Source organism: Plecotus auritus, assembly GCF_963455305.1.
Source record: "Plecotus auritus genome assembly, chromosome: 4".
NCBI lineage: Eukaryota > Metazoa > Chordata > Mammalia > Chiroptera > Vespertilionidae > Plecotus > Plecotus auritus.
Genome location: NC_137775.1, coordinates 81,875,687 through 82,019,865, shown reverse-complemented (window position 1 = coordinate 82,019,865; position 144,179 = coordinate 81,875,687). Strand labels below are relative to the sequence as shown.

Below are 144,179 nucleotides of genomic sequence, written 5' to 3'. Positions count from 1 at the left end.
TGTTCTTCTAGAAACATATTTGAATGATCAGTCTGATCAAATGATGGCTTACTTCTCGAGGCAATTCTCTCCTTGCTGTGTCTACCACTTCTAAAATATATCATGATCTTCATGCAACTCTAATCAAGCCTCTGCAATGCAAGACCCACCTTCCACCCAACTCCCAGACCTCATCCATACCCTAGCGTTGTCACCCTCCAGGACTCGGTCATCATAGTACACACTCCTCTTCCCTTATTGTGGTAAAAATACACTTAGCTTTGTCTTATTACTAGGGTGTTTCTCTCATATTCTCTGAAAGCCACTGTTTGATAGGGAAAAAAAAATGTGCTTTTAAAGGTAACTGTCAGGTTGGCCTCCTTAGAAACATGGTATTTAACAAAGACTCAGAGAAAGGAGTTTCACCCCTGGGATTTGGGGCGGGGGGGTTGGGGGGGGAGAGTGTTCCAGGCAGAGAGAACAGGGCCAGAGCAAAGGCCCCAATGGGTGGCAGCCCTGCCCCGTCTCCAGCAGAGTGAGCAAGGGGAGGGGTGAGAGACAGGGTCAGAGATACGTGTGTGTTTGAGTGAGGGGTATATGTGCGTGCGTGCATGCATGCGTGCAAGCGTGTGTGTGTGTGTGTGTGTGTGTGTGTGTGAGAGAGAGAGAGAGAGAGAGAGAGAGAGAGAGAGAGAGAGAGAGAGAGAGAGAGAGCCTGTGGTTATGGAGAGAGGCCAGTCCTGTGAGTCTTGTGGTCAAGTATATGTTTATTTGTGTTATCCTAAAATTATGCCTGAAAATAGTTTTCCCTTTTCTGGAGATTACTTAGACTCAGGGCTCTTTGTGTTTGCATTTCTCCCAGTATTTTGTCCGATTTCCCCCAGGCCGCAGCTCCCTCCGAATCCCCACTCCTACCCCCATCAATCCCTTATTCTCTTTCTACATTTTCTCAGTCCTGCCCCAAGATCATAGCAGTTCTGTCACTTGGAAAGCACTTAGTAGTTTGGTTAAGAACTGGGAGGGAATGAAATCACAGAAGATGAGAAGTAACTTTAATATGAAGAAAATGGTCAGAGAAAAAACCAAGATGGCGGCATAGGTAAACACCTAAACTGCTGCCTCGCACAACAATTTCAAAACTACAACTAAAAGACAGAACGGACACCATCCAGAACCACAGGAAAGCTGGCTGAGTGAAAATTCTACAACTAGAAGGAAAAAGAAAAGCTCACAGAGAATTGGAGGTACGGCAAAGGGGCTTTGTGCGCGCAGAGAGGAAGGGCGGCTGAGAGCCTGGCTGACTTTCTCTGGCGGAAGGGGGAAGGAAGCCTCCGACCGCACTGAACCCCAGTTCTGACTGCACTGAACCCCAGTTCCGGGCGAACCCCTGGGGACCCACGCTCTTACGGGGGGAGTCTGGACTCTCGGGCGGAGACTCGAGCTGGGAAAGGCAGAAGTCTGAAGGTGCGCGCGGGCCAGTGCGCACAAAGGCTGCGGAGGTTGCCACAGGCTTTCCCTAGTGGAAGGGAGTCAGAGGATCCTGACTGCACTGAGCCCCAGTTCTGACTGCAGTGAACCCCAGTTCCAGGCGAGCCCCTGGGGACCCACGCTCTTGTGGGGGGAGTCTGGACTCTCGGGCGGAGACTCGGGAGCCGGGGAAGGCGGAGGACTGAAAGTGCACACGCGCGCGCGTGCCAGTGCGCACAAAGGCTGCGGAAGTTGCCACAGGCTTTCCCTAGTGGAAGGGAGTCAGAGGATTCTGACTGCACTGAGCCCCAGTTCTGACTGCAGTGAACCCCAGTTCCAGGCGAGCCGCTGGGGACCCACGCTCTTGTGGGGGGAGTCTGGACTCTTGGGCGGAGACTCAGGAGCCGGGGAAGGCGGAGGACTGAAAGCGCACATGTGCGCAAGGGCAAGGCTGACAGGAAGCCAAGACTGAGACTCCACCCCATCCAAGCTGAGCACAGAGCCTATTGCAATTTGGCAAGTCTAATCCTATAAGGCTGTCTCCAGCACCGAACTTCTCCCAGCATAGACACAGCTGATCCTTATAGCCAACTGACCCGGAGGTCAATTCTTCCCAGTGATACCAACAACAATAAAGACTTAATTACAACAAGGCTGTACACACAGTCCACAAAGGGGTGCACCAAGAGTGTCCACCTCAGGTTAACTGGGGAAGCAGACCCACTGGGCCTTATTGGAAACCTAGCACAAATATCTACCTTACCAACTCAGGGAATCAGTGAAAATGCGGGGTCAAAGAATCAGATCACAAACGAAAGAAATGGAGGAAAACAAACGACTGGATATAGAATTCAAAACCACGGTTATAAGACTTTTTAAGAATATCCTAGAAAAGGCCGATAAATATAACGAGACCCTCGAAGAGATGAAAAAGGACCAACTAGAAATTAAACATACACTGACTGAAATAAAAAATATTATACAGAGACCCAGAAACAGAATAGAGGAACACAAGAATCAAGTCAAAGAATTGAAATACAAAGAAGCAAAAAACACTCAACCGAAAAAGCAAAAAGCAAAAAAAAAAATCCAAAAAGTTGAAGATAATGTAAGAAGACTCTGGGACAACTTCAAGCGCACCAACATCAGAATTATGGGGGTGCCAGAAGAAGAGAGAGAGCAAGATACTGAAAACCTATATGAAGAAATAATCACCGAAAACTTCCCCCACCTTGTCAAAGAAATAGACTTACAAGTCCAGGAAGCCCACAGAACCCCAAACAAAAGGAATCCAAAGAGGACCACACCAAGACACATCATAATTAAAATGCCAAGAGCAAAAGACAAAGAGAGAATATTAAAAACAGCAAGAGAAAAGCAGTTGATTACCTACAAGGGAGCACCCATACGACTGTCAGCTGACTTCTCAACAGAAACTATGCAGGCCAGACGGGAGTGGCAAGAAATTTTCAATGTGATGAATAGCAAGAACCTACAACCAAGATTACTCTACCCAGCAAAGCTATCATTCAGAATTGAAGGGCAGATAAAGAGTTTCACAGACAAGAAAAAGCTAAAGGAGTTCATCACCACCAAACCAGTATTATATGAAATGCTGAAAGGTATTCTTAAAGAAGAGGAAGAAGAAAAAAGTAAAGAGAAAAATTATGAACAACAAATACATATCTATCAACAAGCGAACCTAAAAATCAAGTGAATTAAAAACCTGAGGAACAGAATAATCTGGTGAATAGAATAGAATCAGGGGCATAGAAAGGGAGTGGACTGATAATTCTCAGGGGGAAAGGGGTATGGGGGGTTCATGAAGAGAATGGACAAAAATCATACACCTATGGATGAGGACAGTGGGGGGGAGGTAAGGGCAGAAGGTGGGGTGGGAAATGGGTGGAGGGGAGCTATGGGGGGAAAAAGGAGAAATAATTGTAATAATCTGAATAAAGATTTATTTAAAAAAAAAAAAAAAAGAAAGAAAGAAAATGGTCAGAGTGAGGTCCACGATGCAGGGCTGTGGAAGGTATGCGACCTAGTGTCCTTGGTTATAGATGACAGGAACTAACTAACAAGCTACACTTCTCTGAACCAGGACAATTTCATTAACTTCAGAGGAATGAAGGCCGATGGAGCAATAGATGGAAAGTAGAGAGCTAGCGCATATGGAATTAAATGTTTTTTAAAAACCTCACAGAGAAAGTAAATCTGAAATGAAAGGAGGATGGGCAGCAGTTGAAAAGGACAGCAAGGTGAAACATTTTTTGAGAATGTGATTTAAGCATGTCTAAGGCAGAATAAAAAGAGGCAGATGATCAACAGTTTGGAAAATTAGAATGAAAAGGATCTAGTCTGAGGTGATGATTAAAAGCTCATTTTTGACTGATAGATTCATTATGGTTCAGTGAAATCCTAAGAGGGTCACTGTCATTTCTAAATATGCTGACCTGGAGCATCACCAATTTGGGTAATACAAGGCTCAGCCCAGAAAGTCCAAGGGGGAGAAGCCTAAAAAAATGATACAAATTAATTAACTGTCAACAAGATCCCCAAAGGTCTCCAGGCAGAAAAGCTAATCCTATATAATCAAAGGCTAATATGCAAATTGTCCCCTCGACCAGGAGTTCAATCAGGAGTTTGACCAGGGGGTGGCTCTGGCCCACCCACTGCCCGTGGCCCCTCCCCCAGCCAGCCCCTTCCCTGATCAGCCCCCCACCCCAATCAGGGGTGGGGCTGGCTGGCCAATCTCCTGCGTCCCCTCCTCCAGGCCAGCCTGGCCTAATCGGCCCTGATTGGGGCGGGCTGGCCAGACCCTACCAGTGCACGAATTTGTGCATCAGGCCTCTAGTTATATAGATAAAAAGGCAATACCATCCTGAAGAAAAGATTCTTTTCTTTTTAAAAAAATATATTTTATTGATTTTTTACAGAGAGGAAGGGAGAGGGATAGAGAGTTAGAAACATCGATCAGCTGCCTCCTGCACACCTCCCACTGGGGATGAGACTGCAACCAAGGCACATGCCCTTGACCGGAATCGAACCTGGGACCCTTCAATCCCCAGGCTGACGCTCTATCCACTGAGCCAAACCAGTTAGGGCCAGAAGAAAAGATTCTTAACATCATCCTCTACATATATCATATCACATGTATCAACATATTTGGAAATATAGCTAAAGCCTTTGGCACATTAAAACCCAGCAGATTCCTCTTGCCTTATTTAATATATATATATATATATATATATATATATATATATATATATATATATATATATTCATTTCAGAGAGGAAAGGAGAGGGAGAGCGAGATAGAAACATCAGTGATAAAAGAGAATCATCGATTGGCTGCCTCCTGCACGCCCCACACTGAGGAATTGAACCCACAACCTGGGCATGTGCCCTGACCATGAATTGAAACATGACCTCCTGGTTCATAGGTCGATGATCAATCACTGAGCCATACCAGCTGGGACCTCTTGCTTTAAAAGAACAGAAAAAAGATCGGTAGTTCATAAATATTATAAAACACAAGAACAGTGTGAAGAATGGAATGCCTCTAAGAGGGACCATACACAATGTGGTCTCCTGTGGAAGCATCCCTGTGTGCCTGGCTACATAAATGGCCTTTTCTGTGTTCCTCTGTCAGGAACACAGACATGCCTCTCCCACAGCATGATCCACATTATACTGACTGGTCTATTCACATGCTTGTTTCCCTAATCAGAGTGTAAAGTCAAGGTCAATAGCTGTCTTATATTGCATTTACCAGTGCCTAGCACAGTGCCTGATACACAGTAGGCACCCATATAACAGGATGAACTGAAGTGAGCAATATTGAAAGAGGTAGGGGAATGCTTCTCCTCTTGAGTCTTGTCTTGAACCAACATGATTATTGCCCTACAGATTAGAAGCATTTATGTAAAAATAAACTTCCATCCATTATGTTTATCTTTTAGCTCTCCTTGGAGTTAATTGATTCTAATGCAGGAAACCTAAAAATCTGGAGGCATTCTAATGTCTGTTAAGCATAAAAATACATTCCAGACATAATGAGCAGAATGGGCCACTGAACTTTGGATAGCAAAATAATTAACAGTCAGTGAGGCAGTCTACAAATATTTATTGAGGGTCTACTATGTGCTGTTCTCAGTACTAGGGACACTGTGACAAGATAAATCAACTTAATGAACTAACGTACTAGTAAACAAGAGAACTGCAGATTATATAAGCTGTTAAGAGAAAAACAGGATAAAATGTGACTTGAAGTTAGAGGCTACTTTACTCGTGTGTCATAGGTTTCTTGACAAACTGACATTTGGCTGAGACCCAAGCGGAGAAGGCTCAACAATTAGAAAGCCCCTGGAGAGTTTGAGGGATCGCAGGAGGCCAGTATGGCTGGAAAATAGTAGGTGAGCACAAAATAGGGTTCCTGCTTCCTCGGTGATTTGGGAAAAGAAGGCAGAGTCAAACCATAGGTCATGCTAAGGATTTGTATATCACGAACACATACTCAGAAAACCATTGGAGGGGTAGTGGTTGATTTAGCAAATATTTAGAAAACATCCCTCAGATTGCCATCCGAGGGAGGGGCTGTCAGGAGGGCAAGAATAGAAGCAGGAAGAGAGGACACCGGAGAGGAAGTTCACTGAAGCCTAGAGAAGAAAGCGTTTGCAGAGGAGGGGGTGTCCAGTCTTGCCAAGTGTTGTTGACTGGCCCAGTAAGATAAGGACAAAGAATAGACCACTGGCTTTGGCAAGAATTAGGTCACTGGTGACCTCAATAAGAGCCATTTAGTAGAGGAGTGGGTATGGAAAGCTGACTGGAGTGGATTGAGAGAAAAAGGGAATGAGGATGTGAATAAAGCAACTACCGTCAACTCTTTTTGAGTTGAGTGGAGTCCAGTGAAGTGCCTAGATTAAATTTAAGATTCATAATGAAGAACTTACTTTTATCAAGCTTTGATGGGAGTCCATTACCTCAAACCATATTGAAAAAGATAGCTACGTTACAATGTTATCTAATTCCGAGATTGCCAATAACTGGCTCTGTAATACTGGCAGTCAGCACTTGGACAAGGAGATCAAGCTACCAAGAGAGTCATCCTCAGTTTCTCTGTCTCCTTCAAGGAGGCATCAGGACCAGAGAAGAAAAGACCAAGTTCTGAGAGTAGGTTTGGGGAAGATACTCCCCTGCCCTCAGACCTCTTACCAAAGCTTCAGGGCAGGCTTAGAGAGTGACAGAAATGGCTTGGCCCTGAAGCGGTGGCAAGGGGGTGATCTTAATGATATTGGGTGAAATCCTCCTATGTAGAGAGTAAAGAAGGCAACACCATGTCTTTTTGACCTGAAATGCCCGAGAGAGCTAGAAAGGGACATTGAAAAATGAAAATATTTTTTTGTTGTTAGGATTATGGGCTTATGTACACATTGAGAAATTTCAATTAATAACCAGTATAGTGGTTTACAAAAATCAGGGTTTCAGACATAGGCTGAAATTATAAGGCGGTATTTTTCTGGAAAAGCACTTTTAGTATAGGCAGGGCCAGCTTCATGGGTCTGCAGTCTTTGCTGTTGCATAGGGCTAACCACTTGTTTTGATGCTTTGCTTTTGATTTCTTTAAATTCTTAACTTTTTAATAAGGTGCTCTGCATTTTCATTTTGCAATGAGCTCCATAAATTATTGCCTAGACTAGAGGATAGGTTGACAGTCATCTTTAAGGCAAGCATTTTGCTTTCAACTACAAATCAATTCTGACACATTTTATTTTATTTTATTTTATTTTTAAATATATATATTATTGATTTTTTATAGAGAGGAAGGGAGAGGGACAGAGAGTTAGAAACATCGATCAGCTGCCTCTTGTACACCCCCCACTGGGGATGTGCCTGCAACCAAGGTACATGCCCTTGACCGGAATCGAACCTGGGACCCTTCAGTCCACAGGCCGACACTCTATCCACTGAGCCAAACCGGTCAGGGCAATTCTGACACATTTTAGTGTCCTTGAATGAGTTAAAGAAGGCAATAGCAATGGGTTGGTGGTTAGTTACCTACAAGGGAGCACCCATATGACTGTCAGCTGATTTCTCAACAGAAACTTTGCAGGGAGTGGTGAGAAATATTCAAAGTGATAAATAGTGGGGACCTAAACCAAGATTACTCTACCCAGCAAAGCTCTCATTTAGAATTGAGGGTCACATAAGAAGCTCCAAAAAACAAGAAAAAGCTAAAGGAGTTCATCACCACCAAAGCAGTATTACATGAAATGTTGAAGGGTATTTTAGAAGAAGGAGGAGAAGGAGAAGGAGAAGGAGAAAGAAAAGGAGAAGGAGAAGGAGAAGGAGAAGGAGAAGGAGAAGGAGAAGGAGGACGAGAAGGAGGAGGAGGAGGAAGAGGAGGAGGAGGAGGAAGAGGAGGAGGAGGAGGAGGAGGAGGAGGAGGAGGAGGAGGAGGAGGAGGAGGAGGAGGAGGAGGAGAAATTAATAAAATGGTAACAACCTCTTGGAAGACCTCTTGCCCCACCCTGTGGTCCATTGCCTTGAGGCTAATCAAGACTGAGTGTCTACTGGACTGCAGGCAGAGGCGGATCTGTGGAGGCTTTGAGTCTTTGCCTGATCTCCTTCTGGGCCCAGGGCTAGGAAAAGCAAACCCTGGTGCACATCTTGCTCCTTTCCAAAGTCACCTAGCCCCAGCAGAAGGAGTCACAAGCTGTGGATTGCTGATAGCTTCAAACAGGGTACTCAGGACAAGTAAAAAACAAGATCTGATATTGTCCTGCACTAGAGATTGGGCATAGCAGATCTACCTAATATGCAGATACAAACCCAAACAGATAGCCAAAATGGGGAGACAAAAAAAAAAACAACCAACCCCCCAAATGGAAGAACAAGAGAATTTCCAAAAGAAGAGCTAAACAAAATGGAGGTAAGAAATTTATCAGACATAGAGTTCAGAATAATGATGGCAAAGATGCTCATCAGCATAAGAAAAAAATATAGTAACTATGAAAAAAGAACAGTCAGAAATAAAGAATGACATAGCACTAATAAAGAAGACATTGGAAGAAATACACAGCAGATTAGAGGAAGTTGAAGATCAGATTAGTAAATTAGAAGACAGGGTAGAAAAAAATCAATCAGAGAACCAAAAAACTACTAGATTTAATAAATAAATTCTGCAATGTAGCAGGATACAAAATTAACACCCAGAAATCGATGGCTTTTTTATATACCCATAATGAATCCTCATTTGAAAGACAAACTAAACAAACAATCCCATTTACCATTGCAACAAAAAATGTAAGATATTTAGAAATAAACTTAAGCAATGAGGAAAAAGACTTGTACTTGGAAAACTACAGAAGGTTGAAAAAAGAAATAGAGGAATATATAAAAAGTGGAAGAATATACCATGTTCATGGATTGGTAGAATTAACATAATTAAACCAAGGCAATCTATAGATTTAATGCAATCCCTATTCAAATATTTCACAGATCTAGAATAAATACTTCATAGATCTAGAACAAATACTCCAAAAATTTATATGGAACCAGAGTAAGACCCTGAATATCTGCAGCAATCTTTTTTTAAAATTTAAATTATTTATTGTTTAAAGTATTACATATGTCTTCTTCCCCCCCCCACTCCCCCATTAACCTCTCCCTGGCCACACCCCCCACCCCACCCAGTCTGCAGCAATCTTGAGAAAGAAGAACAAAGTTGGAGGAATCACAATACCAGATATCAAGTTATACTACAAAGCCAACATAATCAAAACAGCCTCATACTGGCACAAGAACAGGCATATAGATCAATGGAACAGAACAGAGATCCCAAAAATAGACCCAATTATACTCAATTAATATTTGACAAAGGAGGCAAGAGTGTACAATGGAGTCAAGACAGTCTCTTCAATAAATGGTGTTGGGAAAATTGGACAGATACATGCAAAAAAATGAAACTAAATCACCAAGAATTAACTCAAAATGGATAAAAGACTTACATGTAAGTTGGGAAACCATAAAAATCCTAGAAGAAACCATAAGCAGAAAAATCTCAGACACATCTCATAGCAATATGTTTATGGATACATCTCCTAGGGCAAAGGAAATGAAAGAGAAAATAAACAAATGGGACTACATCAAAATAAAAAATTTCTGTACAGCAAAAGAAACCATCAACAAAATGGAAAGGGAGCCCACTGTATGGGAGAACCTATTTGGTAATGTACATCTGATAAAGGGTTAATATCCAAAATATATAAGGAACTCATACAGCTTAACAAAAGAAAGACAAACAATCCAATTTAAAAATGGGCAAAGGACCTAAATAGATACTTCTCCAAAGTGGACCTAAATAGACACTTTGCCAAGAGACATGAAAAAAATGCTCAAAGTCACTGTTCAGCAGAGAGATGCAAATTAAAACAACAATGAGGTATCACCTCACACCTGTCAGAATGGCTACCATTAACAAATCAATAAATGACAAGTGCTGGTGAGGATGTGGAGAAAAGAGGACCCTAGTACACTGCTGGTGAGAATGCAGACTGGTGCAGCCACTGTGGAAAACATTATGGAGTTTCCTCAAAAATTTAAATATGGAACTGCCATTTGACTCAGTGATCCCACTTCTAGGAATATATCCTAATAAACCCAAAAACCAATCAGGAAGAATGTATGCATCCCTATGTTCATAGCAATGCAATTTACAACAGCTCAAGTGCTCATCAGCAGATGAGTGAATAAAAAAGCCGTGGTACATTTAAAAAAAAAAAAAAATATATATATATATATATATATATATATATATTATTGATTTTTTACAGAGAGGAAGGGGAGGGATAGAGAGTTAGAAACATTGATGAGAGAGAAACATTGTTCAGCTGCCTCCTGCACACCTCCTACTGGGGATGTGCCCACAACCAAGGTACATACCCTTGACCGGAATCGAACCCGGGACCTTTCAGTCCGCAGGCTGACGCTCTATCCACTGAGCCTAACCAGTTAGGGCCCGTGGTACATTTACAACATGGAATGTTATGCAGCAGTAAAAAAAAGAAGGATCTCTTACCTTTTGAGACAGCATGGAGGGACCTGGAGAGTATTATGCTAGGCAAAATAAGCCAGTCAGAGAAAGACAAGTATCACATGATCTCACTCATATGTGGAATCTAAAGAACAAAATAAACTGATGAACAAAATAGATCCAGAGACACAGAAGCATGGAACAGACTGTGGAATCTCAGAGGGAAAGAGGGGGGTGGTGGGTGGGTGGGAAGAGATCAACCAAAGAACTTGCATATATATATGCATAACCCATGGACACAGACAATAGGGTGGTGAAGGCGGCGAGGGGAAGGGCAAGCTAGAAGAGATTAATGTGGGAGGAAAGGGGACCTATGTAATACTTTCAACAATAAAGATTAATAAAAATAAAATATGGATAGATAGATAGATACGCCTGAAAATGCATATACAGAAGTGCTTAGGTGGAACCTAGCATATGTTTTCTTACATGTTGGAAGAGATCGGAAGTATGAGATTTCTAGGTGGTTAATGAGAGGTTTAGTGTCACAAAAGACAGATTTCAAAGGCTCAGCACACTAGTTCATTTTTTGCCTCCAAAGAACTACATTATATGAACTACATTATGTTGTTCTGACTTTACCTAAGTGTGTTTTTTTTTGTTTTGTTGTTATCTTGATAACATTTTATCCTATTCTCTCAACAAACATTCTTCAAGAGCCTACAGTACACGAGGCACTGCCCTAGGCAGTGGGCACACAGATTCACCTCATATCTGCCCTCACTGGCCCTAAGGCTCCTGTGAGGGAGACAGCTCATCACATAACTAACTTGTGATAAATGTCATGAAGCTGAAATTCAAGAGGCAAGAAGAAACTACAGGGATTTGAGACTTAAACTGGAGGTCTGGGAAGGCCATCTGATTGCGTAGATTAAAGATGGCTTCAAATTCTTTGCCCTTCCCTCCATGGAGAGGTGGGGGTCTATCTTCCCTCTGAATCTAGCCTGGTCCCATGACTTGTTCTGACCAATCGAGTGCAGTGGAAGTGAGGCCGTGTAACTGCTAAAGCTGGGCCCTAAGAGATCTGCAGCTTCTACTTTTGTTGCTTGGAATGTTTTCCCCTGCAAGCCAGCTGTCATATAAGAAGTCTTACTGCCTGAAGACCACCATGTTGTGAGGAAGCTCAAGTTAACATGTGGCCAGAGCAAGGCCACATGGAGGAGCACTCAGGCACCAGCCATGTGAGCAAAGCCTTCTTGGACCTTCCAGTCCAACCATCAGGGGAATGAGGCTGAATCGATGACCTAAGCTAAACCCAAGCTGAGCTGCACCTGAATTCCTGTCTCATGGAATCACAAGCAAATAAAATCAATGCTGTTTTGAGCCACTATAATTTGGGAGTTTGTTATATTGCTATAGCTAACCAAAACATTGAGGAAGTGATCTTTGAAACAGAAGTGATGTTTGAGCTTTAGCATATGAACAAGAATCCCAACACTGCACCATGTTAGTGTTTTTCCAATTGTGCTTTAGAGAACCATTTTTGGAGCCCCCTAGGAAAAGTGGGGAGAGGGGTAGGGGCCTGACAGTTCGCAGTAGGAGGGGGTTGAGAGGCAGTGGATGAAGTAAGATTTACTCATACAATGGAGACTTGCTTTCTCTGAGATTCATGAGTGTAGTCATGATGGGATGAATCTGAAATCAAAAGGATTTGAGACTTGCTCCGAAGGGAATAAATCAACATACCCCAAAGCTTTCTCTGGTTTCGTGTCACCAGCCTATCTATAAACTTGAAAGCTACTCATATCTTTTACTACGTCTCCTGATCTCTGGCATTCATCTCTTCAACTCATATTCCCTGGTGCTGCTACCTGGCCCCCAGAAGCCTGACTGCAGGGGACACGCTGTTATACCCACAGGGAAGAATTTCCTGGAAGGCCCGAACCTCTGCTTCTATTGCATCACCAGCCACAACACCTGCAGGGCTCAAATCCCTCCTGAAAGAAGGGCCTCACAGATGTTGTGGCTTATGAAACCACTTACCCTCCATCTTTCTCAGGAAGGGGATTTATGATGAGAGGAGAGGGCGGACAGTCTCTGTGCGAGCAGTAACCACTTCCACATCTTGCACTTGCTGTGTCCCAGTATCCCATTTTAAATATCACAACCACCCCATGAAAAAGGAGGTATTATCCCTTTGTCATAGATATGAAACCTGAAGCTCAGAAAATGTAAGAGCCTTGTCCACATTGCCACTGCTAGTATGTGTGTGAAGGGACGGGGAGGGGGCCCTTTGAAGAGGGAGGGGACCTCCCACTTGTGCTCCAAGTCACTGGGCAAGAGAGGCCTGAGTTCTTGGGCAGCCTCTCTAGTGGTGGACACACATATTCTTTTGAATAAGATCTTCATTTAGGGAGTGGGAGGATGATAAGCTAGTACTTGAAATTCTGCTGTCTTGGCACAAATAGCCTTTTCTGAAAAGATAAATCTATTTATTGATGGAAGTTGTCCATTTATAAATAGCACATGTTTTGCATGCGGTGATGAGCACAGAAGTCTTCATTATGAGTCAGGAGGCATAGTTCTACTTCCTATATGAGCTGGAACTCTGTGACAAATTGCTGTACTATTCACAATTTTCAGACCTCAATTTCTGTCTCCTTCACTGGACTGAGAATAATAATTCAAGGGCAGGGAATGTTCTGGTCTTTATCATATATTTAGCATCTAGGTCAGGGCCCAAAAATGCTTGAGGGCAGAAAGAAACAGGAAGGAGAAGAAATAAGAAAGGGATATATCCCGTAACACCAGTCATGGGGTCAGCAATATGAATTAAAACAATTTACAGGATTTGTTGAGAAGGGAGATCAGTCTGGGTGGCCAGCTTTTGAGGAGGAAGTGGGAGCTGTATCAAGGGCCTCTTTTGCCTAAAGGGCACAGAAAGTGAAATTGACGGGTATGGACAATCCACTGTCTTGGCAACTTTCCCCTGCCCTCGTTCCTCCCAAAGCAATTGATACCGCAAGAGGCCAATGCGCTAGAACGACAGGATGGCTACCAGTGACAACATGACCTGGCGGTTCCCTTTTCAGTACCTTGGTGCAGAGCAGCAAGAGTGAAGAGGTCAGGGAGCCCCTCACACCAGTGTGAAATTGCAACTCGTTTTGTGCCACCAGATATAAGTTCTTTGGTGTCCTCCATGCTTTTGACCTTGGCAGAACGAACTGCCATTTTGGGACTGAAACTGGCATGGTCAGCGGCAGAGGACACAGGAGTCAGCTAATAAGCTCTCCAATTCTGCTTCTTGCAGACTGCTTCAGTTTTGAAGGAGAAGGCATTATTTTTAGAATTCCTCCTTCCTTTCACCCTGTACCTGGAATGATGGACTCCTAGTGTCTCCCTTCACGTTAACCCATGTTTCCTCTCCTACTGCTCCTGGGAAGCAAGTGCTTTCAACCCAGAGAGGGCTCAAAGGTCTGCCTCCTCCTCCCTTCCCTCTCCATCTTCTCCCCGCACCCAACCCTGCCACTGCAATCATCTTTATTATGTTTTTAAAAAATATTTTTATTGATTTCAGAGAGGGAGAGAGATAGAAACATCAGTGATCAGAGGGAATCATTGATTGGCTGCCTCCTGTATACCACCCAGTGGGGACCAAGCCAGCAACCCAGGCATGTGCCCTGACTGAGAATTGAACCATGAACTCCTGGTTCGTAGGTCGATGGTCAACCACTGGCCCACACTAGCGGGCTAAAATCATCTTTATTTGATCTCCAGGACCATGGCTTGTTTGGGAGGCAGTAACCTTGTGAGATAAACCTTTAATACTGTTTCAAGCTCAGTTTAACTCTTCTGGTGTCTCAAAAGGCAACTTCTTTGGATCTTCAAAGAGATGATAGCATTTCTCAACTTATGTCATTAAAATATGGCGTCTGGGGAAGGGATAAGGAAAGCACAGCTCAGCATTTAGGGAGTCTATTTAGAGCTTCCACAGCCTTCCATAGAGTAGGCCAATGAAGTCACTGTTTATTTACAAACTAGAAGCCTGGTGCACAAAATTCGTGCACCGGGGAGGGGGGTTTCCCCTCAGCCTGCCTGTACCCTCTGGGGCCCCTCAGGGGATGTCCAACTGCCATCCAGGTCTGCTGGCTCCTAACTGCTCACCTGCCTGCCTGCCTGATCTCCCCTAACCACTACTCTGCCTGCCTGCCTCATCACCCCTAACCACTTGCCTGCTTGCCTGATCACCCTTAACTGCTCGCCAGCCTGCCTGATCGCCCCTAACCACCTCTGCGTCGGCCCCGCCACGGCGGCTTTGTCTGGAAGACGTCCAGAAAGTAATTCAGCTGTCTGGTCTAATTAGCATATTAGCTTTTATTATTATAGATCTACAAAATACTTTTAAAATGTAGCTGCATTCTATGTTGTTTTTGCTAAATTATCCTTTACTAACCTTCAAATAAATTCATACAAAAAAATTACAATTTTTTCCATTAAGTTAAAATCTATGCGCCTCTTTCAGATAAATTACTTTAAGAAATTTGTAAATAATCGCACCTACTTGCATTTGGGGCTATTTGTGCCTAAAACAAAAGGACATGTTCTGTGTGGGTAGTACATAGTTCCTAATACTGACTTATCTGATTAAATGTATTATTTGTGTGTTTTTAAAAGATATGTTGCTATGGTGACCAGAAAAGGAGCCAAAATAAAGTGTTTGAGATGATATGCACAATCTTAAGTGAATATGAACTTGCAAGGAAGAACGCATGCACTGGGTGACCTGCCAAAATCGGGGGAAGTGCTTTTTAAGTTGTGCTGAGCCTGGCTATGGTGACTCTTTTTTTTTTTTAATTGTTCAGATTATTACAATTGTTTCTCCTTTTCCCCCCCGATAGCTCCCCTCCACCCAGTTCCCACCCCACCCTCTGCCCTTACCTCCCCCACACTGTCCTCATCCATAGGTGTACGATTTTTGTCCAGTCTCTTCCTGCACCCCCCATACCCCTTTCCCCCTGAGAATTATCAGTCCACTCCCTTTCTATGCCCCTGATTCTATTATATTCACCAGTTTATTCTGTTCCTCAGATTTTTAATTCACTTAATTTTTAGGTTTACTTGTTGATAGATATGTATTTGTTGTTCATAATTTTTCTCTTTACTTTTTTCTTCTTCCTCTTCTTTAAGAATACCTTTCAGCATTTCATATAATCCTGGTTTGGTGGTGATGAACTCCTTTAACTTTTTCTTATCTGTGAAGCTCTTTATCTGACCTTCCATTCTGAATAATAACTTTGCTGGGTAGAGAATCTTGGTTGTAGGTTCTTGCTATTCATCACTTTGAATATTTCTTGCCACTCCCTTCTGGCCTGCATAGTTTCTGTTGAGAAATCAGCTGACAATCGTATGGGTGCTCCCTTGTAGGTAATTAACTGTTTTTCTCTTGCTGCTTTTAATATTCTCTCTTTGTCTTTTGCTCTTGGCATTTTAATTATGATGTGTCTTGGTGTGGTCCTCTTTGGATTCCTTTTGTTTGGGGTTCTGTGCGCTTCCTGGACTTGAAAGTCTATTTCTTTCACCAAGTGGGGGAAGTTTTCAGTCATTATTTCTTCAAATAGGTTTCAGTATCTTGCTCTCTCTTTTCTTGTGGCACCCCCATAATTCTGATGCTGGTACGCTTGAAGTTGTCCCAGCGGCTTCTTACACTATCTTCAACTTTTTGGATTCTTTTTTCTTTTTGCTTTTCCAGTTGAGTGTTTTTTGCTTCTTTGTATTTCAAATATTTGACTTGATTCTTGCATTCCTCTAGTCTGCTGTTGGGTCTCTGTATAATATTTTTTATTTCAGTCAGTGTATGTTTAATTTCTAGTTGGTCCTTTTTCATATCTTCAAGGGTCTCACTAAATTTATCGGCCTTTTCTAGGATATTCTTGAAAAGCCTTATAACTGTGGTTTTGAATTCTATATCCAGTCGTTTGTTTTCCTCCATTTCTTTCATTTGTGATCAGTTTCTTTGTCTCCGCATTTTCGTTGCTTCCCTGAGTTGGTAGGGTAGCTTTGTGTGCTAGGTTTCCTATATGGCCCAGTGGGTCAGCCTCCCCAGTTAACCTGAGGTGGACACTCTTGGTGCACCCCTTTGTGGACTGTGTGTACAGCCTTGTTGTAGTTAAGTCTTGATTGTTGTTGGTATCACTGGGAGGAATTGACCTCCAGGCCAGTTGGCTGTGAGGATCAGCTGTGTCTTCGCTGGGAGAAGTTTGGTGCTGGAGACAGCCTTATAGGATCAGACTTGCAAAATTGCAAAAGCCTCTTTGCTCAGCTTGGATGGGGCAGAGTCACAGGGCGGAGCAGACAGTCTTGGCTTCCCGTCAGCTCTGCCCTTGCGCATGCGCCTCCAGACCTCTGCCTTCCGCGGCTCCCCTGAGTTTCCACCTGACAGTCCAGATTCCTTCTGTAAGAGCGTGGGTCCCCAGGGGCTCACCCAGAACTGGGGTTCAGTGCAGTTGGAACTGGGATTCAATGCAGTAAGGGGCTTCCAACTCCCTTCCACTAGGGAAAGCCTGTGGTAACCTCCGCATTCAGTATTCTCTGCGAGCACTCGCTTGCGCGCGCGCCTCCAGACCCCTGCCTGCCGCGGCTCCCCTGAGTCTCTGAGTCTCCATGTGCCTTTCTCTCTACCTGACAGTCCAGACTCCCCCTGTATGAGCCGGGGTCCATGGGGTTTTGCCCGGAACTGGTGTTCAGTGCAGTCGGGGGCTTCCTTCCCCCTCCCGCCAGAGAAAGTCAGCCAGGCTCTCAGCCGCCCTTCCTCTCTGCTCGCATGTCTCTGTACCTCAGCCCTTTGCTGCTCCTCTGATTCTCCGTGAGCTTTTCTCTTTCCTTCTAGTTGTAGAATTTCCACTCAGCCAGCCTTCCTGTGGTTCTGAATGATGTCCTTTCTGTCTTTTAGTTGTAATTTTGAAATTGTTGTGCGAGGCAGCAGTTTAGGTGTTTATCTATGTTGCCGTCTTGGTTTCTCCCTATGGTGACTCTTGAGATGTAATGATTAAATTTTTAAATAAACATAACTTGTTCTTTAATTCCCTAGAGCAGGTTTTATTTATTTATTTTTTAAATAAATCTTTATTGTTCAGATTATTACAGGTGTTCCTCTTCCCCCCCCCCCCCCCCGCCACCAATAGCTCCTCTCCACCTGATTCCCCACCCCACCCCATGCCCTTACCCCCCGCCACTGTCTTCATCCATAGTTGTAAGATCCTTGTCCAATCTCTTCCCGCACCCCTCACATCCCCTTCCCGCTCAGAATTGTCAGTCCACTCCCTTTCTATGTCCCCGATTCTACCATATTCATCAGTCCATTCTGTTCATCAGACTCTCCATTCACCTGATTTTCAGATTCACTTGTTGGTCGGCATGTGTTTGTTGTCATTTTGTTGTTCATAATTTTTATCTTCACCCCCTTCTTCTTCTTCCTCTTCTCAAAGAACCCCCTTCAGCATTTCATACAATCCTGGTTTGGTGGTGATGAACTCCTTTAGCTTTCTCTTGTCTGTGAAGCTCTTTATCTGACCTTCCATTCTGAATGATAGCTTTGCTGGGTAGGGTAATCTTGGTTGTAGGTTCTTGCTATTCATCACTTTGAATATTTCTTGCCACTCCCTTCTGGCCTGCATAGTTTCTGTTGAGAAATCAGCTGACAGTCGTATGGGTACTCCCTTGTAGGTAACTGTTTTTCTCTTGCTGCTTTCAAGATTCTCTCTTCGTCTTTTGCCCTTGGCATTTTAATTATGATGTGTCCTGGTGTGGTCCTCTTTGGATTCCTCTTATTTGGGGTTCTGTGCGCTTCCTAGACTTGTAAGTCTATTTCTTTCACCAGGTAGGGAAAGTTTTCTGTCATTATTTCTTCTAATAGGTTTTCAATATTTTGCTCTCTCTCTTCTTCTGGCACCCCAATAATTCAGATGTTGGTACACTTAAAGTTGCCCCAGAGGCTCCTTACACCACCTTCACATCTTTGGATTCTTTTTTCTCTTTGTTTTTCTGGTTGGGTGTTCTTTGTTTCCTCATATTTCAGATCTTTGGTTTGATTCCTGGGGTCCTTTGATCTACAATTGAATTTCTGTATATTCTTTATTTCAGACAGTGTATGCTTAATTTCTGACTGGTCCTTTTCCATTTTTTTGGCATTCTCATTAAGGTCCTTGAAGGTCTCACTAAGCTCCTTGGAGGTCTCATCAAATTTCTCGGTGGTTTTTAGAAGATTCTTGAGTAACCTTATAAATGTGGTTTTGAACTCTATGTCCAGTAGTTTGCTTTCCTCCATTTCTTTCATTTGTGACATGTTTCTTTGTCTCTGCATTTTGCTGCTTCCCTGTGTTGATGGAGTGGTTTTCTGTGGTAGGTGACCAGTGGTTCAGCCTATCACCTGAGGTGGACGCCTTTGGTACATCCCTTTGTGGGCTGAGTGCAAAGTCTTGGTGTAGTTAAGCCTTGATTGCTGTTGGTACACTGGGAGGAATTGACCTCCAGGCCAATTGGCTGTGAGGACCCGCTGTGTCTATAATGGAAGAACTGCTGCGCTGGAGACACGCTTATGGTGCAGGACTTGTTTCAGTGGGGCTTTGGTGCTCACTGAGTCTGCCTCTTGAATGTGTCACTTATGGATGTGAGTAGTTGAAATCTGGTGTCGTCTCACACTGACCACTAGATACACTAGCTTCTGGATCTCCAGTGGGGTGCAGGTCAGCTACTGTCTGAGGCCACCCAGCAGGAGTTACAGCGAGAACTACAGTTTTCTCCTCTTTGCTTGGGGTTTGGAGGTTTGGGAGCTGTCTGACCAGAGCTGCAGTTTGTTAGGTTAAGCTGTGATAGGGCAGACCATTTATATGCAAAAGCCGCTGCATGGAGCTTGGGTGGGGTTTGTAGATTGTGCGGGGCGGGGTCTCAGGGAGTCACTAGGCTAGGGCGTGGCAAACAGCTATGGCTGCCATCAGCCGTCTCTGCGTCTCCGCGTTTCCAAGTCCCCGCGTCCCACGCCCCAGTGCAGTAAACAATGATTGCTGCGCACACCTCTGCAAGCAAGTCACCCTCACTTTCCGACCCGATGGCAGACAGTTCAGCTTCTCCCCGTAGGAGTTCGGGTCCCCAGCATCTCCCCAGAAACTGGAGTTCAGAGTAATCAGGAGCTTGTCTCCCTTTGGGTTGAAAAAAGCAGCGCACCCAGTCGCCGGCCGCCAGCCTGATTCGTACGCCTCCGTACCTCAGCTTTTCAGTGCTTGTGCACATCTCAATGCTCTTTTCTCTTTCCTTCTAGTTGTGGAACTTCCACTCAGCCAGCTTTCCCGTGGTTCTGGGTGATAGACGTTTTGTCTTTTAGTTGTAGTTTTGAAAATGTTGTGCGAGGCAGCAGTTTAGGTGTTTACCTATGCCGCCATCTTGGTTCCTCTCTCCCCTAGAGCAGGTTTTAAACAAAGCCTGAATCTGACAGGTAATCTTACTATTCCTTCTTTACAAAGTTCCAAGTAGTCAAATTACAAAAAAGGATTTCTCAGTTTCTTAGGTATGGCTCAAGCAAATGACAATTGGTATCAGAGATCTAAAGAACACAGTGTTAGACTCTGAAATAGAAATGGTTCAGGCAGAGGCACATCTGGGTGGGGGAAGGGGAGGCAAGGGAGAGATTTCTCTCTTAGGAACACAGTGTCCCCCCAAATTGCTTTTTGTACAATTTTTAAGGTCACATGTTGATACTTCGGCTGTTAAGACTTTGATGAAAAAAAGGTTGAGGAAGCCAAACTGAAATACAGCGAGAAACTTGTGCAGTGAAGTCTTGGGACATATAAAGGAGGTCATCCAAGCTCGGTGTTTCTTTTCTTTGCTCCCTCTCACGAAAAAATGTCTGTGCTCTTGTGTGAAAGACGAAGGAAATACTTGTTGAGAATACATTCATCCTAGTGTACTGTGTGAATGAAGAGGATGTTGCAATAGTGTGTAACAGAATGTACTAGTTCCTTTGATCTCAAATGTTTCATATTGTCCTTTACTAAGTAAGCTTAAAACTTGTCTAAATAAGATCTCTCTCTCTCACACACACACACACACACACCAACCTCCCCAAGCCTCCAGTAAACACCCAATAAACCTGATCTGCTTGAAATGGTTCTTTCAGTTGCTCCCACTGTGCTCAGTGTTTAGTCTGATAGCCCCGCACGAGCTGGCCCCTGGCCCCTCTGCACCCATCCACCTCCTCCCTTCCAGCCTCCCTCCTGACACCTCCGTCATACCAACTTGGAGGTCCTTGGACCTGCCTTGTCCCTCTTTGCACCACAAGCCTTTGATTTTCCTGCTCTCTTTCCATCTCTGCCTAACCCTAACCCATCCTTCCACATTCAGCTCAGATGTCTCCTCTTCCTCAGAACTTTCCAGATGATCTCTTTGCTCAAATCAGGATTGGTCCGTCCCCAGTGCATTTCCACCCTGCTATCCAGGTCACCATCATGGCATTACACTGAATTAAAACCCTTTGTCTTTTTCTATTTACTATTTCTTTTATCATAGTTCATAACATAGACCATAAAAGTGTCCACTGTACATTTGATTAATAAATCATTTAATCAGAGTTTGTTTCTAATCTTGTTTCAGCCCACATTCATTTGCTCACTTGTGTGCCTACTGGGTCAGGACAAATAAATCTTAGTTTGCTTAACTACTAAGAATGTTTTCCTGAGAGTGGTTTGGCAGCTTGAAAATTAGTGAAGGATGGAACAATAGTTACTGAACAGACTGCCTTAGATTATATTCTGTGAATCATTTATTTAACCTATGAATGCTTTCAATTATTTTTTGGGGGATAACAATAATGACTAAAAATAATGAAGACCACATTTATTATGGATATCTGTTAAAACACTTCTTTTTTGTTCCAACTGCTATAATTATAACTCCAAAATTTATCTTCATCCACCCTGTTCCCCCAACTCTCCCTCTCCCTCGACCCCCCTCTTTCTCCTAGAGCCACCTTAGCAGGTTTTATCTTTACTCCATTCCCTTAAGACCAATGTCACCCCATTTCCAAAGTCACAGTGGATCTTGTAAAGGAAAGCTATGGCCAATGATGGCAAGGAGACCCACTCAGTTGCTATATGAGGCTCCCCTTTGACTTCTTCATTCAAACTAAGAAACCAAGTGCAAAAGTCATCTAAGAAGCAACATTTGGAATGTTCTCCAAACACCATTTAAGCCCATCGCACCCAGTGACAGGGATCTGTGTCAAGCACAACGTCAGTTCTGCAAGTCAGCTGGCAGAGAGAAGAGTTATATCGGAAAGATCATCGTGGGAAGCTCGTTTATACTCTCTCAGAAAGAATGAGTCCAGTGAACTCCCGAACTGGAGATTTCAAGTGCCTAATTTTTGCTGTCACTTAGAAAAGAATTACTTTTGATAATTTTCCATGTAATTCATTGAACAGCAACAAAATTATTTGCTGTACTTTTGGGCTGCTTTGGTAAACACCAGGTAAAATGTCTTAAGGGTGGAGCTTGAAAGTCTAATTAGTCACATTAAAAATGCATGTCTCGCCTAGCCGGTTTGGCTCAGTGGATAGAGCATCGACCTGTGGACTCAAGGGTTCCAGGTTCGATTCTGGTCAAGGGCACATGCCCAGGTTAAGGGGTCAGTCCCCAGTGGGGAGCCTGTGGAGGCAGCAGATCAATGGTTCTCTCTCATCATTGATGTTTCTGTCTCTCTCTCCCCCTTCCTTCCTCCCTGAAATTAATAAAAATATATTTTAAGAAATGCATGTCTCAATATCAAGCGTAGTTTGCACTTTCAAATGAACATGAAACCCAGCAATTTTGTTAGGACATTTTCCCAGCAATTTTGTGTTTCAAAAATAAGGTTATAGATCTGGCATGAAATCTTCTTCCACAGGTGTCATGAAAAAGAGCATTGAAGCAAGAGACAAGATTCAGTTTCAGTTTCAGTTTTGCCTCTGTGACCCCGGCCAAGTCACTTCAACATGAACTTGGCGTTCCACAGTTACCAAATAAAGGAGTTGAACTTTTTGTTGTTATTAATCCTCACCCGAGGATATTTTTCCATTGACTTTGAGAGAGAGTGGAAGGGAGGGGGAGAGACAGAGAGAGAGACACATTGATTGGTTGCCTCCAAAACATGCCCTGACCAGGACCAGGGACCTAGCCTGCAACTGAGGTATGTGCCCTTGACTGGAATGAAACCCAGGACCCTTCAGTCTGCAGGCTGACGCTCTATCCACTGAGCCAAACTGGCCAGGGCAGGAGTTAAACTTTTGGTCCCCTTACATCTCTGATTATCTGGGTTGGATGATTCCATACCCAGATAAAGGAGGCCAAATGTTTTTGGTGACACCAACTACCATTTAAGCAAATAGCCCTTTCTCGCCTTAATGGGGGAGGGGGTTATACACACGTCCTGCTTCCTTCCATCCCAGAGAATACAGATGAATTCCAGTCAGCAGCCACCCGCCAGCCCACATGTCCACAGTCTGCTCTAGGTCCACAGGCGAGAGGCTTTTGGAGGCAGTTGGGTTATGCCACCCCGACCCAAACTGGCAAAGTGGGAGAGCGGTCAGATGTGCCCATACTTACATAACCCATCCTGGGGCAGGAGAGTGGGGGAAGGGCACACAGTTCTAGGGAAAGCCATGCTCAGGTGGGCCTTGATCCACCTACCCCTGCCTCTTTCTTCTGCTTTTCCACACTCCCCTCGGGGTCTTTTCCCCTTTCTCACTAGTGCAGCTGGCTTCTTGCTGGCTCCTGTAGAAGTTAATGTACCTATGTTATTCAGCACCACCCCAACCCTTCTCCTGCACAGTCCTTGGTGTAGGACCTTGATTTTGTTGAAGAGTGCCCCCAGCCTCAAGGAGAAACCCGGCCTGGTGTGAGCCAGTCACTGGCTCTCGTGCTCCCACCGCCCTCTCCGGTGATTGGTTTAGAAATGGGCATGTGCTGCAGTGCTGGCCAATGGCAGGAAGCCAACTGGAAGATTTCTGGGGAAACACACACTGTGTGCGTGCAGTGCCTCAAATGCCACAGCTGTCTTTGAAAATGAGAAAGAGAAGCTGGCAGGTTGCGTGAGCCTGGCTGGGAAGGGACATGGAGAGACTGCCCTGGGTCCTTGGTGGGACAGCCGTGGCGCCTGATAAACCCTGGAACCGGATTCTTTAGCTCTTGAAAATTTGTGACGTGAGATAACAATTTTTTTCCTACCGTTGAGTCAGAAGTCCACAGCATCTGAATACGGCACCTGCTGGCACACGGGAGAGGCGATGAGGAAACCCCTGGGCCTTAGGATTACAGGGACCTGGTTTCAAATCTCAGGCCTCCACTTGTGAGTTGGTGCTGAGGAACAACTTTACTTACTAGTAAACACGGCCAACACGACCATGTACCATCTCTCAGTTTCCGTGGGCTGCACATTTGGGATGGCTCAGACGGGCGGTTCGGGCTTCGATTCTCTCCCCTCGCGAGATTGTGCGCAGGTGCGGGCTGGGCTGCAGTCACGGGAAGGCTTCGCGGGGCTGGTGGGTCTGCCTTGCAGGTGGCTCCTTCCCATGGCTGGTGGGAGGCCCCGCTCCTCTCCACCTGGGCTTCTCCGCAGGATGCTGAGCGTCCTCTGTTCTAAATAAAGGTTTTATTACTATTTAGGTAAGACAAGGCCAACGGATCAGGAGAGGACCACCAATGACAAGGCAGTTTGTTATACTCACAGATCCCAAGGGCACGCTCCGCCGTGGGGGCCACACGGGGAAGCATCGGGGTGGCCAGGAGGCAGAGGGAATGGGGGACAATGTGGGTAAGAGCCTCTACTGTTTCTTCCTCAAGAAGGGGCAGGGGGCAGGGGGCAGGGTGAGCAGGTGTAGGGTTGGGTAGTTTGAATAATGTCCGTGGGCTCTGCAGCCCAGGGCCTGGCCCTGGTTGTCTGGTTCCTGGCCGTGGGCTGATCCCGGCAAGGTGGCTGGTGGGGTCCTGAAAGGGAGAGTGGATGGTAACGAGCTCTGTCTCAGCATTCACGTGCTGGACTCCCGAGGATCCCGTGAGGTGTGTTCAGGTGCTAAACCCACCACACCACAGGTGCAGGGCCCAGGAAGGACATGGGAAGGCCCTCCGCAATAGCATTTCTGTTGCCTGCTAATGGGTGTCACACGCCAAGGGCAGCTCTGGGCTAGGGCCCGTGTCCTTCTGCAGGGCTTCTGAGAAGCTTGTCATGTGTAGGTGCGCCATGACGTTCCGGGCAGGGGCAGCCGTGCTGCCTCCCAAGCTTACTTCACTGCGGAGCTTTCAAAACCTTTCCTGGAGTATCTCCCCAGATTCAGTTCCATGAGACTTCTTCCCCCCCACAAATGAATAAAGATGTTTTATTTTGAATCATCAATGTCATTTTATTTATTTCAATTTTTTATTTTTCAATTACAGTTTACATTCAATGTTATTCTGTATGAGTAGCTCCCTGAGAATTTTGCCAGGAAACCAAGGTCTGTACAGTATCAACGATCAGTATGGTTTCTGAGCCCCAAACGTGGAAAATGCAAGCATGCACTTTGCGAGTCAATGGGCTGGTCTTGTTATTTTTTGAGGAAGGAAGTGAGCATAGGAGCAGCTGGTGAGTCAGGACATGGGGCGTGGTGCCCGCCTGCTGTTGGGTAACAGCGTGAACTTGACACGCCCTTGCCCTCTCTGGAGTTTCCCATTCTTGTTTGCAAAATGAGACCTGTAGGTCACCAGGCTGCATCCCAACAGACTAAAAGTCTGCAACTTCTCAGCTCCTAGAAGCATCAAGAAGGGATGTCTGGATAAATCTTTGCTAATGGAAAACAAAACAAAGGAAATAAAGAAGGATGTTTAAGATTTTTTTAAAAAGCTTTTAGAAGTCAAGAATTGTCTTAACGGGAAAAATATCTTAATGAGTATGGAGGATGGGAAATATGGGATTGTATTAATTTCCTCTGGCTGCCTTAACAAAATACCACAGACATGGTGGCTTTAAAAAAAACGTAGTATCTTAAGTTCTGGAGGTCAGAGGTCCAACATGGGTCTCATCGGGCTCAACTAAGGCGTTGGCAAGCCGAATTCATTCTCGAGGCTCCAGGGGAGAATCCACTTTCTTGCCTTTTCCAATTTCTTTTCTTCAGAAAAAATTGTTATTGATTGATTTTAGCAAGAAAGAAAGGGAGAGAGTGAGTGTGTGAGAGAGGAAATTCAGTTTGTTGTTCTACTTATTCATGCATTCACTGGCTGCTTCTTGTATGTGCCCTGACCAGGGATTGAACCCAGAACCTTAGTGTATCAGGACGAAGCTCTAACCAACTGAGCGACCCAGCCAAGAACGCCTTTCCCAATTTCCAATGGCTACACACATTCCTTGGCTCACGGTTCCCTTCCTCCACTAAAAACCAGTAACATTGCATCTCACTGACTTTCCTTCCCTGTCATGTCTACCTCTCTGACCTCAGCTGGGAAAGGTCCTCCCCGCTTTAAAAAAAAATTTTCACCAGGGATATTTTTTCCTTTGATTTTTTTTTTAGAGACAGTGGAAGGGAGGGAAGAACAGAGAGAGAGAAAGAAATAACAATGTGAGAGAGACACATCAATTGGTTGCCTCCTGCAAGGGGCTTGAATCTGCAACCCAGGTACGTGCCCTTGACCCAGGAATCAAACCCATGACCCTTCAGTGCGCAGGTCGATGCTCTAACCATTGCGCACACTGCCACAGCAGTCCTCCCTTTTCAAAAAAATCTTTATTGTTGAATGTATTACATGTGTCCCATTTTTTTTCACCCATTGATCCCTTCTAGCCCACCCCTGCCCTCCCGCCCCAGGCCTTCAGCATCCTATTGTCTGTCCATTTATATGCATATATGCATACAAATTCTTTGGTTGATCTCTTCCCACCCACCTACCTTCCTCTGCCTTCCCTCTGAGGTTCCACAGTCTGTTCCATACTTCTGTCTCTGGATCTATTTTGTTTATCAGTTTATTTTGTTCATTAGATTCTACATATGAGTGAGATCATGTGATACTTATCTTTCTCTGACTGGCTTACTTCGCTTAGCACAATACTCTCCAGGTCCATCTATGCTGTTGCAAATGGTAAGAGTTTTTCTTTTTTTACAGCTGCATAGTATTCCATTGTGGAAAGGTATCACAGCTTTTTTACCCACTCACCTGCTGATGGGCACTTGGTCTGTTTCCAAATCTTAGCTATTGTAAATTGCACTGCTAGGTCCTCCCTCTTTAAGGAAGCACTTGATTAGGTTGGGGCCACTCAAATAATCCAGGATTACTCCCCCTCTCAAGGGCCTTAATTTAACCACATCTGCAGGATCCCCTTTGCCATGTAAAGCAGCATATTTACAAATATGGGGATAACAGTGGGAGTGGGGCATCATCCTGCTACCATATGATGAACTCTGTTGTTAAAAGAAGTGCAGGTGTGGAGAAATGAAAAGATGTGATGAAAAATTGAAATTAGCCTTAACAATTCATGAGGTACAAGGAGGTAGAGAGGGTGGATATGAAAAAAAAAAATCTAAAAAAGGAGATAAGTTATAACAAAAATAGCACAACATTAGTTAACAGTGCTAGAAGCACATTGATCCTTTGCAAAGAGCAGAGGCTTACTAGGGTGTTTTTTTTGTTGGTTTTCTATTATATATCAGACCTTCTCCAAACCAAACTAAAAACGTAACACACACCATTTAAAAAGCAAGATTGTATTAGCATTGACTAAGTTGGTCCTGTAGGGCCTCGCTCAACGTTCGGGGGTGGAAGGTGGTGGTGGGAGCCTGATTCCTTGCAGAGCCCCGGAAGATGTTGCAGGAATTGGCAGGAACCTGGTGAGGGGAGGCAGCCTCGCCTTTGTTAGGTGGCTCCTGGTTGAAGAGCAAAAAGGGACGGGGTATTTGCATCATTGCTGAGAGTGGGCTTCGATCCAGGGGAGGCCAGAGCATCCGTCCCAGGGCCAGTAACACAGAAGAACCTGACCCAGGTACAGGGATCCAAGCGAAGGTGCACGCTGAGCTGTTGCAGCCTCAGCACTCTCTTGGCATTTTGGACCAGATCATGCTTTGCTGTGGGGAGCTGTTCCATGCATTGTAGACAGGTTAGCAGCATCCCTTCCCTGTACCCACCTGATGCCAGTAGCATCCCTTCCCCCTGTTGTGACAGACAAAATGTCTCAAGGCATTGTCAAATGTCCCTTGAGGTGGGGGGCAAAATCGTCCCAGTTGAAAACCACTGGTATAGACTGAGAACAGGTGAGGGGAAGCCCTGAGCCAGCAGGTGGAGCACAGGAGCCTGCAGAGCGTCTCAGCTGCAAGGGCATGGCAGGAGGGACCCTTTTATGGGGCCTTTTGCTGGAGCTCTGGGCTGGCAGGGGCCAGCAGGATGGGCGGGCCCGTTTGCATATTGGCCTCTAACTTGGCTGTGGCAGCCTCCAGGTCAGCAGAGCTCAGGCACAGTTTGTTCAGGGCTTGCACCCTGTCTATTGTCCATTTGTTAAGCACGGCTTTGGAAGGCAGCTCACCTGGGTAGGTGATATGCTTGTTTTCAGGATAAACAGCTTGGGTCCTATATCTTGTTCCACTTCATCTAGGTTAACTGCCAGTGCTGAACACTGATTGGTAGAGGAGGGAGGAAAGACATGCCTCCACAAGCCTATACAGGCTGGTGTATGCAAATTAGACAAAGGGCACTCCTGGTGGATGAATTACAAAAGGTGTCCCTGCGGGTGGGGTTCAGGGGGTTGTGGTCAGGTGCGGGGCTAGGAGAGCAGAGGGCACTCACCTGCAGCCCTGGCCCCACTCAGCTGGGCGCTGTGAGCACCTGTCGAGCTCCCGGGGGCGGTCACACTGAATCTTGCACATCACGGGAGACAGAGGTTTCCACGTGCAAACGTTGGGGGTCAGAGGTGCCACTGGAGAGCCCCTAGCTAGGAGAGGTCCTCAACTTTCTCACCAGCGAAGTTTCCATTTCAATACAACACGTGGTCAGAAACAAAGGCAACAGGTTCTGTAGGAATGAGTAAAAGGTGGTTTAGCGTATTCCAAGGGAGGAAGAGGCAAAATGGACAGCTAGGAGAGGCTGTGCCGAGTTGCCTCTGTGTGACTGGCAGGAGGAGCCTGTATATGCATTTATAACTTGAGGATCTAGGTGGTGAGGGGGATGCAGAGATAAACAAGAGAGCTGCACTCCTGGGAGGGAGGGTGGACCTCTGAGAGTGCTCCCGTTTCCAGCACTGATGGCCCCAGCCAGGCCTCCAGTTTAGGACATGCTGCTCCCCAAGGCAAATCCTGATGTGCTGCGTGCATTCCCGTGGACTTCCTTCGGTGACCCGGGAACACCAGCAATGCTGACCCTCTTCCTAGGTGGCCTGGATGTCATCCTGCCAAGGGACAAAGAATGAGATTCCAAATCAAGAAAACTCTCATTAGGCTCTGGCCCCAGCTCCGTTGGTTAGAGTGTTGTCCTGATGTGCCAAGGTTACGGTTCGATCTCCGGTCAGGGCACATATAAGAATCAGCCAATGAATACATAAATAAGTGGAACAACAAGTCAATTTCTCTCTCTCTCTCTCTCTCTCTCTCTCTCTCTCTCTCAAATCAATAAAACAAACAAAAACTCTCATTAAGTGCAGGTGTTCCCTGTTATAGATGGAGACCCGAAAGCAGCAGGCCCGCCCCTGACATTTGCAGGCCTGGGCAAGAGTATGAAAGGAGGCCCACATGACTGATGTCCAGTATCTAAATACAATTCCTTCATCCCTGTACTCGGGTAACTATATCTTCATAGCAACAAAGCTGGGGGGAAAGGTGAAAGCTATGGCTTTACATAACTGAAAGTTGGCAAAAAATTTTAAATAACTGATTTCACTATTATTGTACGTTTGTGGGTATTCTGTTAACTGGCTGACATGTTTAAATGAGCAATGAAATAAATAGATACACAATTCATGTATAATTATATACTTATCCATAAAATTAATGTTGCTTGTTTTAATTTCAGCAAAATCAATACTTATGTTGTTATATTTTCACATACATTGGGTCCTACTGATGTTAAGGCCAAACAAGATTACCTTTCTTAAATCTTAGTTTTATTTTTTAAATTTCAGTTTGGAGAAATATTGTTCTATAGAGGCAGCAGTAGTTGAAATTATCAATAAAATTCTTTTAAAAATATTTTTATTGATTTCAGAGAGGAAGGACGAGGAAGAGAGAGATTGAAACATCAATGATGAGAGAGAACCATGGATTGGCTGCCTCCTGCACGTTGAACAGAGCCTGCAACCCAGGCATGTGCCCTTTGGTCCACAGGCTGGCCCTCCATCCACTGAGCCAAACCGGCTAGGGCTCAATGAAATTCTTAAAGTAAAACTTTAATTTGGGGAAATAGACCATGAATTTTATATGTCAAACGTAATTGGATCTCATAGGATATATTGCCATCACCGACACTGTTACAAATATTTTAATTTCATCCTAAATCACTATATGTATATCATGATCTTCAAAATCTCTTAAACTATATTTTAAAAAAAAATCTAGATCCACATAGTATTGTAATGAGGTGATGTCATATTTTATGCGTATTATGTGTGTACCTACACATACAAACATTTAAGAGAACCATGAGCCCTGGCCAGTGTAGCTCAGTTGGTTGGACATCATCTTGTGCACTGAAAGGTTGCTGGTTCGATTCCTAGTCAGGGCACATCTCTGGGTTTTGAGCTTGATCCCCGGTGGGGTGGGGGAGCATGCAGGAGGCAGCCAATCCATGTTTTGCTCTTACATAGATGTTTCTCTCCACCCCCCTCCCCCCGCTCCCTCCCTCTCGCTCAAAAATTCAATTAGCCTCAACCGGTTTGGCTCAGTGGATAGAGCGTCGGCCTGCTGACCGAAAGGTCCCAGGTTCGATTCCAGTCAAGGACATGTACCTTGGTTGTGGGCACATCCCCAGTAGGAGGTGTGCAGGAGGCAGCTGATCAATGTTTCTCTCTCATTGATGTTTCTAACTCTCTATCCCTCTCCCTTCCTCTCTGTAAAAAACCAATAAAATAATATATTTTTTAAAATTCAATTAAAAAAATCTGACAAAAAAAAAAAAAAAAAAAAGGAGTAACATGAACTGTTGTGAATACTGTGCTAATTCATGAGTAATTCCAAACCATACATTGGAACTTGAAGAGCAACCAGAATCTATTGCCTTCAGGCCGGGGGAGAGGAGTTTTTAGAGCGCTAATTATCTTTCCTCCCTCTCAGGAGCTTCAGCTGCCACAGCCTCCTCCCTCTTCAAGGAGGTGTCTGTATCTCTCACGTCAGTTCTAGCATACCCTACACACCTTTGTTACCTTTTGTTTAGAGAACACAGGGCAAAAGGCAGAGGAGTCCTTGGGATCTGAATGATGTTAGTCACTGCAGATGGACAGATACTCGGGGCTGCAAGCTGCACGTGCCCGAGGGCCTTCTAAAGTGGGCCCAGGACCCCTGTCTTGTCTGCAGCCAGTTCTGTAACTGTTGGTCAAATAAGCATATAAATACCGTGTTTCCCCGAAAATAAAACATCCTCCGAAAATAAGACGGACTTACAGGTTTCCTTCTGAGTGAAATATAAGGCATCCCCCGAAAATAAGGCCCAGGCTCTGTCTCAGAATGAAAATTAATTTACCGTAAACTGGTCGCTAGGGCCGCCCTGACTGGCGTCTAGCAACCAGTGACATCGCGGAGTCCTGACGTCACTGCTGTGTGGAGGCGGAGCAGAGGTCGGAGTGAGCAGTGAGCGAGGGGCGGGAGAGAGGAGGAGACTTTCACAGATGCGTGTAGAAGAACAGGAGGATTAGAGCGGACAGGACGCGGCGAAGGTGGTGAGTGCTGGTCTGTCTCTGGTGACACTACCTGATGCTCGCGGCCGCCTTCATGATGACTGAAGGTTCTCAGTCAGTGGCAGACCCTGCTCCAGCCCAGATCCAGGCCCCAGCAAGCCCAGTGACAGTCCCCAGGCAGGCCCCAGGGGGTAAATGTCTGATAAAGGGGTAGGGGGGATGTCTGGTGAAGGTGTTCAGTGGCACAGGGGTGGGGGGAGGGGGATCACTTAAAATGACACAGGAGGATCAGAGGGGGCAATCAAAATGACACAGGAGGATCAGAGGGGGCAATCAAAATGACACAGGAGGATCAGAGGGGACAATCAAAATGACACAGGAGGATCAGAGGGGGCAATCAAAATGACACAGGAGGATCAAAAGGGGTTACTAAAATGGTAATTCCCCCTCTGATTCTCCTGTGCCATTTTGATTCCCTCCTCTAATCCCCCCTGTGTCATTTTGAGTGATCCCCCTCCCCTCACCTTGATACCCCAATTCCTTTTTTTTACCCCTAGAAATGAGCACAAAAAGAAAAAGCTACTCCGTGGAGTACAAGAAAGGAATCGTGGAAAACTCTTGGGGCCAAAATCTTACTGCTTTCTGCAAAGAGAAGATGTTGAGTATCCGATTGGTCTGAAAATGGCGAGCAGAGTATGGTAACCTCATTGAACAAGTGGACAAGGGAAATGCTAAAAAGCGCAAGTGTAGATCAGGTCGGCAACCATTATTTTCCGAGCTGGAAGACCTGATCTGTGAATGGGTTGTTGACAGGAGAGCAAAGGCTTTGGTTGTGAATAGGGCTCAGATTCAAGAATTTGCCCTTGCAATGGCACCACAGTTTGACATAGCCCCCGAAGACTTCAAAGCATCACAACACTGGCTGGATAATTTCCTTCAGCGAAGTGAACTGTCTTTAAGAAGATCTACAACATTGTTTAGGTTGGAAGATACTCAAGTTATTAAGCGAGCACTTGCATTCAAGTCCTTTATTGATGATGCTGACTTCTCTAAATACAATCTTTCCAACATGATTGCTATGGATGAAACTGCAGTGTTTATGGGCCAATCATCTCAAACAACAATTAAACAGCGGGGTGCCTCCTTAGCGTACATTCCCTCCACTGCTTACGAAAGTGCACGTGTTTCCTGTATTTTGGCAATTTGTCTGGATGGCACTAAAATCCCACCTTTAATCATTTCTAAGGGCAAGAAGGAAAAGATTGAACGTGTTCTGGGCATTTTTATTCTTGAAACTGAAAAAGCCTGGGCCACACAAGCAGTTATAAGGAAGTGGGTCGATTTAATGCTGCCGCTTGTTATGCGAGGGAGCCAAAGAGGTCTGCTAGTCTGGGATGCAGCCAGCACTCACCGTGCTAAAGACATGCAGACATTTCTTCACGAAAGAAAAATAGATCAGATAATGATTCCCGCAGGAATGACGGCCTATCTCCAGACTCTTGATATTGCAATAAACAAGCCATTCAAAGACAATTTGCGCATGGAAATTAATGACTACATTGAAAATAGAATGGAGAGAAATCAGCGTGGAAACTTTGTGAAACCTAAACTGCAAGAAGTTGTGACTTGGGTGAAGAATTCATGGGAAAAAATCACTGACAGTTGCATTGCAAATGCACTGCGAGCAGGCTACCTTGACAAGAAGTACTCATTTAAAGACAGTGCTATTGCTAAACATGAGAGATTTGGTCCACTGATTCTGAAAGAAATGGAGTCACAAGAAATTCACCAGGAAATTCAGGAATTGGATTGTTATGATGATGTTCCAGAAGATGATGACATGATTGTCATTGAATAAATGAGTAAATTCTTGATACTGTAGGATTCACAGTTTGTCTGGTTTGTGTTGACAACTACCGTACTACCGTACTGTATACAGGTAATAAATTTCCTTTATTTTCATTTAACAATAAATGTGTACCGTATTCTTCTTCATGGAAAAATAAGACATCCCCTGAAAATAAGACCTAGCGTGTCTTTGGGAGCAAAAATTAATATAAGACACTGTCTTATTTTCGGGGAAACACGGTAGTATGTAGTTTGTGGGTGAATGGTGCCCCCCAACAGATATGCCCAGATCCTAATCCCCAGAACCTGTGAATGTGACCTTGTTTGGAAAAGGGGTCTTTGCAATTGTGTTAAATTAGGAATCTTGAGTAAAGATCATTATGGATTATTCGGGTGGGCCCTGAATACAATGACAAGTGACCTTATAAGAGATAGAGGAGAGACAAAGCGAGAAGTGGAGAAGGCTGTGGGAATGTGGAGGCAGAGAGTGGAGTTCTGCAGCCACAAGCAAAAGAATGCCGGCAGCCTCGGAAGCTGGAAGAGGCAAGAAAGGAGCCTTCAGAGGGAGCATTGCCTGTTGACACCTTGATTTCAGACTTCTGGTCCCCAGAACTGTGACAGAATCCATTTCTGTTGCTTTAAGCCACCAAATTTGGGGTAATTTGTTATGGCAGCTTTGGGAAACCAGGGCTATTTATAATAATTGCTATTAATGTTAAGCACTTATTGAACTTGACTATGTGCTAGGCACTCTGCTAAGCCCTTTTGATAAGTAGTATCTCATTTAAACCTCACAACAGCCTCTTGAGATAGGTGCTGTTCTTATCCCCATTTTATAGATGAGCAAAGTGTGGTTCAAACAAGCCAAGTTGCTTACCCAAGGCCATGGCTAGGAAGCTGGGATTTGAACCCAGGTCTGACTGACTCAAAGATCTCCTTTAAGTACCAGAAGCCTCCTGCCCAGTCATACACCCAGCTTCACAGAGACCAACCCCATGTTGGTGGTTTCTAGCTGACTGTTACATGTTCTTTGTCCCCTTACTTAAAAAGAGGCCCAATTCTTTCAGCAGCCTCTCTCCTGGTCCTCAGCAGTTTCCCACCACCTCTGAAGTGAGATATGTTACAACCGGCCATTCCTCTGACTGACTCAGTAGGTCCGGGGAACACGTTTCTGTCAGAAGGAACATTTTAGGCACACGCAATCACACATACTTCTTCGAGTCTGTTCGGCCTCTGGGTCATTCGGTTTTATTTGCAGATGTTGTCAGGATGAGTCAGAAATCTGGAGAAACTGTGTCCTTGGGGAAAGGCAGTGGTCAGGATGGGGTTTCATTTCTGCGGATTTTGAATTTGTGTGAAGACTAGCTCACTGTCCTGGGAGAAAGAGTTAGAAGGAAACATTTGTTTTCTCAAGACTTAAAATCCATTCTCTGAGCTCACTATGTTATCAGAACATCAACTGGATGCTGGCGATGGCCCTATCTCTTGGAGATTAGAAGGGTTTGGTCTATTTATTTATTTATAATTATTTCATTTTATTTATATATATATATTTTTTATTGATTTCAGAGAGTAAGGGAGACGGAGAGATAGAAACATCAATGATGAGAGAGAATCATTGATCAGCTGCCTCTTGCATGCCCCACACTGGAGATCAAGCAAGGAACCCAGGCATGTGCCCTGACTGGAACCTCCTGGTTCCAACCACTGAGCCATGCCGCCGGGCTTTTTATTTATAATTAGAGGCCTAGTGCACGAAATTTGTGCACAGGTAGGGTCCCTAGGCCTGGCTGGTGAACAGGGCCGATCCGGGCATTCTGGCTGCCAGCTGGGGCCTTCCTTCCCGCTACTGACCATGGCCTTTCTTCGTTCTGCACCACCCCTGGTGGTCAGTGCACGTCATAGCGAGTGATTGAACTCCTGGTCTGGTCAAACTCCTGAGGGGACACTTTGCATATTAGCCTTTTATATATATAGATAGATTCCCCCCACCCCAATTACAATTGACATTCAATATTATAATAGTTTCAGGTGTATAGTATAGTGGTTAGACAATATCCCATCTAATAAAAAAATAATATGCAAATTGATCATCACTCCAACACACAAGATGGCCGCCCCCATGTGGTCAAAGATGGCTGCCCCCATGTGGACACAAGATGGCCACCACAAGATGGCTGGCAGGGGAGGGCAGTTGTGGGCAGTTGTGGGTGACCAGGCCGGCAGAAGAGGGCAGTTGGGGGAGACCAGGTCAGCAGAAGAGGGCAGTTGGGGGGGAACAGGACTGCAGGGGAGGCAGTTGGGGGGCAGGCCTGCAGGGGAGAGCAGTTGGGGGGGACCAGGCCTGCAGGGGAGGGCAGTTTGGGGTGACCAGGCCTGCAGGGGAGGGCAGTTTGGGGTGACCAGGCCTGCAGGGGAGGGCTGTTGTGTGGGGCAGGCCTGCAGGGGAAGGCAGTTACGGGTAACCAGGCCAGCAGGGAGGGCAGTTAGGGGCAACCAGACTGGCAGGGGAGGGTAGTTAGGGGTGACCAGGCCTGCAGGGGATGGCAGTTAGGGGCAATCGGGCTGGCTAGGGAGCAGTTAGGCATTGATCAGGCTGGCAGTGGAGTGGTTAGGGGGTAATCAGGCTGGCAGGCAGAAGCGGTTAGAGGCAATCAGGCAGAGTCAGGAGAGCAGTTGGGAGCCAGCAGTCCTGGATTGTGAGAGGGATGTCCAACTGCCCGTTTAGGCCTGATCCCACCAAGTGTATAGTATAGTGGTTAGACATTATCCCATCTAATAAAAGAGTAATATGCAAATTGACCATCACTCCAAGATACAAGATGGTCGCCCCCATGTGGTCAAAGATGGCTGCCCCCATGTGGACACAAGATGGCCACCACAAGATGGCTGGCAGGGGAGGGCAGTTGGGGGAGACCAGGTCAGCAGGGGAGGGCAGTTGGGGGGGAACAGGCCTGCAGGGGAGGGCAGTTGGGGGGCAGGCCTGCAGGGGAGAGCAGTTGGGGAGGGCAGTTTAGGCCCACCGGGATTGGGCCTAAATGGGTGGTTGGACATCCCTCAAGGGGTCCCAGATTGGAGAGGGTGCAGGCTGGGCTGAGGGACACCCACCTGCCCCCTGTGCACGAATTTCGTGCACCGGGCCTCTAGTATAACTTAGAAGTGATCTCCCCATAAGTCTAGTGCCCACCTGACATCATATATAGTTATTACAATATTATTGACAATATTCCCCATGTTGTACTTTACATGCTGTGACTATTCTGTAACTTCTTAGTCTAGAAGGGCTTGTTCTTATCTGCTGACAAGTCCAAAAACTCTGTGTGTGGGTTTGGGGGGATCAGGCTGGATGTATTGGTTACTTTTATTTTTCTAGCCTTTATTTCTTCTCTTTCAAACAAAATCTACCCCATTTTATAGGTGGAAACATTGAGCCTTGGTGAATCGGAAGGATTTTCTTCAGGAGAACTCACCGGACAGACTTCATTACGAATGCCGTGCCTGCCGCTCAAAGCACCAGTCCATTGAGTGGAAACCAGGGCTGTTACACAATGAGTTTGGAGGCTAATTTTAAAGCAAGTCATGTGTCCCTCCTGTTGCTCTGACCCAAATATGACACAGGAATTCAAAGTTGCTTGCAAAGAAGTCCAGAATCAGTCAGGAGGCCCTCCAGGACAATTCGGTTGATTACGGGATTGCAAGCCTCATTTTTTCAGCCACCGTGAGGCTACTTCACCCGGGACTCCTATGCTGTTCCAGTTGGGGCACTGCCCGCAAGACCTGAGGCCAGTGCCAGGCCTGGGACTGACCTGGGGGCATTGTTCTCTCTGTCCCCAGGTTTCCAGAGCAGTAGAGAGATGCGGATCTAACCTTGCTCACAAAGAGGGCTGTGTACTGTGCTGACCAATGACAGTTAGCAAGGTTTGAAACCAGGACCAAAAGCATCCTCTTTTCTCTTCAGGGGCTGATGGTGAATGTGCAGGACAGCGGGGCTGCTGCCAATCAATCCTCAAGGCGGCCCGGGGCTGAGAAGGGTTAGTGCAGGCAGAAGGCGCTGGCCTCGTAAAGTGGAAGTTTGCCCCGATTTCGCTGCTTCCTGTCCAAGGCTCCTGTCCACAGTCCAGGGGCCCTGGAAGCTCCCCCTCTCATTTCTCTAAACCAAAACCTGCTCCTGGGATCTTTCACTCACATCAAGGAGAACGGACAAACTTCTCTTCCTGGGAGCCTTCGCATCTTGAAGACTTAAAGGAAAAGTAATGGGTCTCTGTGCATGTTCAGATGCCAGTGAAGTTAGGTGAGAAGGAGGGGGTGGGACCCGCTATGGGGGGCAAGGATGCCAGGGGGTGGGCAGGAAAGTCCGGGGGAAAGCAGGCTGGGCATTTCAGAAAGAGGCAGAGTCATAGAAAGAGGCCTAGTGGCGGATGAGGGAAGCACTGGGAGTTAAGGAGGCAGCAAGCAGAAAACCCTGAACTGAAACTCATGTTGGAAGTTATCTGCCTTTTCCCTCAAGTAAAAGATTCAAAAAAAGGAAGTATGTATGCAAAATACATTTATACTTCCAGCCATCCAGCCATCATCCATCCATCCATCCATCCACCCAAATGAAATTTTAATTATCATATTCCTGGTACCAGAGAGATAGCCAGGAACAATATATCTAGTGTTTCTCTGTGCATAGAACCATGGAACTTTCTATTTGACTAGAGAGTGAGGCTAACAAGAAATATATAACTTCATGTGCCTGTTAGTGTTCTGGAAAATAAAATAAAATAAAAATGAAACAGGGTAAGGAGATAAGAGAGTAGAGTGATGAAAGCGCAAGGCTGTTGGGGCGGGGAGAGTGTCTGGATGAGGTGATTAGGAAAGACTTCCCAGGCAGGGCTAACAGATTTAGCAAATAAAAATATGGGACCCAGGTAAATTTGAGTTTCAGATAAACGACGAATATGTTTTCAGTATATGTGTGTCCCAGGCAATATTTGGGACATATATGTACTAAAAACTGTCACTTATCTGAAATTCAAATATAACTGGGTGTTCTGATCTGATCTTGTGACTCCTGTGGGGCTCCTCCTCCTCCTGGGAATGAGAGGCAGAGTGTTCCAGGAGAGGAAGCAGGAAGTGCAAAGCTTCCCAGGCAGAAATGAGCTTGGCTTGTTCAGGAAGAGCCCCGCGTGGCTGGACTAGAGGGAGGGGGGATGGCATAGATATGACCCCACAGAGGTGGGTAATGGCTAGATCATGTGAGGCCCCAGGGCAGTGTTGAGAGTTTGCGTTTTATTCTGCCCTGTGGAACTTATGGCACACCTTCTGCACTACAATTACTCACTTCCATGAATATTCCAGTTTAATATTGGTTCCCCCAAAGCAGGTACCATTAACATTGCTTTAAGACCAGATTAGGATGGGCAAGTAGGTGCCCCTGCCCTGGGGGGATGTGAACAGTGTTTCCTCTAAACTCACCTGACCTTCCTCACCTCCTTCCATCTGATTCACTGTTATTTTCAGTTTTCCTAGCACTGGATAGAGCCTTTTTCATTGTACCAAAAGAAATGAGCTTACGCCGAAACCGGTTTGGCTCAGTGGATAGAGCGTCGGCCTGCGGACTCAAGGGACCCAGGTTCGATTCCGGTCAAGGGCATGTACCTGGGTTGCGGGCACATCCCCAGTAGGGGGCGTGCAGGAGGCAGCTGATCGATGTCTCTCTCTCATCGATGTTTCTAACTCTCTATCCCTCTCTCTTTCTCTCTGTAAAATATCAATAAAATATATTTAAAAAAAAAAAAAAAGAAATGAGCTTACAATGCTACTGGGAGAGGAGACTTAGGGATTCAAATTCTTACTAGTGTATAAATGACTACCAGGAAGTATTTTCAAAGTGAGGAAGAAGAGAGCATGTAGGTCAAGAAAAGATGGGGCAATAAAAAAGGGAAATTTGGGGTGCAGATGTCAAGTGCTGGCAACTTGAGTAGTTTGCCTAGGTGTGACCCTAAAGCTGAATGTTGGCTAAAGAGAAAACCAGTTCTTCCCCCTTTCTGTGTTGAGATGGCCAGGAATCTCTCATGGAAGAGAGATTCAGAACCAGGCTGGTTGCAAACTGATACTGCCAGATGGCAGAGCAGTCAAAATATTTAGCTGCAAAGCCCACGCTGTGTTTGGGAAAAGGATGAACTTGCATTCCCGCCACAGACCTTAGTGGGCTCCTGTCTGATAATGTTTCCTGGCTCCTCTGCCATCGCCTCAGTGACTCAGAGTGACTCACCGCTTGTCTCCAGCAGTTTGCTCCTTGCAAGGATTTATCTATCAGAACCAGCCTGCCCTCAGCTTTCTAGTAAAAGATCCTCTATATTGAAAAGAGTCTTGACTGTATTTCTGAGAGAACAACCTTACCTTACTTTCCATGCAACGTGGGGGTCTTTGGACCCAATACTAATCCTGTGAGGTGAACAGAAAAGCAGCTATGCCCTCTGTTATAGGTGGGGGGACTGACTGTGAGGGGGCTGTCTCACCCAGGTTCCCAGGGGCAGAGCATGAACTTGGACCTTTGACTTAATTCATTTCAAAATTATTTGCCTGGCCGGCGTGGCTCAGTGGTTGAGCGTCGGCCTATGAACCAGGAGGTCATTGTTTGATTCCCAGTCAGGGCACATGCCTGGGTTTGGGGCTCGATCCCCAGTGTGGGGCATGCAAGTGGCAGCCAATCAATGATTCTCTCTCATCATTGATGTTTCTATCTCTCTCCCTCTCCTTTTGAGTCTGAAATAAATAAAAATATATTTTTTAAAAATTATTTAATGACTTGTGTAAGATCACACGGCTACTTGCTTCCCTCTAAAATGAAAATATTTTCTGTGAAAGCATTGTTTAGAAACCAGAAGCAGCAGTATCTACAAGGGGAAAAAGGTTCCTCCCATTTTTTGAAAAGCACTCATGTCAGAGAAAATTAGGGGAAGAAACAGAGAAAGCGCATTGGCATTAGTTTGACTATTGTCTGTGGAAGGGAGAGAGGTGAGGCTGCGATTTCAAGTGTCTCCTCTGTAAAGGTTGCTTCCTCCCACTGTGCTCTCATTCTGTTCCTCTCCCTGGGCTTCATTGTGAAACCATTCTTAGAATCCTGCAACAAGTCAGACGTTTTCTTCTAAATCTGAATGGCACAGAGCGGCAGCATTTATACATTGCTCATCAGAGGACAGCTCATTAATCCTTAGCATCAGTGCGATGTCACTGCTCACCATCATACCCTCCGTTCGTGCAATGTCACTGCTCACCATCATACCCTCCGTTCGTGCAATGTCACTGCTCACCATCATACCCTCCGTTCCGAAATATAGCTCGGTCTGCTTTTCTGAGACGACTAAGATGTCTTATTGATACACTCAGGGCTATTGAAAAACAGTGCCCTTCTTGTGTGTGACCACGTTACAGCCTCCCGCTCCATGGGGAACACCATCTGGGAGGAGCAGCAGGACAGAGGCCCCTAGATGGGAAGGGCCCCAGGAGAGGTCCAGCAGAGGCGAGGGCGGCTGAATGCACTGAGCGAGTGAGGGACAGGGAGGCAGACCTGAGGAATATAGAACTTCACGCGCCTGTTAGTTTTCTATGCCTGTGCTCTCATTCTGTTCCTCTCCCTGGGCTTCCACACTATTGTTCCTCATTGCTCTGCACCTCCAACCATGGGAGGGTGATAGGTCATGGAAAGATGTAGGACATTATTTGCAGTAAAGCAATTATCTAGAGGTGACCCCAAGGCAGAGGGAAGCTAGTGGCTGGCCCCAAGGGGTCTGTGCCCTTTCCCAAGTACCCCTCATGACAAGCTGGATTTAAGGCTTCTGGGGTGAGTCTCTGGGTCCTGTAAAATGGTCACACAGCTGCAGGCCCCCCCTCTTGGAGGTTTCACAATTCAGATGAGCCGTTCTGGCTTCCTAGGTCTACTAGGATGAGATTTTTTTTTTAAATATATATTTTATTGATTTTTTACAGAGAGGAAGGAAGAGGGATAGATAGTAAGAAAAATCGATGAGAGAGAAACATCGATCGGCTGCCTCTTGCACACCTCCTACTGGGGATGTGCCCGCAACCAAGTTACATGCCCTTGACCTGAATCGAACCTGGGACCCTTCAGTCCGCAGGCTGACGCTCTATCCACTGAGCCAAACCGGTTTTGGCAGGATGAGATTTTTAATGGCAGCTGACTTTATTCCTGCCATACACCACCTCACATCACCATCAACTGTGATGTGGGGATCACAATCCCTTCTGCGTTCCCCCTGTAGACCATGAGATCTATATGTATTTTCTCCAATCCCAGAGAACCATGCTGAGTTTTAGGTGAGGAAACTTGACAAGGTCATATTGTGCTGTAGTCATATGGGCTGCAGTAACAAAGTACCATAGACTACTGGCTTATAAAGCATGGACTTTTATTTCTCACAATTCTGGCTGAATCTGAGATCAGGTGCCAGCATGTCCGGGTCCTGGTGGGGCTCTCTTCCGGGTTGCAGGCGGCTGACTCCTCATTGAATCCTCACAGCAGCGATTGCAAGCTCCTGTGACTCTCATAAGGACTCTACTCCCATTCATCAAGGACTCCACCCTCATGCCCTCCTCTAACCCTAATTACCTCCCCAAGCCCATCTTTTAATATCATCACATTGGGGGCAGGGTTTCAACATATAAATTTGAAGGGGACATGAACATTCAGTACAGGACCCATGGTTATTAAGTGATGGTGGGATTTAAACTCAGATCTAACTGGCTGGAAAGCCTGTTTTTCTTACTCTTGCACCACGTTGTATAATCCTTCCTGAGGACTTCCATTCATTCATCAAAACATTTATGGATCAGCTGCTGTGTGTTTCACACTGTGCCGGGCACACATTAGGGATATAGACACAAATAAGAGACAATTGCTGCCCTCAAGTATCTTAGAATCGAGTGGGCTGCCTATAGTCCTACTATATCTCCCAGAATGGAGTGAGGTTATAATGCAGACACACTCTCCCAGCACACACACTGTTTTAGACTTTCTGAAATGGAGATTTGCCTTATTCTCATGAAAGAACCTTGCCAGCTGCCAGGCAGGGTGTGCCATCACCATGTATGAAAAGCAACAATTGACCTACTTGTCATTGGTTGACATTGGTGCTACCGTTCACAGTTGAATTTTACTTACATTTGGATCCTTAATTGTCACTTTAAAAAATCATCAAAGAGATAACCCTATGATCACAAGTTAACATGACAGGTTATGAATGCACAAGCCTGCCCGTCATGCATGGGCAATGCAATCGAAGGTGGCAGCAATCGCCATGTTCCTCAGTGCCCACAGTTGCCAGAGCCAAGTGCAGGACCCACTCATGCATGGCAAGGGGCTGTCCCTTGGGTGGAAAACAGTCTATACACAGCTTCCCGATGACTTTCTAGAGAAGATGTGACACTTCCAATATCTTACTCAGTTCAAAAAGATGAACTAGCAACTTAAACACATACATAAAAATTCCAATGTCCTTCCTTATGCCTCAAAATAATCACTAAGATTATTCTCAGTGTCAGTATCCTGGTTGTTTCCTTCAGAATAGTTCCTAGAATTTATAATTATTTTGTTTGTCTTTCAGAATGAGGTTATCTTTTCATTGTTGTTTCCCCAGCAACAGTTTACCAGGATTCCTAGGGCAGAGGGCCAGAGCTCTACGTGAATGGTACAGTGAACAGCCAGGTGCGTCAACCCTTGGTCATGTGGCCTTCCACATGACTGGCAACCTTAGCATTTCATGAGGGAGTATGGGAAGGCATGAGGTTGGCGGAACCGGGCCTTGATGGTTTGCTACAAATAGGCACTTGTTGGGATTGGAAACATTGTCAAAGGGAAGGCATACAATTTGCCTTGATTAAAAAACACTGTCAAATTCATCAATCAGGGAAATCCATATCTATGCCTTTTTAGGGTGTTTTATGTTTTCCCTTCTTTATTAAATTTATTGGGGTGACATTGGTTAATATGGTCATACAGGATTCAGGAGTGGGTTTCTATGTTACAAGATTTGTGAATTGCATTGTGTGCCCACCACCCAAAGTCAAATCTTCTCCTGTCAGCTTATATTAGGACCCCTTCACCCCTACCGTCTTCCCTCTGGCAACCACCACACTGCTGTTTGTGTTCATGAGTTTCAGTTTTATATCCCACATATGAGGGAAATCATATGGTTCTTAGCTTTTTCTGTCTGACTTATTTCACTTAGCACAATATTCTCAAGGTCCATCCATGTTGTTGCAAATGGCAGTATTTCGTCCTTATAGCTGAGTAGTATTCCACTGTGTATATGCCCTTTATGTGAACCAAGAATGCCAGTGGTGATGTGTGTTCACATAGTGCTCCAAGTTTTCAAACTTCAGATGCCATGTCTGGTGAGGAGGGATTTTCAGAAGGGCTGAGGCCCCCTTTGCATCTGCCCGTCGGACAGAGGATTCCCATCGATTCATAACTCAGACGTGAGTCCCACGTCTTGGCAAGTCACCTTCCTGCTCCTCCTTAGCAGGAGGGCATTTGGGCAGGAGACGTTGCTAAGGATGAGTCTGTAAGGCATAATTACTATTTCCCTTGGGGACTCTGAACAACATTCTCCTCGTTTCATCAATGAGAACACCCGAATTTCACCCTCTTCCTCTTTACCTCATTTTAAAAATAAGCAGTTTCCCCATACACTCAATAGTTCAGTGACATGTGCTCGCACTGACTCAGCCTTCAGCTCATTCACTCATGCCTGCAATGCTGTTTCCCAGGCAACCTTCTGTCACCAACTACGGAAACCCAGACTGGCTTTGCAGGCTCAGATTAAGCCCACTCTTTCACAGAGCTCTTCTTCATACCTTGCTAGCAGAGTTCTCTCTCCTGGACCCTCATAGTTGGTTTCTGTCCATTGCATGGCACTCGCCACAAACCATCCAGTGCTGAAGGTGCCTGTGGGGCGTGTTTGATCTCAAGTAGCAAAGGCTCCTGCGGGGACTGAAGTCATTTCTCACAGACCCCGGTTTGCTCCATACATCTGGCTCAGTCCTCTGTACCAAGCGCTCTCCCAGGGGAGCAGGCACATTCTTCAAAGGTCTGGTCAACTCAAGAACATATATGGGCAACAGAGGGGACAGTAAGCCCCGTTCAGGAGAGTCTGGATGATCTGGGAAAGAGGGTAACCGTGTGATTAGACCTCTGCCACCACTGCATCTTCAGTTACTGGGTTCCTCTCTGCTTGTTCCTGCAGTTTCCAGTTGGGAGCTCAACACATCTCCCATGACCTTGGACCACAAGCCCGGTACAGGCATCCCACACAAACTATGGTAAAAATCAGCCCAGGAACCGTCTCCCCTTGGGTGAGTGCCATAAGTAGATTGGAAGAGAGAGAAGAAGAGCTCCTAAGAATGTCAAGGATGACAAAAATGCATTTTAAATGTTCGGAATGAGAACTAGTGGCTGGTGAGGACAAAGGCAAACACGATCTTCCCCATCAGACACTCTTCTCCAAATAAAGAGTGTAGAGAACAACCAGGTTAGCATCTGAAGTCTCAGGCTGATGAGGGGATAGTAGGAGACATGTGTTTGAAAATGAGTTCAGAGGAAACACATCCAGACACGGAAACAACCTGTGGGTGGCGGCTGTATCGCTGTCAGAACTTGGGGAGAAATAAGAGAAGACCAGGGACTGAAGACACCACCCTGTTTTCCAAAGGGGAAATGAAGTAGATTCCGGACACTCCAGAATGGTGAGTTAATGGTAAACTCTGGCCAAATCTAGAATATAGAGGGTGAGCATTTTGACTCCTAAAGATTTCTGTTTTCTTTCCAGATCCTGATTCAACAAAGAAAGTGTCATACCAAGCTAACTTCCTTCCCTCTCTGATAGGATCGCTAGAGCAACCAGCCAAGGAAATACCAGTAAAACACTAGCTGAGAGTATAGAGACCAGTGAGGTGGATGGAGCAGAACACAATCTTGAAGGTAACAGATAACACTTCAATAGTTTACTCTGTGCTAGATGATTTCAAGGGCTTTTTGTATCCTTTATCTATTTAATCCTCTATGATGTAGGTACTAACATTATTCTCATTTGGCTGACGAGAACACAGTGGCAAAGTAAAAGCAATGGGTCTCAAGATCATACAGGTAGGATTCCAAAACCAGGCAATGTGACCCCCAAATCCTGCTTCTCACATCAGGTGATCCTGCCTTTCCACATGAATGGCAAGGCTGATAAAGAGGGGAAATGGCAATATCCCTTTTCCGTACAGGTGAGCAAACTTGCCCTCTCTCTTCCACACAGAAGAGGGAAAAGTGTGGGCACACATCTTGCCTTGCTCTGCCCTCTTACCCACTCACTTCTCTGAGGGGAGGAGGGCGATGTTCTGATTGCCAAGACTGGGAGAGACCACTGAGCACACACTCTCGGCATGGTAAGGTCATCAGGGCAGAATTTGACTACAAGGGGAGCTTGTAGTTTAAGTGTGTCAATTCCAGGGCTGATAGTCAAAGTATTTTCATTACCAGTTCATCACCAGACCAGCAATCAGAAGAGAGGCAGGCCATGAACCACCGATGTGGCTGGTCCAGTCCTGGTAAGCTTATGTAAACAGGGCTATGAGTCAGGGTATTTAGGCCTATTGTGATATCAGTTTCATCAATCCAGTCGTCTCAGTAAGAGATGAGCTATTTTGATTTCCACTAGTTTGACTTCTATGTCCTGTTTTTTCAATTTGTTCTGGACGTAAAGAGGGGAAAGACAGGATATGATTAATCATCACCAGCAAACCTCCAATTGTCCTTTGTACTTTTCAGATAATATCCCAAATACCAAATGCAGTTCCTGATGACATTTTAACCAGTTAACTGCCACGTGTCCAAAAGAGAAACCATCCTGCTTGTGTCTATAGACGCTGATGGCGTACAAAGAGTTAAAGGTGATATTGAGAAACTAAAAGGCACTCAGAAGCCTGGGTCAAGCCTACACAGGAGGCTGTGTGGTATGAAGTGGAAGAAGGAAGAGGGGCCCCTCATGTCATTACTCCCATGGTGGACATGGATGGACCTGGAAGTCCACAGTGGGGTGGGGTGGGAGGGGCCAGGATCTGAGACAAGAAATGGTCTTTGGCAAAGAAAGTGATACAACTTTGGGACCAAGGCGGGACCTCAGTACTTTAGAGTAGGGGGTCAGCAAACCAGGTATACTATCTGTCTCTCTACACTAAAAGCATGTGAAGCTCTGGTCTCGACTTAGGGAAGTAACTTTAACATCCTGGAGTGTGAGGAGAGGGAGTGGGAAGAGAAGGAAGAAAGAAAAAAGGAGTATTCTTAGAGCCAGGACCTTTGGGGGAAAAGGCAGAGAGGAAGGAATTAGGGAGGGATCTCCACACTTTCTGTGTGGAGATCCCTCCTCATCATGTGAGCCGGGCAACGTAACCTTTCACACCAAATTACTGACATCTATCTGTGTGAGTTCTGAGAAGGTGAAGAAAGCGGCTTTTTCTCCCGTCTTTCATAATTGGCAGCACAGAAACAATGTAGAACGCAAGCACAGGTAATCAAAAATGTTTTAATGATTAATGTTCGGACCTTTTGCAACAGTGTGGGAATATCCAGATGAGCTAAGCACACTTTGACAGCACACTACCGAATGTTATAGTTTCTGTTTGAAATATGTAAAGACTTTCGCAAACTAGTACCTAGGAGGACATACATTTACAAATATACACATTCTAGATTTGATCAGGTAAATGTAAACAGATGCTGTGACTCCTTCCAAACAGAAAACCCACAAGACTAATAAGAGAACCACCTGGCTCCCTAAAATATGAATGTGCAAAATTAAAGCATGATATTTACATAAATACCAAACCAACAATTCGTTTATACATTGTCAATGACTTTCTAAGATGGTCACGAGTGGTTCAAGGAATATTTTTTCCTCCAATGGAGAAGGTATTCAAAGACTGAATCCCAACACTTTAAAATGACACACACAATAGTCCGTATCTGTTTGATCACTGCCTCCTCACAGGTGTGAGACATGACTTTACAAGTACTCGATTCTTTTTAAACAAGCGGTTCTGAACAAACTTTTAGATTCTAAGCAGAAAAAATGACAGGTGCTGTTAGATTTACATTAAACAAATGATCTCTAGCCAATTTCCCAGTTCTCTTATGCTATAGCTATCTGTTTAATTTTACCTTACATTTTTCTTTTTTATGGAAGTCCTCCCTCCCCCCTCCTTTATTAATTTTGGTAAACGAGGCACATTTTAAAAGGAAGTTTGTGTCAAAACAGATAGCAGTACAGAAATCAATCTGCGTCTGGACCTTGGCAAACCATTGCTCATCTGTGGGAATCTGTCAAATGTTACACAATCAGTCCTCCCGCTTGAAAAGCTGATCTCCTCTCTCTCACGAGTGGAAAGCAAAATGGGCTGTTTCCCACATAAAAACACTTAGCACTTCAGAAATGACACATGGCCTACTCATCCTACACACTTCCTAAAATCTCGAAGATAAAGAATATATATTTAAGTTTCATCAAGACTGCTTTAGAGCTCCCCCCCTCTTTACATTATTAATAGTGGCACTCAAAATAAAAAAATAAGATCTGTTAAAAAGTTAAACTGACTGTTCCACTAGATTTGAGTCTGCCTGATTTAAAGCCAGTATTACAAAACTGAAGGTGCCGTTTTTGATTTCACACATACAAGTCACCTGAAAATGTGTCACACGCTAATTTCATAAATCATGGTCTTTGATTTTTCTAATCAGAGCTATTGAAAATGAATCAAAACTTGAAACGTATCCTAATTTAAACTAGTAAGCTTTGGGCCCTGCTTTTTAAATTTTAAGGCATGTGTGTTTCTCTACTGTAACATTGTACAAATTTACAATCACATGCATGATCTACAGTAAAAATAAAAACACAACAGTTTGGATTACAGTGTTTTCAAATTGTGAATCACAATTCAGCACCTATCATGTTATAACTAATAAGGCAACAGCAGTGTCGTATACTACAATAACACTCCCTCCGCGGCGTGGCGCAGGGGTCGGCGAGAGCCCAGAAATGTTAAAAATCTTATGCCTACTTGTCTAAATCTGTATACATTTCCTAGGGGTTTTGAAGTGATGAAAGAGGTCCTACGTGAATCACACTATTGTAGGCCAGACTAGTTACAGCAGCTGTTAACGAGCATTGGGCACAACTCATACTGTGCTTACAATCAGACGACGTGGTTGGGAGGTTTGCAACTCTTCGACCTCAATCCTTCCGTTGCTTCCTCGGCTTCACATTGTTTTCCAGGGATGAAAAGCTGTTGGTGTGTCCGTTGGCAGCGGTCAGGGACCCGTTCTGGTGGTCCTTCAGGTGCTCTTTCCGCCGGGAGGCTCCCTGCTTATTGTAAGTCTGAAAGACACAGGGCAGATAGCAGCACGTGGCTGCGCTATGCGAAGCTGGCACCCTAACACTAACCTAGTTTCCCTCCAGGTATGTGCGAACCAAGGTACAGGGGAGCACAGGGAAGCGGAATCGTGGCTGAGCTGCCAGGTGGCTGCCAGACATGACCAGGCGCTACTGCCCAGGCATCTGTGGCCTCTGACCTTGCTCCTGACCTCCTGTGCCCGCCCTGGAACCAGATACTGCCTATGGGAGCAGGAACACACGTCATCCAGGGTGATGGGAGGCAGGGGAACCAGCAGTGTCTGCAAAGTGGTCAGACTCCACCGGAGATAATCGGCCCTAAGTGGACCCCTCTGTGAGCAAGAACCTGCATTACCTCATGCCCTTGGAAATGAGCTGAGCTGCAAACGAGAAGTGGATGTGCAAGAAAACTGGGACAAAGGGCAGATTTCTATCTATAGCTGATGGACTGTGATGAAGATTTCTTCGGACATTTAATTTAGCCGTGAGGTTCAGAGCAGCGGGGCTGTGAGACTTCTGGCTGAAAATCACCTACCACGTGTCTGCCGCAGGTCTTAAGGGAAGCGACACAGGAACCTGCTAAACAGTTTTGCTTTCCCACATAAATCCCAAACCTCCCTTGCCAAAAATCTAGAACTCGCGAGTTCCGGGACAGATTTAGCATCTTCTACATTAGCAGGGACCCTCCGCTCCCAAAGGCAGGGGCTGCCCTGCCACTGTGACTAAGTTAGTGCCCACTGCCCGGAGTCTACCCACCCCCCTTAGATGAACAGGCGACGGCCTCTGCTGATAAAGCCCCACAGCCTGACTGCCACTGAGGAGGGAGACTTACCTGAATGTAGAAGTTTGTGAAGAGAGTAATCAGGGAAATCATGTATCCGATTTGGAAATATAACCAACCAAGAGGGAACGAACATGGCCAGATGACCCCGCAGGTGGTCTGCACGATTGTCAGCACAAACTGAAGCTGGGGGAGAGAGAGGACACAGCTGAGCCTGGGGCACAGCCGTGGACACGGGGCCATGCCAGACTGACTCACTACCCTGCACCCCCCCACTTGTGAATTACACTTATCTACCTTTCTGTAGGGACCACAAACACGAAGCAGACACTAAACTCATCCCAAACTACCCAAACTATTTATCTTTCTGTCTTATGTACATTTTTCCTCCCCTCCATGCTACTTAAACCACCTTTCCTGCAATTCAGGGAATAGTCAACAATACTGTCTCATGTATTTGAAAGTTGCTCAGAGTACTTCTTAAAGTTCTCATCACAAGAAAAAAACCTTGTAACTACACGAGATGAAGGATGTTAACTGAACATACTATGGTGATCATTTCATAAAACACACATATTATCAAATCCTTGTATGTCAAACTCGCGGCCCGTGGGCTGCACGTCTCGGTTATTTGGCCTGTGTTAGCTTTTGAGTTTGACATGCTTGCTGTACACCTTTAACGTATACAATATTTTATGTCTCAATGAAGCTGGAGACAAAAAGAAAATGTTAAAACAACAACAACCAAAACACACACGGAAACTTGAGGGACATACTAGAGAGAGATGCAAGTTGTTTCTTTAAGGGAGGAAGGGAGTGAAGCACATGCTTAAAGGGAACCAGTGATGTCACTGCAGAATGTCCGATCCCGCTGGACACGTTCCCTATTCCTTGTCTCTGTTCCCTGTAGGTTTGGTGAAGGCTGACAAGTAGATTTAAACTCTTATCAGGATATAATTCGAAGTCCATAGAATGTTTTTGATGAGTAAATCTTGAAAAGCATGTGGAAGTGCTTGGGAAACCAAGGCAAGAGTGTTAAAATAAAGTGTGGCTGCTGGAGGAGGCATCTTCGGGAGGAATAACACAGAGGGCGGGCTCTGCCCGCTGGATTTCGGGCCAAGCTACCAGTGTTCCTAAATAAAAAACTGGTTTCTTCTTTTTCTTCTCCTTTTTAAGGTAAGAACTCCAGGCTGACTCATAACTAGGAGAGGTGCTCAAAATAAATCTCGGCAAACTGGGTGCGACCTTCTGCCCCAAAGGGCAGAGCCTCCTAGGAGGCCACTTCCCGGGTCCCGGTTGGTTTTTTTAAATTCTGCTTCTGCGGACCTGGACCTGCGGCTGTGTGGTGCACGCCAATCTCCTCCTTGCTGCTCTTGGAGTTTAAGGAGAAGGTGAAGGAACAATTATCCCCCCTGGGGGTGGGGGCGGGGAGAGGAAAAGCTCACAAGGACTGTAGAGCCGCAGGCAGGAAGTGATAATGAAATGCCACACACATCAAGGGCTCAGCTCTCTGATTTGTTTTCCCAGATTGTTATTTTTAAATATTGAAAAATCTCTATCGACTTGGAGGGATCTGAATCCGCTTGGTTTCTTTAGAAAACTGTGTTAACTGGCAGGGCCAGGGCTACAGGTGTAATGTCTAAGTCCATCCCCTTCACCCTCCTCCCCCCAGCTAGTTATTGCTTCAGGGCCCTTTTCTGCAAAATGGGGATATTAACATGAGAGCAGGCTACTGGAACAATTCATGTCAAACTGCTTACTTATACTTAGCACAAGTGCCCGACATAGTCGATTCCACAAATGTCAGCGTGTATCATTAGTAGTGATAGCATTAATGATGAGTTTGTGGAAGAATTCACGAGGGGAGAGGAACAGGGGTCTATAAGATACTGACAACTAGGGAAAGCTTAAGGAAAGGATGGTGAGAAATAAGCAGCAGGTGTGACAGCTGCTGGTGTCCTGGGCATGGCGAACCCTGGGAGGGGCTTCAGAGCACAGTGGGTGTCATTCTCACCCCCAGGCGCTCCATCACTCAGGAGCTGAGAGGTCGCCGCACCTGCCTTAGCAAATATCCTCGCTGCCTACTAAGCTACAAGCACCCTGGATTCATGCCACTCCACGGCTCCTTCTCAAACAGACAGCTTTCACTTTGGATTCTGGATTATATTTAGCAAACACCTAGACAGACACATACACATATACACATGCTTTGTGCACAAACTAAGAACAAAGGACTGAACTTGAAGTCAGAAAATTAGCTTCTAGTCCTCATTCTGCAACTCAACTAGCTGTACACTCAAGGGCACCATTGCTCCATCGATTACAATGAAGAAAATTCCCCGCTCTGCCCACATTTAATTGGAACAAATGAGAAAGGGTGGGAAAGGCATAGTGTGGGTGCTATTAAACATCAATCACGCCAAAAGGCAGCAAGAGCACCCCCGGGAAGAGCTCTGTGACCCCGGCAGTGAGTACTGGGGACAGAGGCCGAGTCACTCACCAGCTGCCCCTGAGTGATGTACTTCTTCCACCAGAGGTACGGACGCATGGAAGGGACAGAAGACAGACCGTAGTATGAGTACATGAGGACGTGGATGAAGCTGTTAAGTGTGGCACCAAAATAAGCTGCAGGGACAGAGAGGGTTTGGAGAGGAGGATGCATCAGTGTTTTATACATAACAAGTAATAAATAAAACCCAAGATTCTTTTTAAATCTGAAAATCAGAGGATTCTGAACAGGGGCCAGCAAACACTGCAGCAGCACTACTCAGATGTGTAATTGGAATTCACTTTCCACATGGCCGGGCAGCCATCAGGGGTTCCAAGCCCACGCTCAGCTGTCGCTTCCAGTGGGCATCTAACACAGCCGCCATGAAAGCACCTGCCCTGCTCTGACACCAAAAGGCTTTGCTGCCGGAGCCTCACCCACTGCCTGAGGCAGCTGCTTCTCTCTGCAAGCCCAGGGTCCCAGGTTGCTGCGTTGAAGGCTTGGGAAGACAGCGATGGGTACTGTGCTCAAAGCTGGCTATCTCTGCACACGGCTGAGCGTTGGAGAGGCCTTTGAAGTCACTTTCTAATTGCTCCCCAGGACTGCAGTACGGAGGCCATATATTTTTATTGCTAATGCAGATAAGCGTCCAGTTCCTTAGAGATGAAAGGCCCGCTTTTATCACGTGATTTTTAATTTCCAGTAGGATTCATGGGTTTTGTTTTGTTGTTTTTTTTTAGATTCTCAGTCCTCCTCCTCCTCCACAGCAGGCAACCAAACAAAGCCGCCTGGCTTTTCCCTGTGCAGTGGGAGGTGAACAAAGCTGGAGGCAGGGAATGAGTTTGTATCCCTGGCTACGATAGCACCTGGCTGTGTGACCCTGGACAAGTCACATTCATTCTCTGGTTGTTTCTCATGGGCCAGCTTAAAATCTGTCATCGTATAAATTCTTTGAAAATGTAAAACACTCTTCAAAGGTAATGAGGTGCTGTTTCTGTGAGAAAGTTAAGTCCGTTAATCCTCAGCCATAGAGTATCAATGGTGAGAAAAGAAACAAGACTAGCGAGGGTCCTGCACCAACCCTCCTACTGTCTTAGTTTTCTCTTCAGCTGAAAGGAGCTGTATGTGGAAAGTTCTGTCTAGTTCTAAAATTCTATGACTGTGTGAATTTTGGTGGGCCGACTGAATTAAGGGCAGTGCTATCCCAGGAGAAAAAAAAAAAATATGAGAATCGACTTAAAGGTTCTCAGTCAAATCTGTCAGTGATGGATAACAGGAATTTTGATTGGGACATTTGTGAGAACTCCCACACTGAACCCGAAGGTGACAACTTACTCTCTGACAGTAATAGGAGAGTTCCGATCATAAGCTTTCCAAAGCCACCCACATCCTGCTCAACGTGTTTCATGGAATGTGAGGGTCATGACATTAGAATATGTGCGGATTCCCTGATGCAACGCGTAGCAAAAGCTCTATTTCATAATTAGCCTCGTTCTCTGACACTCACTCCAAGGTGTGACTGCATCTTCCTGGCCTGCCCGCTAGTCAAACATCTTCCACGTGGCAGAGAAATATTAGAAATAACCTGGTACTGCCACTCTGCATGGCAGAGAACACTGTCCCTGTTTCTTAACATGCCGCAGGCTGGGGATTTATTATTTCGCTCCTCCTACCCAGATCAGCACAGACCATTCACTAAACTAGGAAAAGGTCGTGGCCGTGTACTGGGCGCACAGGCCACACAGACTCTCGTTAGAAGCATCCCGGACACAACACTCAAGTGCTTGACCTAGAAATCTACGGAAACGGCTCCTTGTCTACGAGCCTTCATTTCAACTGGGAGTTTTTGCTCACACCTGTCCCCAAGCTCCTTCTACGTGAGACTTACAGTGGCCGCAGGGGACCCAGTTCATCACGAACCACCAGATGTTCAGCATGGAGGCGTGGTGGTAGACATGCAGGACCGTGATCTGGTGGTTGTTCTTGCGCAGGATGAAGAAGAAGGTGTCCATGAACTCGATGAGTTTGGAGAAGTAGTACCACCAGAGGACACGGATAATCTAGGAGGAAGGGCATCAGTGTTTCTCTGGGACATCTCCTCTGACACCTTTCCTGACACCCCAGAACCTCATGTTGGCTCGAAGAAGCCCGAGCGCCCTGCTGGCCCCTACAGACCTTTGGTTAAAGCCACTTGCTGGTCGCTCAGAAGTGGCTTTAACCAAAGAGCACGGTGTGGGGAGGTTTGAAATAACAGCAGGAGAGGTTTTAAAAGGGCCACTGACACCCTTCAAGACTAAAAAACAGGAGGCTTCATAGTTCAAAACACTGGAGTTGGCCTGTTTTCTTTGGAGCCTGCAGAGCCATCGGGACAGAAAAGCCACCTGAGAGGGACTCCTGATTTCAGCGGCTGGCATGGGGCAGGGGACAGGGCGTGAGGCCAAGAAAAAAAGGAACTGGAACTTCCAGTGTCAGGTCCCCGCCCACCTGAGTGTCACAAGGTGCTCTAAGGAGATGGCTGCCCCTGCGGAGCTCGCTCCAGCCTTTTATGTCAGAACAAACACACAGGGAGGGAGTCAGAATCTGTCGGTCACCACGCAGAGGACACTCAGAGGAATAGCCGTTATTCTATGGTCCCATTTACAGAAATAATGCATAACTATGGATAAATGCATGCATTTCCCCCCGCCCCCCCCCCCCCGAAACTGTTAATAGGACTTACTTTTGCAGAGAAGGAAACTTTAGTTTTCATTTTGTACCTTTACATGTTGTTCAAATTTCATTATTATGTGTACATACTGCTTTTTAAGGGTCTCTTAAAAATGTCAACAGGGATGACATGGACAGTGAGGTTATAAGCCGTTTTGTCTTTTGTGCAATTCTTTAAATTTAAAAAACTATTTAAAATAAAAGAGGGACAGTACCTTCATATCTGCTTCGCCCGCGCTGCGTGTTCCCTGACAGAAGAAGTTGTATTTGCCTTCCCATACTCCTGTCACTAACTAAAAAAAGAAGAAGAAAAACCAATTACCAACACTATCAGAACATTAAAGCCCTAATCAATGAAAGTTCATTAGTTTCAGATCACTGAAAATTGACCTTGGGCTGGCTGAGGCAAGTTTGCTCTGAGCAAAACACATAATGGCAGGGGAGTATGAATAAAGCTTAAGTTGAAATGACTTGAGCCTCGATTTCACAAGGGGTGGACCAGGTGAGAGAAGGAGGAGTGCACCCGGGAGCACTCTTGGCTGCAGTTCTCCAAGCTGACTTCCTCCAGATTTCTCGATTCCTGAGGCCATCACAAGCGCCCTGCCAATCCCAAGGCCTCCATAAACCCAACCACAGGCTCCCAGCCCTGCCCCCAGGGCCTCAAGGTACACCACCACACTGGCTTTCCCTCAGACACTGCTTCTTAAACTTGTGTCCAACCGGAGTCACACAGATCGCTGGCAGGGTTTCTGATCCAGCAGCAGGCCACCTGGGGCGGGCTCTAAGAATTCTTATTTCTAACAAGTGCTCACACTTCGGGAACCACTGCTAGAAGTCTAGGGGTCATTTAGTCCAGCCTCTTCATTGTTTCCTGTGGCCGTGTCATCTGCTGGATCCATGCATTAGACCTCTACAGACTGCGGAAGCTGTGCCCATTCCTCAGAATTCACCTGCAGCACAGTGGGAAAGCACCCCAGAATTGGGGTGCAAGCTCCAGATGGCAGCTCACTGTGGGGCCTCAGTGTCCTCTTGTGCACACAATGAGGACACCTGGTCTAAAGGAGACCCACAGACCCACTCCAACGTTCCAGAGGAAAGGTCTGATTTGACCACCCTGTGCATGTCCACTGTCTACTACGTTCTAGACAAACATTCTTGAGATGCTATTCTTTGTCCAGGTAAACTGCAGGTCCCTGCTTCCTCCTAAAGCCTAGGGCAACATCGAATGTTCCTGGTGATGGTGCTTCTGGTGGCCAATTGGCACCAGATGGGGAGAGATTTGAGGTGGCCTGCCTTGTGCCTGATCTCATCTCAGTGTCCAACCCAAGGACTGGCCCTGGTGCTCAAAGTGTGTTCCCCAGTCCGGCTGCATAAGCATCACATGGGAACTTATAAGGCACACAAATTCCTGAGCCCTCCCCAGACCTTCAGAACGAAAACTCTGGGGATGGACCATCAAGGCAGGGCCTCCAAGTCCTGGATCACAGAACCTTTGAAAATCTAATACTGTGGTTTACAAAGTGCAGTCCCAAGCCAGCAGCAGCAGCATCACCCAGGAATTTGTTAGAAATCGCAAGCCCCACACCACACTTCTTACTGAGTCAGAAATTTCTGGGTGTGAAGCCCAGGGTGCAATAATAGGTTGGTTGCTTCCCATGTGATCGGATGCAGTTAGGAGTAAGAACTACTAGCTGGAAGCTGTAGTTCCCATTCTAGCTGCATAACTGGATCACCTGGGAGCTTGTAACAGTTGCTAACTTCTAGCCTCCTCCAGACCATTAAACCAGAGTTTTGAGGAGCCTTTTACAAAGCTCTCAAGGTAATTCTGATATGTTACTAGGCCCACTGGTGACCACTGGTTTCAAGCTCCTTAACTTCAAATAAGAAAGGATTCACATCCCAGTGCCTTGAGAAAGATGTAACTGAGAACACAGGACTCCAGAGCCTCCCCCACGCCCCTGCCTTTGAGCAGAGTTTAACTGGGGGAGCAGCTCCCTCAGGGAACAAAGGATTGCAAGGGTTCTAAAGACACATTGCTAAACCTTCCCCAGTCTAACCTCAGAAGTAAATCCTGGCAGTGGGTGTACCCACTGAACCCCCTGCTTAGAACCTGACTGTTCTATTCACTTCTTTTTCATTGCTTCCTTCTACTTTGTCATCTTTTATACATAAGAAAGCATTAAGAGTTAACACAGTTTTCCATGGACAAAGGTCAACACAGACTTAGAGTACAGGAGGGGAGGCATCATTCTATGATGGAAGCACCGGGATCAGGAGGCACAAGAAGAGTGCCAGGGCCAGGTAGGCAACCTTTTCCATCCAGGCGGCCCAGGACCAGCTAGTCCTTGGTTGTTTTTTACTGTAAAAAGACAAGGTTGGACTAAATATCTCTAAAGGTTCCATTCTAATTTTCTACAATCTCTATGTTAAGATTTCTTCATCTGATCTTTGAAAGACCAGCACCCACAAGGTAATTTATTAGAAGTTATATTATCTTTTTGATCTTATACAACTCTCTAAAGTTATGGCCAGATAAGCATACTACATGCAGACCTATCAGAAGTCCCAGGAATCAAGATAAAAAGCCTGAGTCCAAAGTGCAGTTGGGAGAGGTTTTACAACTAAGGATAGAAAGAAGAAGCCACATCAAGACTGACAGGAAGGGCAGAGGCATCAAATGGGTTGGTCTCACACCCATGGGTGGTGGATAAAAATCAGGAGGGATAGCTTGGCTGCAGAGGTCCCCCCAGGAGAGCAAGGGGTCCCAGCCCCACAAGAGCCCTCCCACCCCCCCATCCCAAGGTTCCAGAGCTGGGAAGAGAAGTCCCCATAACTTTGGGATGTAAAAACCAGCAGAGATTGAGGCTGAGTGAGATGGAAGGCGTCTGGAGTCCCAGGCAGTTCCTCTTAAAGGGCCAGCCCACGGACTTACTCAGACTCACTCCCTCTGAGCTCCAGCTCTGGGGAGCAGCTTGAAAGGAACTGGAGACGGACAGGGAGGAAGTGAATTGTCTGGCTTCAGGGTGAGAAGCAGAGGGGCAGCTTTCTCCCAGAAAGAAGTGCAGATAGAGGCTATTGCTTCTTTGCTGAGCTCTTTCCCCACAGAGCTGGCAGGCAGGCACCATTTCTGAGTCTCCAACCTGGCTCATACTGTTTGCCCACCCTGGTGATTCCCTGAGACCCCACCCACCCAAGCTGTTTCCAGTGGCTTTTCCATACAAATGGCCTGTGGTGGCTCATGCTTCAGACTTTCCTGAAATCTCTCAAACAAGCATCTGGCCTTGGCGTGTCCAGGACCTTTCGCTAAGTGGCCACAGGCCCAGCATTAGCAGCAGCTGGCCTTGATTTGCAGCTAGGCCTCTCCTGGATACCACCTCCAAGTCTAGCACAAGTGGCAGCCATCTGCAGGACCCATGGTATGCTCTTGCTAGAGCATGCCCATGCCTTGTATCTCTGTTCTTTTTCTCCTAGACTCTAAGGTACCCCATGAGACTTGCAATCAGAATAGTGGGCAGCGGCACCTCATCCAGGCTTACTCCCTGAACCTATCTCCAAGGCCCCCTTTTTTCTCTGTCTCTCTCCTATTGCTTCTTCTACCTTAACTTCTTCCCAATAATCCCATTGACATCCCAACCTCAAGTGTGGGCACGGGTCAAGGGGTCTGTTAACTCGAGTAGAAGGCACTCTCTGTCACATGCCTCCTTTCTCGTAAAACGTCTTTCACAAGGAATCCAGGTGGGACTGCCTCGACTCTAAGCTAATTAACCTAAAATCCTATTTGCTCCCCTCATAAATGACAACAAAACAAATCTGTCTAAAACACCTACTCGAGGCTAAAGAACTCAAACTTAGGTCTTGGGTGGTGAACTGAGCATAACACAAGTACACAAACCAGAAGCTTCTCACTGGGCCACCTCACTGCTGAGCCCACCAGGCATCTACCTCAGAGGCTCCTGCAGGCACTCCGCCAGGCTTCACTGCAACACTCCCTGGACCTATCACTGCTGCCACTCAAACCAGAGAATTCTGTGTTTAAAACCCTCTGGTGACTCGTCATGGACTTCAGAGTGAAACCCTAAATCCTAGGCACAGTATTCAGAAATACACGTTCTTCCACAGTGATCCTCCACGCTAATCCTTCTCCCTGGCCAACAGCAGGCCGGACCCACCTCCGTCCTCCAAGCCTGCCTCTCCTTAGCCACTGCACGCGACCAAGGGGAAGAGCGCAGGTGTGGGCCTAGCCAGAACAAGGCTAACTCCTCGCTGATCAACTACATTTAGCTGGGTGACCTTGGGAAGGTATTTTAATCTCTTTGGGCCTCAGTTTCCTCACTGTTCAAAGAGGATAAAAATAATAGTCCCACCTCTTAAGGCTGAGAAGTTAAGGAGATGGAGTGAGCAATGCTTCTCTTATCCCACGTGGAATGCAGGGTAAGCACTATCAATGTAAGCACCGACCTTTCCTTTCTTCCTTTCAGCTGGGATGCTCTGCAACCACGTACCCCATCTCCAGCTCTCAAAATCCCGTCTACCCATCAAAGTTCGGTTAAAACTATTTTCTTCATGACTGCTCCCTTCAGTGCTCCAGCCTGCCATCCATTCTTCCTCCAAGCTCACTCTGCGTGACTCGTACCTACTCGCTCACATGCTCCCTTTTAAGCCCTAGTTCATGGGTCTGTTTGAAGCAGCTGTGCAAGAGCTCAGCAGTGCCTGTGGCTCCCGCCTCCACGGAATCCATCGCGGGCACTTGTATACAGAGGTGCCCAACAAGTATTAGCGGAACTACTGACAGCAGCTCAAGGTGCTGCTCTTGTCCCCCCCGATCCAGGTCTCATGTTTTATTTATAGGAAAAAAAAAAAAAGGCTTTGTTTTTGTTTTGCAAATGGAGGAACTGGAATACAAGAAAGTGTCTCAATGAGGTCTGAACATGACATTTATCTGAATTCTGTTCACAAAATGAAAACCAGTGGAAAGTTCAATTCTTAAGTATCCATGGCTTCAGAAGGGTTAGAATAGCAACACCCGAGGACCAACACCTGAGTTAAATTTTACTCATCTAAGAGTCTCAGAGCATCCTCCATAAAGCGGCCAGTACAGCATCCTCTCCCCGCATTTCCGTCAGAAGGAAACCACTCAGTTCTGGGCTTTAAGACCCTGTGGTGACTCATGACTGTGAGTAACAGACCCCGAAGGCTTTCCAAGCAAAGTCCTGGCCTTCCCTCCAGCCCTGCGAGGAGACAATGCTCTAGTCAACATCTCATCTCTCGGCCACTCTTTCCCTCCAGGGCTTATGCTGGGCTTCTTTCCAAAGAGCTGCCTTGGTCGGTCCCTGGAAATTCACCACAGGGGGAGAGGGCCAGGAGGCTGCACAAAGGTGAGGCTTCTGGGAATCGGCTCAGAAGAGGGCAGGACTGTACTCCCATGAAAGAGGCCACAAGGAGCAGCTCCCACTACCTGCCCAGGTCCCTGGACACCGCTGACCACTCCAGGGGAGCACCACACTCTACCTGGCTTCTCCCAGCTAACTGAGATACAGCAGCATCACGCAAACCACATGTGCTCTCTCCTTCCTCGGAGTAAAGCAAGCCTGAATCAGGCCATAAGCATGCGAAGAGTTATGATTAAATGCCAAGCGAGAAGCGTTCTTCTCTCTTTGTGAGACAAACTTGATAACCAAAGGTGGTTTCATGCACCTTCTCAATTAAAGAAAAGTTAGGCGGGTACCACAGCTGGGTCTGGGATGACGCAGTTCATGGAGCGAGTCATTTCTACTGCTGAGAGTTGACTTTTCTCAACGGACACCACATTTAACCACAAAGGAGGTATAACCTTTAGCATGATATCCATTTCTATGGTACCTTCCGGAATGCTACCAAAGCAGCTCCAGGAACAAGGTCATGTGAGACACTTAAAAAATAAGCAGAAAAATGTCATCCTGGGTGGCCCTTATCAGTCATTCACCACAACACCCCAAGATGTCAGAGCAGCAAGATAACTCCTTTGGTGATAATGGCTTGATGAGCTGTGTGGGGATTATCCCCTACACAGAAATGCAATGAGAGGCAATGAGACAATCCACACTGGCATTCAAATGTATCGAGGGACATTCCTAAGCAATACCACCAAGTGTGTGGGGTTGACAATTTCACAACTTGGTTTCTAGGTGAACTTCCAAGTATATATTTTTAGACCTAGTAAAAGCTCATGTTTCTCATAAGGAAATGGAGGCAAGAAAGGCGTGGCCTGAAGTCATGCAGCTTAATGGAAGCACTGCTGGGACCAGCACCCAGGAATCCTGATTCTCAGCACAGATGCAACGTCACACAGCAGTTCCTAGCTCCCTTGCCCTTCTCTGTCTGAGTGTGAACCCTTTTTGCGCACAGTGGGGCTACTCCACCCATGAAAAATTCTGTGGAAAAGTAGACCTTTAGCTGCATCTTTATCTTCAGCAGATGCTTGGCTTAAAATTAACCATCAGCTCCTCCAAAATTAAATGTACCTATTCCCTCTAGGGTTTAGCTGGCCAATCTCGGCAGTGCCGTTATGGAAGAGAGTCAGGTCAAAGCATGTGGTTTTGAATTTCAAACCATTCATGTCGAGAGCATAGGATGCTCATTAAGATAATTTTATACCCGTGACCTCCAAAAGTGTTTCACTCCCCTTATGACGGGGAACACCACTGGGTTAAAGCTGAATGGAATACTCTTGGTTAAGTCATAAGGAGAGGCTCTGTATACTAGAGAATTCTTTAGAACAAAGCACAAAGAAACAGCTTGTCCTCAAGCCCAACCTGGAACAGGTATGTCTGGCATCTCTCCCTGAACTCCAGGCCCGGCCTTCTTTGCTGGCAGTCATTTTCTCCCTGCTCGGGCCTCCTGAGAGGTGATTTCAGGCAGGTTGCTTCCACATACCCGGCAAGAAGTACTTATTTTATATTTCATGGGGGGTGGTAGTGGCTGGGGAGAGAAAAACCTCAAGCGAAGACTTAGCTTTTTGAGGCAGTGCTGCCCAATGGTTTGGGCCCCAGGTCCACCCGGGCGCTTTCTCTCTGTAGAAAGGGGGTAATAATAGTGCGATGAACATTAAATGAGTTAGCCCAGCACCTGGTATGAGGCAGGCTCTATAGAAGTCTTTGCTATTAGTCTAACCAAATGATAGCAAAATAGCTTCCAACACTCAACAGCCCATGACTAGGTCTGAAGTGGGGCTGCTCCTTCCGTGTCCAGAAGCCCCAGCAAGAGCATCCTTTGCATAATTTAAAGAGAGACCTCCAGCCCAATGACTGACTTTGCAGCCTCGGTTTGCTTCCGCTGAGGATTTGCAGAGTGATGTGCTCCTGTTACACCAGCCGCACAGCTGTGTTACCACAGGTTTGCAGGGTCAGTTTAGAGGAGTCTGGACAGGCTTTGGACAAACCCCAAGCTGCCTCTCTACTGGAAGGCATTCCTGACTCTTCCCCTGGGTGTGAGGGGTGAGGAGAAGGCTGTGTGGGCCACATCCTTCTTTCCATTCTCCCTGCTGGTATGGCATTCCCTCAGGGCAGACCCAGGTACACGAAGGGGCAAGCAACAGCAGAGTCTGAAACTCCCTGAAAGGGCTCTTTCTGAGCAAGGAATTTCAGCTAAGGGAACTGAGAGTGGTAAGTATTTCAGGCAATGCTCAGGCCTCGGAAGTATTCATCTCACCAGATGTTTCAACTTTTCTGTACCTCTCTTACTTGGGAAAAAAAGCAGAATAATAAACATCTTTTTCAAAGGATTTTGGCAAACAAAATAAAATTTTTTATAAAACTCAATAATCAATTGCAAGGTTTCTTCAGTGTTTTTCCAAATGTCATTTTCCCACAATAACGTATCTATTTTAGGAAAGCCTGAAGGGAAAGAAAAACAAGACCCTTTAGAATATAATGTTTCCAAAGTAACTGCTCTGTGGTTCTATCACGGGTGCTCAAAGCCAGAGCCCTGGGAGGAACCCCTGTCAGGTGCCTGGGGAGCTACTCCAACAGCATCCACCCCCCAATTAGAGAGGCTAGAAAGCACAGGCAAAACACTCATCCCCTCAAATGCTCAGCTTCTTTCATCTTTCCAATAATGCAGCATCAGAAATCTTCAAAAGAATCTCAGAAAACACTGATGTCTGGTCCTAGCAAGGCAGCAAAAGGAACAAAAGCAAAACCAACTCCCCCACTATTGACACAAGCACAGAAATGCTACATGAATCACCAAAAACGCCAACGGCATTGATGCCTGATTACAAGGTGATGTTTTTTCCCCAAAAAAATTATTCTGCAAAGAGGAAGTTAGTCCTTTCAAAATCTTTCTTTTATTTGGGAAAGACACATTTACCTGAGATGACCCCAGCAATTGCTAGTTTGAGATGCTTAACAGAATGCCCAACAAACGATTCTACTTTTTTTTAAAATGGTAAATAAATTTAATGTAGATTTAATATTTATTACCAGAGGCATGGCATCATAGACATAGCTGAAAGAAACCTTTTTAAAGAATATTTTTAAAAGCAATATAGCAATGGTTCAGTTTGGAGATCACGGTCTTACATCGCTATCATGGAGAAAAACAACAATAATGTTTCATTTCATAGAATGAAAAAAGAATGAGAAATGAACTTTTAGAAAGAAAATATAGTCATTGAAACTAAAAATGAAATAACAGATTAGACAATTGAAAGTATGAGTGAATTAGAAGAATGCAGAAGAGAGATAGAAAGCTACAAAAAATACAAAAGAGAGGGCATGTGGAGTCTGAGTCCCACACGTGTCTAACAGAGTTCAAGGAGGCACTGGAGATGGAGGGAGAAAGGCGGTTAAGGAGAAGATGCTGAGTACTTTCCCAAATTAATGAAACAAATTCTCAGATTTCAGGCACACAGCCCTGAATGAGGTAAATAAAAATGGATGACTAAGCACACTATTTTATTTTTAAATGCAATTTTAAAATACCTGGAAAGAAAAAGATGACCTACAAATGTACAAAAATGAGACAGCAGCATAATTCTCTGGAATAAATCTTCAGAGTGCTCAGGAAAAATAATTCAGAATTCTACACCCTGCTAAATACATAAATACAAAGCATAAATACAAATAAAATGATGTCAAATAGAAACTCATAGAATGTATCCTTTACAGAAAAGAACTACTTCAAAAGGAAACTGAACCTCAAAGTAAAGAATGGATTTCACAGATCAATAGTGAAAGAAAAAAATAAGTAAGCATTGATTGTGATAATGATGGTTGGTTAGGACCTTAGGAAAAGGTGGAACTAAACACTTGCTAACAATAACATGGAGGATGGGGAATCAGAGATGAACTTTTCTAAGCTTCTTGTATTATTTAGGAAAACAGAAAGAATCACTTTAGATTTTATTAATTTAAGAATGCATGTTAAGGCCTGGCCAGTGTTACTCAATGGTTAGAGCACTGGCCCACACACCAAAGGGTTGCAGGTTCCATTCCTGGTCAAGGGCATGTATCTGGGTTGTAGGTTTGATCTCCAGCCCCAGTTGGAGTGCATGTAGGAGGCAACTGATTGATGTCTCTCTCTTTCTCTCTCTCTCCTCTCTTTCTCTCTGTCTCCCCCCCCCCACCACATACTCTCTCTCTCTAAAAAAAAAAAAAAAAAAAAAATCAATGGAAGAAACATTCTTGGTGAGGGTTAACAAAAAATAAAAAATATGGGTAACTAATAGAATTAGATGAATAACTTTTAAATCAGTAAAATGAAAAAAATATAAAATTCAAAAGAAAGCAAACCAAAAAAAGGACAAAGAAAATATGTACACACACAAAAAAAGACAGAAATTATTCCAAATAATTAATATGCTACATGAAAATGGGCTAAATTTCCCCACTAAAAGACAAGAGACTGTCAGAATGGGTCATTAAACTCCCATATGAGTATCTGGTAAAAACAGAACAAAACAATCACATTTGCACACGGAGACATATCCAAGGATATTCAACGTAACTATTAATTAGAAACCTTATGTCCATGAAAAAAAATCACACAGATAAAATGGTATAAGAAATTCTAACACTGAAATAACAGAGAAGTTAAACCAAATATATTAACCTTAAAATTCAACATGGATTCATCTCAAAATATGTCAACTGAAGTTATTTGAAAAAGAGTATAAACAGTATACCATTTATGTAAATTAAAAAAACTGTCTCAGAATATACTATATATTGTCATGTATACATACATATATAGAAAAGCATAAAAATATATCCAGAGAAGAAACATATGAACTTTAGAAGAAAGTTAAATGCATTTTGTAATGTTTTCTTTTACAGACAAAAAATTCAAACCAATAAGAAAATGTTGATATTTGTTAGGTGCATAGATATCATTTATGTGATTTTATTTTCCATATTTTAAAGTAGTTCCAAAATTACAAGTTAATGTGAAAATGGCAAAGGGAAAGAAAGAATAAGTTTTGGATCTGTGCCAATCTAAATGCATAGCTGTCAATCACTATTTTAAAATTACACTTTAAATGTCTGAATGTGTGTGTGTCAGAGAATTCTCTCCCACTACTCACAACATATACTTCTAACTGCAAGGGAATAAACACATATAAATACTAAAAAAATAATCTTTTTCTAATCTGTGATTTGTCTTTGTTAGATAAAGTAAACTGTGGTTCTGGCATTTGCTGTCCTCTATCCTAATGTTTAGGACACATTGGGTGGACCATACCAACAAGGGAAGAAAAGATGCGGAATAAACATTGTCAGGATAGTCATCCTGCAAGCCTGTGATCTGTGTGAGAGGATGCTAGTGGGCACATCCACCAGAACCCTTTAATGGAAAAATATGTCACGTTCCTTGGGAATGGGAAAGCAAACTACGCTGAAAAATCATGCCTGTAGCCAAGTCCCCTCACAGCTTCACAGAGGAAATGATCCCTGAATCGAGTCCTCAAAAATGAGATAGAGGCTGTCAAACCGAGATGGGCCTAGGTCAGAGAGGAGGGAATTTTTAAGGGGTAGGGACCAAAGAATTTTTTTTTTTTTAAATAAATCTTTATTCAGATTATTACAATTATTTCTCCTTTTTCCCCCCATAGCTCCCCTCCACCCCTTTCCCACCCCACCTTCTGCCCTTACCTCCCCCCCACTGTCCTCATCCATAGGTGTATGATTTTTGTCCATTCTCTTCATGAACCCCCCCATACCCCTTTCCCCCTGAGAATTATCAGCCCACTCCCTTTCTATGCCCCTGATTCTATTATAATTCACCAGATTATTCTGCTCCTCAGGTTTTTAATTCACTTGATTTTTAGGTTGGCTTGTTGATAGATATGTATTTGTTGTTCATAATTTTTTCTCTTTACTTTTTTCTTCTTCCTCTTCTTTAAGAATACCTTTCAGCATTTCATATAGTACTGGTTTGGTGGTGATGAACTCCTTCAGCTTTTTCTTATCTGTGAAGCTCTTTATCTGCCCTTCAATTCTGAATGATAGCTTTGCTGGGTAGAGTAATCTTGGTTGTAGGTTCTTGCTATTCATCACATTGAAAATTTCTTGCCACTCCCGTCTGGCCTGCATAGTTTCTGTTGAGAAGTCAGCTGACAGTCGTATGGGTGCTCCCTTGTAGGTAATTAACTGTTTTTCTCTTGCTGCTTTTAATATTCTCTCTTTGTCTTTTGCTCTTGGCATTTTAATTATGATGTGTCTTGGTGTGGTCCTCTTTGGATTCCTTTTGTTTGGGGTTCTCTGCGCTTCCTGGACTTGTAAGTCTATTTCTTTCACCAGGTGGGGGAAGTTTTCGGTCATTATTTCTTCAAATAGGTTTTCAGTATCTTGCTCTCTCTCTTCTTCTGGCACCCCCATAATTCTGATGTTGGTACGCTTGAAGTTGTCCCAGAGTCTTCTTACATTATCTTCAACTTTTTGGATTTTTTTTTTTGCTTTTTGCTTTTTCGGTTGAGTGTTTTTTGCTTCTTTGTATTTCAATTCTTTGACTTGATTCTTGTGTTCCTCTATTCTGTTTCTGGGTCTCTGTATAATATTTTTTATTTCAGTCAGTGTATGTTTAATTTCTAGTTGGTCCTTTTTCATATCTTCGAGGGTCTCGTTATATTTATCGGCCTTTTCTAGGATATTCTTAAAAAGTCTTATAACGGTGGTTTTGAATTCTATATCCAGTCGTTTGTTTTCCTCCATTTCTTTCGTTTGTGATCTGATTCTTTGACCCCGCATTTTCACTGAATCCCTGAGTTGGTAAGGTAGATATTTGTGCTAGGTTTCCAATATGGCCCAGTGGGTCTGCTTCCCCAGTTAACCTGAGGTGGACACTCTTGGTGCACCCCTTTGTGGACTGTGTGTACAGCCTTGTTGTAATTAAGTCTTTATTGTTGTTGGTATCACTGGGAAGAATTGACCTCCGGGCCAGTTGGCTGTAAGGATCAGCTGTGTCTATGCTGGGAGAAGCCCGGTGCTGGAGACAGCCTTATAGGATTAGGCTTGCCAAATTGCAATAGCCTCTGTGCTCAGCTTGGATGGGGTGGAGTCTCAGTCTTGGCTTCCTGTCAGCCCCGCCCCTGCGCGCATGTGCGCTTTCAGTCCTCCGCCTTCCCCAGCTCGAGTCTCCGCCTGAGAGTCCAGACTCCCCCCACAAGAGCGTGGGTCCCCAGGGGCTCGCCTGGAACTGGGGTTCACTGCAGTCAGAACTGGGGCTCGGTGCAGTCAGAATCCTCTGACTCCCCTCCACTAGGGAAAGCCTGTGGCAACTCCCGCAGCCTTTGTGCGCACCGGCGCGGCGCGTGTGCGCACTTTCGGTCCTCCACCTTCCCCGGCTCCCGAGTCTCCGCCCGAGAGTCCAGACTCCCCCTACAAGAGCGTGGGTCCCCAGGGGCTCGCCTGGCACCGGGGTTCACTGCAGTCAGAACTGGGGCTCAGTCAGGATCCTCTGACTCCCTTTCACTAGGGAAAGCCTATGGCTACCTCCGCAGCCTTTGTGCGCACTGGCCCGTGTGCGCCTTCAGACTTCTGCCTTTCCCAGCTCGCGGTCCGAGGCTTCCTTCCCCCTTCCGCCAGAGGAAGTCAGCCAAGCTCTCAGCCGCCCTTCCTCTCTGCGCGCACAAAGCCCCTTTGCCGTACCTCCAATTCTCTGTGAGCTTTTCTCCTTCCTTCTAGTTGTAGAATTTTCACTCAGCCTGCTTTCCTGTGGTTCTGGATGGTGTCCGTTCTGTCTTTTAGTTGTAGTTTTGAAATTGTTGTGCGAGGCAGCAGTTTAGGTGTTTACCTATGCCGCCATCTTGGTTTCTCCCGGGACCAAAGAATTAAAGAGCCTGGTGCTGGAGGGGGCAGGGGCAGTCGAGTAGAGCTGGGCATAATGGACAGGTTATGAAAGCTCAGTGGTTCCTCCTAAGGAGAGGTTAGCAGGCAATTCTCTTGGTTCAAAGTCATGTGGGCTGTGCAATACTAACCCCAGCAGCTACTGAAGAGTCCCAGGATGAGTGCAGGGAGCGGGCTGAACAGGGACGGTCCCTCTTGGACTATACCAAATCAAGCACTTAGTTCCCCTCTGCTTAGTGGTGAGGCTGAGGCAAAGAGAAGACAGCAGACACACCAAAATGATTCCACATCAGGAAAGAGCAGCTGCCTAAGTGGGAACCTCATGTTTGATATATGCACACAAAGGAGTCAGAAGTAGCTCAGATAGCTTGTGGGGTGGGCCAAGGGAAATGCAAGTGCTGCCTTGTAATTTGGAAAAGCCACAGTTTCGAATTGGGTAGGTGGGGATTCCCAATCAGAGTTTGGGACAAGGGGAAAGACAAGTAGATAGTTAAACAAACAAACAAACAAACACAGTGCGGCATTTATTCAGATGAAATATAACTGACTCTGAGGATAGAAAGGAACACAAGAGTTTTATGTTTGCTACAGGGGAACTTTCACAAAGCTAAGTTAATGCAAACTAAGTTATGTTTCTCTTTTATAGCTTTAAATTTTATTTCTGAATAAGAAATAAGATCATTATTGATTGTATCTTAGACAACCCCTAATTTAACAAGTAAAAGCTAAAAGGCTTGCCATAAAGTCCTATACTTTCAATCTAAAACATCCCACTGTTCAAATATACTTCTAATCAGGGATCTATGACCTTTTTCCTGGAAATAAACACCAAATTCATGAGATAAGTAAAAGTAATGCCACGATTCTCTTTTTAATTTTCTTCCTAACAAATGCATAAACTACGAACAAGTCTCCTTTCTTTCTACATTTTAAACTCAGTTACTCGATTTTAAAACTGTCATGTATTTACCTTCTTCTAGAAATTTTACAGTTTCTGTGATTACCCCCCATTTCCTTTTTATCTCTTTTCTTTCAAGATTTCTCCTGGTCTGCTTTAGTGACAATTCTTTTTGTCTTAACCTAGAACTTGCAAAGGCAGCTGTGAATTCATGCCACAGGATTAAATAAACAAAAATATCAATGACTAAACATTTATTTTTTAAATTCTTTACAGACCCAAATATGTAGATAAGCAAAAGGGTAAAGATTAACAATCATGACCATGTCAATTGTGTGACCACAGGCAAATGACTAACTCTTAGGATATTTCTCTGAAACCAGGGCCCGCTGGGCTCCATGACAGCCTCAGCTTGTTCTGTTCCACAGCTCCCTGGCTGCCCTCCTGCTTTAGTAGTCCCTAGAATATAAGTGCTAAGTACAAAAAGAAAACCTAGTAGCGAAAATGAAATTAAAAAACTTGACAAACGATATGTTATCATGGTATTTCTGATGAGGTTATGTTAGTACAGAGGAAAAAAAAAGCCAAGTGTAACTATCATTTAAGTTGGAGTACCAGGGCTTATTTCAAACTCAGGCATATCTGATCTGGGTACAGTTTATAATCTTAATTTGATTTAAGGAATTATTGCCCCCCTTATCTATGACTTCTCTGTGTATTTTAAATTGTGAGTTAAATTGTTATTTTCCGTCTCTGTATATTTCTTAAACCTCCATAGTTAATGCACAGGCACTGCTCAATGCCTTCTATTGTGTTCATGAAGCTGTCAGAAGAAAATCTATACTTATTATAATGCTTTCACTCATTTATACAAAGCAGCAATTTATGCAGCACTTCCCCCCTCTCTTCACCAAGAAGTGATCTGTTTAAGAGAGGTTACATGATGAAGCTACTGCTCTATCTTAGGGTCAGAGAAACATTCAAGGCATCAGGAGCTTAAGTTCTATAAGACTTAATAATATTACATATTTTTTTCTCTAGACGATTGCTATATGTAGTAAGAAACCCTGTAAGAGCTTTCTTAATGAAATAGCTCTCGAATCTATCAACTATGAGGAAGTAAACGGTTCATCCTAAAAAGCCTGCCAGCTGGCTACGGTTTTGTCCCTTGGACACACAGAGATGTGCAGTGCTGGGGCCTGGAGTCCCTCCTGCGCACTGGCCCTGCCTCCAGTCCTGCCATCTCCATCTTGCAGGCTAATTAAATTGCCTCTGTTCTAGAATAGGACAGAAACAAAGCAAACGAGGAGTTGCAAGCATTTGACAGAGAGTCAAGCATAAAAGTAATGATAGTAGCATCTAGCGTTCTAATCACAAAATCGTTACCATGGCTTATGAAATAACGTGTGGGAGAACAAGACACAGACCTCCCACAGCTACAATACCTCTGATGATCAAATGCAATGTTTCCCAATAGCTTATACACCCATATCCATTCTCATACACAGCCAGCCACACGCAGACAGGGAGACATCAGGCCAGAGCCTGACCCAAATTTACTCTTTCTTTAAACACTAATTTTAAGATTTGTATTCAGCACTCCCTTCCTTCTCCCCTTTATCTTATTCACTACTCCTTAGAGAATTAAAGTCACAAAAAAAGGTCAAAAATCTGAACAGGACTGTTTAAAAGTGTCTGTTTTATGTATGGCTTAAATCTCCACCCCACAGATGTAGCAATAGTTCTGTGTTTTAAGACACTTGTGTTGTAAGCCTGAAAAGTGTAGTCCTTCCCCTAAAATTGTGCTTACCACTGGAGGGCAACCTCTCCCCGGCCCCCGCCCCCCGCCCCCCGCCCTCCCTCAGCTTTTAAAGGCTGTATTACTATACTTTGCAAAATAGGAAGAACATAGTATCGATTCTGGTTTGTCTTTCATTTTTATTTAAGCTACATTTGACTTTGAGATAATCAATGTGGTCTCCAACATTCCAGTTATATAGAAGAAATAATTGGGTCTGAACATATGCAAACCATTCAAACCTTAACACAGATCTATCCACTCTTCTTAGCTTTTAAAAAATAACTTGTCAAATCTCAAACCTATTTACGGTTATCAGATCAAGATAGAGGCTGACTTACCACAAACACAACCAAACACTGGTAACACCCACTTCCTTCCTCCCCACCCCCAAACCATCTATTAAATACTTATAATAAAATGCTCACAGGTCTGTTTTTCACGTTTTGTTCATTTTCCATTCTGTATTATGCTCACATAAGAGTATTTCTAAATATTTATTTTATTTCTAAATATAATACGAAACATGAGAATCAACAGCAAAGGCTTCTATTTTACATATTCCAGAGGGCAAACAACGCTGGCATTTTGAAATATCAATTTTCAAACATACTCGAAGTGTATTAATGTACTTGCTCTCCCAGTTCCCCTACCACCTTCTTCATTTAGGAACACAATTCAGGATAGCAATATGAGCAGAGTTAAGTGAGAGGAAGCCCGTGGTAACCTCAGACCTACCTCACAGAACATATAGAGAGACAGCAAGGTGAGCCCAAGGTTATACACCACTAAAATTCTTCGGCAAGCGAGCGGCTGCCTGTTCTTCATGTACTTGGGCCCCAGCCATACAATTAGTAAGTATATGGTGGAGCAGATAAAAGTAGGTATGTAATTGTCCAGAAGAAACCATCCTTTTACTCTGGTATCTGGAAAATAATAAAGGAACCATAGTTAGTGATCACCACAACATTTTTCAAATATCAAAAAAAAGTTTCTCTAACCACAACTTTATAATCGTTCCCTAATACTAATGTTCCTATTACCAACGGAGCAACAAGAGGAAGTGTTGAGTTTTCGGTCTGTGTCATCCAAGATGAAACTCCCTGGTACACGTTCTGAACAACAATGTGTATATTACTCATGATTTTTGCTAAGTAAAATAATAATTAAAAAATCCTTTCCAAAAAACCTTAAAAAAAGAAGAGAGAAAGCTAAATTGTCCATTAAGTGGATTTATCAACCAGGTTTGTTAAATTATGCATGGGGTAATGAAACCCTAGACACAGCAGTCTTTGAACTCCGAAGTCCTCCTTCTCAGCCAAGAGTCAGCAAGCCCTCCCAGCATGCAGACTCAGAGGCAACGTGCCACTTAGCCAGCTTAATGACAGTCACTGATTTGACAGGCAGCATCTGCTGGGAGCACAACGGTCCCCAGCACAGGGCACAGTGGTTTTTTTAAGTGAGTGTGAAGCAGCAATGACCAGTAAGTGACTATTTAAGGTATTAAGGAACCACGTGAGGAGTAGAGGCTTGAGAAGACCTACATGGTTTCCAGGGAGCTACTTGGTCTAGGAGAGAACTCCCTTGCTCCCACCCCGTTTCCTAGGCTGGAATGAGGAGGAAAAGAAGATTAGTTCTAAGTAGCTGCCGGCAGCAATTTGACAACCTTCTCCTGGGATGGGAGTCAACTCCCTGGCAGCAGGATCCCCTAGGTGTTATCTGTCTACTGCAAGATTCAACTTCCTCTTCTGGCCGACTCCCAGGAAGCCACCTCTGCAGCCTGTTCCCCTCCATATCCTGCTCTGGCGAGCCCCCAAATCCGGTGGCTTCTCCAAGGCCCCCTCCTCTGGAGCTCAAAAGCACACACAGGTTTCACATCCTGGATCTTCTGAGTCACAGCAGCTGAAAGGGACAGCCTCAGCTCCTTCTCTGACCTCCTGGCTGGACCACCTTGCTCTTCTCTCCAATGCTTTTCCCTTGACCTCATAGGACAAGCCTATGTGTATTGGGAGGACCTACCGTCAGCCTGCTTTCCTGCAGATACCTTAAGTTCTCCCCCAGGTTTCCTGGCTTTCCTTCTTGGTGTCAGAGGGAGATGGCCTCTACCCTCTCCCACTAGAGTTGGGCTAGTGTGGTAGAAGGTGTTACCACCAGTTCTGTAGAATTGGCGGTTCTCAGAAGTCCTTCAGGGAAGTGGCCAGCCCCAGTGAGCTCAGCAAGGGGATTCTTAACACCTTTGTTTTCAGCTGTCAATTCTGAGGAAACAAGTTCCCATTTAGCAACTAACATCAGATGTTTGCGTGTGCATTGTGTATCACAAACACAATAAGCGCGCGCACACAGAAACCTCCCATTTCCTTTTACTTAAAGCTCTGTCTGCACCTTGCTTTTTAAGTTTTATAACAGATTTTCATCTTTTTATATTAGCAAGTATCCAACCTCCTTCCACAGAGCCTAGTACTTCCCAGGCGGCTGGCACCTAGCTAATCATGGTCATCCTCACCCACTCTCTGGTGACTGGTGCAGACATGGACATGTGAAGCGAAGATGGCCACTGAACTTTGAAAAGATGACAGCTGGCGAGGGACTCTGGGAAGGGTTTCCTTGTTCGTAAACCCATGCAGATGAGATTTCTTCCTCCTCTGCAGCCATCCCACCATGACGGGTGGGGGACCTGTGCTGAGGATAGAGCTGCTGCTGTACTGAGGATGCAAAGTAGAAAATGACAAGAACAGGGATTGCTTAACAGCATTCAGCTCCTGAAATAACTCAGGAGTTGATGATCTTGTAATGCAAACTAGTCAGTTTTATTATCGTTTCAGCTAGTGAAAGTGGAATTTTGGGGTCCCGTAAAGCTGAAGTGGGACATTGTCCCAACACAGGCATACAGGTGGATCTAACTCATTTTTTTCCATGGGCTGTACACAAATGTATTTAACCCATCCCCTATGAATGGGCATCTAGGTTACTTCAGTTTTGACAAGCAATGCCATAAGGAGCATCCTGATGTTTATCTTTGCATAACTGATCAAGATTAGTTGTAGGATAAATTCTTAGGAGTCAAACAGCTGAGTCAAAGGGCATGTGCATTTTAGTTTCAACAGAAGACACAACTACCCTCCAGAGAGGTTATACCAACTTAGACTCTCTCTCCACAATCTATTGTCACAAATGGCATCACACATGATTTCATCTCTGCCATATGAATAAACTGCTTTCTTCTGTGTTTTAAAAATCCTGAGTGAAACCGAGAATCTTTTAAAAGATCTGTTTTAAAACTGCAGTTTCCCTGTAAATTATTTCTGTGAACTTAAAAAGTTCCTTTTTTATAGATCAGACATTGAGAAACATTTTTGATGACATTAAAGGAAGGCAATCAAGGAGCTGATTTACTTCCTAAGAGATAATAAAAGATGAAGAGATGTGTAAAATGTGAGTGCATGTGTATATATTTACTTGTTGATGTGACACAATGTGGAAGGACATTAAAAAGCCTTGGCAAATGGTCAAAGGGAAAGAGTTTTAAACTCCTAGTGCAATAGTGCATTTTGGAAGCCAGTTTCAGCTGGAGACTCACAAGAATTGAGGAAAACATACAGGTGATAATGGTGAAATCTTGGCATTTTCAGTCTACAAGCCTGATAGCATAATTTGATTTCCTGCTGAAACAAGCAGAGGGTCACAGGAGCTGTGTCTCTGCTCCAGCAGCCGGAACTCCGCGGCACCATTTCAGTAACCATCAGAGGACTTCTCCAAGCCCCTTGTTACCCAGGACAAGGCATTAGTCTTATCATAGAAAATGCTAATGTTTTCCAGAATATCATCACACAATATTTGCAAGTGGCTATATCCAGGAAGGGGGTGGAGGGTAGGGAGAGGAAAGGAAGCAAAACCAAAAACCACCTTACCTCGGGGGCCTAGCAATGCCTTGAAATAGGTACTAAGTGATGCATCAAAATGTTCCATTTTAAAACCTATTCAGAAAAAAAAGACATTGATTAAGCTCTACTCACAATGTTTTACGTAGTATATTTCGTAAAAGAACAAATTTTCCAAGAAAATGCTATAGACAAGGTTAAATTCCTTATGCGAAAGTATTTTTTTAAACACACAGAAGTAACTTATGTGCTAGTTCTAATTTGAAAATGAAAACGAAAGATACAATTCCATGAATTCACTTTAGAAGTGCCAGTCTAAACTTCTCTCAGTTCCATAAAAACACCCCTGTGAAGCTGAAATCTCAGTGGGGAGAAGAGTGAAACTGGAGGGAAAGGTGGCAGACAGGAGGGGATCCTGTCCTGGCAAGAACAAGGCGGAGTCAAGAGGACAAAGACAGGAAGTGTTGTATTAAAGGAAGAAATGCCACAGTGAAAAGGTGCTTTCTCTGCTTGTTACTTTTATTATTTTTCTTAATACTTCATTCATGCCCACAGTAAAAAATTCAAATATTAAAAATGAAAAGAGGCCCTAGCTGGTTTGACTCAGTGTAGAGCCTCGGCTTGAGGACTGAAGGGTCCCAGATTCGATTCCGGTCAAGGGCACATGCCTGGGTTGCAGGCATGATCCCCAGTGAGGGGCATGCAGGAGGCAGCTGATCAGTGATTCTCTCTCATCATTGATGTTTCTGACTCTCTATCCCTCTCCCTCCCTCTCTGAAATCAATAAAAATATATTTTAAAAAAGAGTACAAACAAGAATGAATAAATGGAACAAAAAAAGAATGTATGTGGACAGACTATCTTTAAAAAAAAAAAAAAAGAAAAATGAAGAGAGGTGGTAAAAAAATCTTATCACTTCCCTCCAACCACAATCCCTGAAGCCCCACTGTCAGGAGGAACCTAATGGTGAGATTTTGGGGTATACTTCCCAAGATTTTTCTCTTTTGCACACAAAAGAGGTCATACCAAATGGGTGTTGTTACAACTGTGGATTGTAGATGTAGATCATATATTAGTAGATGATCAAGTTAACTTAGTATTAAAAATAATCTGATCATAATAATGAAAGTGAGAATATTGTCTCATAAGTCTTTAATGTTATTGATCATATTTCTGAGTATGATGTACTCAGCTGTGATGTAAAATATATTCTTAATGGAAAGAGGGGGGTGTCACAGAAAAAAAGAAACTTAGAAAAATACTGTTATACCGAGAAGTATATATAGTAAATCCTCACTTAACATCCTCAGTATGAACTATGGCAAAATGAAACCAATTTTACCATAGGCTAATTGATAAAAACAAGAGTTAAGTTCTCATGGCATCTCATCAACATTATAACAAAATTGTTATTCGAGGACCTGCTGTATATATTACTTGCCTGTTTTCACTTAATAAAACATCTTGAGGATATTATCAAATCAATAGTTACATCTCTAACTCCATCTTCCAAGGTTTCATAAATCCCTTAATTTCCCCCTTATTCAAGATTGACAACTTTTTATACACAAATTGTCTAGATTTTCTATATTAACTATAGGAGACACCTGGCCATTACTCTTACAGAAATAACCACACACATTTTACCTTCCAAGAGCAAAGGCAAGCATCAGTTTTATTAACCCAGCTGTTAATCATTTAATGCTACCTCTCTTCCTCGGCTCACCACACTGGAGTGTATGTGTTCTTTGGCTAATGTGAGGTTACCTAATGGGCTCGCTCCAGCCCGGCTGTGAGATAAGAGATAGGCAAAGCCACAATGACACTGCAAGCAGTAGCTACCAGGGTGCTGGTCAGGGAGGTGACTCACTGTCTCTGACCATGGCTAGAAAGCAAGAAGCCACCACAGAGCCAGCAGTTAGGTATACCACCTCTGTCCCTCAATAGTTATACACCAGGCCACTAGGTCACTTCTGACATTTAAAAAATAAACAGCTCGTTAACATACTGTATTCCTAAGACCATTCTTATCCTGAGTCACATTCCTCTCTCAGACTGAACCTCTTCAGGGGACAAAAATTCTAGAGCATCTTAAGAAGAATCTATTAAACTTCACATTTCCTCAGCAGAATTTTTCTTAAAAACGTTTCCATGCTTAAATAAGAAATGTTTTATCTATTAAAGGCTGCTAGAAACCTTGCCATTAAAAAAAAAGAAAGATAACCGTATCTATGTTTTCATAATCTATTGAAAATCATCTAGAAAATGCAAGTTTTGGAAGACAACCATCATGTTTTTGTGCAATTGAACTCACTCTGACACAATTTAACTTTGTCTGAGATGGAGTAGGCCTTGCATATGGAAGGCACAGGGTCCCCCGCACCTCAATCGAAAGCAAACAGAGACTGCTCAAGGAGGAACAAGGTCATAAACACCACGACTATTGGGAGAACTAACTGCTGATGGACAAGCTGTCTATCAGGGACAGACTTACTGCCTTCCAAGACATTTCAAATCTAGACCCTGCTATGACTGGATGGGTGTACCGCTTACTGGTGGGCCTAATACCCAGGTACTCAGCGTGAAGGAGCTGAGAGCAGGCATACCAGGCTACAGGTGATGAAGTAGTTTTGTGCTGCCCTCTCATCAGACAATCTGGGTTTGAAACTTATTTTTCCACTTACTAGCAATGTGACTTTGGACACGTTATTTAACCTCCTATCTATAAAATGGGAGAAACACGTAATTGCCTCTTAAGGTTAAGAAGGTCAAATAGTGCCCTTAGGGCAGTGCCTGGCATGCAGGAAGCCCACCATAAAGGCTTCTTACTGTGTTTGCCACAGGCTCAACTCCATAATGAATACTGCCAACTACCTGTGGGCACCGCTGGCACTCTGTCCCTGGCCCGTCCATGAAATGCCACCAGCAAGCCCCAGTTCTTGTGATAACCCACAATGTCCACTTCAAATCCTATCACCCCCAGAGGCAAAACAACACAGGTGGAGGCGTGCTAACACTTCGGAAGACATTCACTAAACAGGAAAGACGGGGCTAAAATGAGCATGCAAATTAGATGCACACATACCAAACACCTACGGTGTACAGGATTGCCAAACCGGAAGAAACACAAAGGAGCATTCCTGGAGACCTCAAACAAACCAGACGTTCAGGACGCTGTGAGCCAAACACAAAATCCAGTTTGCTAGAGTAGCTGTTAGAATGATGCGTACCAAAACAAGCTGCATATACGTACACATTTGATACCACGCTGTAAAAATAAGGTTCACGTAACAGTATCCTGGGATCTAGCACTCGGAAGATCCCTGACAAAGGCAGTCAGGGGATCATGACGATTTTTAACTAAGAGGCCTTTCAGAGAGCTGTGACCAGTTTTGGTTTTCATGCAAGGAGGAAACAGAAAAGCTGGAAACAGGAGCACAGAAATATTTTAAAATGATAAAAAACAGACCTGTAGCGTGGAGTTGGGGAGGAGGGAAAAACATGAATAGACTTAAGGGGGAAAAAAAAAAAAAGTCCCTAAGAAAGTGGTACAAATGTCCTGTCATTACCAGGACAATGCCCAGGACAAAGTTGAACTTGAGAAACTAGGCTAACATCACGGCAACAGAAAAACAGCTTGATGAAACATACGGCGAAATTTCAGTCCAAGAGTACTGAACCCAGCAGCAGGCTGCCAAAGAGTGTGGAACTTAGTATTTGGAGGCACTGAAGAATCCTGTTACGACCATCTGTCCTGAATAATCCAGATCTAAACCCATCTCAAGCAGAGGCCCGTGGAAGCTGGTAGGCGCAGGAGACTCCTGTCTCTCTCAGAAGGAACATCTCCACACAAAAGCACACTCTAGGGGTGGTCGTCAGCAACAGCACATCTGTCTCACACTGCGTTTCTCTCCACTGGAGAAGGCTTCTCTCAGGCTTGCAGAACTTTTCATAATCAAACTGGGGAGCACTTAAAATAGCTAGTGAGCCCGGCCAGTGTGGCTCAGTGGTTGAGTGTTGACCCATGAACCAAGAGGTTCGATTCCTGGTCAGGGCACAGGCCAGGGGTTTCGGGCTGGATCCCCAGTAGGGGGCGTGCAGGAGGCAGCTTATCAATGTTTTTCCCTCATCCTTGATGCTTTTATCTCTTTCTCCCTTATCCTTCCTCTCTCTAAAAATCAATGAAAACACATTTTTTAAAAAGTCTAGTGAAACAGTCTCTGAAAAGACATGAGTGGGAAATAAAGATAGTTTTCAGAGAGAGTTGCTGAAATGTCTGTGTTGAAAGGAAGGAGGATGCCCAGAGCTGTGCTTATTGACCAGCAGAGTCCTGATCCATGGCTCACAGGCCTGCTTCTGTACCGGACTCCGCCGTGTTAAAGGTTTTCCCCAAACTGTGCTCCTACCGCGCCCACAACCAACATGCACTGTAACCTTCTTAGACAGGTTTGTTTTTACACAAGTCACCAAGAGACATCAGCACCAAAGGTTTTCTTCCATCCTTCACTTCACACAATGTCATTTCTGTCTAGTCAGCTACACATTTCCCACCCCTCGCTCCCGTGTGCACATTTCTTCATTCACATCACACACTTCCTGGGTGCCTCCTATGTGCCAGGTGCCTTACTAAGGCCCCGAGGGAACAAAAAATCCAGGCTGGGGTGGAAACACACACATACAAAAGGTTATGTAATGTAACTGATGGCAAGAAAAAATAAAGCAGGCTGAGGGGTTGGGCTCACAGAGTGCGAATTTACTTTGGAACTCGCAGTTAGAGAAGGTGACAACAGAGCAGGGACCTGATGCAGAGCGCGAGCACCTATCAAGAGAGGAACAGGTGGGTGGCATAGTCCCAAGGTCAGGGCTGCTTGGCATGTTCAAGGACCCCAGGCCAGGCCAGGGGTAGAGGGTAGGCTGCAACTCGGGAGGCCTGTCCTCCACTCCCTGCCAAGTGTCCCGACCTCGCTCAGAGGTGGTTCACAGATAGCAATCACGCGGCGTGACTTGCAGAGAGCATGTGGCCACAGGCCGGGAACAGAAGACTGCCAGCCCTTAACTGCTCACTGCCACCATCCCCTCTTGCTCAGGCTGCATACTGCCTGACAGCACTGTGCCCTTTTCCTTCTCGACTCCCTTGCTGAGACTATCTGCTGTGCCACAGGAACAGCACAAAAGGTGTCAGCAAATGAATTCTTCACTGCCAGGCTGGCCCGGCCCACCCCGCTGGGTGAATGGAGCACTTGCTGAGCTGCCTGTGGGCTGAGCGGCCTGTGGGCCGAGCCACACTGTTTTGTACTTTTCTAAAGGAATGGGGGAGGCACAGGGCCCTGCAAAACCCTTGATACTTTGCCTATTGATCTGGAATCATGGGAACAGCATGACCCACTTTGCACAAAATGTCAACCACACTCCCAGGGCTGCAGCCTGCCTGCCTGCTCCAGTGCCCATCTCCCAAGCTGCACGGGGACCAGTGACATCACTTCTCAATAACCTGTGTCACTCTCTAGGCAGCTCGGCCACCTGGGCCAAGTGGGAACACAGCTGCTCTGAGCAACTGTACTAGCAAGGACCAAGGACCAAGCCCAGGCGCTGGGACCATGGAAGAGGAGCTGTGGTCTGAAATGCAGCAAAAGAATAAGCCATTCTTTGATCTGTCTGGTTCCCCACATGCAGACAGGAACAGGGGTGGTCAGCCCCTCCCAAGAACCAGATCATGCTGACACCAAGCCAAGCATGGCGTCCCCACCTCTTTAGCCGGGAGTCTCTTAACACCCACTCAACCTATGGGGCTTCCCAGCACTGTACGTGGTGACAGGGAGTAATAGGATCCATTAAAAAAAGTTCTAATCACAACAGTATCCAAAAGCTATTAACTCCCTAGTTCAAGGGCGACACACAGAAAATGATGACTATGAAAACAGGATAAGGGTAGAAAACAGAGACAGGTGAGTAAATTAGAACTGCTTTTAAAGGATTCCTCTTTTATGTACATTTTTCAAAAGCTACTTCATACTATCAAATTCAGGAGTGTTTTGGTAACCATGCAACTGTGCTATAATTGTGCCTCACTATAAATCTCTCACTAAGAAAAGCCATTCATTGGGGCTGGTCATTCCCTATATTAAAAGAGGATCTGAGCAAGAGTTCAACATACTGTCACCTAACGTACGTATTAGTACATGTGCTAGGAACTTGCCCCGGACACAGAACTAAGTGTTTTAGGGCTGAGGTGAGCACGGGCCTCAATTCAAAAGAAACAATGGAACTACCATAGCAAAGATACAGAGACCTGGAAATACTGACGCAAGCAGAACACAAAAGGGCAAAAACCTAATCACCGAAGGGAGCAGTGCTCATGCGGAAAATCCATCTGTCTATTAGTTAGCTCTCTGCGGGAGTGGCATGCCCAGGTGAATCATCCGCATGAGGTTAAGCAAGCATTAGTGTTCACTTTGATCCAATATCAAACGGAGTCTGCTGGAGGCTTGTGGGGAAAAAGACACTATAATAAGCTTTATAGCATTCCCCTCCCCCTTTCTTTCCATTTGGCTCCCAAAAGGGACAACAAAATGTGAGAGGATTGGGGGCAGGCACCAAAGGAAGAAGGTTGCTGGGGTTAAGGAGAGATGGCGTAGTCAGTTGCTTCCATCACAATTCTCAAGACGAAGTTGAGAGAATTATTATTATTTAAAATCTTTATTGCTGAAAGTATTACAATTACATATGTCCCCTCTCCCCCCACCACCGCCCCATTGATCCCTTCTAGCCCGCCTCCGCTCTCTTCCCCAGGCCTTCACCACCCTATTGTCTGTGTTCATAGGTTATGCATATATGCATTCAAATTCTTTGGTTGATGTCGTCCCACCTACCCACCCACCCCTGCCTGCCTTCCCTCTGAGATTTCTCAGTCTGTTCCATGCCTCTATGACTCTGGATCTATTTTGCTCATCAGTTTATTTTGTTCATTAGATTCCACATATGAGTGAGAGTATGTGATACTTACCTTTTTCTGGCTGGTTTATTTTGCTTAGCATAATATTCTCCAGGGCCCTCCATGCAGCAAAGGGTAAAAGATATATTTTTTTACTGCTGCATAGTATTCCATGGTGAAATGTACCACAGCTTTTTTATCCACTCATCTACTAATGGGCACTTGAAGTTGAGAATTATGATGGGAGCAACATACGAAGTTATCTGCCTTGATAAAAAGGCAATAGACAATCCAGGAAGCATAGAGTGCCAAACAAGAGGAACCCAAGGAGGCCCACACAAGACACATCATAATTAAAATACCAATAGTTAAAGACAAAGAGAGAATTTTAAAAGCAAGAGGAAAGTAGTTACCTACAAGGGAGTGCCCATACATGTCAGCTGACTTCTCAACAGAAACTTTGCAGGCCAGAAGGGAGTGACAAGAAAAATTCAAAGTGATGAATAGCAAGGACCTACAACCAAGATTACTCTACCCAGCAAAGCTATCATTTAGAATTGAAGGACAGATAAAGAGCTTCATAAACAAGAAAAAGCTAAAGGAGTTCACCATCACCAAACCAGCATTACATGAAATTTTGAAGGGCATTCTTTAAGAAGAGGAAGAAGAAGAAGAAAAAAAAAGATAAAAAACATGAACAACAAAATGGCAATAAATACACACCTATCAACAATTGAATCTACAAATCAAAATAAATGAACAAGAAATCTAATGTACAAAATAAACTGATGAATAAAATAGAATCAGAGGCATGGAAACATAGAACAGACTGACGAATCTCAGAGGAAAGGGAGTTGCGGGTGGCAAGAAGAGATTAACTAAAAATCTTATATGCATAACCTATGGACACAGACAATAGGGTGATGAAGGCCTGAGGAAGGATGGGAACTAGGGGGAGGAGGTCAATGGGGCAGGGAAATGGGGGACATCTGTTATACTCTTAACAATAAAGATTTGAAATAAAAAAATAAATAAAAAATACAAAAAATGCTAATGCTAATCATTTTGGCCATTTATATCTGAAGCAGGAGAAAGCTACTTGGCAAATGAAAAGTACTGGGATCTTAAGGCAAATCTGCTTCAAAGAATATCAAGATTAAAAAAAAATTATTATAGTATAGAAAGTTAATTTCCTAAACCCACAACTAGGCTATTTGCTGACTCCAAAGCTGAGCAGTAGAGACCTTTCGGTTCTTCTTGCTGCTAAGGCAGTGGTAGTAGGGAGCAGTCAGTTTGCTTTGAGAGCCTCCTTCCTGTGAAATCAGTCAAGTCACGTTGCTTTTGGTTTAAAAATGTGTTTATTGCAGACATGTACCTACTGTTTAGCATAACTTCCTCATCACATCCTGTTTTATGAGTTTATGTTTTGAACTGTCACAGTTCATCTAAAGATAAGTCAGCTGAGCTGGCCTTGCAAGTGACAAGAGGTCAGGATAAAATTTCCCTCCCTTTTCTGTTTTCTCCGACCATCCATCCTTTTCAACAGTCAGCTTGTGTTAAGCAGGCATGGGAACATTCTCCAGACTGGCTGCCAATAACACAAAAAATTAAATGGCACTTTAACTTGGCAGTCACAACAAGGCTTGAATTTAAAAAGGTTTTACTAGGTTGGAGAAAATCAGCTCAAGGAATGAAGGAAATGTTAAAATATAAAACACTGTCCTAAAGACCATAAGGGAAACATCTAAGGGCTGGCACACTTTTAGCTATGGAAGTACAATGACAACAGAATCCCTTTAGAATGTCAGCATTTAACCCAATGGCTCCAGATTAAATCTTGGGGGAGAGAAGTACCTGCCACATCAACAGTGGTGTATGGTCATTCTGACACTCCGGAAATCTAGGCTTATTTTTCCCCCTCATAGAATTCATGCTCCATTCTAAGGCCATAACAAACTCTTGTTAATAACGATTCCCTGATAAGAGTCATTTTTTCCTGCGTAGATCATATATGTAGAGAAAGAACACAGCCCTATTTGGGGCCTTAGATAAGTAACTGCAAAATTTGGGCCCTGATATGCACATAACGTACTGCTACAGGATAGCTCCAAGGTCAAAGGAGGCCAACCAACCTCATTCTGGTATAATGAACATGTGGGGGAAATTTTTTAAATGTTGCAGCAAAAATAAGATTGGACAAGGTTAGAAGATAAGCCCCCACCTCCCACTCCTTGGTTGCACCAGTTAATTAAAAAGTCCTCCACACTAGCGATCTGGAACTCTAACAATGATATTCTACTCTTGTCTATGACATAATCAGTAAAGGCATTTTACAAGGGTGAAAGAAACAAACACCAAAAGAATAACACACACACACCCTTTAAACATTCCAAAGAATGCTTTATGCTTTCCCTACTCAGAGAGAGGAAGATATATTTTTCTACTTTGGAAGGTAATACATAAATATATGTGGTCTAAGAAACTCAGATGTAGATAATTTTTCAGCAGCGGGAAGAGGCAGAGTAATATGATCTTAGGACTGTATTCTTGGGGAATTCTCACAGCTAAAGAACAGAATGTACCATCAAATTCAAAATTCTTCCTCCAGTTCTCAGCAGGGGGAGATAAGAACCCCACACCCCCATTCACTTAACCAACAAGCATTTGGAGAGGGGGCTCACTGTAGAAAACTACTCTTGTAGAATTTCATTGCCTTAAAGATGACGACCTAATTTTCATCTGAAACAAGAACAAGAGAAGCAGTAATGACTTTGCTCGGGTTGAAGCACACTGTCATTTGGAAAAAACAACAATGTTAATCCACACACAGAATGCTCCTTGCTGGTGGATGAAGGCCAGCTTGCCACAGATGGACTTAGATCTCAGCTCTCACAAACAGCCTGCTGACAGTAACTAATTAATCCCACAAGGCTGCGGTGAGACAAGGCAAAAGGTCCACCGAGTGCTGGGATCGTGTCATCCCCTTGACTTGTTTTATTTCTATGCTCCTCAGAGTCACTGCCCTTCACTCTACCAGTCATGTGAAAGGCCGCGACTCACTAAATTAACAAAGACCTCATGAGTGCCTACTATGTGCCAGGCTATGTACTGCTCATTAGAAAAATGACAATGACGGGGACAGACATGACCTCTGCCCTACGTAAAGCAGTAAAACCTGTGGGTCATTCTCTTTTGGGTAGCAGTGGTTAGGAGCACACGCTCTAGAGCAGTGGATGGTCTTAGGCGACCCTGCTAGCGGTTCTCAACCTGTGGGTCGCGACAGGTTGAGAGAACTGCTGCTGTAGAGCCTAAGACCATCGAAAACACAGATATTTACATTACGATTCATTAACAGTAGCAAAATTACAGTTATGAAGTAGCAACAAATATAATTTTATGGTTGGGGGTCACCACAACATGAGGAACTGTATTAAAGGGTTGTGGCAGTAGAAAGGTTGAGAACCACTGCTCTAGAACCTGACGGGTTCAAATCCCTGGTCCACAACTTACTGCATGTGTAACAACCTCAGGAAGTTACTTTGCCTTTTCCTGCCCTAATTTACTCATCTGCAAAATAAGTAATGAAGTACCTTCCTTGTGTGATTAAATGAGTTGATGTATGTAAAATACGTAGAATAGAGCATGGCACACAATAATTGCTGCAAACATATTTATCCCTATAACTATCATCATTACAAAGGTCTTTGACATTGACCAGCTTCACATCCAGTGATTATGAAAGAGTTTTTTGCTAAGCATTAATCTGAGTTCACTGCAAAATCCATGGGCAATGAAACTTGCCCACACCCACACCCACACCTCACAGTTGTTATTCTCCACTTTGGATGGAATCACATAGTGATACTTGTGAATCAGGGATTTTTAAGAGTCACTAGATACATTCCTCTAGAACAGTGATTTTCAACCCATTTCATCTCATAGCACACAGAAACCAATTACTAAAATTCTGTGGCACACCAGAAAATATATTTCCTATCTATCAAACAACATGTTACCACATATAACCAGCTATTTTGTGTTGGTTGTGGTTATTTTTTTTTTTTTTTTTTTTTTAAATATATTTTATTGATTTTTTACAGAGAGGAAGGGAGAGGGATAGAGAGTTAGAAACATCGATGAGAGAGAAACATCGATCAGCTGCCTCCTGCACACCTCCTACTGGGGATGTGCCCGCAACCAAGGTACGTGCCCTTGACCGGAATCGAACCTGGGACCTTTCAGTCCGCAGGCTGACGCTCTATCCACTGAGCCAAACCGGTTTCGGCTGGTTGTGGTTATTTTTAATTTGACAATCTAGGGAAAAGAGGTCAGTGCCCCTGACTAGTCAGGTATTGCAGTTTTAAAATTCTTGCGGCACATCGGTTGAAAATCAGTACTCTATAACGTGAAGGGGATGCTGGTCATTGACTTCTTTGTGAGTAGAAGAGAAGTTATCTGATATGGCTTTTTTATACTCCCGGCACCTAACACATAGTAGATGCCCAATGAGTTTATTCACTTACTGCAGTTGGAGAGGTGGCCGAGTTGACAAAGGTCACAGAGCGTGGGTAGAGACAAAATTTGAGCCCAGGTCTCCTACCCTATGACCTACCATTCTTAAGATACCCCTTTTGTTGCCAAAACCGGTTTGGCTCAGTGGATAGAGCGTCGGCCTGCGGACTGAAGGGTCCTGGGTTCGATTCCGGTCAAGGGCATGTACCTTGGTTGTGGGCACATCCCCAGTGGGAGGTGTGCAGGAGGCAGCTGATCGATGTTTCTCTCTCGTCGATGTTTCTAGCTCTCTATCCCTCTCCTTTACTCTCTGTAAGAAATCAATAAAATATATTTTTTTAAAAAAATACCCCTTTTGTGGCTTTCCAAGAAAGCACCTTCACACAGTTATTATTAAGAGGATGGTGACAATATGTATTAGTAGTATTTGAGTTCATACAACTCTTTTTTGGGGGGTGGCCTTGACCGGAATCCAACCTGGGACCCTTTGGTCCGCAGGCCACTGCTTTGTCCATTGAGCCAAACTTGCTAAGGCGAGTTCATACAGCTTTAACCATGAGAATAAGATACAGAAGTAACGTAATTTTATTTATTTATTTATTTATTTTAAAATATATTTTATTGATTTTTTACAGAGAGGAAGGGAGAGGGATAGAGAGTTAGAAACATCGATGAGAGAGACATCGATCAGCTGCCTCCTGCACACCTCCCACTGGGGATGTGCCCGCAACCAAGGTACGTGCCCTTGACCGGAATCGAACCTGGGACCTTTCAGTCCGCAGGCCGACGCTCTATCCACTGAGCCAAACCGGTTTCGGCGAAGTAACGTAATTTTAAATGACACTATCAAGGTAAAAAAGAGCGAAGCCCAATTGCATTCACCTATGATGTTTGGTAACAGAGGCCTTAGAAATTAAGACCTATATGGGAAGACGGCGGAAAAGGGTGGCAATCCTCCTTGGCCTCATTTTCTCATGCCCATCATCACTTCCATTATCTCAATCAGTGATAAAATTATAGGCTTATTTTTTAAGTGTCATGATTATCAGTTATGCTGTAATTATCTGCTCATTTGTTCACAATCCCCATTAAGCTCTAAGCAATTCTTCTAGGGCAAAACCTCTGATGTTCCCATTTGTATCTCAACAGAGCCTGGATTCAGGCCTGGCAGGGTGCCAATTACTGGTTGGAACCACGAATGAATGAGTGTAAGAATGCATGCCTTCGTGCCTTTCAGTTTCATATCTGTCAGCAACTCAAATCACCGAGGCGCTTCAAACAACAGATTTCTAGAAATTCTGATTCAACAGTCTGGAGCCTGAGACGTTTGTCTTTTTGCAAAGTTCCTTGGGTAAAGCAGATGAGCGGATTTCTTTGGGAACCACTGCTGTAGATGTAAATTTCACTTTGGGAAAATCCCCCGCAGCTCTTGAAGTTATGTCACTTGGACAGTAATCATATACTGATAGCACTACACTCCCAGAGTCTAGACTGGGATGGTGGTCAAGGATAAAACATTTCATTCCTACAAATTCGGTTATAATTCCCTGTTTGTGTTACCTCCACTATCATTTCCTTTCAAACCATCTCTCAATCCGAAATAAAGCCCCATTAAGTTAGAGACCAGTTCTCCTATCTATCAAGCACCATGTTACACCATACATACCATGTATAACCAGTATGCATTAAGTAGTGCAAGCTCTTTCTCTATTCTGGAATGTTGTTGGAAAGAATACCACGTCGCGGCAGGAGAGATCCTTAACCTGCCACTTCCAAAACCAGGTGTCAGTGGCCACGTTTGCAACAGCTGAGTGAGGGTGGGGAACATATCTATCTTGTTCCCTGTGATCCCCAGCAGCTGTTCTTAGTACACTGAAGCAATTTCATTAAATCCATATGAACTGTGTGCTGTGGGGTGTCACTTCCAGAAATCATGGCACACACTTGGCCACAGCCAACTGTACATACTGGTACTCCTCGGAAGGAGATAAGGTGAGCAATGGGCAGAAATCTGGACACTGGCTGAGATGTGGACTCTGGCTCAGGCCCGTTATCATCAGTTCCAAACTGAGCCACTTTCTATTAGCTTCACTACCTGGATTAGAGGATCAAGGTTTCAGCTGAATTTGGTATCTGTGGAAGCTAACCTCTAAGCTGGTCCCCACTGATCCTCTCCTAAACTGAACCAGGGTTGCATGAGCAACCAACAGAATACAGCAAAGGATGGTATCTCACTTCTGGGATCAGGTTATAAAAGACACTGTGACTTGCATCTTGGTTAGCAGTATGTTTCTCTGTTTCTCAGATCATGGGCTCTGGGGGAAGCCAGCTGCCCTATTGTGATCGGCCTTCTGGGAAGGCCCTGTGCCAATGACCACCTGAGTGAGCCTGGAAGCAGATCCTTAGCAGATCCTTCGGCTGCAGTCAGCTTCAGTTGACCTCGGCCACAACTGCAACCTCGATAAGGACCCTGAGCCAGAACCAGCCCGAAAAACCTCTGGACTTTCTGACCCCCAGAGCCTGTGTGAGATAATAAATGTTTACTGTTTTAAGCTGCTAAAATTTTGCAGTAATCTGTTACTCAGCCATGGATTACACTTAGAAACTAATGAGGTCAGTGGGGGTGGGGAAAGAGGTTCTTAAAACTCAAGTTTCCTTTCCCTTGCTAGCTTTCCTTTTGGTTACTGCACATAACCAAGGCACCAGTTAGAAGCATGGCCCTAAAAAAATAAATGTTCCCCTTTTGATTTAATTGAAACTGAGAAGGAAATAAAAAGGCCTGTTATCTAAAGTATAGAATTTGGTTATGAAAACAACACAACACATTACTAGCCTGAAGCTTAACAGACAAGGGAGCTAACATTTATCATCTATTGTATACCTAGCTTTTCAAAGGCTCAATAAGGAATTATCCTCATTTTATAGATGAGGAAACTGAAGTTGAGATTTTAAGTAACTTGGTCAAACAACAAACAAATGGAGCCATTTAGTTACCTGCAGGTTTATATGATATATAAACCAACCATCCTGGTTTTTTGGAATTTGGGAGTTTCCCAGGATATAAAAAATCAAGGAAAATAAAAAATCAGGAAAGTCCCGGGACACTGGTTACCCTACTATGTCCAAATATTGTGCTCTTTAAAAATCACCACATAGTTGATTTTTTTTTTTTTTACCACACAGTTGATTTTTTTTTTCTTTACCACACAGTTGATTTTTTTTTTAAAGCACATTTTAAAGCTATCATTTTGGCAGTTTATTATCTGCAATCAATTTTGAAATGTCACCTATGAAAATGAAAACCACAAGCTTTTCTAGTCTTTATCTCACAAATATCCAAGAAAAACTTTTTTGGTTTTTCTGTGAAAGAGCAAAACAATTGCTGTTGTTATGACACAAACTAGCATGGAAATTTTTCTGTGTAAGAATTTCTGCACACTTCTGTTTCAAAACAGCGATCCAGTGACAAAGCACAGACAGGTACTCCCCCTTGGCCTCCACTGCGGGCCCGTCCAGCACAGCTGGCTCCAAGGGCTACGGCCCGTCGGGTGGGCTCCCCGCAGAACTGCACACCAAGTCAGGGGCTCTGGCAGGAGGGGCAGACAGGTGCATAATCTTTTCTTCTAAAGAAGCCTAGAGACAGCCAGCTAAAGCCACCGGGATCTCCAACATTAGCGTGCACAAGTGGCCTTCATACCTGCTAGGTCAGGAGGGCCAATTATCAGCAAGTTGGTGCAGCCCAGATAGCTCTGGCCCTTTCTCTTTTAAAAAGACCCACACAATACCCATCAGGATGGTGATAATCATGAGGACAGACAATAACAACTGTTGGCAAGGATATGGAGGGATTGGAATGCTCATACATTGCTGGTGGGATTGCCAAATGGCACACGTGCCATGGAAAACAGTTTGGTGGGTCCTCAAAAAGTGAAACAAAGCTGGAGGGTGGAGGTGGAAAAGGGTATAGGAGGGATAAATGGTGATGGGGAAAAAGAAACTTTGCCAAAAAGTGAAAACGAACCAACTATCCATCAACTGATGGATGAATAAACAAAATGTAGTACATCCATACAATGGAATGTTATTCAGCCACAAAAAGGAATGAAGTATGGGTATATGCTACGACATGCACGAACCTTGAAAAGATTATGCTAAGTAAAAGAAGCCAGTCACAAAAAGCACATATTGTATGATTCCATTTATATGAAATGTCCATAACAGGCTGATCCAACACAGACAGCAAGTACATTAGTGGTTGCCAAGGGTTGGGGGGAGGGTTGATGGGAAGTAACTACTGACGTGTATGGAATTTTGAGGTAATGAAAGTGTTCTGAAATTAGATCCACTTAAAAAATTTAAAAATAAACTTTAAAAATGGAAACATACTTTTTAAAAGGCTTTAAAATATTGCATGCTCAAGCCCACTTCTAGAAATCCTTATACTAAGAAGATAAAAAGCAGATGTGCATTAAAAATTGACCTATAAGATTGTCATCGGGGGTACAACAGCTGAAAAATGGTGAGGAGGGAAAGGCACCTTTAAATAGCTATCTAAAAGTCCTCTGCTAAAATACATTTGGTACAGGCATATACTTAAATATTATACTATCATTAAAGTTGTTGGGCATTTATTCCAGAGAAATGTTCACACAAACACTTGTACATGAATGCTCATAGCAGCTTTATTTGTAATAGCCCCAAACTGGAAACAACGAAGATGTTCACCAACAGTGATGACTAAACTGTGGTACATCCATACCACAGAACATGGCTCAGCAATGAAAAGAACACACTACTATACACTTAACAACATGGATGAATCTCCTGAGAATTATACTAAGTGAAAGAAGTCAATCCATTTATATAACACTAGAGGCCCGATGCACGAAGATTCATGCAAGAATGGGCCTTCCTTCTCCTGGCTGCCGGCACTGCCTTCACTCTGGCTGGAGCCACCTTTCCACCTTCCCACACTGCCCAGAGGCCTGGAGTGGCTGGGACAGTGCGGAATATCTGCGTCATGCTCCTGGCCACTCGGTGCCTGTGCATGCAAATTAACCTGCCATCTTTGTTGGGTTAATTTGCATACTCACTCCTGATTGGCTGGTGGGCATTGCAAAGGTACGATCAATTTGCATCTTTCTCTTTTATTAGTGTAGACTAGAGGCCCGGTGCACGGATTCGTGCACATTGAAAGGAAATTAATTAGAAGAAATATTTTAGAGGCCAGGGAGGGACTGTGGGAAGTTGGCTCCAGGGCGTGTCTGGCCCGTCTCACCCAGTCCCTATCAGCTGGACCCTAGCAGCAAGCCAAGCTATCGGTCGAAGCGTCTGCCCCCTCATAGTCAGTGCGCGTTACAGCAACTGGTCGAACAGTCAAACGAACAGTCGGGCCCTTAGCATATCGGGCTTTTATTATATAGGATAACATTTTTGAAAAGGTAAAATTATAGAGGTGGAGAAGAGATTAGTGTTTGCCAGGGTTAATGATGGTATGAAGGCAGGAGGAAAGTGGATATGGCTATATAAGGGCACATGGGATGATAGAACACTCTGTATCTTGTATCTCGGCTGTAACAATGTCCACATTCTAGTGGCAATATCAAACTGCAGTCTGCAGAATGTTACCATAGGAGAAATTGGGCGTGCTAGGGAATCTCTGTATTATTTCTCACTACTGCTTATGAATCTAGAATTATCTCAAAATGAGAAGTTATATTTTTAAAAAAAAAAAACACTACAAAATGGAGAGAATCAAATCAATGAACACGAATAAGCCTTTGATTTTTAAAAAATTCAACTACCAACCCTCCCCCCCACCCCCAACCCAATGATACATGGCTGTGATTTTGGGGCATCTGTAAATACTTGTAAAGGAAGCAGGTTGGGGCTGGAAAGGAACAATCTGAACTATGACTCCATTCATGAAACATTAACCCTTCCTTCACCTACATGTTGGTGTTTTCACTGCTTACATTGTCATAGCCGTCTAATTAGCTTCCCAGTAAAGAGTTATCCAGACTAGTCAGGCGATGGGGAATACTGTTTAGATCCATTTAATGTTCTGATTCACTTCAAGGGATCATATATCTTACATAGGCCAGTCTTTGTAGAGCAAAAAAATCATTAAATATATCAAGTAACATCTTCCTGAATAAAATTTGATCTTTGATGATTTCGAGACATTCGGGATCTTGAAGGGTTTCAGCATCAGAATTATGAATGCCAAGTCCTGTTTTACAGAACTGTGGATGAGTAGGTGTAGATAATTGAGATAAATCTGTAAATCTGTGTTTCTATGCTTTAAATCATAAGTTCCTGCAATCGGTTATTCCCTTGCCACTTTCTATTCTCATAAAAGACACATAGAAAACTTTAGGTAAATAGTATTGGGTTGTGAGATTTGAGATTTTTTTTAATTGAATTTATTGGGGGTGACATTGGTTAATAAAATTATATAGGTTTCATGTGTACAATTCTATAATGCATTGTGTTCACCACACGAGATGTTTTTGATAATAAAACTATTTTAAAAAGCTGTTTGCACTATGAAATATAAAAACTGTGCTTTCTTCTATCCTTTGGATCATTTTCTTGTCAATCCGCTGGGACAACCACACACAGTGGTTGAAGCAGCACTTCTGTGATGTGGAGGGGTCCTGTTGTTATGTGACCCACAGTTTACTGGGGCGAGCAGTGTGTCTGAGTCACAGTGCTCTGCAGTGGCCTTTGCTGCATGTCAGCATGAAGGAACCCCTCAGCTCCCACGGCTCTGCAGACGACAGTGGACACTTTCCAGAAAAGGGTGAGATGACAACTTCTGTAACCCTTGCTGGAAATGGCCCAGCAAGATTAGATCTCCTCTTAGCAATGCTTTTCTTCTTTTCACAAGTGCCACTTTCAACAAATGTGCCACTGTGTTTAACCCCCCGACAACTACTAAAAGTGAAATACGGTGAATTAGGCCCTAAGGTGATTACATTTTAGTGGAACTGCAAGTATTTTAGCAAGTCATATTAATGTAACTAAATATTCTGACTGGCAAATAACAAGATTTTCCCTTCGTTTCAATTCTCCCCAAGTACCAATATTCAACTCCAAGCTGTCAGGAAAGCCATCTTGCTGTAACAAAGTAAAGAAAGGGAAGCCAGTGATCAAATTAACATGAAGCCAATTAGCTGCCTACCTACAGCCAGAATACCAAGGGAAAGACAGGTCCCAAAATGAAAATCAAGGACATAGTTAAGGAGACAAAAAGAAAATTAACTATTTGTGTACAGGCCTTGTAAAAATTCTTTCTTGGAGAAGTCAATCAGTTGAAAATCCTAGGGAAAAGAGTTAGGTTGTAAATGGCATATATCATTGTTTAACAACATGCTTTTACTGAGCAAAAAGTGTGTTTAAGGCATTATAGGAGGTCGTCATCCAGATGGAATCCATAATTTTTAAAATAATTTTTAAATGTTATTTATTGATTTGGGAGAGAGGAAGAGAAAGAAACATCAATTTTTGTTGTTCCACTTATTCCTTGGTTGATTCTTGTTTGTGTCCTGACTGGGGATCAAGCCCACAACCCTGGCATATCAGGACAACACTCTAACCCATTGAGCCATCCAGCCAGAGTCGGAATCCATATTTTTAGCTCATTTCAAAACATAGAAATGCAGCACAAATCCATAACAGCTCAACACACATCCCCCCTCTGAAAGGTAAGAATATTGTATTGGTGGGGGAGGGAGACAGAAACAAAATGACACAACCTATCCTACTTTGATTTGGAAAAGCGTCCTATGCAGAAGCAAAATGAAAACAACTACTTGAAGAAAATTAATGTGACTACATGTTTAAAGTATATTATGGTTTTTCCAGTGATTCTTTTTCATCTACATGGACCATTGATATATATGCCATCAGGTGAGAGAAGGGAGGGGAGAATGTCTTAAGTCAGCTCAGACTGCTATATCAAAATACCATGGACTGGGTGGTTTCAACAGAAATTTATTTCTCACAGTTCTGGAGGCTGGTAAGTCCAAGATAAGGTGCCAGCAGATTCAGTTCCTGGTGAAGGCTCTCTTCCTTACTTGCAGACAGCCACCTTCTTGCTGTATCCTCAACCTCATGAGGTGAAGAGAGTGGGCTCTGGTCTCTTCCTCCTCCTAGAACCATGGTCGGCAAACTGCAGCTCGCGAGCCACATGCGGCTCTTTGGCCCCTTGAGTGTGGCTCTTCCACAAAATACCACGGCCTGGGCGACTCTATTTTGAAGTGGCATTAGAAGAAGTTTAAAAAATTTGGCTCTCAAAAGAAATTTCAATCGTTGTACTGTTGATATTTGGCTCTGTTGACTAATGAGTTTGCCGACCACTGTCCTAGAAGGACACTAATCCTATCATGGGAGCCCCATTTTCATGACCTTATCTAAACCTAATTGCCTCCCAAAGGCCTCACCTCCAAATACCATCACACTGGGGTCAGGGTTTCAACATATGAATTTGGGGATGTACAAACATTTGGTCCATAACAGAGAGGTAGTTCTCCATTTAAGAGATAAAGGGAATGACTCACTGTTTATAGTCTAGAGAAAATTGCTACTTTTTAAAAACCTTGTCTATAAAGTGAATCATTTTCATTCATTCATGCAAATTATCAAAACACATAATCTCTACTTTACAAAAGGGTTGTGTTTCCAGATGTTACTGTGTAAACTAGTCATCTGGCCTTTGGAAAATTCTATTTTCTGACTCTGTTTTCTATAGAAATTGTTACATTAGTTCTTAACCTCTTGGGGATTCTACACTAATTGTAAAAACTGATTAAAACAAAAGAGACCTTTCTATCCCCAAATGACAAAGAGGCCGGATTAAAACTGACATTTAGAGTCCCGGAAATCCTAGAGCCCCTCAGTCCTCAAATTAAGAACTATACCTACATGTGGTTGATAGATCTTCAGGTGAGCTCTAAACTACTTAATTCATAATGAGGTGGTACCTATAGGATTACAGATTCTCATTCTTTATACGAGAAAACAGAATCTACTGTATGTATAATTTGGGCTACACTCCCTTGGGCTCTGACAGAACTCTGTAACATGATCTTTGGTATGCTGCTAAACCTGTATAGACCTCAGTTTCCTGATCTGTAATCATGTGTATAATAATGCCTACACCACATGAGGTTGTGGTGAAGATTAAATGTGTGTCTATGACACACCTAGCACAATGCATAAGCACCTCAATTCATGGCTGCTCTTTTTCAAATTATCATCAGCAAATATTGGCAACTGTTTGTGGTTTAATCCACTGTGGTAGGCGCTGGGGCACTGAAATCCACAAGACAGAGTCTAACAAGAGAAAGAGAAGTGATAAATGACTACAACAAGGTGAGGTGCCTTGGCAAAGTATGTACGGGGAAAATGGGGGGATAAAAAAGAACAGTCTATTTTACCTAGGGACAAGTGAGTCAAGTAGGGCTTCAGAGTAATGTTTGAGTTAAGGCTGGCCAGTGGGGGCGGGATGGACAGGAGAGAAAAATGATGTTGGAGAAGTGAGTAAGGGCTTTAGTGCTCGATTTTAAACAGGGGAGGGGCCTGAGAGTGGGGTGTGGGGGAGGCCGGAGAGAAAGTGTGAACCAGATCAAGTCAGAGACCTACTGCAACAGCCCACATGCAGGATGGAGAACATCTTTAAGGCCATGGCAGGGGAGGGATGGGCCAGGTGAGGGGCAGAAGGAAGTCCAAGCTCCTGGCTTCTCACTCTGCACCCTGGATGGGGTGCTATTCGATGAATCAGGGAGCACAGGGGCAAGCAGGCTAGAATAAGGGAACAAGGAAAGTCCCGAGTGTCTAGAAATGAACTATTCTGCTATTAATCTTATCAGTCATAGATCAGTTACACAGTTTCATATATGCCTGTTGAGTTAGGATGTAGGTCATATATTTTGAACTAGAGGCCCAGTGCACGAATTTGTTCACCAGTGGGGTCCCTTGGCCTGGCCTGCAGGATTGGGCCGAAACCGGTTCTCTGATATTCCCCGAGGGGTCCCAGATTGCGAGAGGGTGCAGGCCACGCTGAGGGACCCCACCGGTGCATGATCAGGGCCAGGGAGGGACGCGGGAGGGTGGCCAGCTGGGGAGGGACCATGGGAGGGCTCCAGGGTGTGTCCGGCCCATCTTGCTCAGTCCCGATAGGCTGGACCCCAGCAGCAAGCTAACCTACCGGTCAGAGCATCTGCCCCCTGGTGGTCAGTGCATGTCACAGCGAGCAGTTGAGCAGTCTTAGCATATCATTAGCATATTATGCTTTGATTGGTTGAATGGACGACGAGATGACCGGACACTTAGCATATTAGGCTTTTATTATATAGGACTAGTGACCTGGTGCACAAAATTCATGCACATTAAAAGGGGATTAGTTAAGAGGAAATAATTTAATATTGCTATTTGCCCTTTCTCTATAAAAGAAGTGTCAGAGATGAAAGAAAATTAGTAAAATGTATATGAAAACCTTCCTCCTGTCAGAGTCTGAGGCTCACCATGGGACCCAGAGTCAAGTCCCCGCCCACCCACATGCCCCTCAAAATCGCGTGAGACCCAGACCTGGCCACCACCCCCCCAATGGGCTAGATCCAGACCCGGCCAGTCCCACCCTTGTCAAGCCCTGCCGGGCAGGGGGCATAGCCTCAGGTCCCCTGGCACAGCACCAGGATGGGGGGCATGGCCTGAGGTCCCCCAGCCCAGACTGGGGTGGGGGGCATGCCTTGAGGTCCCCCGTTAAGCACCACCAGGTGGGGGACACAGCCTGAGATCCCCTGTCAAGCCCACTGGGTGGGGGGCATGGCCTGAGGTCCACCATCAAGCCCTGCCATCAGGGGGACGCAGCCTCAGGTCCTCTGGCCCAGCACTGGGAGGGGGTCACAACCTCAGGTCCCGCGTCAAGCCCGACTGGCAGGGGGGTGGAGCCTCAGATCCCCCATCAAGCCCCGCTGGGCGGGGGGGCGCGGCCTGAGTTCCCCCGACCCAGCACTCAGGGTGCACCTTAAGGTCCCCTGTCAAGCCCCGTTGGGTAGGGGGAACAGCCTGAGGTTCCCTGTCAAGCCCTGCCAGGCAGGGGGGTGCAGCCTCAGGTCCCCTGGCCCAGTGCTGGGCGGGGGCACTGCCTGAGGTCCCCCGTCAAGCCCCACGGGGGTGGAGGGCACGGCCTGAGGTCCCCTGTCAAGCTCCACGGAGGTGGGGGAGGGAGTAGCCTCAGGTCCCTGCTGATTGCTTGTTAAGGCTCCTGATGGGAACTTGGCCTCAGCTGTGGGTGCAGCCATCTTTGTGATGGAGTGATGGTCAATTAGCATATTCCCTCTTTATTAGATAGGATTATTGGAGTGCAAATTAGTGAAAATTCACTGTATTAACACACTCACTTATAGGGGGAAATTTGTTAAATATAAGAAGTTCAAGCCTAAGCTGGGACCTAAGCCACATATTTATTTAGGATTTATATATTCTTGTTGTCCTAAGAAAACATGAAGCCAGCTATGCTCTACCATGAATTACATACTTGGAGAGGTTGAATTATTAACAAATTCCTATTTCCTTTCACTAAATGGGCTGCTAATGACTGAGTGCTACAGGGAAGCTCTCCAAAGTCATTCTATCAGATTAATATCTCTCCAAGAGAATATAATAACCATTTAGAACCCCATTTTTAAATGATGTTTTAAAAATTTCAAAACCTTTTCTTTGAAGATCATAATAGTTATAATAATAACTAACACTCGGTCCTTACTATGTTCCAGTAGTCTTTCTGCTATAAATTTACAAGGATAATCTTGCTAAAACCTCATGCCAGTCCTGCTACACATCCTGTTTTCACACAGAAGTACACTGAGGCAGAGAGCAACTAAGTCACTTATCCAAGGTCACATCAATGGCATGCAGAGCCTGCTCTTTAATATATTTTATTGATTTTTTACAGAGTGGAAGGGAGAGGAGGGATAGAGAGTTAGAAACATCGATGAGAGAGAAACATCGATCAGCTGCCTCTTGCACGCCCCCCACTGGGGATGTGCCCGCAACCAAGGTACATGCCCTTGACCGGAATCGAACCTGGGACCCTTGAGTCCGCAGGCCGACGCTCTATCCACTGAGCCAAACCGGTTTTGGCCAGAGCCTGCTCTTTAAACCACTACACCTACTTGCTTCCCCATGTTACCCTAAAAATCTTTAAAAGATGTCTATTACAAAAAAATCTAGAATGTAGAGAAAAGCTTTTTTTTGTTAGTTTCATTTTTTTTATTTTTTTATTTCAGAGAGAAAGGGAGAGGGAGAGAGAGAGAAAGAAACTTCAATGATGAGAGGGAATCACTGGTGGGCTGTCTCCTGCACGCCCCCTACTGGGGATTGAGTCTGCAACCCAGGCATGTGACCTAACCAGGAATCAAACCATGACTTCCTGGTTCATAGGTTGATACTCAACCACTAAACCATACAGGCTGGGCTGTTGAGTTTCATTTTAAAGTAAAAACAAAAAGCAACTGAGAATGTGGCAGAATCCACATTCCCCCTTCTACCATGTACAAGCAGAGTGGTCTTGGGCAAGTTAAGCTGTGAAAGCCTCAGTCTCCCCCTCACCTGGAATATTCCTCACCTTGAAATGGGAATGACAATAATTTGAGTTCTGGAGAAATAGTTATAGAAATGCTCTAGTTATTCCCTCATTACTAGTCATTTAATCTGTTTCCAAGATTTTACTATCCTATATAATAAAAGGGTAATATGCAAATTGACCCTAACGGCAGAACAACCGGAACAATCACTAGACCAGGCACTATGAGGAGCACTGACCACCTCTTGGTCCCTTTCCCCAGCCAGCTGGCTCCCATTGCCCGACGGTGAACGGGGAGCCAGGGGTGGGTGGGGGGGATGCGGGTGGCACCAGACCAAGGCCCCCACCCCGCCAGTTGCCCCATACATAGAGGGAAACCGCAGCAGGGGTGGGGCTGGTGAGCAAGCAGGAACTGCTGACCTCTTGGTTCCTCCCCCAGCCGGCAGGCTCTGATCGCCTGATGAACGAGGAACTGGGTGGTGGCGGAGGGCGAGCAGCTGGGGAAGATGGCTCTGATCTCAGGCCAGGCCTAGGGATTGTACCCATGCACAAATTTTGTGCACCGGGCCTCTAGATCTTAAATAATATTGCAACGAACATCTTTGCATACAAAACTTTAGCTGTGTATTACATTATTTCTTTGGGTGAGATTCCCAGAAACTGGGCAATTAGGTCAAAGGGTCTTAATATATACTGCAAAATCTCCTTCCACAACATTTTTAACTACTAATGTTCCCATCAGCAGGGTCTACACAAGCAACAAATATAACTGCACCCTGGCCAGGATTATGTAATCTCATGAAGGAAAAAAATGTTTTCCACTAATTTAGTTTAATATAAAATGCTCTATGAGTATGTATACTAAAAATATAAATCATACAGGAATCCCAATGGCTGAATAAATAAACATTGAATATATACACTGAAAATCTGTATAAATAAGGGGCTAATATCCAAAATTTATAAAGAACTCATACAACTCAACACCAAAAAAAAAAAAAATCTAACAATCCAATTAAAAAATGGGCAGAGGATCTGAATAGACATTTCTCCAAAGAGGACATACAAATATGGCCAATGGAAAAGATGCTCAACATCACTAATCATCAGAGAGATGCAAATTAAAACCACAATGAGGTATCACCTCACACTTGTCAGAATGGTTATCATTAATAAATCAACAAGAGTTGGCAAGGATGTATACAAAAGGGAACCCTCGTGCACTGTTCGTGGGAATGCAGACTGGTGAGTCACTGTGGAAAACAGTATGGAGAGGTCACAAAAAATTAAAAATTAATTATGACCCAGCAATTCTACTTCTGGGTACATATCCCAAGAAACCCAAAACACTAATTTGAAAAGATATATGTATCCCTATGTTCATTATAGCATTATTTACAACAGCCAATATATGGAAGCAACCCAAATGCCCATCAATAGACAACTGGATAAGGAAGTTGTGGTACATATATACAATGGAATATTACTCAGCCATAAAAAAGGAATGGAATTTTACCATTTGCCACAACAGCGATGGACCTAGAGGGTATTATGCTAAGTGAAATAAGTCAGAGAAAGACAAATGCCACATGGTTTCAATTATATGTAGAAGTTGGGGGGTTAGGGGAGTAGGTGAAAAAGGTGAAGTAATTGAGAAGTACAGACTGGTAGTTACAAAACAGTCACAGGGATGTAAAGTTCAGCATTGGGAGTACAGTCAATAATACAATAATAACTATGTATGGTATCAGGTGAGTACTTGAATTTTGGGGGGGATCACTTTGTAAATGATATAATTGTCTAACCACTATGCTACACACCTGAAACTAATATAAAATAATATTCAATGTCAACTGTAATTGAAAAATAAAATTATGAAGAAAAGAAAATTTATATAAATAAAAAACCATTTGTGGCTAATGCATGGAACAGAAAAATGAGTAATAAATTCTGTGTATCTTCCACTTTCTAAAGGATTAATTTATGAATATAAGCTGGTATTTGTTAACTGATCACTTATATTAAGAATATTTCTTTCACTCGGGTTATTAGTACAAGTGTTCCCTCACTAATCAGGAGAAATCTGAAGAGGAGTTACATTTTTATGAAGAACTGTAAAGTGAAAATAGTGTTCAGGTTTGTTTTGCAGCGAAAGGAACCACACTCAGCATCTCAGCATCAAGGCGCAGAAGCTTTGCTCTCTGTCTGTTGGCATTGTGCTGTGTTTTAATTCACTTTGTGCATCTGTTAGCAAGATGTGTCCTAAGGCAATAGGGAAGCCTAAGAGAGCTCGTAAGGGTGTTATGTTTAGCGTAAAACTGGACATAATTAAGTGTTTCCATGATGGTGAATGAAATAAAGACATTGTGTGTGCTTTGAATTTTGGGTCTGGGAACCAAATTTTTTTTTTTCATATAAATCAGTGATTGCTTCTTTGCTCCACACCATCTCAGCCTACCAAAGGTTTCATAGGAATGCTCCACTTTTGGATATCGAGGGAAACCAGTAAATGGAACTGCCTGCATTCCACAAAAATCTCCCCTCCAACCAAGGAACTAAGTTTAGTTACCAATTTTTAAATACTTAACAGAAGCATTACGTTTTACATAAATAATAATGGTCTTTGAGAGCAAGTATGGATTTTCAAATGCACAGTTCAAGCATTTGCTAAGTATCTCTTTTGTCTAGGGTCATGGGCTGTTTTTTAAAACATCAAATCTACAAACCCAACCACAAACAAGCCCTGTAAAAGTAAATTCAATTCTATTAAAAGAGGCTCCGAAAACGGACTTTAAAAAAACACAAATGTTTTATGACTTTTAGTACTTGAAGTGAGAAGACTCTTTCAGTTGGTTTTTTTAACTGTGTACATAATATTTTGCAGAAGATAGGTCAGTTTTGCTAGTCAGTAGCCGAGTCAGCCAGATTTGATTTATGTCGTTAGTATAATTGTCAATAAAGCATCATAAAACAGCTTGATTTTTCCAATCCCATGTGGAGGCACTGAGAGTGAGCCATTAGAAAAATATTTGACTTGTTCACAGAGAAATTTTATATGTATTTAACAGGACACACAAATGAGAAATCCCAGAGTCCCCTTGCCTGCACTTTCCAGCTCAGTGATGTAGGACCCAGCAGCTTCACTTTAGAATCAACCAGCTCCCACTTGGGTCATAAAAATCTTCATGATGACAAGTGGCCCACTGTCCGTGAATTAAGTCACACAGAAAGGAACCAGTAGCACAATGTTGGGCAGCGCTGGGATAAGCTACCCAAGGTCTAATAGGATAAAATGGCATTAACTCTGGCCTAACTGTTCCAGCATCAAACAAATCTCGCATCATTATATAGCAGAATGCCTCACTAATGAGTTAAGAGGATTTAATTATGAAACCATGGTATTCTTCCTTTACAGAGTCCCCAGCTTAAAGATAACCTCATTCAAAATAGAAAACACAACAATGATAATAATCATTAACAACAACTAACACTGAACACTTAGTATGTGCTAAGCATCGTATTATGTACTTCACATACACTATTTATTCTTCTTGGGAACCCTGTAAAGAGTTATTTTTTCCACTTCATGGAGGAAATAAAGGCTCACATACTAGAAGTTACTGCAGACAATCACTCAGCCTGTACTCAGGGATTCAAACCCTGGCTGCCTGGCCCCAAAGCCTGGGCTCTTAACTGCCTCTTGGAGTGAAATTACACTAAGTTAACTTTGCTAGAAAAATAAAAAAGTGAATCAAACTAGCAACCTACAAATACCTGTAATACACTTCTGGGTCCTAAGTAATAATCTCAGGTTTCCTGAGGAACAAGTTATGCCCCAGGCAACCTAACACCAAGACAACGCGTGTACAACATAGTGTCAATGAGTCAACGGTTACCAGTGGTTACAGTGCCTATGTGACACACACGTGATTCGGTCTTTCTTCCCCACTCAAATGAACAATTACATAGACTTTGGTGTCTTGTAAACAGCATAAATGAGGCCATATTAATTCTCAGGTAGCAGGCCTGCTAACAAATTGACATAAAAGCAAATAATAGTGATAAAGTGATTTCAGTGAGGCTATGACTGAAAAACACGTGAGTGGGAAACTTCTGGTTTGCGTGTACTGGAGGATAACATGATATGGGATGAGAACTATGTCTACTGTGTCCAGTACAGGTCAGTTTTCAGAGCCAGGATAGAGTAATGAGTTTTCTCAGACCCCCTGAAACCATGGATATGCAGCATATAATAAAATCAGTTATAGGTCTGTCTCTCTCAATATTAACTATATAATTTTATATAATTAAAACACACAATTTAAAAAAACATGGATAGGTAAAATTAAAAAATATATTTTTTAAATGGGCCTCTGGTAATGAGCTGGGATAACTAGTCTAGATCAAAACAAAAAGATGAGGAATGAGCTATCATAAAAAATAAGAATTTCTCCATCTCCAAAGAGGATCACAAAGGAGAAGTATTCACTTGAGGTGTAACTTAAGGCAGAACTTTCAGAAACATGCAAAGGCTAGAAAAGGCCTATGGCTCACTGCCTAAATAAGTCCCACTCCTGTCCAATGACTGGAAGATCAGATTAACCTGAGGCCAAGGACCTTTTTGGACACTGATAACCCTATGCCACGTAGACTGAAAAAGGTAGAAAAGCACTGTGTTAAAGGTCAGCGAGTCTCCTGACTTTGCCTCACTCTCTAGGCCTACTTTCTAATGCGAAAATCCTACCCTATGGTTAGGTTCTTTCAGGTAGTCAACTCACAACTTATCCTCCAAAATGCCATTTGTTCCCACTTCTCATGTTTAGATGTCCTATCCAAGGGCAAATTATGGATAGATACGGCATTGTGAACCATTTGGATATTATTCTTCAATCTAAAACACAAATTGTAGGTTATGATACCCATTCCTATATCACAAGTCAAATATGACACATATCCAAATGCTGTTTAAGTTGCCCATATCTTATCTATCATTTATGGGAAATTATGAAGATGATGAGCTATCTGTAGATATTTATGCATGCCAACCACTTACAAGCACTCTTCGGATGGAGTGGACTGGACCTGAGAGCGTCTGTAATTGTCTAATATAATTGGAATCACATATACTAGTACATAGTGTGGACAAAAAAGGAGTCCTATGGAAGGTAATCTCACAAGGTGACAGAATCATACATTTCTAACTGGGCAGGCCATGGTGGGTAGTCATGGCCCAGGCATGACTTCTTCAGTAACAGGTTTCTTTGCCTTAAGCAAACGCTGTCCGTTGTTCCTGTGCATCTGGGTGGCTGACACAACTTTGAAATAACCACTATCAAGAGCACATAATCTTGTTAACTGTTTGGGCTCAAATAAAACTCTTACAAAAATTCTTTACAGGTTTGGACGTTATTTCTGTTGACAACAGAAAGTTACCAATACCATAATAGCACCCAGTAAAAGTGAGGGAGAGCCAAAGGAGCGAGGGCTGTGGAGGGAGGGAGAGATGTGGAGCTGGGACATCCAGAGACTTACTTCCCCAGGGGAGTGGGGCTTGAACTGACACTAAAAGACTAGTGGAAAAGGGGAGGCCAAGGAGTGCAGGAAGGGTATCCCAATTCCTCGGAGTGGAGGTGGGAGTGGGCTGCCGTGCTCTGTGAAGAACTGAGATCCTGGGTGGGTGGGCCTGCAGAATGTTTCAAATTCTCGCTTAACTTTATCAAGAAACCATATAATCGACTGGCACATGATTATCACTCCGCTTTTACTAGAAAACCAAGTCAGCAATGATCTGAAGCACAATAAAACACACGAAAGCTCTGCAAATATTTGTTAAATGAATTGATTCTGAGCAGTGGCCAGGGAAGACTTCACACAAGTGACATGTGGCCAGGTTATTAAGGATTTTACAAGGCGGAATGTTGATGAGTATTTCAAGCTGAAGGTACAGCATGAAAAGTCTTGAAGGCATGAAAGGATACAGCAGGGAACCAGAGCAATGCAGTCATCTCTTAGTCTGTTGATGCAATATCCCAAGCACCTTATAAATATCCACTTCTTCCTACCACCATCCCAGACCAGGGCACCATTTTCTTTCACATGGACTCCCAGCTGGCTTTCCAGCAGCCACTCTTGTCCCCTCCTATTTATCTCTATACTGCACCAGAGTGAGCTTTCTAAACCCATCAGAGTGATCGGGCGCCACTTCTACCTGAAGTCTTTCAACTGTGTTCCCTTACTCTTTGGATACAACCTAAAATCTCTTACTTTGCCTAGAGCCCCCTTTGTACAGACTCGCACTTGCTTCCAGCCCAACTTCTGCACTCCGCTCCTGCTCACTGTCCCCCAACTACACCTGCTTCCTCCCACCTTCTCCATTGCACCTAGTACTGGGGAAGATCCAAGCAGGGAAAGCTCCCTTACTCACCTGCCCCACTTACCACTTACCTCATATTTATGTTGTAAACCTATGCTGAAAGGTTCCTTACTCCAGAGAAATTTTCCCTGACTTCTCCCGCAAAGCCCCAGGCTACGTTAGGTCTCTCTGTTTACACTCTAATCACACCCCAAATACACAATGCCATTTGGTGAGTGTCTAAGCTCTTGAGGCACAAAATGGGGAAAACCTTGAAAGCCAGTCAAGTCCTTTGATCTTTACTCTGTAGGCAGTCGGGAGAAGGCAGCTCCAGCATTAGCCTTCTGTGGACACTGCTGGCCTCCATCACTGCTCTTGGCATCAACCAGAATGGTTGACTCAGCTTTCATCAAAGGAAGCCAAAGGAAACTCAAGGTCTGCTTTCCACCACCCTACTTCCAACTGACTAAGGAGCCCTCCGAAGAGCAGCACAGCATCACCCACCCAGCAGCGTGAGACTACAGTCTCCCACCTCCCTCGCCTCCTTGGAAGCCTGGTCTGTCCATCTGCAGTGGGCAGCTATGGGTGATCCTGATCTACAAACAGAACCGATGGGCTCATGTGGGCTTCAGGTGGGCTCATGTTTCCACATGCATACTCTAACGTGAGAACCCCAATTTACCTCATGTTGAAATAGGACATTCCTCCACCTCTCAATACAAGTTCCTCCCCTCCCACTCACTCCTCCTCCCCAACCCCCTACTGGCAGTCAATTTGCTCTTGGAGATACCAGCATCAGATCCAGACCTTTACTGCCCTACTCTCCCAGCTCTGGCTCCTGGGGATGTTCCCCTGCTCAGACTAGACCTCCTGGTCAACCATGTCACAAATACTCCACCTCTGTGGAGTCTTAGTCTAAGGTAAATCCAGCTGGATGAAGTTTTGCTGAGATTCAGGCTGCCAATATGAATGCCTTAAAACTCCCTCTCCTTAAAATGTCAAGTCACTTTTTATATGCTACTTTTATATGCTACAACTCAGTGAACCTTGAAAACATTACACTAAGTGGAAGAAACCAAATACAAAAGTTACATACTGTATACTTCTATTGACATGAAACATGCAGAATAGGCAAATCCATAGACAGAACGATTAGTGATTGCCTGGAGGCTGCAGGGGAGAGGAGAACAGAGAGTAACTGGGAATGGGCACAGTGTGATGAAAATGTTTTGGAATTAGACAGAAGCAGTAGAAGCACAACACTGTGGATGAACTAAGTGTCACTGAAGTGACCACTTTAAAATATATTTTATATCATGTGACTTTCACTTCAAAACAATTCAAACACTTTTTAAAAAGTCAACCTTTCCCTCCTAGTTCAGAGAGTAGCTTCCCATCCTCCCACTCTGGAACGTTTCCCCATTTATCTTCAATTCCCTCTCTCTGCAGGGGTGGGGAACGTCCAAGCCCTCCAGCTGTGTAAGGCCAAGAAATCATTTGGTCTGGCCCAGCCAAGGCATTAGAGGTGAGTTAATTAAATGTTTGACCAAATACAGCAGGCTAATTTTTAAGTTGATAATTTTGTATGGCCTGTGAATGATGTTATAAATATCCAATGGTCCTTGGCAGAAAAAAGGTTCCCCACCCCTGCTAGGCTGCTTTTTTTCTGCTAACAAATCCATTCAAGTCTCCCCAACCTAAAATATCTTCCCTTAATCCTGTTTTCCCTTGAATCTCATCTAGAACTGTCTCAAGAGCTATGTCATAAAAAGCAGCCAATATCAACAGCCTCCACGTTTCCAGCTCCAATATTCCTTTCTAGTTCCATTTCTGGCGATAAGCTGAAATCTAGAGATAGTGAAACCTACCTGCTACACTTCTAAAATTGATAGACTCTTGTAAAAATGAATGGATGAACCTGCATGAAATTCAGGCCAAAAATGAGACAGGCATGAGTCTTTTAGATGCTGCCAGACACCCTTAGGGCTGCAGTATCCAATAACTGGGACAGGAAGCACATGAGGCTAATTGAAATGTAAATTAATTAAAATTAAACTAAAGCTCAGTTGCGCGAACCACATTTCAAGTGCTCAGTAACTACCTACGGCCAGTGACTATTATATTTGACAGGGCAAAATATGTCCCGTAGAAAAATCTCAGTATCTAGAAACACAGCAGCTCAGTGTGTATTAGTACCTGACTCAGATAACAGAACCTGAGATCCTAAACATCTTGACAGAATTTCCTAGAGTGAACCAAAGGGGAGTATTTACTAATCTCTAAAGCACAGCTCTATATGATCAGACATTATACAAAAAAGGACAGAGGAACCTTTTTGTAACGTATCTATATATATAAAAGCCTAAGCAACCAACCAACTGAACGACCAATCAACTGGTCGCTATGACACGCACTGACCACCAGAGGGCAGACGCTCAACGCTGGAGCTGCCCCCTGCTGGTTAGTGCACTCCCACAGCCGGCCAACCTCCATGGCCCCTCGCCCCAGCTGGCTGGCCCCGATGGCCCTGATTGGGGCAGCCAGCCAACCTCCCGCAGCCCCGATCAGCCTCAATTGCCAGCCAGGCCAAGGGACCCCACCTGTGCACGAATTCATGCACTGGGCCTCCAGTGAAATGGTAAGGGTTAAAGAGTTAAATAGGACAAGGCAGATAGTGGGACAGGATGCAGCAAATTTTTATTAAAGCAAAGCACTGCCCAAAAGAGAATGGATAGCCAGCAAAGAGAATGGAACAAAACAAAAAAAAAAAATGAACATCTGAAATGTAGTTTATGCTACGCCGAAACCTCAGTCTGGTACTCACTCACTCCTTCCTGGTTTGCATTTTTATTTTATAAACAGACCACTACAGTCCTCCAATAGAACATCCAGGCAAGCAACCAGTGTTGTTAGAAGACATGAGTTTACTCTTAAATATCATCCTATGTAGGGTACCCTGCAGATACACTTACTTGATACAGTGGCAACTTCAAGTACGAAGGTGGCATTTAGAGATCCTGTGGCATAAATAATTTACTCAGGCAGAAGGAAACAAAAGGCAATAGAAGAAAGAAGAAAGAAGAAGAAAAGAAGAAAGAAGAAGAAGAAAGATCTTTTCATAGCTAAGCAGAATGGTGGTCCTTATTGAAAAATACAATAAATAGGATCTGGTTAGAACAGAGGTTCTCAAAGTGTAGCCTTGACAACCGGGGGTCCTTGGACTGTTTTCAGAGGTTCCATAAGATCAACACTATTTTCTAATACTACTAAGAGATTCCTTTTTCAGTATCATCTCTCTCATCATTGTAAAGTGTCCCAGAGGCTACATGGTATGTGATCTCAAAAGACTGAATGCAGAAGCAGATAGGAGGATCCAACTGTCTTTCATTAAGCCAGATACATAATAGATTGGTCAAAATGTCAATGTCTGTTTTCACAAATTTTTTTTTTTTGTTTTAGAAAATATATTTTTCATAAACATATAGGTTGTGTTATCATATAATGAGCTAGTTATTATTTTTAGATGTATTATTATTTAAAATTTTTATTTTAAAATAATGTAAACATAATTTTTAATAGAGTAAAAATACCAATCCACATAAACAAAAGCTGAGGTTCTCAATTTTTGTCATAAAACTAAAAAGTTTGAGAGCTGCTGCATTAAAAAAAGACTATGTACAGAATTCTTCCCCTCTATAGGGTTTTACTTCTAAAAATACATTATAAATTTAGCTTCCCAACTTAAAGGCAAATATCCAAACATACTAGTACTTCAAAAAGAGAGTGTCTTGATACTTAACTTTAGGAGTTAAATTTGACTTGGAGTATAGAGTTTAAAAAACAAACACTTAAATCCTTGAAATGTGTTGATATATAGTCATTTTGAAAGCAAGATAACAATAACAAACAAAACTTAGAAGAAGTATTTTACTCTATGAAATAATTAAGTTCTTCCAGGTTCCCCACAAACTCAACTTATATGTAGCATGTTATTATGAGAAACTCAACACTGAAGAAATAGATTGAGCTGTGTTTGCATGACTATCTATAATAAAAAAAGGGTAATATGCTAATTAGACCGGACATCTTCCGGACATCCTTCCTGACCAAGCCGGGGCCGGAGGGAAGCCAGCCCAGGTCCTAGGTGCCTGCGGGCAGGTGAAAGAGGGAAGCAGCCCGGATCCCAGTTGCCTGCTGGTAGCCAAAGGACAGAAGCAGCCCTGTTCCCAAGTGCCGGAGGGAAGCTGTTGCTGGCAGCTGGGGGAAGGCCGGCCTACTCTTGCACGAATTTTCGTGCATCAGGCCTCTAGTACGAACATAAAAACTCTGAAAGCTCCTTTAGTCAAAGCATGATACTTCCCTCTTCCCAAATGAGGCTACTCCTTGTGGAAACATTTAATCACCAAAAACTAAAATTTTAAGTCATAAATAATGAGACACACAACTTTCCTGTGGCTAACTCACATTAGGTAGAACTTCAGAGAAAATGTATTCACTCTCATCAAACCTACACAAAAGCTGAAGTGCTTGCTTACTTACACACAGAGAAAGAGAGAACACGCTAGCTCAGAATCAAAGTCAAAAATTCATATTCCTGATTTCAACTTGCCACAACAAAGCACCTCTTAGAAACCACACTTTCCATTTGCCATCGATCGCCTCAGTTGTCCAATTTTCATCAGGTCCCAGTTTCTTTGACTCATTTTGCTAATTAGCAATGTGTAGAAAGTTTCTTAAAAATTCCTAAGGTAGCCTTCTCTGACGAAAAGCCAGCTTCCCCTGCAGGCTACAGCCCCAGCCACACTATCTACACCCAGCATCAGTGGCTGGGGCCTGTGGGTTCACCTCCTTCCTTCCTCTAAATGGGGTGCCTGCTGCTGGTGTGGCCCTGACACTGGAAAGCAGAGGAAGAAAATCAGGTCAGCAAAAGTGACAGTGAAAGAGACAGACAGAATGAATAGGAATACAAGAGAAATAAAATTACATGACACTCCCTCCTCCTCCCAAATAACTAAGTGACATTTTACCTCACCGAGCATGACTGCCATCGTTTTGAAGCTAATTCCTTTGAAAGAGAGCTGTGTCAGTGAGAACAAATCCTGTGTGAAGCTTAACATGCACTCACTATAAAGGTACATTACACAGGCCCGTCTGTCAGGGAGACACTCAATGCTTTCAAACCAGAGCTCAGAGCACTCACCTTGTGGTCACAGACACAGAGCAGGCATCTGCAGGGTTCTCTCTACAAACAGTAGGGTTGAAATATAATAATGGACACTGACGTACAGGGCTAACACCTTCTCCCTCTCCTTCTAACATGGCTTAATTGTGTGGCACTCAGTTTATGCTTTCTGGATGTTTGGGGGGCTTTGTCTTACAGGGATACTGATTGATGTAAATGACAACCCAGAATTCTGCACACATGAATCTTATTTTAATCAAATCAAAGGGAAGGGAGAACAGAAAGCTTAGCTGGTCAAGTTAGAATGAATGGGATCTCTTGTTTCAGTCTTATTTCCTTTCCAGGAGAAGGAAATATAAGCAACTCATTGAAACTGAAAGTGAATTTCACGTGTAGTTTATGGAAGTCATGACTTTATTAGTCCTACCTCATATCTCTATTGGCTTTAAAATTATTTTAAGTATATTCTGTATAGTCTTCATTAAAAAATCTTTTCAAGCCCAGCCGGAGTGACTCAGTTTATTGAGCATCGTCCTGTGCACCAAAAGGTTGCTGGTTCGATTCTGGGTCAGGAGACAGGGGTTCAATCTCCAGTTGGGGCATAAACAAAAGGCACAATGTTTCTCTCTCGCAGCTCACTAGCTCTCTTTTTCTCTCTCTCTCCCCACTTTTCCCTCTCTTCCTCCCTCCTTCTAAGCATGTCCTCAGGTGAGAATTAAAATAGAAAAAAAAAATCTTTTCACTTGTAAGTTTCAATAATGCCACCCAGTAGAAGGGCAGTGACTAAAGAGAGATAAAACAACATCACAGACTGGCAATGTGGTGCCACAGGGGGGAAAAAAAATCTCTGAAGTCAATACATTCTACACAGTTGCTCTGAAATGGTTTCTCTCCCATTTCTCAAGAAATAGGCTAGAATTTCAATCATTACAACCAAATTTATTATGAAGAACAAAGGAATTCAGAAACCAAGAACTTTCAGGATGTAACCATGTCTAAAACAAGTCTATATATAGTTTGATGGCAAATTGGTATTTTAAAAACAGATGTGGAAGTGTTACAGCAAACAGCATCCATTTCCCTTTTCCCAGCACAAGCCATGTTTTGTTTAGGGCTCCATCCTCTCTGACTCACTGGGTGAGACCTGACAGTGTCAGGACTGAGAGGGAGGGGCATAAGACCCTGAGTGGCCGGCTGGATGACAGAGACCAATCAGAGGTAGACAGGCTTCTGGGAACAGGACCTGCAACACAAGATAAAATATGCAAAGGAGGGATGGGGTTACAGAATTATGTTATTTAGTTTATTTAAATATGCTATTTATTATTATTCATTAAAATAATTTTTAAGGGTATACAGAATTTGCCCTGGTCAGATAGGGCATTTGGTTAGAGTGTTGTCTCTATACACCAAAGTTTTGGGTTTGATCTCTGGTCAAGGCACATACAAGAAAAAAATCAATGAATGCATAAATAAGTGGAATAACAAAATCAATGTTTCTCTCTCAAAAATCAAACAATAAATTTCTTTTTTTTTAAAGAGTATACAGAATTCAAATGGCAGCAAAGGTAATTTAGGTGAAACACTAGGAAAAACTTCTTAATATTAAGGAGTGTGACATCTTGTATTCCTGATAAGGGTTGCTGAGTCTTTTTGCTGGAGAAATTTGAAGAGTATAGCTACATCATGAGCAATGACACCTGATCCCATATCTCCAATCCCAATCTCAAAGGCCCGTTTCCATCTGATCTCTCTCCACCTACATACATGTGGTCCTTCTGAACTCAAACTCAACAAGTCAAAAACTGAATTCAGCACAATCCCTTCACAACCTTCTCTGCCTTCTGACTCCCTTATTTCTGTGACTAGTCCCACAGCCTTCCCAGGAATCCAGTCCTGAAAGCACGCATGCTCCATCTCTCGCTCTGTACTGGACACGGGGCTACTGAGGTTTCAGGGGCTGTTGATGGTGCTGCAGTGTCAGTGGCCCCCATTTCTACCTCCACCCAACCCTCTCCAGTCTCATCCTCATCACCTCTTTGCCAGAACTGTCTTCTAGGGACTTCTTGGCCTCCAGAACTTCCTCCTATCCAATCCAACTCATAAATGAACCTGTCATATTGATGTCTCAAAGCACAGCTCTTATTCACTCTGCAAACAAATACTGACCACTGCATTAATTCTCTAAGGCGTCTCTAACAAATTACCACAAACCAGTGGCTGAAAACAACACCTTTATCTTACTTTCAGATCAGAATTCCCAAACAAGTCTCACTGGACTACAATCAAGATTTCAGCACGGCTGCGCTCCTATTTGCAGGCTCTACAGGAAAATCCTCTTCCTTGCCTTTTCTGGAGGCTGCCTGCTTTTCTTGGTTTATGGCCCCTCTGTCCATCTTCAAAGTCAACAACACTGGGCCAAGTCTCTTCATGCTGCCTTTCTAGTCTCTTCTGCCTCCCTCTTCCACATTTCAGGACCCTGGTGATCACAGTGAGCCCACCTAGATAATCCAGGATGCTCTCCCTTCAGTAGCATTATCTTCCTTGATGCACCCTAGTGCTTTCTGTACTCCAACTGCAGAACTCAGAGCTCACCTGGGCTTCTCCTCCACATCCATTCTCATATAACCTGCTCTATCTAGCAGCCCCCCCCCCCACTCTCCTGTCCAAATTATACATACTTATCTTTTAATGCCCAGCTCCAACGCCACTCACCCTCAGTATTTCTCTGCCTTCTCTGAATGCCCACAATGCCCTGTTCTCCCAAACTGGCACATTTAGCAGTAACAAGGAAAGAGTTTAGGCAGGAAAACCATTTCTGGTGCTGCTCTACAGCCAGCTGTGTGAGCCTGGGCAAGCCATTTCACATCTCAGCCTTGGTCTCATCATCTGTTGAGTGAAAAGGCTGACAAATTGCTAAATTCTTCCCCAGGTCTTAAGCTCTCTGAAACTGAGAGGACTTTTAATCACTTCTTTTGATCCCGAAAGTCACTACCTAGCCAAGACCACTTTCACGTCAACTAATAAATACTCTCCCTTCCTAACGGATCTTCCCTGCCTCCAGTCTTGTCTTGCTCCCCACCCCCTAAAAAGCATCTTTCTAAGTTACTCCCCTCCTCAAAACCAGTTAAAGGCTCTTAGGAAAATGTCCAAAGTCCTCAATGTGACCCCTAGAACCCACCTGATCAGGGTCTGTTTACTCCTTTGTTTTTTTTTCCTTATTGACTTTCTTTTGGCTCCTCACATACTCCTTCCACCTGCCAGCTCCCAGACCCCTTCACCTCAGAGCCTTTCCTTAAACTTTCCTCTTTCCACCAGATTCCTGCTTGTTCTCCAGGCAACCTTTCCTGACCTCTCAATCTGATTTAGGTGTGCTCCCTGTGCTTCCTTGGCAACTGGGCTTTTGCAGCTGTCCTCCAACTTCCACATGGGTGGTGGGTGGGACTATTAGCAACAACTGGTGGCTGATGCCCAAATTCTGTAACAGGGCTTTTCAGTTGCCCACAACCACCCAGAATCAAGATGAGATTTCCCAGCCTTATTTTGCAGCTCCATGTTTAAGTCTTGGCCAAGGAGACATACAGGATTGTATAGGGGCAGTTTCTGGGAACTTCACCTAAAAGAAAACACGAATGAATCCCCTGCCCTCTGTACTTTGTCTCTTCCTCTCACCTGCCGCCCGGAGGATGGCACTACACTCTAAACCTGTCATACATTGAGCTAAAAGGAGCCTATGGTTGGTCATACCAGCTCTGGACCTTCTACCATCCCCACCCTAGCCTTTTATAGGAGATAGAAACTTCAACCTTGTTTTAAGATCCCATTATTGGAGCCACTATTACTTTGAGATCTCCATCACTTGCAGCCAAACCTAAGTACAACACACATGATCATATCCACAGTACCAATAATTATCTGTTGACTCAAGAACATATCTCACCTCTTCAACTGGATTATAATCTCTTTGCCAATAATTGTATTGTCACTGCAAGATCTGTGCTCCTTAGCAGAGAGTGCACACAGAAACTCTTAACAGTGAATGAGTGTGAATGATCAATGTATTTGTGACCACGTGTCTAATGAAGCAGGTAGACTCTGTCCAACCTATATGGTCTGTTTCCAACTGGGCTTAATGTTGTGGCCAACCAAAATATCATGGAAAAGTTCATGCTTGTCCTTGCTTGGGCAAGTGCTACCAGTGTGGTATACTACTGGCATATTCTACCTGAATGCTCTACAAGGAAATATGCAAATAAGAGCCTTTAAAATAAAAGCATGAGTCACCTCTGCTCCCGGGCATGTGGGATGTCTAGCAATGTGTATGGCCTGAAGGCTGTTGCTGCTCTACTCTGGAGGGGAGAGTTGCAACACTGGGCAGGGAAGCTGGCCTTCCAGAGTCCCGGGCTCAGGTGGACTCCCCATTCATGAAATATTATATATTCTCAGGCTATCAAAGTACACTCACCTTCACAGAGCCATTAGCACAGATTACTGAATGGATTACACTTGAAAGGTACATATTTAGAGAGATATACATGCAAATAATTGCTAGATATCTACTATATGCCAGATGGTATATAGGTACCAAGAATACAGAGATTAACGGCCAGACACTGAGCAAAGAGAAAAGTACTAGTCATTCTCACTTTAAGAAGGATGAAACTGAGGCACAAGAAGGTTAGGTATTGAACCAGGCTACATAAGTAGGAAGGGGGAGAACATCTAAGTTGGTCAGAAGGACCAAAGGTCCTAGGGTATGAGTGTTTGACCTATGAAGAACAGGACTTTTCCCATTAAGTTTGCTTTGCTTTTGTGTTTTTGTTTTTGGTGGGAGCAACTGATGAGGAAGCATCCAAATATGTGTGGAATAGAGATGGGAGCAGACAAGGTACATTTGGGGAAATAAAGTCTGTGGTGTGCTCAGAGTTAAAAGTGCAGGCGGGAAAGTGGCAAGAAATGAAGCTGGATCAAGGATGGCCCCAAAGAGAGAGTAAATGAAGTTTACAGGGTGGAGTGAAATGATCCCATTAACCTGTCAGAAGACCACTGTGACAACAGATTAGGGACCAGAACACAGGGAAACAGAAGGGTGCCAGGGAGAAACTGCTATCATCAAGGAAGGGACTGATGTGCCTCTGGAGCAGACAGTGGAAGGGGAAGGGGGTGACAGAGAGGGACAGAGAAGCCTGAATGGACAAAATGTGGTGAGTACAGTTGGAGGGAGTGGGAGAAGGATGTGGTTAATGGGAGAGAGAAGGACCCGAGTACTGCTGCTGGCTTGATGGCTTGGGAAAACTGGTGGATGGTGGTGCTCCTGACCATGTTGGCCAAGAGGAGAGAGAGATTTGCAGGGCATCCAGGTGAACCTCACTGATGAAAGTTATGAGACTGGAGTTTAGAGGAAAGAAGTGTTAGAAATAAATATCTGAGATGGGTAATGGGTGGGTGGGTAGATACTTGAATCCAACTAGGTCACCCATTGAAATCGGTCTTCCACATAAACAAATGGAAGAATATACCATGTTTATGGATTGGAAGAATCAAAATCATTAAAATGTCCATACTACCCAAAGCAATCTATAGGTTCAATGCAATCCCCATTAAAATACCAACGGTATATTTCACAGATCTAGAACAAACTCTACAAAAAATTTATCTGGAATAAAAAAAAGACCCCGAATAGCTGCAGCAATCTTGAGAAAGAAGAAGAAAGTTGGAGGAATCATCATAATACTAGATATCAAGCTATACTAAAAAGCCACTGTTCTCAAAACTGCCTGGTACTGGCACAAGAACAGACATATAGACCAATGGAACAGAACAGAGAACCCAGAGATCGACCCAAGCCATATGCTCAATTACTAGTAATTTTTGACAAAGGAGGCAAGAGCATACAATGGAGTTAAGACAGTCTCTTCAATAAATGGTGTTGGGAAAAAAAAAAGAAACTAGACCACCAACTTACACCATACACAAAAATAAACTCAAAATGGATAAAGGACTTAAATGTAAGACAGGAAACCATAAAAATCCTAGAAGAAGCCATAGGCAGCAAAATATCAGACAAATGTCGTAGCAATATCTTTACTGACACATCTCCTAGAGCCGTGGTCGGCAAACTGAGGCTCGCGAGCCACATGCGGCTCTTTGGCCCCTTGAGTGTGGCTCTTCCACAAAATACCACAGCCTGGACGAGTCTATTTTGAAGAAGTGGCGTTAGAATAAGTTTAAGTTTAAAAAATTTGGCTCTCAAAAGAAATTTCAATCGTTGTACTGTTGATATTTGGCTCTGTTGACTAATGAGTTTGCCGACCACTGTACCTAGGGCAATGGAAACTAAGGAGAAAATAAACAAATGGAACTATATCAAAATAAAAAGCTTCTGCACAGTGAAAGAAACCATCAAGAAATCCTACTGCATGGGAGAACATATTTGCCAACGTTATCTTCGATAAAGGTTTAATCTCCAACATTAATAGGGAACTCATACAACTTAACAAAATGAAGATAAACAATCCAATAAAAAAAAAAATGGGCAAAGGACCTAAGTAGACACTTTTCGAAAGAAGACATACAGGCCATGAGACATACGAAAACATGTTTAAAGTCACTAATTATCCAAGAGATGCAAATCAAAACAACGAGGTGCCATCTCAAACCTGTCAGAATGGCTATCATCAACAAATCAACAAATGACAAGTGCTGGCAAAGATGCAGAGGAAAAGGAACCCTCTTGCTCTGCTGGTGGGAATGCAGACTGGTGCAGCCACTGTGGAAAACAGTACGGTGTTTCCTCAAAAAATTAAAAATAGAACTTCCATTTGACCCAGTAATCCCACTTCTAGGAATATATCCCAAGAAACTAGAAACACCAATCAGAAAGGACATATGCACCCCTATGTTCATAGCAGCACAATTACAATAGGTAAGATGTGGAAACAGCCTAAATGCCCATCAGCAGATGAGTGGATTAGAAAACTGTGGTATATCTACACAATGGAATACTACGCTGCTGTAAAAAAAGAATTCTTACCATTTGCAACAGCATGGATGGTCCTGGAGAGCATTATGCTAAGCGAAATAAGCCAGTCAGAGAAATATAAATATCACATGATCTCACTCATTTGTGGAATATAATGAACAACATAAACTGGTGAACAAAAGTAGAACCAGAGTCTTAGAAGCACTGAACAGACTGTCCAACCTATGAGGGAAGGCAGGGGGTAAGGGGGAGAGATCAACCAAAGGACTTGTATGCATGCATATGAGCATAACCAATGGACACAGACAGGAGCGGGGTGGGGAGTGGGGAGGGGGGATGAGGGCATGTGCTGCGGGGTGGGGGCAGCCAGGGAGTGGTCAATGGGGGAAAGAGGAGACTTATGTAACACTTTAAACAATAAACAATTTAAATTTTTTTTAAAAAAAGGAAAGAAACAGGTCTTCCAACAGTACCTTGCATACTATTCAACTACATCTTAAATTCTGGAAAGCCCTTTAAAATATGCCAGTCCTGTTCCCGCTCCCCCCCCCGCAACTCCCACCCGCCGCCCTGGAAAAAGAGGAAAAATTAAAAAAAAAAAAAAAAGATACAAAATAAATTAAAAGAAAAAATAAAATAAAATATGCCAGTCCTATTTCTTAAAAAGATGAGAAACTCAAGCATGAAGCGCTGTGCCAGGGCTCAGTGAAAAGCACCTCCCCCACTGTGCAATGCACTCATCTTCCTTTGGGGTCACTGAGCCTATTCCAAACCCACCATTCCTTGCCAAGTAAACAAAAAAGAGCGGCTCTGAAAATGAAGCACAGTATTTATAGCATTCTCTTGGGGACAGGGAAGTCCTGAGATACTATCTTGCAGGGGGTTCTCTGGAGAAACTCTGACCTGTTTCACAGGGCAACCACCTTCTTGGTTGAAGCATACTTGTAGAGAAGACAGTCAGTGCCAAAGCACTGGTCATGTGCTTCAAGATCCCAAGCATGCCTCTACCGGGTCCCTTGAAGACCTGAAAGAGGCTGAGCTCCACTTCAATCATATTCCTAGCATTAAATTAGAATGTAATTACAAATAGCTGGGAGAGAAACATTTAAGAGGCTTTTAAGCAAACATTTTCTGCTATATGCAGTTAGTAATTCTTATCTGATTGCCATCTCTTAGCTGATGTGATTACTTGAATATTCAAAATAAATTATCATGTTCTCCAGGCTCACTCGTACAAAATATACAAAGGCAATGTTGTTGCCTTGGTAGAAATTAAAAGAGGGTGGAGAAACATAAATTCAAACCTGTGGAATATAAATAAAGGTATGTGACATAAAAACACATTTCTTTTTTAAAACTGAATCTAAACATCTACATTTTATAAATGTTGTTTGAGTGTGGGGTGAATGAGGAGAGGGAGAGGCAGAGTTAAATGTGTTTAAAAAAAAAAAAAGCCTGCTACAATGTGGCATTTAACAAAAATTTTTTTTATTTATTTCAGAAAGTAAGGGAGAGGGAGAGAGAGATAGAAACATCAACGATGAGAGAGAATCACTGATCGGCTGCCTCCTGCACATCCCACACTGGGGATCTAGCTGGCAAACTGGGCATGTGCCTGACCCGGAATCGAACCACAATCTCCAGGTTCATAGGTCAATGCTCAACCACTGAGCCATGCCGGCCAGGCTACACTGTGGCATTTTAAAAAGCAAGCACAATCTAATAATCATTTATTCATCTCTTTCCTAGATGTGTCTATAGAAGTTGTTTTATCACCTGTCATATTCCATCCTATCTAATAAAGAGGGAATATGCTAATTGACCATCACTCTGTCACAAAGATGGCTGCACCCACAGCTGAAGCTAAGTTCTCATAAGGAGCCTTAATGAGTAATCAGCAGGGACCTGAGGCTACGCCCTCCCCAGCCCCGGTGGGGCGTGACAGGGGACCTCAGGCTGTGCCCCCCACCGGGCGGGGCTTGACAGGGGACCTCAGGCCTCACCTCCCGCCTTGGCACCAGACCGGGGGACCTCAGGCCACGGCCCCCACCTGATGGGGCTTGATGGGGACCTCAGGCCTCGCCCCCTGCCCCGGTGCCAGGCCAGGGGACCTGAGGCCACGCCCCCCCGCCTGGCAGGGCTTGATGGGGAACCTCAAGGTGAGCTTCCCATCCTGGTGCTGGGCTAGGGGACCTCAGGCTGCTCCCTCCGCCCCAGCACCAGGCCGGGAGACCTCAGGCCATGCCCCCCACCAGGTTGGGGCTCGACAGGGGACTTCAGGCCACTCCTCCCACCCCGGCACCAGGCCGGGGGACCTCAGGCTGCACCCCCCGCCCCAGCACTGGGCCAGGGGACCTGAGGCTGCGCCCCCCTGCCTGGCGGGGCTTGACAGGGGACCTCAGGCCGTGCTCCCCACCCAGCGGGGCTTGACGGGGGACCTCAAGGTGCACCCCCAGTGCTGGGTTGGGGGAACTCAGGCCGTGCCCCCCACCCAGCAGGGCTTGATGGGGGACCTGAGGCTATACCCCCCTGCCTGTGGGGCTTGACGGGGGACCTGAGGCTGTGCCCCCTTCCCAGTGCCGGGCCAGGGGACCTGAGGCTGTGCACCCCCCCCCACACCTGGCAGGGCTTGACGAGGTACCTCAGGCCATGCCCCCCACCCAGCAGGGCTTGACAGGGGATCTTAGGCCGTGTCCCCCACCTGGTGAGGCTTGACAGGGGGCCTCAAGGCATGCCCCCCACCCCAGTCTGGGCTGGGGGACCTCAGGCCATGCTCCCCGTCCTGGTGCTAGGCCAGGGGACCTGAGGCTATGTCCCCTGCCTGGTGGGGCTTGACAAGGGTGGGACTGGCAGGGTCTGGGTCTAGCCCAGGGGTGGGCAAACTTTTTGACTCGAGGGCCACAATGGGTTCTTAAACTGGACCGGAGGGCCGGAACAAAAGCATGATTGGAGTGTTTGTGTGAACTAATATAAATTCAAAGTAAAGGAGCGGAGGGGAGAGCAAGAGAACCGGATAGAACAGCCGGATCCGGCCTGCGGGCCGTAGTTTGCCCAAGGCTGATCTAGCCCAATGGGGGGAGTGAGCCGGCCTGGTCTGGGTCTCACGCGATTTTGAGGCGCATGTGGGTGGGCAGGGACTTGACTCTGGGTCTCGTGGTGCACCCCAGACTCTGACAGGAGGAAGGTTTTCATATACATTTTACTAACTTTCTTTTATCTCTGACACTTCTATTATAGAGAAAGGGCAAATAGCAATATTAAACTATTTCCTCTAATTAATCCCCTTTTAATGTGCACGAATTTTGTGCACCAGGCCACTAGTGTTAATATATAAGCCATTCTGTGCATTTTGTGATTCTCTTATTTCAGGAATTATGGTACTCATAGCCAACATAATGCTGTCAGACCTGTGACCACATCCAGAAATAAAATAAAGACGCTCTAACAGAGTCTAATAACCCAAGAGAACGGAGGGTGGTAGAAAACATGTCTATCTTCAGTCTGAACAAGTGGCCCTTAGTGGGACCTGTGTCAGATGACCTAGTAGATGTTTTCAAAATATACATGATTTACACCTCCACCCAAGGGAAATCAGATGGTCTGGAGACAGAGGCTCCCTAGAGGATTTGGGTGCCCGTCCCTCCCAGGCCACACCTTTCAGGTTTTACCACTCTGTAAATCAAACCCAGGTGAGGCCAGGTAAAGAAACCGATGCCAGATGTCCTTGGCCAGTCATGCTAGTCCAGCCAATTGGCAACTGGGCTTTGAACACTGATTTCTTACACCGATAATTATAGAGCTCTTCTGTGTTTGCACTTCTGATTATACCAAAAGGGCTTAAGTGCAAAATCTCTATAAAAGGAGTCAGGAAAAAAACCAAAAAGGTCACCTTTCCTATTTTTCCCTAACGGTTAGTTACTGTCAAAAGTTCTATATTGAATATATTGTCAACCTCCAGAATGTAATGATGAGTAAGAAGCTCAGCTTTGTTTCCTCTAGTTCTGTATCAAGAGCTGCAAATGCAAAGATTACTGTTTAGGTCTAACCGCGTGCAGCATGCCAAGGTGGTAAAGAGCAGACTGCAGCCAGCCTGCCTGAGTTTGAATCCTGACTCTGCTACCTGCTGGCTGTGGAGCCTTGAACAAGTCACTTAACCTTTCTGTGCCTTAGTTTCCTCATCTGCAAAACTGGGGCATCTACCTCAGGGGGTTTGTGAGGCCAAAATAAATATACATAGAGGACCTTAGAAAAGTGCCGGGTATGTGGTATTGAGCAGCTGTATTCAATATCCACAGATCAGTCTCATTCTCATAAATTGCCAAGTATTCCATTGCCCAGCTGTTGTGTAATTTACTCTTCTTTAGGACATTTACTCTTTTGATCTTTTGCTGTTATGGACAATGCTTCAGTGAACATCCTATACAATAGAGGGATCTTTTTACCATGATCATCAAATTAAGGCAGTTCCCTAGATAACTTTCATGTGTAATACTGATGGTTTGAATACCCTCCATAGTAGGCACCGGTAAAATCACTTCCAAATTCTACAGAGAAGTCTCAAAGAGGCAGAATAACTCCTTGCCAGAGCCAACAGAGCCATAGGTGGCAGATTTGGAACCCTATCCAGATGTGTAGTTGCTAACCTGAAAGGTACTTTCTTCAATCTGCTTCCTACAGCTTAAATTAAATAATAATAATAATAATAATAATAATAATAATAAGTAGCACAGTAGATGGTCTTATCAATGAACCTCAGATCCACAGAAGAGATAAATATTCAGAATTTTCATAAAAAGTAAACTGAAATTTTTACAGAGGCATGTATCAGTTCACAAATTGGGAAGATGGAGATGTCAAATTTAAGTATTTAAGTAATTTAAATATTAAAGTAATTCCTTTCTTCTGCCAAAGATTGAAGCAGAGGTACCCTGAACACTACCCCTAGGGACAGACAACACACTGCCAACCCCCCAGGGAAGCAAATTAATAATTATTGAACTTGGTATCATGAGAACTATTCTTTGGGGAAAGAAAAATTCATAACAATTACTTTGTAGTACTGTTTGCTGGACCAAGAAAAAGGGGAGTAGGTAATCTGGGTATGAGAATAACTCATAAAATAAAGGCCAATTCTCCAACATGACTTTATGAGGTCTGTTAAGTATCGGCTTATAAAAGATTCTTTCTGACAGGGTGAAGTTGTTGACAATGGGAAAAGGAAAGGGCAAAGGTAGAACTTAACAGAGATGGAACCTGTAACTAGCATGTGCTAACAACAGGGTGCTAACCCAGTATAAGGATTGTCGTTAGAAATTACAGTTATGTTTCAAGAAATGGTTATTCCCCTAAATGAGAAAAGGTGACAGTACCAGCACTAAAAATCTGAAAAGAAAACAACTATTTCCTAAATCCCAGTTAGCAAGACGACGGAAGTCTAACTTAAGATATAAGGACTATTAAACACATTACACACAGCTGTACTTCAAACAGTAATGGCGGGGGAGGAGGACGAGGAAGGGTGGGAATTGTGTTTTTCTGAACACTCACCATGCACGAATATTTTAACCCCAGGCACACAAGTCAAAAGTGAATGCTTACAAGTAAAATAAAAATTTTCCCATGGATAAAACATGCCAGCGGGAGGCCAGTAGGAACCAAATAGTTTAGTAATAATAAAATTTGTGGGTTGAAATCGGGGTTGGGGGCATGGATGGATGGATGGGAGTTCCTATTACAGTAACTCAAAATGAGGCCAGGTTATCTTCCTAAACAATTCACTTTGCTCGGCCAAAACATCTCCCGAGGTTATGTTTAATCACTTAAAGAGAAAACTGTAGTGATTCTGACATCTACCTTTCTAAGACCTAAGTGATCTCAACTTTCATTCCCTATCCTTAGTCAAACAGAAACAAAGGATTTGCTCTTGGAAAAAGGGAAAAGAAAAATTTTACTTCTGAAAGGGCCTTGGAAATCACCTTAGTTTAAATCTTGTATTTTTAAAGAAAAAGAAGCCAATGCCCAGAGTTGATTTTCTTATGGTTGGTGGCAAGTTGGAACAAGAAACCATGGCAGCTAGGTTCTATACAAGGGTGAGGCATCCTACCTTAAACAACCATGCCTTCCAAAATTCTCACATTACTTCAGTTGCAATCAAAAAAGAAATGTGCATATGCTTTATTACAATCCTGTATCATGAGGCAACGTTTATTTTAACACCTATTATGTGAGTTGAGGTAACCTAGCTGATGGAAGGAGCCCAAAAGACTTGGTTCTTACTCTTGGATCTACCAGCAACTGGCTGCATGAGCATTAGCAATACTGGGATCTGCCTTTTCTCACTAGTGATACTTCATTAGAAGGTGGGAAGCATCCTAGTTACAGTAATATTAAAATGTGGAAAATGCTTATAGTGATTTGAAGATGCCACTGATTATAAGCTGCATCTCTACTCAGATATGCTAAAATGTGAAAAACTGTCTGAAAATGAATGAAATGTGGTGGAAACATGTACTTGCAGAAGGGAAACAACAAAAAAGGTATCCAAGAGAGGCTGCAAAGAGGAAGAATTGAGACTCAAGAAGAAGAAATGATTTGTGTGGACATGTATCTGGACTGTTAGGATATTTCCACCTGATTACAAAGCTTCCTTGTTCTCCCTTTATGATACCATGTTTCTTCTACCACCCAGTCTTAAGAGTGCCCTCCCTCGTTGGCCCTGAAATTCAATTGGTCTCCAAGTCACATAGATCTTACCCAAGCAACAAGCTAGTTCAGTTAGCTCTCTCCAGTCTGTGTTCATGGCCATGGCTCAAAGTGGGGCTTTATCAGACCCTCCCAGCAAGCTAGGAGATACAACCTGGCTGGAATGCTTTGTGACCTTGAGCAGGTGTCTACGCTTCTCTGAACCTATATTTCCTCACCTGTAAAGTGGAAATGCTCATAGTAACAATCATTAGTAATTGAGATAAATCCATGTAAAAAGTGCTCAATGCTGAGTTTGACACATAATAGCAGCTCAAAAAAAGTTAACCATTATTATTATCATCAACAACTTGCCTTTCTAATTTTTTCTTCCATTTCTGCCCTCTCTATCAGTTTCTGCCAGCTGGACTACTTGCCTTTTGCTCAATAATTCTACATTTGTTTACTCTCCAAACTCCCTTTCTCAAAGAATGCCCGTCCTCTATCTCTAGAATTAAGATTCCTCTATGAAATGTAAGCCTAAATTCAAATGTTGGTCAATTCTATTTAATTTAATCCAATCGTTTCTTTACTACTGACATTCTTTGAGGCCTTTACTGCCACCAATGTGGCTCGCTTCCCCCATGTCGACACAGGCCCTTCCTTAAGATGTAATAGCAGCCAGGTAGATGAGGTGATATATATATATATATATATATATATATATATATATATATATATATATATATATATATATATTATTGATTTAAAAGAGGGAGAGAGAGAGATAAAGAGAAAGAAACATCAATGATGAGAGAGAATCATTGATTGGCTGCCTCCTGCACACTCCCCACTGGGGAGGATCGAGCCTGCAACCCAGGCATGTGCCCTTGGCTGGAATCAAACTTGGGACCCTTTAGTCCGCAGGCCAACGCTCTATCCACTGAGCCAAAATAGCTAGGGCGAGGTGGTATTTAAATCCACTTCCTCAGTTCTGGGATGGATTCCAAGTTATCATATTTCTCTTGTTCTAGTTATTAATTTCTTCAGGTAAACATGGTCTAAGTCAATCACCTGTAGGCCAAGGACCTTGTTTGAAAGTGGAAGGTAGTTCCCACATGAGAATATGGTAACAGGAAGGTCTAATTGTTGGCAGTCATCTTGCAAAATCAGACTATGAATATAACAACATTGGAGAACACTTCAGAGAAATAAGAAAAAGTTCTGCCATTAGGACTTTTCGGGTCAGGTGCTCATTTAAGCCCATCTGAGTTGGGTTTTCTGTCTCCTGCACAAAAACCACCCTAACCAATTCAAGAGCATGAGGCACTGATGTGTCTAATATGGATAGCTCTGTCATAACGCTTTATCAGGTATAGTTAGACAAGTCCTCCAGAAATCTGCTTCTGACCTCCTTTCAGCCCAAGGTGCAGATTAGCAATGGGTATAACAGGATTAAAGTGTAAGCTAATTCAGAAAGCCCTTTGAAGTCAACTTTGTATACAACCTCTCCCGAAATCTCTCTCTCTCTCACACACACACATACACACCATATTCAGTAACTGACAAGTTAATGAATAAAAACAATGAATAAGATATGGGCTAAAAGGAAGGGAATAGATTTTAGGCAGATCTGAATGATGACAAATTGTTAATCTTGGATGGCTTGAAGATGGTCCTTTAAACATGGGGTTAGATTTGTAAGTTACAGAGTTACATAAATGGCACATAGCCCACTGAACAAATCCTAGGAGTGCAAGGATAGGCAAAGGAGCAGGTAGATATAATAAGAGAGAGAGAGAGAGAGAGAGAGAGAGAGATGAATTTGGAAAAAATCACTTGGCACTTCTAGGCCTTAGTTCTCATTCTTTAAAAGGAGGTAGGTTTAACACTTTTAACAAGATGGCATAAGAATTATGTAAGGAAATCAACTATTTAAAAGAAGGTACACCAAAATTATCTGAAACTGAATGCATATAAAGACTTAGTTATGGGTAACTAATGGAAAGATTATCCCATCAGGAACAAAAGAGTTGGCAGGCAACAGAGGAGGAACTCAATTTCAAAATAATTACAAAATTTCTCAGGGGTGAGGAAGAATGTGGCCGAGTAAGAAAGAAGTAAAACCATTACTCACACTCTTTACTATCTACTTAGGCATCAGAGTTACCCTAAAGGAAGGTTACCAGGTTTACCTTGACTTGTATAATTCAAGTGGGAAATAAGACACCCAAGGATTGATATGCTCATCTATAGCAGCAAGAGGGCAACCAATAATTATGCTGAGAGCGAATCAGGTGGTGATGAAAAAAATAATTCCTGAAAGGTCCTTGAAAATGTCAAACATCCAAAAATCAAGGTCTCTTAATAAAAAACAAAAATTCTATTCATTCCAGGGAATGAGATAACTTACCTCATTTCCAAAAGTGACTTCATAGCAATACTGAAATTAGTGTTCATGAAAACCTAGTTTTGAATATTTTCCCAGTTATTTGAGATTCTCGGATGTCATTGTTGGCCACATCCCCTAAACCTCACTTCCCCTTCCCCAAGAAGAAAAAATAAGTGGAGAAGGAAACATTTGGCAGACCCATGTTAGGCTCTTTCACTTGTATCATCTTTAGAAATCAACAATTCTGTAACATGACGCCCCATTTAGAGACAGAGAAGGAAACTGAATTGGGGATGAGGATAGTCTGAAGTTATGAGGTATTTTTTTTTTTAAATCTGACAATCAAATTTCTCAGCAAAGTTCTACTCTATATTCTGTAAAATTAGTCATCTGTAACCGTTTTTCCCTTTTGCCTTCAGTTAGAAATGGAAAAGAAAAGGAAATGCAAGAGAAAACACTACAGAAAAATTCCTGGCAATGACAAGTTATAACCTGAGGGTAGGAATCTCAAAGGGACACCAGTGACATTTCTCTTTCAAGTGTGGAGCTTTCCTGGAGAATCCGAGGCAGTGCCAAGCTGACCAAAAGAGTGATCCACCTCCCCCCTATCATAGATGGAAAGTAAGTGTTCCTCCACAGACATGAAGTACAGAACCGGCCGCATGCGTATCTGTAGATTCTGCACCAGATGCTGTTGGCTGAGACGTTCAAGAAAAACAAGTGCAAACCAACAGGTTATCTACCAAGCGATTAGGGGAACAGTTACAAAGCCTAACAAGCAACACCAGCTCTTCCGTACAACCCTATAAAGCACTTCCTGCCACGGATCCCGCTATTAAAGAATTAAGTCGGCTTGCTCCGCACAGTTCTCGCGCCGGCTCCCCAGCCCAGCTGAATACGTCATGCACGGTATTCATCCAAACGCACCCCCACTCCAAAGTTGGCCAAATGCATTCTTTAAATTTGCAATCAAGAAGCTGGAAGATAAGCTTAACAACGACCGTGAGGAGGGGAAACCACCACTCTTAAATTGCAATAGCATAGAACGGATGCAGGATACAATTTGAAAGAACAACTCTTGCTCCAGGCATGACTCCCTCCACCCCAAGGAGGGCGGGTGACTCGGGGAGTCCGGGGAGCAAGAGGGTGAGTCTTAACCTACAATTCGCAATAGACGTTACCCAAGGGCTTCCCCCGGCCCAGAGGCACTCCCGAGCCGCGCGCCACCCTCTCCGCCGCCCGCTCCCGCCTCTCCAGCGCCCCAACTCCTTAAAGGGCCGCCCGGTCCCTCTCGAGTCCCCGCCCCCTCGCTTTCGCACCGGCTTCATCCCTCCCCGAATGATCTGGTTTTAATAAACACCGAAGTGGTCCGGGGCTAGCAGGCTTCCCTCCCTGGGGGGTGGGGGCAGAGGCAAGACAGGAGAGTCCCCTGCACTGGCACTGCCCGCTCAGCGCGGGGCGAAGGCGGGCATGCCCACGGTTCGGTGCCGATCAGATTAGCGATCCCCGATCCTTGAAGACTCCCCGAACTCACCCAGGTTTTGTTCTTCCCAAAGAAAGCTCTCTATTTCAGAAGGCGCCTCCCTGGACCTCCCTCCCGCGAGTTCATCCCGACCGGGCGGGCGGATCTGAGCGCACCAACCCATCCATCCCGCCTCCGGGCTGGGCACAGTGTGTGTTCCCGCGGCGCCTCTAAGTGTACAAAACTACCCGCCTGCTGCTTCCACGCGGAGCAGGTGAGCCAGAATCACGGTGGGACCCCCCGAGGCGCCCGCACAGCTCTCGCCGCGCCCGCCGTCCGTCCTGGGGGGCCGGGCTGGGGCCCCCGGAGCCGGCCGGGCTGGCAGCCGCGGGCCACCCGGGAGCCTAAGCCTCCCCGGCGGAGCGCGGGCCGCGCCGGCAGCTGTCCCTCCGCACCAGGTTCAGGACCTAACGGCGGTTCGCAGCCCTCTCGTCCCTGCCACAAGCTCGCGCGAGTGTCATGGCCGAGAGGCGGCCCCAGGCGAAGTTTCCAGGAGCTGTCGGCTTACCTCTTCGCTCCAGACGCCACAGCAGCTCGGGGAAGCGGCGAGGAGGCGGCGGGAGCGCCCGTGGCCAGCCCTAGCCGAGGACGACGTGGGAGGGAGGCACCGCTCGCCCAGAACCGCGGCGATGGGAAGAGGAAGGCGCCGGGTATCTACAATCAGAACGTGGGCTGACCGTGACGTCACAATGGCGCGGCCAGCCAATCGGAGCCCCGAGGCTGAATCAAGCGCTATGATGTCATGCGGCCCCGGAGCCAATCGCGAGACAATAGAACTTTCGTGATTGTAAATTCCAGACTCGCAAGCCGTGGGGAGCCCAGGCCCGGGTCGGTCCCCTTTGGTTCACGTGTCTCTAGGCAATTTTATCCCTTTTCTTCCTAATAAGCCTGCGTGGGACGCAGAGCCTGCGCAATAGCGGCTGTGAGGTTCCCGATGCCCTGAACTCTGATTCACTCCATGCCAGGCGTGGCATGGTTGTGTGGTCGCGTTTGGACCACAAAAACCTCCTCTCGTAGCCGTCCCTTGTACGGTTCTGAAAGGGATCTAGTTCTCCTTGGTTTTAGCTAAAAGGGTTAAATGCCTGCGGAGACCACCGCAAGTAAGGTCTGCAGTAGAACAAGATAAGGCAATAACAAAAACCACTCAGAACTGGTGTTTATAGCTTCACTCCCTTGTGGATAGATTTACCCTGATTTTTCTCAGGGATTCTGATGCCATTTCTACGCCAGAAATTATTCCAAAGGTTTGTAAAAGGAAGAACCGTGATGGAGTAAGTGACATCTTTTCAGCTATAGAAATTTAAGCACTTACGACAAAATGCTTTGTGCTCAGGGCACAAATAGAAGATCCTTGCTGTTTTTCATTGATATTTGGAAAATTTGAGGTTTTTATTATCCTAGTATCCCACACTTTTGCCATATTAAGTCCCAGAAATAAAAGTCTTTCTCCTTTTGCCGTCTTGCTATATTTCTACTACTCCATGTCCTTGGATTCAACTTAGTTAAGCATTTAATGTAGACAAATTTATTTATTTTTTTTACACTTACAATGTAATGTTTATTATGTGCCAGCTGTGTTTCAGACACTGGGCCTTTGCAGTAGGAAAGCAGGTGTACAGACTATATACAAATCAGATCATTTAAACATACACAAATGAGATTTTTAGCAGTCAATTGCCATTTGACTCCACAAACACTGAGTGACTTCAGTTAGATACTATGCTAGGTGTTAGAAATAAAAAAAATCTCAAGGACCCCCTCTGCCTGTAAAATGATATGGTCAGGAAACAATTACTGTGCAGAGTGGTAAATGCTACAGCGGAAGCCAAGATACACACAGATTAAGAATTTTTTGCTAACAGCCCAAGGCCAGGGCTGGTTCAGCTCTGTGTTGCCCTTCCAAGTTCTATCTGTCCAGGTTTTAAAATTTTCAAATTTAACTTGATATTCCAAAAGTCTCAAGTTTTATGTCACACTCAATTGTTTTTATTGTGCTCATCCATCCAAAAGTTTAAGCCCCTACAACTAAAATATCTATATTTCAAATTATGGACTTGCGTCAGTGATTTTCAGCCAATGTGTTGCAATAATTTTTTTAAACATGCAATACCTGACTACTTATTTAGGGACACTGACCTCATTTCCCTTAGACTTTCAAATAAAATAATGACAACAGGCAACACAACAACAGCCAGGGTGTAAACGCCATGTCTTGAACCATAAATATATAGATCATATAATAGAGTTGCATCTTATTGGTCACATTGCATAATAAAGGTGTGTCTGATTAGTTAATTATTGGTACCAGAAATTTTTATATACAAGAATAGGCACCTGATATTTTTAAAAGTTACTGTGGAGATAGGAAACCATACAAATCTTAGAGGAATTCCCAGGCAGCAAAATAGCAGATATATGCCAAAGCAATATCTTCACCAATACAGCTCCTAGGGCAATGGAAACTAAGGAGAAAATAAACAAATGGGACTACATCAAAATAAAAAGCTTCTGCACAGCAAAAGAAACCATCAAAAAACAAAAACAAGAAAACCCAATGCATGGGAGAACCTATTTTCCAATGTTATCTCTGATAAGGGTTTAATCTCCAACATTTACAGAGAACTCATACAACTTAACAAAAGGAAGATAAACAACCCAATCAAAAAATGGGCAACAGACCTAAATAGACACTTTTCGAAAAAGGACATGCAGAAGGCCGAGAGACATATGAAAACCTGCTCAAAGTCTCTAATCATCAAGAGATGCAAATAAAAACACAATGAGGTACCACCTCACACCTGTCAGAATGGCTATCATCAACAAATCAACAAATGACAAGTGCTGACGAAGATGCAGAGAAAAAGAAACCCTCTTGCTCTGCTGGTGGGAATGCAGACTGGTGCAGCCACTGTGGAGAACAGTATGGAGTTTCCTCAAAAAACTAAAAATGGAACTCCCATTTGACCCAGTAATCCCACTTCTAGGAATATATCCCAAGAAACTAGAAACACCAGTCAGAAAGGATATATGCACCCATATGTTCATAGCAGCACAATTTACAATAGCTAAGATTTGGAAACAGCCTAAGTACCCATCAGCAGATGAGTGGATTATAAAACTGTGGTACATCTACACAATGGAATACTATGCTGCTGTAAAAAAAGAAGGAATTCTTACCATTTGCAACAGCATGGATGGACCCGGAGAGCATTATGCTAAGCAAAATAAGTCAGTCAGAGAAAGATAAATATCACATGATCTCACTCATTTGTGGAATATAATGAACAACATAAACTGATGAACAAAAACAGATCCAGAGACAGAGAAGCATCGATCAGATGCTCAAACCTCAGAGGGAAGGTAGGGGAGGGTGGGGGTAAGGGGGAGAGATCAACCAAAGGACTTGTATGCATGCATATAAGCATAACCAATGGACACAGACACCAGGGTGGTGAGGGCATGAGCGGGGGAGGGGGGCAATGGAGGGATAAGGAAACATGTAATACCTTAATCAATAAAGAAATAACATTAAAAAAATCAATGGAAAAATATCCTGGCTGAGGATTAAGATAAATAAATAAATAAATAAATAAATAAATAAATAAATAAATAAGGAACAGTTGAACACTCTAAAAAAAGTTACTGTGAAGCAAAAAGGGTAGGTAATTACTATTAATTTTTTTGGTAAATCAATCAAAATTATACCTATTTTTGTCAGATTTGCAATAAATATATTTTTTGTTGTGCCACAGAATTTTAGTAATTAGTTTATGTGTGCCATGAAATGAAAAAGGTTGAAAAATCACTGACTTATATAACTGTCAAGTCATACATTAAATTTTAAATATTTTTCTTATTTTAAAATAAAAGTAAATATAAAGTTCTAATATTTTATTCCTGTCCCTCAAAGGATGCATTTTCACATATCCCATGATAGATAGCTCTTAGGTGATCTGTGTATTTTGGTTTCCATTATAGCATTTTCCACTCAGCACTGTAGTTGTTTCCTGACTGTACCTCTTGTTCAATCAATGGAGTGCTTGTACCCCGACTTTAAAGACCACTGCTTTAGATTGTAAAGCATTGGAGGAAGATATGTTATATTTTGCTGGTTATTTATCTGTAGATCTTAGTACAGTCCCTGGTATATAATAAGAGCTTAGTAAATATGTTTTGAATAAGTGAACTCTTACTTCCCCTCCCCATTACCAACATCATTCTGGTGCTTCCATTTTCTGCTCCAGAATTCTAACCCTTTCATGATAATCATGTCCCAGGACTACTGACTCCTCTCAAACCTAAGTTAATAAGATCATGTTCTCATTCTCCCCCAACAAAAGACATAGGGTTCCCAATACATATATGTTAGGAGGAATCCCGTCCCCCCTCCCCCACACACACACCCAACTCATCCTCTACCCAACAGTGTAAACTAATTATCGTGAGCCCTGGATGAATTGCTCCATATTGTAGCACCATTACATTCATGATAAAGCTGCAAGAGAAGCAGTAGAACTGAAATGACTCCTCAACTCGAAATAAATCAAAAGAATGCCTAGGACTCATTGCTTAGGACTCAATGCCAGTGTTCAAGGAAAGTGTTTTAATTGGCATCAGAATCAGATTCTTGGCCTTTCAGACACTGTGCTGGAGTCATCTCAGTCCTTATAACCACCCTATTGAAAATGAACTCAGTTAGGGTGCAGTAACAAAACCCTGTGACTCTTGTCCATTTCTTTATAGCACCCATATGGTAGAGCCCCCCTAGAAGTGATTGTTGAATCATCTTCATTTTCTTCTACTCTGTTCCTCCTCCTGTTGTCCTTTATTTAAACTCTGGTAGCATTTTCCTTCTGCTCTTAGTTTTCATCAGTGGTCCCAAATCTCCTCCCACCACATACTTCCAAGTATATTAGGAGGTTGCTTCACTGTCACTCTTGAGAAAGAAAGTATTTAACATCTTGGGAAATTTATTCTATTGCTATTGCATTTGTAGGTGGATTAAGAAATACAATCGAAAGTTTCATTAGAATGTAATCTAATTAGTGACTATTGTTTCATTTAAGGATGAAATACCTTATGTGCTTAGGAAGTATTTGCATGACATGATGAAACCTATCTCTTGTGACAAGATATATGCTTGTGTTGACTGACAGATCTTAGAGGGGAGAGTGGACAAGAAGAGATTAACTAAAGAATTTACATGCATATATGCATAGCCCATGAACACAGACAATAGTGTTGTGAAGGCCTGGGGTGCCGCAGGGGCTAGGTGGAGGAGGACAAACTGGGGAGGTATGGGGGACATCTGTAATACTGTCAATAAAGAATAAATTTTAAAAAAGAAAAGAGAAAGAAAATTTAAAAACTGAAAAAAAGAAGATATAGAACTGTGTTTACCTCTGGACATTTGAAAGTTGACTAACATATAGGCCAAGGATAAACTAGTGAGTATTTTTGTTTGTTTGTTTGTTTGTTTAATCCTCACCTGAGGACATGCTTAGAGAGAGGAAGGGAGCGAGAGAAACATTGATCCTTCCTAGGATCAAACCCACAACCCAGGCATGTGCCTTGACCGGAACCAAACTGCAACTCTTCAGTGTACCTCCATCTGAGCTACTCCAGCTGAGCAAGTACAATCTAGTTTATGCTAAGAATGCTACTATGCAGCCACCGTTGGTTTCTTTTTTTCTTTTTTTCTTTTCTCTTTCCTGTGATCTTGCTTTTTTTCCCTCATTTTCTAGTTTGTGTTTTTTGTTATCTTGTTGCCAGGGGTTCCCATTGGCTGGCTTGTCTTTGCTGGAGGCAGATAGAGAGTAAAGGTAGTCCCCTTTCCTCCTCAGACCTTGGAGTCAATTCCACACTCCGCTGGTAACTTTGCTGCTACTCCTCTCCATTGCTATTCAGTAATACGTACTGAGGTTTATCTCTACAGCTGTCCTTGAGTGTTCATGTCGGTGGATGTGAACTACATGAAGGCACTGCGCATGCCTGGTCTGCCATGTTGTTTTCCCAAAGGCCAGCAAAACCTCTGCCAAATAGCGGGAGCTCATCAATATCAGCTGAATGAATGAACACTTTGAACTATTTCTGGATTCTCTAGTCTTTCCTTTTGCAGTCTTTAGTACTCTATCCAGGAACAACTGGGCTATAAGAGGAATCCGTGTCCTCAGTGCTCTCTATTTTAATTTAATTGCTAGGTGATATTATCAACCCCCTTTCATGGCTTTGGATTCCATCTATACTCTGCTGATTCCCAAATCTATTTCTCCAACTCAGACATTTCTCCTGAATTCCAGACTTGTGCTTTACTGCCTATTAATGACTTCTCTTCTTGGATGTCCAAAAGGCATCTCAAGATGAGAATAATAAAACACGAACTCTTGAATTTTCCCCCACACCTGCTCCTTTCATGGTCTTCCCAGCTCTGTAAATGACAATTCCATTCATCCAGTTTCCCAAACCAAACACCTTAGAGTTATGTTTAGCTCCCCTCTTTCTCTCATGTCTTACATCCATGCATCAGCCAAATCCTGCCTGCTCAATCTTCAAAACATATCCAGAATCCGTTAATTTTTCACAGTTCTTACCAAACCATGAGTTTGAGTCACTATTAGTTGTCCAGAATTTTGTAATAGCCCTCTTTCTCAACTTTTACTTCTGCTTTTGCCTCCAACCCAGCAGCCGGAGTGATCCTCTTAAAAGCAAAGCCAGATCATGTCACTTGTTGGCTTAAAGCCATCTATCAACCTCTCATCTCAGTAAGAGAACAAATCAAAATGCTTACAGTGGCCTACAAGGTCCTTCATGACTTAGCACCTTACCATTTCTCTGACCTTCTAAAGCTGTTCTGTCTTCCACCCACAATGGCCTCCTTTTTATTCCTTGAGTACACCAAGCACTAGACTTGTTTCAGGGCCTTTGCACTTAATCTTCCCCAATGCATAGATTAATCAATCCAGAAAGCTCCAAGGCTTATACCTGTGGTTCATTTTGATCTCCATAAATGTCATCCTCTTAGGAAGTTCTCTTTGATCATTCTCTAAATTTGCAATATCTCCTTTCTTGCCTCCCACATTCTGGAAACCTTTTACTTTGCTTTATTTTACTCCTTAGCATTTATTACTGCCTGACATCCTATAGGTTTGTTTACTTTTGTTTATCACCCCCCCCCCCCACCGCAACTTAAGCTCATTGAGGGCACAGACTTTGCAACACTGGCACCCCCACCCCCCAGCACTTGCAACATTGCCTGGCACCTGGAAGAGCTCAATAATTATTTATCCAATGGCTAAAAAAATAAACACATGAATGGAAAAATTGAAATGCAAATCAGTAATATGGGCTTTTACTAGGAACCACTTAGCCACAAATTCAGTCTAAGAGAAAGAAAATACCAATTACAATAATTTAAAAATTATTATTTATGCGTACTATTTTTCTTTACCCCATTAAAGTCAAGATAAAATGTTTTTTTCTGCCACTTTTCTGAAATGTTAACATTTGAAAAATTAACGTGGTCCAAAGAATAGTTAACATTTTAAAAGTGCTATACAGGAAGCAAGACTATAAGTACAGTTATCATGAAGGAGTAATAGTTGTCTTAAATTGGTATGAATATGGGATATCTTACTCTTCTATAAATGTAGCAGTTATCTTGAATATTAAGCACTTTCTCTTGCAATAGAAACTGTCATGATATTTATTTCAAGATGAATCAAATTTAGTACTAATTTTTTTTGTTTATTACTCAGAAATTTCTAAGGCCTTTCCCAATACATTCTAATTTTATGCTTTCAGCAACATAATGAGATGACAAGAGTTAAGTGGCATGCCCAAGGTTGCAGAGCCAGTTAGTGTAGAATTAAGATTGAATTCAAGTCTCAGTTCTCTACTTCTTCAGAGCTTAGCTATGTCAAATATAAGATATTAAACCAGGACAGATTCTCAATGTGTCTTACTTTGCTGATTATCAAAAGATAAATTTCATAATTGATTTACATCCTATAACATATTAAAGAGTTAAAGCCCAGCCAGAGTGGCTCAACAAATCAATGAAAGCTTGTTGGTTTGATTCTTGGTCAGGGCACATGCCTAGGTTTTAGGTTTGATTCTCATTTGGGGCATGTATTGAAAGGCAACTGATCAATGTTTCTCTCTCACCGTAATGTTTCTTTCTCTCTCTTTCCTACCTCTCCCTAAGCATGTCCTGGGTGAGGAATTAAAAAAAAAAAAAAAAAAAAAAAAAGGCTAAAGATTTCTAGGAAGTAGAAACCAAACTTCTAACAAAAAGTACGTGCAAGGCAGAGTAGTATTGTGGTTTTTGTTGTTGAGAAGTGTGTTCTATATGATTTTGGAGAAGATGATATAATACAGGATATACTTTGGCTAATTCTATTATTTATGAAACAAGCTTTCCAAATATTAGCTGTAGAGATTTAGTCATTCTAGGTCATGGGATGTTTTAGTTATATGCATACTGTGTCATAAAGTGCCTTGCTTCTACATAGTCTTAATCTAATTTTTCATTTTTCTTTCCATCGCCCCCTACACTTTTTACTCCTCTAAATGTGACCTAGAACAGAACGTTTCTTTCCTATTCTCTCCATAACCAGAGCACTCTATTTTATCATTTGTAATATTAATATTATAATTATTTGCTTATACTTTTCCCCAACTCAAGGCCAAAAAGTGTATTATTTATTTTTGCTCCTTTAGCATTGTGCTATGCCAGATACATAGTAGGCATTCAACAAATATTTATTGAACTAGACTCTCAAAAAGACTATTTTCTTTATGATAAAGAAAGCAAATTAAGACAAAGGCTGTTTCAGGATATGCAAGAAAGACTGTTGGAATCTCAAATTTATTTAATTAGTTAATGTTTTGATAATAGGGTAGGTAGCTTTTGAAAGTGATCTCTGGTGCCTGATACTCATGTAGATGTGCTGGACCTAGTGCTCATAAAGGATAGAAAGAATCTGACAAAAATAATGGAATTATTTTTTTCCAAGATTTGGTAGAAAAGAAGTGACTTCTATCTTACTGGCACTCTCTGTATAGCTTCTTGGCTTCCATACTTTGATGAAGCAAGGTGCTGTATTGGAGATGCTCATATAACTATGGGTGGCCTCTGGCTAATAGACAACTAGTAATATGACAGCCACAAGGAACTAAATCCTGCAAATGACCACATAGGTGAACTTGGAAGTGAACTTCCCAATAAAGCCTTGAGATGACTACAAGCCCAGTCACTGTTTTGATTGCAGTCTCTGAGAAACGGCGAAGCAATGTCAGGATTCCTCAAATACAGGAAATTTGAGATAAAGAATGTTGTTCCAAGCCACTAAGTTTTGGGATAATTTGTTACGAAGCAATACATAACTAATACAAATGGCATCAATAGTTTTGCTTTTAAAAACAGAATCAGAGACAGAAGAATTAAAATAGTTTATTTACTTTACTTGTCAGAACAATCAAGATAGGCCTAGTATTTTGATAACTATGTCAATATTTCAGCTACAGAATTTGTTTTTCCCAGTATAGTTTTCTCATATCACAGAAAAACATTTACACATATGAGGAAAGTTGTCAAATTTCAAAAGGAGGCAGTAGATAAGAAGGCAGGCCACTCTGTAAACAGATTAAGATTCTGTTTAATTGAATGAAGGTTTAGTGGGAAGGGACCCTTATTTCCAACCCATCAGTAAACTCAAAGGGCTAGTCAAGTATCTCAAATTTTCATTTCATTTATTACTTTAAATCAAGGCACTGCAGGTTACTATTAAAACAGAAACATAAAAATGAACACAAACATTACATGGGAAGAATAATGCATTGTACTTTCATTCACTCATGGCTAGGCCCAATTAGTTTACTGGATAAGCCAGTTAAGAAGTAACTAAGCTCTGAGAGCATAAAAGCCTGGAAAGTTGAGTTGTGGTTATATAATAAAGAAAAATTCCCAAAGACTTGGGATAAAGGGTGACACACTGGGTGTATAGGATAAGCATAAAAGGACAAAATTAATATTTGGGAAACATTCATGAATGCTCTATTCACTTTTTAATTTTTTAAAAATATATTTTTATTGATTTCAGAGAAGGGAGAGGGAAACATCAATGATTGATTGGCTGCCTCCTGCACGCCCCCTACTGGAGATTGAGCCTGCAACCTGGGCATGTGCCCTGACCAGGAATCAAACTGGTGACCTCTTGGTTCCTGGGTGGATGCTCAACTGCCGAGCCACACTAGGCTGGGCCATTCACTTTTTTTAAATTATTATCCTGGGCACCTAGCAGGGTATCTAGAAGTCAGTGGATGCTAAGTATACATTTACTGAATATTCTTTGGAGACCTGGTATATGCTAGGTATCCTATCTAATAAAAGAGCAATATGCAAATTAACCATAACTCTGCTACACCCACAAGCCATGCCCATCAGCCAATCAGGAGCAAGTATGCAAATTAACCCAACCAAGATGGCTGCGGCCACAGAGAGAGCAGGAGGCTTGGGCTTCCCTAGCAATGGAGGAAGCCAAGCTTTCCGCACACCCTGGCCAGCTGTGGACTCCACTCAAGGCTACAAAGTTTCAATTATAGAAGATAAATAAATCCCAACAAAAATGGCAGCAGCCACAGAGCTGGAGAGAGCAGGAGGCTTGAGTTGCCCCCGGTGATGGAGGAAGCCAAGTTTTCTGCAGCCCTGGCCTCCACTCAAGACTACAGAGTTTTAATTATAGAAGATAAATAAATCCCAACAAAAATGGCTGTGGCCATGGAGCAAGCAGGAGGCTTGGCTCCGCTCAAGGCTACAAAGTTTCAATTATAGAAGATAAATAAATCCTAGATACCAGGGCCTCTGCTTGGGTCGCCAGGGGGCATGGCCGGCCTGCAAACCACCACAGGCCCCTTGCCCAGGCCACCCCACGCCCCAAGGGAACCCCCACCCTGATCTGGTACACCCTTCAGGGCAAACCAGCTGCCCCCCACCCGTGCACCAGGCCTCTATCCTATGTAATAAAAGAGTAATATGCAAATTGACCACCACTCCAACACACAAGATGGCTGTCCCCATGTGGACACAAGATGGCCGCCACAAGATGGCCAGCAGGGAAGGGCAGTTGGGAGGGACCAGGCCTGCAAGGGAGGGTAGTTGGGAGGGACCAGGCCTGCAAGGGAGGGCAGTTGGAGACAATCAAGCCTGCGGGGGAGGGCAGTTAGGGGTGACCAGGCTGGCAGAGGAGGGAAGTTGGGGGCAACCGGGCCTGCAGGGAAGGGCAGTTGGGGGGGACCCAGGCCTGCAGGGGAGAGCAGTTGGGGGGGACCAGACCTGCAGGGGAGAGTGTGGTGCGGTGTTTCTTCCTTTTCCACGTCCCGCACGGAAAGGGAGAAAGACAGGTTCTTGAGGGGAGGAGCTGGGGGTTAAGAAATTAGAGAAAGAAAGAGACAAGAGACAGAAATAGATTCAAGTTGGGTGCCGGGTGGCTTCCTGTCCTCTGATAGACAGTCACACTCACCTCAGACAACACAGCATATTTATTGGTTTCCAAAAGGGATTTTATGATAAAAAGGAGTTTCGGGTGTGCCCAAATCCTATTCATCAGGATCTGAGTAAGCTCCTTATTTTGGGTGGGTCAAGGTCCTTTTTGTTCCTCGTTCCAAGTACATGGAATCAGTACTGATAACAGGATTCTGCCAGTGCCCTTGGGCTCAGCTGATAAGAATTAAAAAAGTATCCATGTGCCTTCCCAGACGGCTCTCTACAGGAGAGCAGTTGTGGGGGGGGGGGGGGACCAGACCTGCAGGGGAGGGCAGTTAGGGGCAATCAGGCTGGCAGGGGAGCAGTTAGGCATCAATCAGGCTAGCAGGGGAGTGGTTAGGAGGTGATGAGGCTGGCAGGCAGAAGTGGTTAGGGGCAATCAGGAAGGCAGGCAGGCGAGCAGTTGGAAGCCAGCAGTTCTGGATTGTGAGAGGGATCCCAGATAGGAGAGGGTGCAGGCTGGGCTGAGGGACACCCCCCCCCCCCCCGAACCCTGTGCATGAATTTCGTGCACCGGGCCTCTAGTTGAGATAATAAAACTATAGTACTTGGCGTAAAAAGTGCTCCTCCCTTTCCCCCCAAAAATAAGTGCTATGGGAATTCGGATGTAAAGGATGAGAAAGGGGGATTGGAGTAGCAGGGCCTTTGCCAAGGATATAGCTCTACAGAAAACTGCTCATCTCTCCCTTTTTGAGCCTCAACTTAAAGGTCACCTTTTCATATTGGTCTTTCCAATGTATCATGCTTGCTTAAAGCAGTTTCTTCTCTTTACTTCCCCTTCCTCAGCCACTAGTTTATACTTATTTTACAGCATTTCTCACAATCTGTAATTGTTTTACTTATTTTTATCCCTACTTCCCCAATCATTTAAACTTCAGGATTGCACAAACAAGTCTGCCTTGTTCACCGGATGTGCAGGCATAAAGTCTACGCGCAATAGATATTTCTTGAATGAACTAATATAAAATGTTAAGTCATGAAAGAGTACTTGGTGTAGGGATGAAAAAAAAAAAAGCCGTGTGTCCAAACGTCAATGTCCAGACGCAGATTCCAATACTAGCTCTTCCAATGAGCTGGGCCATCTTTGCACTCGGAGCACCCACTAGGGATCCTCAGAGATGGGCGAGGCTTGCTTTCGCCTCCCGGCCGCTCCCACCCTGCGTCTGGACAGATGCCCCTCCAGCGCCCACAACATTTCTCGGCCTCCACACCCGCGCGGGGCCGCCCAGCGACCCCCTCCTGCACTAGCGGGGCTAGGGGACCATTTACCGCTTGCGCCGCAGGGCGAAGCCGCCTCCCCCGGCCCTCGGGCGTTCTCCCCTCTCCTCCCCCGCCGCAGTCACCCCATTCATCCCGCGGCCGCACCCGCCAATCACCGTGCACGAGCCACGCGGCATCTGGCGATGGGGCGGGGCCTCGCGGGCGCGCTCGCCCCTTCCCTGTCCCAAGCTCGCTCCAGGTCAGGGTTATTTCCGGGCAATGACCGGCCCTCGTCCTCGCGCTGACCCCGCCGGGGACTAGAGATGGGGATGGGGGAGGCGCTCAGCAAGGGAGAGGAGAGCTGTGCAATCCTCATTGCGGGGTCCTGGGATCGGAGGGTGGCCGCGGCCTTGGGGAGAGATTGGAAGTGGCCTTGACTCGCCGTAGTCCCACGCCCCTCGGATCCAGAGCTCAGAGCATCCAGATCCGTGCGAAGGACTTTTTCAGTCCCGGGCCGCGCGACTGGAGATGAGGCAGTAAGAAATTATGTCTCCGTGGGCAGCCCCGCCCAAGTCTGCTGCTAGGGAAGGGCCTCTGGAGAGAAGCCTTAAATCGTTACTCAGCTTTCACAGTCTTCGTTTATAATTCGTGAATTAGCCCTGCACTGTATATTTTGTTAATGCTCATCCAGGCTGCCGAGAGTGAGGGTAAAATAAAAGGCTGCTCCTGTTGATGTTAAAATTATATTTACTTTTTGTATCATAAATTGTGTGATATTGAAAATATTTATCTTAGTATGTTTCATAAATGGATTTTTTTTCCCCTTCAGAGATATTTTTCATAATGTCTTATTCATCACGAAGAATAAGAGGAAACCTAGTAGCTTTTCTATTGGCGGCAAAGGTCACTCCCTACTTCCTCCCACTACCCACACCCCCCAAAAAGCCCTAAAGGCACAGAAAGCAGTTTGACCACAACTCAGGCTAGATATTTTCACTTCTCCTTTAATCCTCCCAACACAATCTGCAGATGCAGGCATTATCACCCGTTTTGGATGTCAAAACAGGCTCAGAGGTCACAATTTGTGATAAACTTTGGGCCCTTTCCACCCTTCTTCCCCCCCGCCAGATCATGAAATTTCAATCCACTGTAAATGGAAGGTGGAAAGGAATCCAATGCTTTTGCAGTCCTTAGCTAAGGATGGTGAGTAGCCAAGTGCAAGCACCTCTTGGAGATGGGTTTGAATTTCTTGAAAACTGTAAAATGCATAGTTTTCATGCCAGGACTTTGAAGGGTAGGAGGAGAGTTCCTTAAAGCTCTGAAATGCTAGGTCACTTATGGGCTGATGCCTTTCATAACCCTAGCCTGACCTGAAACAAAACCCCTTTTCGTAATTCAGTATTACCAGCCCACGTGCTGGAGGGCTGCCCAAGGCTTGTTCAAGGACTTCAGTCTTTGTGGCAAGCAGAGCACAGAAAAGTTGGATCAAAGACAGAGTTAATTAGGTCACAGAATGCTTTTGGGGGAGAGAAAGTAGCAAACTATAAGCAGACTTAACTCAATCCGATTGAACAGATTGGCCCAGAATATCTGTCCCAGGCTGTGGGCACGTAAAGATAGGTGAGAAATTTTTCCTGCCCACTGGAAAAGATTGCTGTTGGGGTGAAGTGCCATAGTGAGTCAAGTGTATGAAGAACAGTAAAGGAAGGCAGCACCTAAAATGAAAATAAATACAAGACAAGAGTGATGGTGGATGTGATGAACTTTGACTCAGCACTGTGGGTCTAGATCAGTGGTTCCCAATGTGGGGCACACACCCCACAGGGGGGCAATTTGATTTTTAAGGGGGCAATTTGAGAATAAGTTATTAACAGTGAATTTTTTGCATTTCTATGGTTCTAGGGGCCTCATATACAGTATATAAATATATATATTGTGACATATTCATACATTTCAGTTCTTTATTATGTTTTGAAACTTTATTTGCTATATTTTCATATCACTTCATATTATTATTATTTTTTAAACACTTTCTTAGTGTTTTCTTCCTCAGTACTTCAACTGTCCTTTTGTTCTTTTATTTTTCTCTTTCATGGATGCCATGTTCTTTGGAAGCTTGTTTAGACCAAGTTAATGGCCTTTTAGGCTTCCTCCACGCGAATAGTTCACTTTTTGAATAATAAGAATTATATGTCACGGGGGGTGGGAGGGGTATCAGGATTTTAGAGATGCTTAGGTGGGGCATGGCCAAAACAGTGGCTGGGAACCACTGGTCCAGATGCAGAGGCAGGAAAGGAGATCCCTTTAGACTCCAAGCTGAGGAGTCAGGGCTTTTCTCTGCCAAGCAGCCAGAGTGGTCTTTAAAAAGAAATGCCAACCCAACACCTTAAACATCTTTTAATAGCTTTCCCATGGCACTTACTACAAAATCCCAAATCCTTAATAAGATGTGAAGAGCTACAAGAGCCGGTCCTGCTGACCTGCTTACCTCCTCTGCGGCAGCACCGTCTACACTGGCATTTACTGCTCACCTCTTTGCTTCTCAGAGGTAAACGTTTTCTCACCCGAGACTTTTTACACATGCTGTCCCTTCTGCCTCCTTGTTATTTCACTACCATGTCTGCCCCTTCTATCCCCCTTTCCCCAGTTATCTGTCCTTCCACCTCAGCTTCAGTTGCTCCCTCTGAGAAGCTTCCCTTCTAAATAAAGCCCACTACCAGAACTCTTGTGGGACCCTTTCCTCCCCCCGCCCCCCACACTTATCCTTGTATCTATGAGACACTGTTTGTGTGGTCATCTTTTTCATACCCATCTGTCCTGTTATTGCACCCTTTCCCACCACCGGGCTTATAACAGTCTACAGTATATTTTACTTACGTAGTTACTTGTTTTTAGTCTGCTGGCCCCACCGTTTCGGAGCTCCATGCAAACATAATTTTGCCTGCCATTACATCCAGGGGTAGCACAATGCTTGGCACATTGCCAGCGCTCCATACAGATGTGGTGAATTGATGGTCAGGATCAGTTGATCTAGAATACATGTTGGGGAATAGTGCGAGGCAGGCTGAGTTAAGGGAGGATGGAGCCTGACTGGGGAGGTCCAGAGAGAGACATTTCTACTGAGTCGGTTAGCCCTGCACTGGTCAATATGGAAGCCTCTAACCACATGTGGACATTGAGCACTTGAAATGTAACTAAGGAGCTGAATTTTAAATTTGATTTAATTTTAATTAATTTACACATTCTAAAGTATATTTGGAACATGATATGTAAATCTACTTTTCCAACTATAAATTTTATGAAATCTAAATACAGATCAAGAATTTTGGTGAATATCATTTGAATTGAAAAGTACTGTATGTACAGTGGATTTTAAAGTCTGTAACATATCTCTTTTTTTCTATTGATCACATGTTGTAATGATAATATTTTGTATATATTGGGTTAAATAAAATATATTTTTAGAAATAATTTGACTAATTCTAGGTTTATACCTAAAGAATTGAAAGCAGGGACTAAAACAGATGCTTGTACACCAATGTTCACAGCAGCATTATTCACAATAGCCAAAAGGTGGTAACACCCAAGTATCCATCAACAAATGAATCAATCAACAAAATGTGGTGTGTATGTATAAAATGAAACATTTTTTAGCCTTAAAAAGGAATGAAATTCTGACATGCTATGGCATAGATGAACCTTGAAAACATTATGCTAAGTGAAATATAAGCCAGTCACAAAAGGACAAATAATTGATAATTTCACTTATATGAAATATCTAGTATAGGCAAATTC

At 43.9% G+C, this 144,179-nt stretch overlaps 1 protein-coding gene across 2 annotated transcripts; it reads right to left on the bottom strand.

Moving 5' to 3' along the window:
* Positions 1 to 46,742: 46,742 nt before the first annotated feature.
* Positions 46,743 to 128,498, bottom strand: ELOVL5 (ELOVL fatty acid elongase 5). 2 transcript variants are annotated; one of them, XM_080666101.1, is made up of 8 exons: positions 128,151 to 128,498; positions 74,527 to 74,592; positions 71,357 to 71,544; positions 54,816 to 54,893; positions 53,783 to 53,954; positions 51,907 to 52,031; positions 49,458 to 49,592; positions 46,743 to 48,610 (listed from the first exon to the last, which is right to left on the bottom strand). In XM_080666101.1, the coding sequence occupies exons 2-8, from the start codon at positions 74,582 to 74,584 to the stop codon at positions 48,467 to 48,469; spliced, it is 900 nt and encodes a 299-aa protein (XP_080522227.1). In that variant the 5' UTR covers positions 74,585 to 74,592; positions 128,151 to 128,498; the 3' UTR covers positions 46,743 to 48,466. The 2 variants fall into 2 exon arrangements, with proteins under 2 accessions (XP_080522227.1, XP_080522228.1); XM_080666102.1 differs by lacking the exon at positions 128,151 to 128,498 and adding an exon at positions 127,302 to 127,449.
* Between the last annotated feature and the right edge of the window lie 15,681 nt (positions 128,499 to 144,179).

Bases quoted from the DNA above. Each gene is read 5' to 3' on its own strand.
- ELOVL5 (XM_080666101.1), bottom strand. From the start codon at position 74,584: ATGGAACATTTTGATGCATCACTTAGTACCTATTTCAAGGCATTGCTA. The intron at 54,894-71,356 runs GTAGGTCTGAGG...TTCTTTTTTTAG, and splicing joins CTCTCTATATGTTCTGTGAG to TTAGTGACAGGAGTATGGGA. The intron at 48,611-49,457 runs GTAAGTCTCCCT...TGTGTCTTTCAG, and splicing joins TCACAAACTTCTACATTCAG to ACTTACAATAAGCAGGGAGC.